The sequence below is a fragment of the Mirounga angustirostris genome, unplaced genomic scaffold, assembly GCF_029215605.1.
Source record: "Mirounga angustirostris isolate CCGP_5_RB_7025 unplaced genomic scaffold, mMirAng1.0.hap1 SCAF_1, whole genome shotgun sequence".
Classification (NCBI taxonomy): Eukaryota; Metazoa; Chordata; class Mammalia; order Carnivora; family Phocidae; genus Mirounga; species Mirounga angustirostris.
This window is the reverse complement of record NW_026991709.1, coordinates 110988003-111132181: the sequence shown is the minus strand read 5'-3', so window position 1 is coordinate 111132181 and position 144179 is coordinate 110988003. Positions and strand designations below refer to the sequence as shown.

At 37.8% G+C, this 144179-nt stretch overlaps 1 protein-coding gene and 3 long non-coding RNA genes across 10 annotated transcripts; 2 read left to right on the top strand and 2 right to left on the bottom strand.

The window, feature by feature from the left end:
- Positions 1 to 13271: 13271 nt before the first annotated feature.
- On the bottom strand, positions 13272 to 21869 carry LOC129045382 (uncharacterized). Of its 2 annotated transcripts, XR_010406715.1 has the most exons (4): positions 21372 to 21869; positions 20611 to 20684; positions 18031 to 18263; positions 13272 to 14381 (listed from the first exon to the last, which is right to left on the bottom strand). It is a non-coding gene; the product is annotated as an uncharacterized LOC129045382 (long non-coding RNA). The 2 variants fall into 2 exon arrangements; XR_008505055.2 differs by lacking the exon at positions 18031 to 18263.
- Positions 21870 to 51464: 29595 nt separating this feature from the next.
- Positions 51465 to 106005, top strand: TSC22D2 (TSC22 domain family member 2). Of its 6 annotated transcripts, XR_010410096.1 has the most exons (5): positions 51465 to 54556; positions 65954 to 66025; positions 78719 to 78877; positions 98433 to 98484; positions 99442 to 104077. XR_010410096.1 is itself a non-coding variant. In XM_045903562.3 (4 exons), the coding sequence occupies exons 1-4, from the start codon at positions 52587 to 52589 to the stop codon at positions 99700 to 99702; spliced, it is 2355 nt and encodes a 784-aa protein (XP_045759518.1). In that variant the 5' UTR covers positions 51466 to 52586; the 3' UTR covers positions 99703 to 106005. The 6 variants fall into 6 exon arrangements, 3 of the variants coding, with proteins under 3 accessions (XP_045759518.1, XP_064442448.1, XP_045759515.1); XR_010410100.1 differs by lacking the exon at positions 65954 to 66025 and having other exon boundaries at positions 51466 to 54556; positions 78731 to 78877; XR_006795629.3 differs by lacking the exon at positions 65954 to 66025 and having other exon boundaries at positions 51466 to 54556.
- LOC123863723 (uncharacterized) lies at positions 82701 to 137348 on the bottom strand. The gene is made up of 4 exons (XR_008505054.1): positions 137158 to 137348; positions 110384 to 110519; positions 109225 to 109414; positions 82701 to 83110 (listed from the first exon to the last, which is right to left on the bottom strand). It is a non-coding gene; the product is annotated as an uncharacterized LOC123863723 (long non-coding RNA).
- LOC135363863 (uncharacterized) lies at positions 125595 to 133798 on the top strand. The gene is made up of 5 exons (XR_010410101.1): positions 125595 to 125902; positions 126644 to 126918; positions 128861 to 129209; positions 129439 to 129581; positions 133136 to 133798. It is a non-coding gene; the product is annotated as an uncharacterized LOC135363863 (long non-coding RNA).
- Positions 137349 to 144179: the final 6831 nt, after the last annotated feature.

The following is a 144179-nucleotide window of genomic DNA, read 5'->3' as shown; positions in this document are numbered from 1 at the left end:
AATCTAGTTTTAAAAACAAGTGAACTAATCAAAGGTAGGATTTGTTTATCCGCTTCCAAAGTAAGGCGTAATAACGATTCCTTCCCCAGAAGGAAAAAGACCATTTATTTACCTCTTGTACATTACCTGTTAATGTCCAAACGTGTTCATCTGGAAGCAATGACTCCTTCGGTTGTGTAATGTTCACTGAGCATTCAGTATTTTATTAGTTGGAAATAGCATTTTAAAAGTATGGTCCCTACCTTAAAGGAGTTTGCCTGATCAGGAAGACAAAATATTGTCTGCCGGCTAGATGCATGATTAATTATAATGATTCACAGTTTCTAGTCCAAGCTCTGCCATTCTACCTTGGGTAGCCCTTGGCAAATTGTTTAAATTTCCCCATGCCTCAGTTTTCTCATCTGTAAAATAGAACTAAGAACACCAGTCTTCCTCAGCTATTCAGTGAGAATTAATTAACGTTTGAGATCCTCAGATGAAAGGCTCTCTGAATGTGTATAGGGCTATTATACAAACAATAAAACTGCTTTTATGCACAGCTGGGCATGAGTCATGTGAGAAGAGACAAATTTTTGTAAGCTCTACATCCTGTCAAGGCCAGAATGTATATCTGCCCCTTGATGGTGTAAGCCTTAGACTCTGTCCAACAGAAATATAACATCACCCACATATGTAATTTTACGTTTTCTGGTTGCCAAATTAGAAAATAAAACGAAATAGGTAAAAATGATTTTAATAATATATTTGATTTAGCTCAATATACCACAAATATTATTTCAACCGGTAATAAACATAAGCAAGTATTAATGAGTTATTTTATGTTCTTTTTTTTTTAAACTAAGGCATTGAAATCGGGGGTGTGTTTTACACTCACAGAATATCCCAATTTGGACTAGCCGAGTGTCCAGGGCTCCTTAGCCACTTGTGGCTAGGGGCACCCATATCAGAGTTCAAGTCTAGGAGTTTCCACAGCTCCAGACTCTAAGTGTCATCCAGTGATCCATGTGCTTCTGGTTTCTCTTAGGTGGATAGGTCAGCACAAATGTATTCCACTCTTATCCTCTGTACTGTTGGGCTTCAGAGAGGATGCTACTAGAAAGTCCCTGCTTCCATAGCACTCAAGAGATTAGCAAGATGGTTATGGAAGATGCTCCAGAGACAAAAATAAATCTTCCCCCCTCCCCCATCCTCACAGAGGAGTGTCTTGACACATTGGGGGCAAGTTCCCTGTATTTCTTACGGTTGCCAGCACACACTTGCATCCCACAGAGAATACACAAACTCACAGCATCACCCCTGAGACTTCACTTAAGAACACTCAGTCAGGGGCGCCTGGGTGGCTCAGTCATTAGGCGTCTGCCTTCGGCTCAGGTCATGATTCCCAGGGTCCTGGGATCGAGCCCCGCTTCGGGCTCCCTGCTCGGCGGGAAGCCCGCTTCTCCCTCTCCCACTCCCCCTGCTTGTGTTCCCTCTCTCACTGTGTCTCTCTCTGTCAAATAAGTAAAATCTTTAAAAAAAAAAAAAGAACACTCAGTCAACTTTAAATGATTCCCAGTAAAGTTGACGAGAGTTTGAAATGCAATAAACAAAATCTGTTTTGGTTTTTTTGTTTCATCTCTTTGGAGGAAAACTGTCATTGTTGGATTGTTTGGTTGGTTGGTTGGTTGACTGTTCTTGAAACAGAATAGGATCAAACTATTAGGGGCCTGAACCATTGTTGATTTTAACCCTTAAATTCATTTGCTTTAGAAAAATCCTAACTCAAAGACTATAATGATTTTTTAAATCAATTTGAAATAGATAAGCCACCGTGTAATCTTACATAATGGTCTGCATAGTACAAAATGCTCATGAAAAATATGCCTCATGTGGAACGCATTGGCCATTTCACTCTTCCCACTGATCTTTGAGAAACTGTCTTTTCTTGGTAATCTCCCAGTTTCATATTGAGACCATCCTGTTTCCACCTAAACTCCAGTCTTGATTTACCCCAGGATTCTGCCTTGTACCACACACTAAACACATTCTCTGTGACCCTCTTCACACAAAGTGTTGCATGATCTTCAGTCTTTCCAAGCTGATCTCAGGTCATCAGTTGTTTATTAAACATTTACTATGGGCAAAACAGGGCTTTGCAGGGAAATGTACTGTAAGTATGATGAAGGATCCGCCCTCCTAATGCCTCTATCTAGAAGCAGTAGGAGGAAATGTGCATTACTGGAGTGAAAGGAGGGCCAACCTACAGGAGAAATACAGTGAAGCCTCATACAAGGGTGTTTTAGGTAGAGCAGGCTGCCATAACAAAATAGACAGTGTAGCTTAAACAACAAAATTTTATTTCTCAGTTCTGGAAGCTAGAAGTCCCAGATCAAGATCCAGCAGAACTGGTTTCTAATGAGAGCTCTCTTCTTGGCTTGTAGACAGCTGCCTTCTTGCCGTGTGCTCACATGGCCTTTCCTTGGTGTGTGTGGAATAAGAGAGCAAGCTCTCTGGTATCTCTTCTTACAAGGGCGCTAATCCCATCAGACCAGTGCCCCATCCTCAGGATCTCATCTAATCTTAATTACCCCGGTAAGGCCCTATCTCTAAATACCATCACACTGGGGGTTAGGACTTCAATATGGGAATTTGGGGGGGACATAAACATTCAGTCCTTAACAAAGGGTCTCAGAGTAAAAAGACCCTATCTGGTTGGGTTGATCAGCAAAGATTTTATGCTGGAGGTTGCACCTGAGGTAGCCATTAAGGTGCCCTCCCTTCTGGATACTAACAGAAGTCATGCATCGGGGGCCAAATAGAGGAAAAAACATTTGTATGTCAGGGCAGCTATTTCCAGTCAATAAGTCTGTTACCCTGGCATTCGGCTCATGTGGCCTTTACCTCACCTTCCTGAACTCCAGCCTGCATATCTCTCTGCCTTTGGGACATCTCCACCTTTATGATCCACAAGTATCTAAAACTCAACATCTCTGAAACAGAATTCATTATCTTCCACCGCCCAGTTTGTCCCTGCTCCTGCCTTCCCAAACGTTTTTGGTACCAACACCTTCCACTGGGTCATTCAAGCTAGAAATCAAGAGATCTTCTACCTCATCCCTGAATTTAATCAACTAAAAGTCCTGTCAAACCCACTCCTTGTCTTTCTCATCCCCTTCCCCTCCTCACATTTTCCACTGCCTGTACCCCAGTTCAGACCATCGTTATCTTTCTTTTGAACTACTGAAGGATAATTATTATTTTTTACTACTGCTACGAGTAGTACTTGTCGTAAGCAGGTATTGAGAGCTTTCTATATGGCAGTGTCTGCCCTGAGCACCTTATAGGTATTGTTTCCTTTCATCTTCACAGCTATTATAATTTGCATATTACAGATGAGGAAACCAGGTCAACAGAGAGGCTAAGGAACTTGCCCAAAGACACAGGTGCTAAGTGGTAGAAACAGGTGCTGACTCCCAGCAGTCTGAATCCAGAACTTGCCTTCATCGCGATCCTGGAGTATTCTGCCTTCTCGGCAGTGGACTCCCCCCTCTGGACTACTCACTTCCAATTTTTCCTCCGTACTGTTGCCATAATGATCTGTCTAAAATGCAATCAGATGTTCTCATTTCCTGGCTTCGAATTCTTCAACTTCAGCGTCTATTTCCTATAGGATAAAACTCCCTGGGACCCAGGACCACAAAACCCTCTAGACTACGGCTCTGCCTTTCTCTCTAGTTTTGAGTCCTTTTGCTTCCCCACCTCACTCTTTTTACTCTAGCACTTCTAAATACTGTTCTCAGGACATGTCATTCCATTCCATGCCTCCAAGATGACACATGTGCTGTTCCCTCTTCACAGAATATTTTTCTTCAGTAAGGCACTGCATTCTTTCCCATTCAAACTTCTGGGAATTCATTATATCCCAGCTTGAATGACACTTCCCCTCAAGGAAGCAAGCCAATTAGCTAAAAGTCATTTGCTGAAAGTGAATTCTTGAATGGTTACTTTGTCAAGTGACCAATTTACCAAATTTATCAAAAACTTTAAGCCCTTTAGAAAGTTTACAACAATTCATCTTGGATGGAATGGTTTCTACAGCCCTTTCAAGATTTCTGTGAGGGTATAGTTGACCAGGTTAACTAACTGATCCCAGGATCCTGACCTACAGATTTTCCTTCCTTTCTCTCTGTGGCTTCTGTACCCATGTCCACACCTGACTGATGTACTTATCACCCCACGTAGTAATAATTCCACGTGTCTGAGATCCCTAGGATACTGTGAGCTCCACAACAGCCTGGCTGTGTATTTTTAGTTCTTGTCCCTATACCCAGTGGAGTGCTGAAGTATGGTAAAGCTTCAATAGAAATATTAAGCTGAATCTTAACTGGTCAATAAATGAGCATACTCATTTACATACTACTCCCTTTCATCCCCAAGGGAAATGTAAATTAAATTAAACAAAACAAAATATATAATCTAGAAAGTAGAAGTCATAGAATATATATGTTCAGGCTGCTCCTAACATTTTGGGGGCCCACCTAGAATACAAATGGAGAATCGCATACCTACCATACACACAATATTTTGAAGTTAAAAAGGCAGTCTAACAAACTATTCAATTAAGTATATTCTATCTTTTTACCTTGAAAAAGACAGCTTTATAATTATCTGGAAACGGGGACTCAATTTAGAATTCTCAGACCCTGGCCCTTGGTCCCTGGCCCCTGGCCTATAGTCTACGCCTCTTTCTACCCCAGATCACCCCAATTCTACACTGTGAAGTGCCCCCCCCCACACACACACTCACTCACTCACATTCACATGGATATCCAGCCACCTGAGATAGCTACCCTTTCATTCCATAATGATGCAGGCCACTCCCTTAGGAGGCAAGGCCCTGGAGGGGGCTGAGTTCTTTGCGGGGACAAGGAATTTCCCGGTACCATATAACTAGAATCCCATGGCCTTACAGCCGTGAAATATTATGTTGGAAATGGAAAAGTATGCATGGTATATTAAATTTTAAAAGCAGGGTTTGGAAGTTTGAGACATCTGTATGATAATCTGTTTTTATGAAAAATTATATACATACATAAAGGTACATGGAAAAAATATACAAAATTATACATCAAATTTATTATGATATTATCTCCAGGTGGTAGGATCAGGTGTGACTTTTTTTTACTTTCCTGTATTTTATATGTTTCCACTATGAACATGATTTACTTATGTTATTTTAAAATAAAATTTAAATCAAAAACATTTTTAAAAGTACTCATACTGGGATAAGTTCTACACCGTTTAAGTGAAACATGATATCTGTTAAAACCTCAGAAATTTAGTACTTCCTATCCAGGAATAGTAGAGGATTTATAAAATATAACAGAAAACTCACTGGCTAGTGAGGAAAATGCATGAAGCTACTGAGACCCCCATATTTACAGACATGCGCTCATGAAGCTATGAATGTATACATTTACACTGAGTCATATAAAAATACTCAAAGTATACAGTGCATATGTGTTCATCCTGGTGCCTGGAATTCTGTGGACAGAGAAGTGCTCTGTTCTCCACAGAGCCTGTCACTAGCTCACTGTCTGAATGTGGGCAAACCACGGTGGGCCCAGAACGGCGGAGTCAGGATATAAATCTAGTCATTAGCAAGATGCTCACAGAGTCTCACAAATGACCATCTCTCTGACGATATTACTAACATGGAACGGAAGGATATTATTTGTTAATATTCCAGGTAATTTTAAGGATTGTGTGTGGGGGCGGGGTGTGGGGGTGGGAAAACACACCATACCCCACATACATATGCAAATTGCCAATGGAGCTTGGATGCTTATATGCGTGGCATTTCAATAACCTTGGAAGTTGTTGGTTTTTTCCCACTGAGAGTAACCTTCTGCCTAGAGATGGAATCAGAATAATCATCATATAAATTTCCAACAATCTCAGTGAATAATAAATTGACCCAAATATTCCCTCAGTGTTCAAGCTATAAATTAATTCTGAACTAAGCTTCTCTGAACTCATTTTTGAGAGTTAGTTTTAAATTAGCATTTCCTGCCGTTTGTAATAAATAAGTGTTACATACAAACAAGAATATGAGAACACTTCTGTTTTCAGGGGATTTTATCTAGACCATAAGTACTCACTCCAGGATAACTGTCTGGGGGTGAAAAAAAAAGTCCATTCCCAAAAGAACTGCTTATTTTCGCCATATTCTGAAAAATTGATCTGTTTGAAAACAAGAAAGTCTTATACATTCTGAAAGTTTACGCATTCCGTTACCAACTTCGTTTCTCACAATACTAAAATAGAAATATAATTGCCTTCATAAGCTACACAAATAGCAAGTGAGAAATCAAGGAAACATTCCATGTGAAAGAGAATTAAAAATATTGAACACAGTGCCATAACATGCCACATTCACACTCAAACTTCTTGTATTTATTCATTATGTTTACTTGTCTAGGCAGTTCTCTACTGATTGTAAGGCTGCATTCCAAAAGCTGAGCATTTTGACAATAGAACACATATATCCTTGGGATCAATATTAATTTGGTAGCTGAGTTTACCAGATAGCCTCAGAAGCCTATACCTAATCTATAGCAGAATGGGCTAGCCTTGGAAATTCACCACGGTTTATAACATTGTCACCCTGAGGGCAGGCATTCCAAAACATGGCTCAGAAATCATTTAACCACCCTCCCTGCATGCTTTCCCGCACTTTTGGACCCAAGAAGAAGGCAACACAGTGTCTGGGGGGAATGCTCTGACCCTCCAGGATTAGAGATGGTCAGTCTCTGTGTGTTGTTTATTTAATTATCTGTGCTTTGTTTTTCTAATTATAAAAGGAATGTACGCCTGTTGCTATAAAAATTAATAAGGCAGAAGGTAAAATTTAAGGAGCCAACATGTCCCATGATTCTATTCTACAGCGATACCCACTGCTAACAGTTTGGTACATAGTCTTCTTATGCTTTTAATAAGTGTTGGTAACTTGCATTTAAAAAGATTTATCATATCATACATAGTATTCTGCCAATAAACACAGAAAAAGACATCATTAGCCCTCAGGGAAATGCAAACAAAATCACAGCGAAATGTCATTTCACACCCAACTAGAATGGCTATTGTCAGAAAGACAGATAATCAACAATGGGTACTAGTGAGGATGCAGAGAAGTTAAGACCCTTATACACTACCAGTGGGAATGGAAAGTGGTAGCCTGGCAGTTCCTCAGAAGGTTGAAATACAGTTGCCATGTGACCCAGAAATTCCATGTCTAAGTTATACCCAGGAGAAATGAAAACATTTGTGTGGACAAAACTTGTACACAAATGTTCATAGCACCATTATTCATGATAGCCAAAAGGTGGGAACAACCCAAATGTCCATCAGCTGATAAATGGATGAGTAAAATGTGGTATGCCCATGTAATAGAATATTATCTGGCAATAAGAAGAGATGAAGTACTGATGTATGCTACAACATAAATAGCTATTTCAAAATCACCCTAGGGGCACTCAGTCAGAAGAGTGCACGACTCTGGATCTCAGGGTTGTGGGTTTGAGCCCCATGTTGGATGTAGAGATTACTGAAAAATAAAATATTTAAAAAGAAAAAAAAATCACCCCAAGAAGCCAGACACAAAAGGCTTCATTTTGTGATTACATTTATATGAAACATCCAGAATAGGCAAGGTCATACAGAAAGAAAGTAGTCAGTGATTGCCAGGGCTGGGAGGAGGAGGAGGAATGAGGGAAAATTTAGGTCCAGAGGGTTTCTTTTCAGGGTGATGGAAATGATCTAGAAGGTAGCAGCAATTTACAACTCTCTGAACCATACTAGAAACCATTGGATTGTGCACTTTAAAAGGGTGAATTTTATACTATGTGAATTATGTATCAATAAAGTGTTATTAAAATATATATATTAGCTGTGCAACCTTAGATGAGTTATTTAATCTCTCTGAGTCTTAATTTCTTTTTTCTATAGGGTACTGTGAGGTTCTATTAATACATATATTCAATAATGATATATAATCACTATTATATACATAATCACTGATATATATGTACATACATATACATAATCACCAATATATAATATATAATAAATGTGTATTTATATCTTTATAATATATTTAGACATTTGTCTATACTTATACATATATATAACAACACACCTGGCACAGGACAAACTTTCTGATAATGATAAATATTATGTTAAATTCTTTATGCTACAGCAAATCTCCTGTGGTTTTCTTGGGACATTAATTTTACATATATTTTATAGCCTAATATTTTTCAAAACAGTTTGAGAGAACAACTGGAGCAGATGAACAGGATTCTTAAATATCAATAATAATGATCTCGGGGCACCTGGGTGGCTCAGTTGGTTAAGCAACTGCCTTCGGCTCAGGTCATGATCCCAGGGTCCTGGGATCGAGTCCCGCATCGGGCTCCCTGCTCCTCGGGGAGCCTGCTTCTCCCTCTCCCTCTGCCTGTAGCTCCTGCAGCTTGTGCTCTCTCTCTCTCTCTCTGTCAAATAAATAAATAAATAATCTTTTAAAAGAATAATAATGATCTTCATCAGTTTTAGTTGTTACAGAGCAAACCTCCTTTTTGATGTCTTTTTTTAGGTCTTTTCTTAACATAAAATAACTAGTCATTTTCCTCCATATAATTTCCTCATCTTATATTTGAAAAATCCTGATTATTATTATTTTTTTAAAGATTTTATTTATTTGACAGAGAGAGACACAGCAAGAGAGGGACTACAAGCAGGGGGAGTGGGAGTGGGAGAGGGAGAAGCAGGCCTCCCGCCGAGCAGGGAGCCCGATGTGGGGCTCGATCCCAGGACCCCGGGATCATGACCTGAGCCGAAGGCAGACGCTTAACGACTGAGACACCCAGGCACCCCAAAAAATCCTGATTATTAAGCTACTGTTCATTTAGCTCTCTTCTTGGTGAGTAAACCCAGATTTATAACACTTACCTGACTGGTGATTTTACCCTTATCTCCTTGGTTTCATTAATTTGTACACCAAACCATTCTAAGAAGGCAGGGCCCATGCCTGTTTTTGTTCAACCCTGAATCACCAGTGCCGGCCCAGGGCCAGACACATACTTAGAACTCAAGAAATAGTTGTTTAGGGGCGCCTGGGTGGCTCAGCCATAAAAAAAAAAAAAGAAAGAAGAAATAGTTGTTTAATGAATGAATGAATTGGATGAATGGACAGATATTATGTCTGCTCAGTGAATGGCCTTCCTGTAAACGGGTGGTTCTCAGTGAGGGATGGGGCGTGGAAAGAAGGCATATTGTCATACAGGATACAGGTTGTCATATCTGAATCACCTGGGGTGATTTTTTTTAAAGTTACCTGACACCTTCTCCCCAGGGCGTACCATACCAGATTTTACAGGGTGCCACGTCTGGGGCAGGAAGGCCTACTTCACCCAAAATATACCTCATACAACCAGTCACTGGTGACAGAAATTTCACCAAAGGCCACAAAACCTTTCATTCATAGTCAGAGATTTAGATTAAGTTGCAAATACCTTCCACCAGTGTGATACCACTGACTAGACCAAGAGTCAACAGAGCTGGCCTTTAGACTTGCCTTGACTTCCGATATGGGTATGACTAGAAGGAAGGGAGATAAATACACAGGCTGTTGAGTATCCGAAGAAGGTGTGGAGAAGTGAAACAGAAGCAGAGACACAGATGGGATAAGATGTTGAAGGCTTCGTCTTCATCATAGTTTTGATACCATCAAGCCTACCTTCTCTTGGGCCCAGCTGCTTTCTGCTCTCAAGGTAAAAAGCTCATAAGGCGTACTGCCCGGGTTTAAGACCTGCCTTGGCTGTCAGGATAGGCCCCTGGTCCGCTCAGTGATGTTTCCACATATGAGCTGGGAGGATAGCTTCTTGTCTACTGTGTGCTTCCTTTGTTCTTCTTTCCCAGCGTGTGTTAATTTCTTTTTAACAGAACCTTAATTGCCAGTTCATGTTCACCTTTGATCCAGTCTGATTCCCAAGATCCTCACCTGTATGCAAACTCCATTTGTAACTTTTTAAACTGTAAAACAAAACACATACAGTGCATAGAATACAAATGAATAGTTTAATGAACTATTATAAAGTCAACATTTATGTGACTAATACACAGTTTACATTATACATTGCATATGTATGTATTATACATACATACAATATTACAATAATTTTATTGCACTTGAGTTACACCACAATAGTAATGATTTCTAAAGGAAAAACAGAAAGAAGTGATATATTGTAAACACTTCCAAAAGACCCTACCCTTGGCCTCTGTCCAGCCACAATTCCTACATTCTTCCCTAAAGGAACCATTATTCTTTTATGACATTCACTTTTCTTGCTTTTCTTTTTTGTTTTTGAAGATTTATTTATTTATTTGAGAGAGGTGGGGGGGGAGGTTCCAGAGGAAGAAGGAGAGAGAGTCTTAAGCAGACAGCGTTGAACACAGAGCTTTACATGGGGCTCCACCTCACTACCCTGAGATCACGACCTGAGCCGAACCCAAGAGTCCAGTGTTCAACCGACTACATCATCCAGGTGCCCTTTTTCTTGCTTTTCTTAATGGATTTATCACCTAAGTATGCATCTCAAAAAAAATTGTTTAATTTTGTCTGCTTTTGAACTTTCCACAAATGGAATCCTACAATATATATTTCTTTGGCTGGATCTCTTCCACTCAACATTATTCTTAAAATTCATCTACACTGGGGTGCCTGGATGGCTCAGTCGTTAAGCATTTGCCTTTGGCTCAGGTCATGATCCCAGAGTCCTGGAATGGAGCCCCACATAGGGCTCCCTGCTCGGCGGGAAGCCTGCTTCTCCCTCTCCCACTACCCCCTGCTTGTGTTCCTGCTCTCGCTATCTCTCTTTCTGTCAAATAAATAAATAAAATCTTAAAAAAAAAAGATTCATCCACATTATTGCTTGTAGCTGCAGTTGGTTAGTTTTTATTTATATACAGCACTCTAGTGAATGAATGTTCCACAGTTTGCTTACACATTCTACCGTTGATGGATACTTGGTTTGTTTCCAGTTTCAGGATATTATGAGTAATACTGCCGTGATCATTTCATGTACGTGTCTCTTGACGTCCATGTGTACCTATTTCTGTTGCATGTGTGTCTAGGAGTAGGATTCTGATAACTTATCTGGTGGTATGTGTATCTTCACCTTTATTAGATAATGTCAAACTGCTTTCTGAAATGACCACCAATTTACAATCTGACCAGCAGCGTTTGAGAATTCTTTTTTTTTTTTACAGGTTTATTTTTTAAATATTTTATTTATTTATTTGACTGAGAGAGAGAGACAGCGAGAGTAGAAACACAGGCAGGGGGAGTGGGAGAAGGAGAAGCAGGCTCCCCGCTGAGCAGGGAGCCCGATGTGGGGCTCGATCCCAGGACCTTGGGATCATGGCCTGAGCCAAAGGCAGACGCTTAACTGACTGAGCCACCCAGGCGCCCCTGAGAATTCCTTATACCTGGTACTATCAGACTTCTTAATTTTAGCTTATCAGGTGAGAAGCAGGATCTCATTATCATTTTAACATGCATTCCTACTCCCTCTCTTTTGGGTACACTTTCTTTCCTACCATTTGCTCTTCCTTAACATTTTTCTCATGATTTCATTTCTACTTACCAGCATGAATTCATTATCTATTGCTGTGGAGCAAATTATACCAAAAACTAGTGGCTTAAAACCATAAATATTTATTTATCTTTCACACTCATTTGTGTAGCTCAGGAATCCTGGAGTGCCTTAGTTGGGTGGTTCTGGCTCAGGGGTTCTTACAAGGTTGCAGTCAAGGTGCTTACCAGAGCTGCAGTCTGAAGGCTTCCCCAGGCCCAGAGGATTCACTTCTAAGGTAGCTCACTTAAACGCCCTGCAAGTTAATGCTAGCCTCCATAGGGCTGCTCCAGTGTCTTCATGCATGGCAGCCGACTTCTCCCAAAGTGAGGGATCTAATAGAGGGGCAGAGAGGAAATCACAATGCCCTTTCTGACCTGGTCTTTGAAGTCACTTCTGACATTCTATTCATTAGAAGAGAGGCACTGAATGTAGCCTAAAATAAAGGAGAGGAGAATTAGGCTTCCTGTCTTGAACAATGGAGTGTCAAAGAACTTGTGTACATGTTTTAAAATGACCACACAACACAATTCAAAATCTCTTGACTGTCACCATCTGGCAAGCACCAAAGTAATCATTATTTCAGGCATTAATGGATATTAAAATTCCTGGGCAAAAGTTAGATTAAAAAAACAAAACAGAAAGTGTGCATAGTCTCAAAGTATCTTCTTATAGGATACTTACTAATTACAAAGGGAATCAAATAACTTAGCAAACATGACCTTGACCAAGTTATCAAAATTAACATCACAATAATGAGACATATCATGTGACTTCCAATATGATGAACTGAGGACACATAAGATCATTTCTGTAGTATTCTTGCCAAAAATGCATAACTTAAATTTAATCACGGGGAAATATCAGATAAACTAAACCCAAGTTGATGAACATTCTACAAAATAACTGGGTAGTACTCTTCAGTAGTATCAAGGTCATGAAAGACAAAGACGGGTTGAGAAATTGTTCCAGATTAAAGGAGATTAAGGAGACAAAAAGAACAAAATGTGATCTTGGACCAGAATAAAGCATATTAACCAGACAACTGGTGAAATTTGAATAAGTTTAGTAGACTAGTTTAAAGTGCTATGTTAATGTCCTGATATTAATAATTGTACTGTGGTTATGTAAGATGTTAACATTTGGGGAAGCTGGGTGAACAGTATATAGGAATTCCTTGTACTAGTTTTTTTTTTTTTTTTTAAAGATTTTATTTATTTATTCATGAGAGACAGATAGAGAGAGAGAGGCAGAGGGAGAAGCAGGCTCCCAAGGAGCAGGGAGCTCAATGTGGGACTCGATCCCAGGACTCCGGGATCATGACCTGAGCCGAAGGCAGACGCTTAACCATCTGAGCCACCCAGGTGCCCCCTTGTACTAGTTTTGTAAACTTTTGGTAAACCAAATTTCAAAATGCAAACAAAAAATAAAAATTATTATAAAAATATATATCTTTTTTAAAAATGAGTTTTGGGAACACTTTTTTTTTTTAAAGATTTTATTTACTTATTTGACAGAGAGAGAGTACAAGCAGGGAGAGGGGCAGAGGCAGAGGGAGAAGCAGGCTCCCTGCTGAGCAGAGAGCCCGATGTGGGGCTCGATCCCAGGACTCTGGGACCATGACCTGAGCCTAAGACAGATGCTTAACCAACTGAGCCACCCAGGTGCCCTTATAAAAATATATATCTTAATTAAAGGATTAATAAAAAAATATGAGTGATACAGTCACATCAGAAGCTCACTAGTCTCTAACAGGAGTAGCTGCTGAGAAGAACAGCAAGAGTTTTCTCTATGACCTCCATTTCTTCCCGCTTCTAGTCCTATTAGGCCTTTCTGGTGAAACTTAGAATAGTTGTCTGTCTAAAACATATATCTGATCATGTCAATCTTCTGCTTAAACCCTGTCAATCAAGGACTTCTCATATCTTAGAAGAAATCCATCTTCCCTAGCAAGGAATCCTTATGTGAATCCTTGGCTGTAACTATATAGAACACATTCCCTAAGACATGCAATGGTTTCTCATTTCTGGATCTTTGCATTTGCTATTCCCTCTTCTTCGCTGGAAAAGTCCTCATTTTTCTTGGAGATTAATTTCCAGATGTCTATTTTTCTTTTTGGGGACCCTTTTCTCTCCAAATGGAGTTAATTGTTATCTCCTGCCTCCTATGGCATTTTTGTAAGGGATCTCCCTTATAGCATCTGTTGTACTCTGTTGTATGTAGGTGCTTATATATCAGTTGTTGCTTTTCTGGGTACTGTTAGCTTCTAGAGGGTCAGATCAAGCTCTATTCATTGCCAGCATCAGTCACAGTAACAAATAAACGGTAGACATATTAGTTGTTTATTGCAATGTGAAAAAAAAAATTAAAGTGACTTAAAATTAAAGTAACTTAAAGCAATAAACATGTATCATCTAGTACAATTTCTGAGGGTCAGAAGTCCAAGAAGCAGCCTAGAAGAATAGGTTCTGTCTCAGGGTCTCCTAAGGCTCAAATCAAGGTGTCAGGCAGGGCTGTGTCATCCAAAGGCTTGACTAGGGCTGTTGAATCTGCTTCCAGGATGGCTTACTCACATAACTCTTGACAAAAGGCCTCAGTTCTGGTCCAGCTATTGGCAGAGGGCCTCAGTTTCACCACATGGGCCTCTTCATAGGTCACTAAACTGTCCTCATGACATAGCAGATGGCTTCCTCCAGACCAAGTGATCTAAGAGAAAAAGTAAGGCAGAAGTCACAATTTTTTTTCAGTAATCTACCTCACAAGTGACATACCATCACTTTTGCTGATGGTCACACATAGTTACCCTGGTAAATGTGGAAGGGCACTAGATAGAGCATGCATACCAGGAGGGAGGAATCCCTGGGCGCCATCTTAGAGGCTGACAAACACAGTAGGTACTTATTCAATGTCTAAATGGATGGATGAATGAATGAATGAATGAATGAACCACCTCTGGACCATATCCCAAAGCACTTAGTGATTAAAGAACCAAAACAAACTTATTTACCTTAAGGCAGTCTCAGCTATAATAAAGTCACCCCCAGACACTGACTAAGACCATAAAAATCACTTGAGAGAGGTTCCTAATGCATTCATTATTCACTCACTCTCCGAATTGAAGGACCTTATCATTTTTCAGAAATATGATCTCAGATCAGGGTGAATGACCTGAGGTCGCTAAGAAGATCAGATGACCCAGCAGTAGACTCCCTGTCCACTGAGAGGTTTAGATGAGCTGGATGCTGGATGCTGTTGAGCTGTTTAGAATGCCAAGTCTTCTACTATCTTCACTAAAGGGAGATTCATGCATGCAGGGGATGGCCAGCTCATAGCACATCAAAATGTTAAGATTTTCCCTTTCCTAATTTTGGGATGAGACACACTTTTCCATTACGTCTTAATCTTTGGTATAAAAGCAGAACAAATAACTGGCCATCCCTGCAGATTTTTATTGAAGATTCTCATATTACTTAATAGCTGTGTACTTTTGAGAAGGATTCACAGCCTTATACCTTCATCTTGTCTTTCTGTCTCACACTAGTTCCCTGTATGGACCATCCTTTCCTTAATGTTTAAGATCAACCTATCCTAATTCTATCAGTTCTTCTAGTTCTAGCCAAGTATCTGCTCCTTCAAGAAGTTCCTCTGATCATTCCCTCCGGAGAGTTCACTTCCTTATTGGACTGACACTATTTTACAATTTGTTTCACTCTTGCAGCATTTGCGTTTGTTCTTGAAGGACTTAGGTATATTAGGATGTGTCATACATATTTTAATCTCTACTTCCCCAAAATAAATATTCGTTCATTTTTACACACTAAATGTTCTTAAATGAACAAACAGATACATTTGATTTCCTTTACTAGAATAACGTTTAAAAATAACTCTTTACTCTTGAAAACTTGAAGGTAAATACTTCTGTAATACTCAAGCTATTTTTCAATCTTCTGTTTGTTTTTTGGTTTGTGCTTGCTTTTTGTTGTGATTTCAGCTTTTTTAAATTATTACACCCTTGAAAGCAGGACACCGATACTGTAAAAGTAATAGGTTCCACATGTGCCCTGTTTATGCATTTCCCCTTTAACAAAATTAAGTTCGCTAATCACATTCATTTCTAAAGCCTTTTGAAAATGTGTATCATGCTTATGGGTGGCCACATTCCACAGAACTGAATACGTGCTACAAAAGGAGAGGAGGCTTGGGGGTGGGGAAGGAACCCTTACAAGGCAAGAGAACTGAGCATGTGCGAGGTTCTGTACTGACCAAAGGAGGGCAGGGAAGTGCAGTTGTGGAAATATCGAGGAGAAGGAAAAGAGAAAAGGAATTTAAGGGAGAGAAGGGAGGCTGACCACATTCAGGAGATCACCCAGAATCCACAAGTGGAGAATGTGCTTTCAAGGCAGGATGCCCCTTCATCAGAGCCCTGCTGACTCTCAGGACCTTTCTGACATCTCTTTAAGCAGGCCCCATCCTTTGCGGATGCCCAGACCAAGATATTACTCCTCACACTCAGTGACTCCTGAGATCCCAGCCCTTTACCTGACACATGTTCGCCTCCCTGCATCAGAATTGCACATGGTGGTGTGGGATGGTGGAGTCCGATGGACTTGGAAGAATTCTGGCTCTGCTTGCTACTTAGAAGCTGGCAGGTTACCCAATGGTTTATTGCCTCAGTTTTCTCATCTATAAATTGGGGTTAATAATTCCTACAGTGCAGGTATTATTGTAGATCACGGGTATCACAGGATTGTTGTAAGGATTACACATTAATAGATAATCAATAAATATTAACTATGAAAAGCAGTCTTGCATGGTGGTTAAAATCATGGAGTCTGGATCTGGACCGTCTGGGTTTGAATCCTTTTTTCATTACCTACTGTCTGTGTAAGTTATTTTCTGTGATTCACTTTCCTAATCTATCAGTGGGGGTAATAACAGGGCAGCCTGTATCTCACAGAGTTGATGAGAGGATACGATGGTTATAGGACAGTGCCTGTCACATGAAAGGCATTCAGTAGGTGGAAATAGTAGTAGTAGTTGTTGTTGTTGTTGTTGTTGTTATGATTTAAAAAGATGCAGTGGAGGGCAAAGGTTAAGACTGTGTGTTCTAGTGGTGCCTGGGTGGCTCAGTCAGTTAAGCTTCAGCCTTCAGCTCAGGTCATGATCCCAGAGTCCTGGGTTTGAGTCCCACATCAGGCTCCCTGCTCAGTGGGAAGCCTGCTTCTCCCTCTCCCACTGCCCCTCCCCCTGCTTGTTCTCTTTCTCTCTCTCCCTCTCTGTGAAAGAATGGAAGGAAAGAAGGAAGGAAGGGAGGGAGGGAGGGAGGAAGGAAGGAAGGAAAGAAAGAAAGAAAAAAAAGAAAGACTATGTGTTCTAGTGCTGAACTACCTGGGTACGAGCTTGTTCTACTCTTTACCAGTTGTATGATCCCAGGGTCTCCATCCCCTCATCTGTAAATTGGGGATAATAATAGTAGCTACTTCATAAGATGAGATAAATTCGTATGCATAAAGCTGATGCACGGTAAACAATAAACGCTAGCCATTAGTGGTATAAATTCCCATCAGCCATAGCTCCGGTTTTTATGAATTTCTGTGGGTCATTTTAAAGCTTGATATTTTGTACAATTAAATAAACTTAAAGTTTATGTGTTCTGTGGTGATTAACCTGAACTACCAGTTCCCTTGGAAATAAGCCAGGCTTTTAACCATAAAAGGTTTTCAACCGGGTCCCAGCTGACTGTCTTTTCGGTGTCTATGTGTATAGCAGATGGTGAGCTGCATTTTTAAAACTGTTCTCTCCACAGAGAAGACTGTAAAGTTCTGAGAAAAATTAAATGCCCTCATTACAAGAGAGTGCCATTGTCTCGGCGCCCTCAGCCCCTACCTTAATGACTGGCACTGTGAAGTCCCCCACAAAGGGAAGAGACCTCATAATTAGGCGTGTTGGAGAATCTTCCCGGGTGCTACAGCCTGGGGTTTTCAATGACACACCAAAAGCCAGCCACTTCAACTCGCATTTTTACTTCCCTCGCCAGCTGCACTGCAGTCCCAGCGCAAGTCGTTCGTTCAGATGCCGGAAAGGCTGACACTCCAGGAAACCTTTTTTCTTTTTTTTTTTTTCATTTCTTCAGCCAATAATCTTGCAGCCCAGTGATGTCACTCAACAATTATGCAATATGACTTAACTGTTGGATAGGTGACAGGAATTCCACTGACACCAAGATCACAATGAAACTGCTTAGCTGCTAAATTAGTCATATTGTACGTTACCGATAAGTCACTTTTAAACTGATTAACTGCCAGTTCCAATAGCACTATTGTCTAATTAGGGAATTCAGGGCCCCATCACTCACAGTTTAAATGATCACATCCAGTTATTCCAGCGTCTGAATCATGCCAATGAAGTGGTTATTGAACTTCATAACATCACAGGCCACTTGAAAAGGGACACAGTGTGAAAAGGAAACACTTTCTATCTTCTATTTTTAAGGGAAAATTTGTACCATGTTTTCTGGACTGTAGCCTCCAGTTAGTCATTCCATTCTCTTGATGATTCTCCAAATCCAAATAGCATGAGAATAGGATCCTGTTTCTCAGTGAAGACAGGGATTATTTAGCATTGTTTTTTTCTCTCTTCCACAAGTTGGCCTGTGTCCTACAGTTCAGCTACACTATGAAAGGGGACTTTTTACTGACCGCAAACCACGGGGTGGATATCACTTATTCCATAAAATCAGTTGTTAAAATAATGCTTTAATTTTCCCGTTTCAAAAGTAATACAAGTGTGTTTGAGACAATTTAGGAAATACTGAAAAGTACGAGGAAAGCCCCCCAATCTCATCCTCCCCCCAAAAATCATAACTAGAACTTTGTAACTTTCTTCCAATCTCAATAAAGAATGAATACAGCAGCCGAACAAACTTCCTGTCGGGCAGTGTGGTGGGTGCTGGGCGTAGAAAGATAAATAAGATTCCAACTGTCTCCCTTAAGAAGCGCACAGCTTAACGTAATGGGGTATTTTAACACAAAAGAGGCATTTAGCACAGGCTGGAGAGAACAGAATGTGGAGTGGAAGAGATGGAAGGGATTATCAGAGCAGATTAGAGAAATCCTAGAGCAGGGCTACTCAAAATGTGGTCCACAAGGTGACACCAGATCTTACAAGCTACCTACAGAAACAGAGAGAAAGCATTTAAAACCTTTGGAACATTTTGACAAAGTGAGTGTATGTCTTTTGAATCTAAAAATAACTTTTTAAATTGGACTTGTATTTTTTAATTTGACTTTTGTCGTATTTATTTGTATAGTATTTTCAAAAGATCAGTCCACAGTGGATTCAAAATTGAAAATTAAAATCTCCCTTGTCACTATAAAAACCATTATCTTCGGGGACACAATAACTTAGCTAAGTGTAAGGTAACCGGCCATCCTGGTTTGCACTAAACCTGGCAAAGTCCCGGGCAAACCAGGATGAGTTGGCCATCTTACAAGTGTTTTAATTGCAAGACAAAGTTAGCTTCGTGAGAGGATAGATCAGATGAAGGGGAAACAATCATCAAAGAAATAAAAGAAGAAAATTTCTCTGAGCTGAAGAGAGATTTTAGTCTTCAGGTCAAGAGTTCACTAATGGCGAGGTAGGACTATTGAAAAGAGAGTCACACCTAGCTACCTCCTGATGCACTTTCTAAATTCCAAGGATCAAGAGAAAAATCCTCTGAGATTACACATACACGGCAAAATAAAGTGAACAAAATAAATTAGTAAGGTGGTAAAACACAGTATTTATAATATTACATTCCTTTAACATAAAGACATCTACTTTAGCTTTCCAAGTTAAGAGAGAAAATAAGGAAGAATTGTCATTTACATACAAATATAATAATGAGGGTAATAAAGTGGAGATAGAAAACAATACTATGAAAAAGGAAAATGCCAACATGGTAACATCGTTAACATAATTTATATGATTTGGCATCAAATTTGGCGCTAAACTTCCTGGCTGGTGATGGAAAGTTTCGGAGTCACAATTATTCAAATTGCTGTTACTATGATAAAGGAAGAATTATATATCAACCCTACCAGTAAGACATGATTTCCTGGCACTGAAATCTAAAACAAATTCTCTGAAGGAGTTTAATAGTAGGGGTAATCAAGTGGTATGATAGACACCGTCCTCAATAGCATTTCTATAGCAAATGTGGGAGCATATTTCACATATGTGTTTCTTCTAGGGATCCTCATTAATGTCAGTAAAGGGTTTCAAGAAGTAAAAATACATGCTAGCCTAAACACCTTATTTGATCCAAGGATAGACCTTAAAATACCCTAGAGGAGAAGATGACTAGTCACTTAGTGTTCTCCAAATATTTTTTCTTTCAGCCAAACTAAGGTGATAACATAATTTGAGGTCTCATAATGTCACAAAAGAAGTTACTCTGGTGATTTTGTTGCTGACTGGGGGGTTATAAAAATTCCAGTTTCAAAGGAAATACAGTTAGACTTTGTACCTAGCACTTTCAGTACTTTTGATATTAATATTAATTAATTATTAATTAAATAGACATCAAATTTGTGTGAGAGCAAGTTATTATGCATCACATAATAAATGTTATTTTAGTAGACATCAATAGCATTAACACTCAGTTTTACTTCTCTGGCACTCTCAATAACTTTAATAAATATTGTAACACTTCCATTAATGCAAATGGATTTGTTTGTCAAAATATTGTTCTAATACCCAGTCTTAATAATTTTAAGGTAGAAAAACTTCTTTCACATGCCATCTGTTTGAATGAGTGAAAATTAGTTTGCAAATCAAGTATGTACATTTTTATCATTTTTTAGAATATGCATTTGGATAAACATAGTATTTATAAATATATAAGCACAGAAAAAAATTAGAGAGATATAATAAAAATGTTAACCCTGCTTACCTCTGGGTAACAGAATTTGGGTGACTTTTTTTTCCTTCTTTTACTTGTCCATTGGTTTGAATAACTTGTATTATCTTTGCAAGAAGAAAGAGAATATTATTATTGTTCTATTTAACTGCACATAGGGGTGAGAACAAGAGATATCTCTACATCATCCCTAAAGCACATCAGCCAGATAATCTTCCTGCACCATCTACCTCTTGTATCCCAGTTGCCCTTTAATGACCTTCATGATGATTGCAAAGGTCGGCTAGTTTGAGAAAGCATGCAATTGGGGTTAGAGACAATCCTCAACTTTTCCTTCATTAGCAGCTATGTGACTTTGGGCATATTTTTACACTTTTGATTCTCTCGTTCCTCATTTTCAAGGTCAAGACTGGATTGCCGTGAGCATAAAATGAAGTCGCCGATGCATAATAAAACTCCTGGAACAAAATAGGTGTTCAAGAACTAGGACACACTAATTCACTTGCTCCATTCCTGAAAGGGTATGTCCTGTTTCTATGGACAGCAGTTCACTTCCCTGTGGTATCTTCACCTAAACCTGGTTTCAGTCCAGTCAAAGTATTGGAAAAATAAGCCCACGTTCTCTCTTCCCATGTTCACCAGTTAGGAGTAGCAAAAGAGAGAAACAGGAAGACCTACTGAGTATCAGGCACCATGGTATGTGTGTTACTTTGCTTAAGGAAGGCTCCGTATTTTCCCAAACACTTAAACACCTGTGGAGTCTCAAGTCTCTACCTTCTTATCGACGCACTCACCTCTGGAGAACTATCTTACATCACATCATCATTCACCCTAACACAATTTCTCCCTGTCTTCATCATCACGGACTCCTGGTTGTGACACACAAGGCATTGGCTTATGTCACTGTCACAGGTCACATTTTCAGGACTTCACGTCATATCGTTTGGGGCCCTAGAAATGAAAATGATACGTTTCCATCACTTCGTCTACACGTCACAATATCTCCGATCTTTATTTCTTACACCAATGGCTTTGTAATCAGTCTCTCTAACCTATGTGAAGCACACTTTATTTAAACGAACCTTACTCGACGTGGAGAAAACGAGACAGAAGGATAACGAAATGGGTATCTCTAATTATCAGGTCCCAGTTGGGAAAATGTGACTAGGTTTATCCTTCTAGAAAGAACTGACTCTCATCACATGTATATTGCAAAAAAGCATTCCAGTACAAGAATGTTTCTGGGTCTCTGACAACTTGTTCTCGTTATAACTTTGCCTCCATATTTCAGACACAGAGAGTTAAGCAATTGTAGGGGGAGCCTGAGAGACTTGGGAACAGGGCCTTCCTTCCTAATGATCTATTGCAGTTGTTACACACTGATTGCACAACAAAGGTCTCTATTTTCCTACGTTTTTTCTTTATCATTTGTCTATTATGCCTTTTTTTCTTCACTCTCTTATAACCTCACCCTTTATCGTCTCTTATGCTTTTGTTTCTGTGACATAAAAACTCTAAGAAGGGAAATTGTTAATTGTGTACCTCAAAGCCCCGACTCTATATGATCTAATTAGCCCCGTAAACATGACCCACATCTCTTCACCTGAAAGCTTTCCTAATGATTTATCTACTAAAGCTTGAGTTTTCTACGAACACATTTCCTAGGAAATGTCCCCAGATGGCATGTGATCTTTCCGTTTTCGACAAGCTGCCTTGATCAGGTGTCACCCAACTAACCTGCTTTTCTCCTCCTTTATTCTCAACACAATGTTGTCTCAACAAACTATCCACTAAGTCCTGGTTTTTCTTCACTGAATTCCATTCTCAGCCCTAGCCATACACCACACCTGCCACAAACACTCATTGCTAGCATACCCTTTATTCCCTCAGGATTCTCACAGGGCCTCTGAGTGACCTTGAAACTCCCTCATCATCTCGCCAGTGTTCTCCTCCAATATTTTGGCTGTGTGGAACTTGGCTTCGGGTTTGTTGCCACCTCAATTCCTTTTTTAATTTCCAGTTGGCTGGGAGCCAGCCCTCTGCCCTTGACCCCATGCTCACCTTGCAAGCTACCTATCCAGGTCATCCTTTTCTTCATACTTCTCTCATTGTTCAAAAGAGTAAACCCAACCCAAAGCAGTGAAGAAGAGTAATAGGGGAAGAAATCAGTGGGGGCTCCGGGATACTTTTAGATCATAGATCATAGAGCAGAGGGATGCTTGATGCCATCGAATCTAACTCTGCCATTTTACAGATGACAGTGCCGGGAGCTCAGAGTCTAATATCATAGACCATTCAAATGAATCAGGACCAGAGCTACCAGGAAGAGTATTTCCAACGATTGAAATCATTAAATTTGTAATCATGTATACGTGGATTCAAATCCAAAGCTATGTGGCCTTGTACAATTAATTAAAACCCTCTAATCCGTAGTATTCTTATTATGAAAATGGGGATGATGACACCTATCTTAGTGGATTATGAAGCTGGATATATGGTCATTATTAATTATTAACTAGAATCCAGCTCTGTTGACTTTTAGTCTAATGCTCTTTACAAGATAATGCTGTTATTATGGTTCTGGTGCCAATCCTCCAAGATTCTATCTTTAATCTTTACTAATGATGGTGTGACTTTGAGCAATTTATTTACAAAACTGTACTTCAGTTGATTAATCCATAATGTAAAGCTAATCATAATATCCAGTGTACAGCTGGTTGTGAGGATTAAATAGATAATCCTTGTAAATATAGCATTCTACATAGTGTCTAGCATGTAGGAAACAACAAGACATCGCAATGTTCTATATAGTCCCAAACGCCCAGAATGAATTCACGAATGGTCAGGATAATCTTCTGCCACATACCCTCAGAAACAGATCCAGGGTTATATATTTGGTTCTCTTTGGCCCACAGTGACCATATTCATTCATTCAAGCTGGGCCTCAAACAACAGGTAGCACTAGAGCATGTGGAGATGGAAGAAAAAATGTTTTCCACCAAAGCAACAACTGTGAACAAAGGAAAGAAAGGGCAAAGAATGCTGCGGGTCTCTCAAACATGAATTCTGTTTCAAAGGCTTCAAATTGGCTTTCCCACCTATAGTCTCATGCTCTCCTATCTATCATCCCTGCAGCTGCCAGAAATGAAATATTAATTTCGACATGATTATAATCCTTCCAATTTTACTACTCCCCATCAGATTCAGAATAAAGTCCTAGCTCCTTAGCACAGCCTTTGGGTCCTGTCCCCATCTCTTGCCACCAGCCTTGTCATCCTCAAGTCCACTGCTCTGCCAACCACCCTGCCTGAACCACTTGTACATATCCGAGTCATCTAACACCCTCAGCCCTTTGCATGGGCTGTATCCTTGGCCCCAAACATTATATGTCCTACTTGGCCTTCAAGACTCAGTTCAGAGGTTGCCTATGAGGGGTCTTCTATGACACCCTTTGCCCATCCCACCACTTCTGCCCAAGAGCAGCGTTCCTCCTTGGAGGTCCCATAGCAGCCTACATGAACCTCAAGCACAGCTGGTAACATATGGGATTCTGTGTTTGTATCTCTCTCCTGCACAAGGAATGTGCATTCCTTGATCACAGAGCCCAGAACCTTCCAAGGGCCCATTATGTGTCAGGCACAGTTGTAGGAATTGGGAATACAAAGAACAAGAGAGATTAAGTCCCTGATGTCTCAGAGCTCATGGTCCAGTGGGGGTAAATCAGACAATTAACAAAATTAAGTACAAAAATAAATATTTTTAGATAGGGACAAGAGCTGTGAAGATAATAAAATGGCATAATATGCTAAAAAGTGCTAAGGGAGGGGAAGGACAACAAAGTGGCCTAATCATGGCATTTGAGTAATAAACTGATGAGAGGCCAGTCATGCCTGGGAATATCAAGGGCGAGATTGTTCCAAGCTGAGGGAAAAGTAAGAGCTCAAAATGCTTTTGGAAAGAAGGAAGGGATTGGTTGGGATCTAGTCCAAGGCTGTAAAGGACATTCAAGCACCTCCTGTATAGGAACCAGGATTATACTAATTTTTCAGTTCAGGAATGTAAGGCAGAGAAAAGCACCAAAATAATCAGGTCCACTTTAGACTTGGGAACTTTGGGGGTCAGAGGGAGCAGTCAGGAGCTGGGATGAACTGGTGAGTGAAGGAGGTTTCTATAAACCAACATTTCCTGAAGAATGTCCCAGAAATTCTAGACTAGACCCCAGAGTCACCCTCAAGTCTGGGAAATACTGCTCCTCTCACACTGCTCTCCCATCCCTTACCCCCCAACCACTTGGGCACTCATAATGTACCATAGCATATTAAAAGCTTTGAATAATTCAGCATTTTGAAAACCTGGTTAATTTTGACTTCCCAAATTAATTTGACCATTGTATGTGTTTTATTTTGTTTTGCTCTGTTTGAACACAGCAATGCCTAAGTCCTGAGAATGAGTACTTCAGGAAGCTCTGGTCTATATCACTCTCCATAACCCACAAACCTTGCTGTTGTAATTTCTAGCTTCCAATTCCATTTTGTTCAGTAGAGCATTTAATAAATATAAGGTAGGATTTTTGAAAAGAGACAATAGTTTGGTTTGCAGGTATAAAAGTAAAGAGTGCAAGAGTCAATAAATCTAATTTCACCAATTTATTCACCTTAAAATAATTTCAACAGAATTAAAAATGGTTAATGCATGTAATGATAAATATATGTGAATATAAACTAGTGTAAGTTCTATGAAAACAAGAAGTCTATTACTAAAGGTTAAAATCCAATTCAAATGCATTTTTATGCACTGCAGATTAGTCAGATTTTCTAAATTAAAATTAATAGTTTTTGCTCAAGCAAGTGCAAAAAATTAAGTTTACCTGTTACAAATCCAACTTGCTTATTTTGATTGCAACCATTTTAAATGGCTGAACTATTAAGCACACTTTAAGATTAATTTTTAAAAATCAAATACATAAGACTTAATAATATACTTAACAGAGGGAAAAAACCCATGTCAAAGACTAATTAATACCACTGACGGGCGCCTGGGTGGCTCAGTTGGTTGGGCAGCTGCCTTCAGCTCAGGTCATGATCCTGGAGTCCCGGGATCAAGTTCCACATCGGGCTCCCTGCTCGGCAGGGAGTCTGCTTCTCCCTCTGACCCTCCCCCCCTCATGCTCTCTCTATCTCATTCTCTCTCTCAATAAATAAAATCTTTAAAAAAAAATTTAATACCACTGACATTCTCTCAGTAACTAAAAGTAAGATTAATAACAAGTTCCTCCAATACCATTTTATATTATAATATATTTAAAGTCCATTGGAAAATTGGCATTATGTTTCCTCATTAAGTTTATTCTAATAAACTATGCAAAATGGTTGTTCTGACCATATGGAAATGTTAAATTTCAATCATAAATTTCACATATATATCATCAGCATATATAAAACCCACTTCCTAAGTTTTAATTATAGCCATCTTTGTCATATAACTCTTCACAAGTTTCCATTTTTCTAAAACCTTTACAGTTATGAGTCATGTCAAAAAAAGTGGAGACCTCAAAAGAAGTTACTGAGGAAATGAATGCTAATAGTGTAATAACCAAAAATGTTCATAATATAATGTATTCTCAAACCAAGCTTCCTCTGGTAAATAACAAATAATTTGTTACATTTCCAAACTGGTTGTCAAAATATAAAACAGTAGCTTAATTATTCAGCTGATTAATGTATAGCTAATACAATAAGAACAATATCATTGTTAGCTAGAATTAACCTAAACCTCTCCGAATTATCACTTTTTACAAGCCTTCAGTCAAAATTCACTTTTTAAAGTCTACCTTTTGTTTGTCTTGTAACAGTCAATTCAAAATTATAACTAAGAATTTTTATCATATTTTAATACATGTGGCTGTTTTTAGTATCTCAGTATTTATTCTTTATAGAAAAAATTGCTTCAGCACTCATTGCAGTAATTTTTCTTTTTTGGGAAGTCACTCGGGCCTAATGTTAAGGAAGAACATATACAAGAAAATACTCCATTAAAATGCTTTCTCAACTAGTTAAATGGTACATCTGTATCCATATGGTGGACTATCATAGACTCGTGTAAAAGTCATGTTGTGTGGGGAGAAGTCTTTTAAATAAATGATACTGGGTCAATCAGACACATATGTGAAAAAAATCTTGATCATCTGCCACAAACTATATGTAAAAATCAACTTTAGATATATCATAAACCTAAATGTGGAAGGTAAGATATATAACTTTTAGAAAAAACACAAAAGAACGTCTTCATGACCTCAAAATAGGCCAAGATTTCTGAAACAGGACACAGAAAGCATGAACCATAAAAAAATATTGATAAGTTGGACTACATTAAAACTAAGAACTTCCATCCCATGAGAAGTTATCATTAAGAGGCAAGCCATAGAGTGGGAGAAGATATTTGTACTACAAATCTGACAAAGGACTCATTCAAAGATGTAAAGAACTCCTACAGGTCAATACAAAAAAGCAGACAACTCAAGAGAAAAATAAGCAGAAGAGTTGAACAAGCATTTCACAAGACAGGGTCTCCAAATGACTGGTAAATAAGTGAAATGAAAATTAAAACCACAATGAGATACCACTACCCACCCATCCAAATGACCGAAATTGCCCTGGATTTCTTTAAGTGAACGTATCATCAGGGTAATAAAAAAGACAAGTATTATCTATATGCTTCTGTAGGGTTTATACAAAAAGGATAAACATATATATAGGCCTTATCGATATAGGTAAAAGAAGAGCTTCAACCGATTACCTTCAATGGCCTGGCCTTTTTAAGCTGAGAATACCAAGCATTGGCAAGAATGAGAAACAGGTGGAACCCTTAAACATACGTTACTGGTGACAGCCTAAAATTGGTATCACCATTTTGGAACTGTTTGGCAATCATCTAGTAATGCTAAACATATGCCTACCATACAACCTAACAATCCATTTTCTAGGATAGAAAGGGGTGTGCATGTCCTCCAGAAGATTTCTTTGTGTAGTCTTCTACCACAGCGTATTTAACCATTCTATTTTGCATGGCATGTGTGTTGTTGGCCCCTCCTGAGGTATAATGAATAATGCTGCTCTGCACATAAGGACGAGAGAAGCCAGACAAAAACAAAAATGAAAAATACACACAATAGTTTTAATAAATATTTTATAACAGACCATCTATTTTATAAATACAACATTTACATAAACTTCAAAACCAGGGGCGGGGAAGCCTCTCTGCTTCGGAAGTCAGGATAGTGGGAACACCTGAGATGGAGCACAGTGCCTAGAAGGGGGCATGAGGGAGGCTTTTGGGGAGCTGGTGAGTGCTGCTGTGCACCCCAGAGTCAGTTACATGCGTGCATGTGTTGGTTACGTGGGTGCATTCACTGTGACAACATTCATCAAGCTACTCACAATTTGTGTATTTTCATTTTTGTATTATACTGCAATCAAATCCATACTTAAAAAATTCTGTTGCATACATAGGCATATGTCTATAGTACAGTGTGAAATAAAGAGAAGGATGCAGACTAGAATGAACACGTGGTCCCTGTTGGGGGAGAAAGAGAGGGAGAAATGGATGTATGTACAGCAGGCTGACTGGATACACACCAAATAGTAAGAGCAATTCTCTCTGAGCTTTCAACCCTTTATGTTTTGGGGGTTTTTTGTACTTTTTCTGGATTTCTTGGATTTCCTTATGTGGCCAAATTACATAAAAAGGATAAATGTTATCTATATGCTCCTGCCAGGATTTACACAAAAAGAATAAACCAATCTTATCAACACATAGGCTTTGTCTGTAGAGGGAAAAGAAAGAGTTTTAAGCAATTACCTCCAATGGCCTGGAAAATTGAGTGAAAACATCAACCTGGTATGAAATACATATTATATGGAATATTATTGAGGAGCTGTGAAGGAAACTTAGAAAATGCATCAACAAATGAATGTCTCTTCAATGTTCTGAACTTCTTGCTTTACAAAGTATCTGAAAAATTGCCTCATTTTGCCCCCCAAATCCTAGCATGTCAATAACTCACCTACCATTTGGACATTTTAAATACTTCTTCAGAAGTCTAGTGAAATGCATTTTAGTTAAACAGGGCACATGATAATCCAGCTTTCTTCTAACATAAGAAACAAATGAACCCGTAAATATTTTCTCCTCCTCTCCCTCTTGGCCGGGTCTTCTCTCACCTCTCTCCCACCTTCCCCCCTTCTCCCGAGAACTGCCAATGGGAGGACCGCCTTGCATTGGCGTCTTCTCTTTCTCCCCCCTTCCCCTATTTGGTCTCAGTCCTGGGGCTGCAAGTAAGGCTGGAAGGTCCTAAGCTTAACTCTCCTAGTGTCCTTGAACTGCAAGCTGAAGTGGAGGCCCCACTCTAAAATTGGAAGTGCAGAGAGAGAAGAGAAAGTGAACAATTCTCCGTTTCTTCTCCCTTCTCCTGGCTCCCGCCCCTCCCCCTCAGTTTCCCAACACAGGCCCAGCTATAGGTCAAGTTGAATGCAGCTGCCAACACTGTGATGCCAGCTTGTTCACACTGAGCACTACTTTTCACGTGGTAGGTCACAGAGCAGTAGGGGAAAGGGAGGTGGTGATGCAATATCTAATAGCCAGGCGAGGGGTGGGGGACCAGGAAGTTGTGTGTGGTTGGGGGTGGGGGAAGCAAGATCCAGCAGGGGAATGGAGCTTGCATCCAAGTGGCTGAGAGTGGTCCTCCTCACCTATCATCATGGAATGTGCAAAGCAGGTGCTGTGTGCATTATAAAAGAAAAAGAAATGATTGTTCAAGTGAGATTGCATACATCCAAGTTATTTGAAAACCCTGAAATTCTCAAAATATCAGGGATGAGTTACAATTATGAAGATAAATGCTTTAGGGACTTTCAGAGCAATTCATATTTAAAAAGAGTACAAAAACTCAGGAAGATTAATAGGCATCCTAGAAATTCCCCCGACAGAAACTCTGAAACCTGCATCAAGACTTTCTGTTTCATGAGGACAAGGAAGGGGGGGTGGTTTCCACTGGGCCCAGCAGAAGGGAGCAGAAAGGTCACCTCCTCCCAATCAGCAAATATCTGAAATCCCCACAGGCAGGATTGTGATATGATGCCCAAGGACGCAGAACACACAGGATAAGACCCCAGGCCAGAGCTACGAGATCAAGAATCAGCCCCCCAAAGAAGCAGGGGAAGCTGCTTTTCTCACCCTGCTAGAACACCAGTCCCCCAAGAACAGAAGCACAGCGAAGGAGGATTGTGCTTGGCTCAGCCTGCTTGGCAAAACCAGGTGAAATGGACCGAGAGCACCGACTAGGTTTGACTATTTGCTGTCTGAGGGGGTTTTGGGGTGAAGCAGAAACTAAAATGATTTGATAGAAAACCATGAAGGCAGATGAAGGAGAAAAGACAGAAGAGGAGCTACTCACTGTCGAAAGGGATAGCAGGTTGAGAGACAGGCATGGCTGGGGGTGGTGGGAGGAAAGAGCGTAAGGATAGAGAGGGAGGAGGAAGACAGCCCAGAAGGAGTGGGATTCACTGTAGAACACAATTGGAAACCCCCATCTGAAATTGTGCAGGCCCAATAGTGGTAGTTTGGGATGCTCTTATAATTGGGCTGAGGATTTTCTCTTTAAATAAATGAACCATAAATGATCCAAACAGGTTTTTAAAACTTTCTATCACAGAAAGTTAAACATACAAAAAAGTAAGCAGACTATAATAAGGGCCTTCATATACCCAATTACTCCAAATCAGTAATGGTCAAATCACAGCCAACTGTGCCAAACTCCATCTATTTCCCTCATTCTCATATTCGTTTTTTTTTTTTTATTTTTGTGGTTAAAAATACTCTCATATTAGTTTAAAGCACATTCCAGGTACTGTTTCATTTCATCCATAAATATAGCATGTATCTCTAAAAGATAAATGTTTTTTATTCTTTTTAAATAATCACAATATCATTATTATACCTTGAAAACAATTTCTTAATATCAGGGGCTATTTTGCAGTCATTTCTATGCTAAAGCCTCTCCTTCTATTGCTGTACCCAAAAGGGCTTGTGCATTTTAGAACAGCTAAGGGCTAGGGAAAACTTTACTAAGAGAAGGGGCCAGCTGTGAGGTGGAGAACACCTTGTCAGACTCCATACACAGCTCTAAAAGACTGCAGTGGGGTGGCCTGGCTCGCTCAGTCAGTGGAGTACACAACTCTTAATCTCAGGGTTGTGGGTTTGAGCCCCATGTTGGGTACAGAGATTACTGGAAAAAAATCATAAATAAATAAACAAACAAACAAATGATTACATCAATCAGTTGACCACAAAAACATTTGAGCTACTCTTGATGACAGCAAAGAATTATGGAACCTAAGTGATGGGGAAAAGGACGTTTTCTGTTCAGCCTACCTCAACGGTTGTGAACTTTTTTGATAGTGCATCCCCACCTGAAAGAAAAAAAAGTCTATTGTGCTAATACAGTATGTGCAGCATAAAGTATTTTAAAAACAGCTATCATTAGAGGATGAGATTTAAAAATAGAGATAGAACTTGTCATTTTTCCCCTGCACCCTAATAAATCATCGTGGTCCCCTCCCTTGGAAACTACTGCTCTTAATTGCCACAGTTATCCCAAGAGCAGTCTTTAAGTGGGGATAGGGAGTCAAGTTTGGCAGGTTGAAAATGAGCCTGGGGACACTTGGACAAAGAACAGTGGAGGTCATTGGTCTCATCTCGACTGTACTTTAGAGTCAGCTTAGGAGGTTTTGAGAAATGTGAACACCCAGGCCCTACCCCATACCAACTGAATCAGTAATTCTGGGGGTGGAGTCTGTGAGTTGGTTTTTTTTTTTTTAATTTCCCAGGTGATTCTAATATGCAGACAGGGTTGAAAAACCAGTGGTATAGGTGTTTAAAAAAAAACAAACAAGGGCGCCTGGGTGGCTCAATTGGTTAAATGACTGCCTTCAGCTCAGGTCATGATCCTGGAGTCCCGGGATCGAGACCCGCATCGGGCTCCCTGCTCGGCAGGGAGTCTGCTTCTCCCTCTGCCCCTTCCCCCTCTCATGTGCTCTCTCTCATTCTCTCTCTCTCTCAAATAAATAAATAAAATCTCTAAAAAACAAAAACAAAAACAGTTGCTTAACTTAAGAATATCAGTTCTGACTTAAAAGCATTATACTACTTTCCCACATAAGAGTAGGGAAAATGTTTCACTCTCCAATAAAGACAGGGTAAAGGTAAGTGCGAAGAAAAGCACAAACTTGAAAGTAAAAACCATATGTAATGAAATAATAGTGAGGTTCTCTCAGAAGAGGGTGGTTTTCATTTTCATATTCCAGGTTCTAATTTACTACCTCTTCAACTGCTCCAATTTTGACAGACTTTATTTTCGTTTAATCAGAAACACTTATCTGATTAGATTATTCAAATTATCTAATGACTATTTCATATTGCAATCATGTTTACTTTGTATGTCAAAATAATTAATTTTGGCTACTTCAGTCTTTTGTTTAATCAAGTTTATCTCTCAATTGTTGTGGGGGGTGGGGAGTGGAAAGTGCCTGACCTTAAAAAAATAAAAAAGACATTTTCTCTCTCTGAGGAACTGACTTCATCAAATTATCCTGAAGGGAAAAGCAAGCACAAAAACGTGAAAAAAGTACAAGGCATCTGGAAAGCACAATGCTGCACAATGAACAACACACCAAATCCTGCAGGGAAATATGCACCACAATACATTATTTCCTGTGACTTCCTGGCCGAGGAACACTGAAGAACAGTAAAAATTCTTCCAGAAATTCTTTCCTCAGCTGTCTTATTGATGGATTTAGCATAGGTATTTGGTCAGAATGTTAAATCATTGTCCAATCCAAACATGTATATTGACAAATGTTTACATATCTAATCACAAATGCCATACAGCTCCTTAAAATGAAGGTTGAAAGAAACTTGAACTGGATTCCATTTTATCACAAGCCTAGAATGCTAAAAATGCTGTGGCAAAGCCATCAATTCATTCATCAGAATGAAAAAGCCTATAAAATCGCAGGCATCTTTGGTCACATCCTTAGATTTCACTATTCTACCAATTCCACAAAAGTTATACTGACGCTATCTTTTGTGCTAGAAGCGAAGTTAATTGTCTTCTGCAGGGTACTTGAAGAAAATGAAACGGGCAATCTACGTTTATTTTATGATGTTTTAAAGAGACTAAAATGAGCTTGCTCTGCAAATAGCCTTCATAATGAATTCTGGGAAGTCACGAGGGGACGGTGATGGTAGCACATACCTACTCTAGATGACATTGTACATTAGATTGGCCACTGGGGATGGACTGTCACAACACACTCCAAGTTAGGACAGATAATAATACCAGGAATTAGTATCTTTTTATGATTTTACATAGTACCTTACATTTTTCAGTGACTTCTGATGACTTATTATCTCCTGCTTGATGTACTTATTGCCATAGCTCAGGAACTCCATATCCCTCACCAGAATGACTCTTAGCCAGTGTTTCGCCTACTCCAGCACATCCTCCCCGTGTTCTCCAAGTGTTCTCTTGACAATGCATCTTGGAGCCTGTCACTTTTGTTACCTACTTCCTGCTTCTCACCTCCTACCACCTTCCCATATTTACCCTAGCCACATGGAGCTTCATGCCATTCCCCAAAATACCATTTGGTTCTAAACTCTATTCCTTGACCATTCACCATTCCTTTGCTATCCTTCACAAATGTCCTCAATTTCCCTTTGCCTGACTGGCAAGTTCTCACAAGGCCTTCGAGACCAAGCCAAAACTTCACCTCATCTGTGGAAGCCTTTCCAGAAAACCCCATGGTTGGCCTTACTAGCTTTAATGCTATCTTAACCTTTGTACATATTGTTATTGTCATCTTATCATCACTGTCTATTTCCAAATCTAGGTTCTTCTCCCTCCACCATCATCCCTAAATAGAAAATGAGCGCCTCCCAGCCAGTTTATCAGGTGCTCAATTCAAGGAACTGACTAATTCAATTGATGAATGATGGAAAGGATTTTTGTTCCTGTTTGAGGTAGAGAAAATGGAATAACACAAAGGAGAACCTCAATGTTCTTTCACCTAGATCAAAGGGGAGAAATCTATTTTAACCTGAGCCAATTCTGGAAAAATAAGAATGGTTACTGGTTGCATTTTTAAAAAAATATATAAGATGAAAATATTTTTATCAAATGACAGAAATTCGATGTGGAAAATAGGCACTGAACTGTCAATATCTGTGCAGATTTGAGAGGCAGCAACATAGGGAGGTTTGGTTTGGTTTTGTTTTGTTTTTTAATCTTTTCATCTGGAAATCCATTTGGGGCAGAATTACAAAGTTGAGTGAGGGGCAGGTTGCTCTTCATCAACCAGGATCATTTATTCTTGGCATCTGGATTATGGAGGACCCTAGAACCACATGTTCTTATTCCTTAGGAAGATTTTTACTCAAAGGCTGACACTTTTTTTTTTCTTTTTTGCCATCTTTTCTCTGCAAGGGGTCTCTTAAGCTCTTCTTAAGTGGATTCTTCTCCACCCTCACATCCCTTTGTCTTTGTGAGCCAGGCACTAGAGTTAATACTTAGCAAGGCCAAAAAAAAAAAAAAAAAAATTGCTCTTTAGCAGCCTCACATAAATAATACCCTAGGGGGAATACCTGGATCCATGAATAGTTGTTTATAAACTATGATTCACAGGGTCTCAAGGGGTTATGTAGCAATTTGGGAGACTGGTTGGATGGGGCATGTTTTGACTCTTCCATCAAATACAGGCCTTGAGCATTTCTGGAGTCTTTTCATGCTACTAGACCACATGTAACACATAAACACTCAAATTATGTCTACAAGACATCAAAATAGCTATCTAATTTGAACAAATCGATTATTTTTAAAGCATATCCATCTGGGATGGAAGAACTGGTTGTTTTGTCTCATGTAAAAGATAAAAACAAACATATATTTAAATACATACTTTAAATTTTCCACCCGATTGTATTCAAGTTAAACAGACACCGTCACAATATGATTCAAATCATTACTTCTCTGAACTTGTGAGATTACTATGTCAGAGGAGAGGGAATGGATATTTTTCGAGAATCTTCCAAGTGCTTTATAATTGCATTTAATCCCTCAGCACCACTATGAGGTAAGTTTTGCACTGCCCCATTTTACAGATGATGAAATCGTGGTTCAGAGAGATTAGGTAACTTTTCTGAGGTCACATGAATAGCATATGATTGAGCTGAAGTTTGACCTCAGGTCTGTGTGTCTACAAAGCCAGTGCTCTGTCCTTTACACCACACCTCTGCCAGAGGCCCACAGAATTATAAAGAACCCAGGAGATGAGCCAGGGCAATGGACTGGGGCCTTAATCCATAACTGTATATAAGCCAAGCCAGGCCAGGCTGGCGAGTGTGGACTATTAGCCACACAGCTGTGTGGACCACACAGCTCCAGGAAAGGAAATGCCTCATCTGTTTAGAAACTCCTATAGAACAGCCCTTACCAGAACACAGCATTAAGCAAAATCTTGACTTCACAAATACAACAAGCAGTTATCCTGAAAAGACAAATTTCTCCATGTTTGGATATTATTAGGTCACCTCTTAAATACATTTTTAGGTAGTTAAATAATTTGCACACAGTTTAAAGAACGCAAATTAGGGATGGCTGGGTGGCTCAGTCAGTCGAGCGTCCAGCTCTTTGATTTTGGCTCAGGTCATGATCTCATGGCCCTGGGTCCTGGGATCCAGCCCTACCTCGGGCTCCTTGCTCAGTGGGGACTCTGCTTGAGGACTCTCTCCCACTCCCTCCCCCTTTTGCCCCTTCCCCGGCTCGTGTTTTCCTTCTCTCTCTCTCTCAAATAAATAAAATAAATCTTTAAAAAAAAGAATGCAATTAAATGGTCTATTGTGAAAAATAGCACTCCTTCATACCTCCTCCAGCACCTTTCTCCCCACTCCAAAAGAACCATTTACAACATTTTTAGCTATGTGTTTTGTTTGATTAATTGGTTGATTGATGTTTTTCATGCTAACTCCCACAATTCTAAGTATACTATATTAGTTTATATTGTTAATTGGATTAACAGGACTCCTCGCTGTGGATGATAAGGACACAGCGTCCTTTCAGCTCCCTCTCCCTCCCCATCAGGCCCAGATCCCCTTCTCACCTCTTCATGCGCTCATTATCATTAGATCACAATTTTGGTTCAATTAATACTTAGTGTTCATATTATAGTAAGTATATAAGTGTTCTTTATAGCTAAGCTCTACCATATAAACTATATTTCTCCTATTCTTTTTGGCTCAGACTTTTGTCTCCCTGAGGTTCCTTTCTGTTTGTTTGGTCAAGTATTCTATGTATTATCACTAATTTAACTCCAAACTCTCCAACAATTATTTAACCTTTTTCTTAAAATGTTCAAACACATCAAAATTATTTTAACTTCATCTTCTTAAAGAAGTCTCTCCTTGAGCCTTGTAATGTGCATTGACCAGATGGATGGCCCTGGACACCAGGGACACATTTGCCACCAGGCTTCCGCTTCCCTGTCTGCTGGGGCCTCATTGGCCTGTATCGTGTCTCCATTGCCTTCCTCTGTCGTGTTTCATTCCCTCATTTTGGTGCAACACGTCCCAAAGTAGTTTTTGAGCATGGGTGTATGAGAGGTAAAAATTTTTGAGGTCTTACGTGACTGAAATTCGACTTATTTTCTATGTTTTCCCATTCCCAAATCCCCAACCTTCAACTCTTTTCTATATCCTCTGAATCTCATATGATTTGTTACAAATCTCTTAAACAGGTAGACCCACAACTGGCCAGAGTATTCTAGTAACAGACTGAAGAATGCAATACAGGAATTACTTTGTGATTACCGAATTTGGAACTCTAAATTCCTTTCTGCCACAGTTGCATATTACAGTTACTGTACATTTGTCTTTCCTGCCTACATGTGTTCCTATTTAGGATTAACAACCCTCAGTTTTGCCAAGGTCATTTTGAATTCCATTCTTATATTCTAAAGTGCTAATAGCCCTGTATCTTAGTATCCGCCATAAGCTGAGCTTCACAAATATCAGCCAAATTACTAATACAGCACACAAGTTCTTCTAGACTCTCAAACTTGCTGCCGTCTCTTTTAATGGCTAATTCAAAATTATTTCAAGCTATTACACAATTGGAAATCTTGGTCCATGTGACATAATTGTTTCTTTATGAAGGAAAGAGTTCTTTGATGGTTGAGTTTCAAAGTCTGAGTTCTGGGGTATTTATCGTGGTGCTTTGCAAGGGTGTTTAGCTTCTGCTTTCCAAAGGCAATCTCTTTCCTCATTTATAAAATTAGGTAGTACATAATTCTTTTTCCAGACCTCAAGCATTCATTCTGTTAATACTAAACAGATATAATTAAAGAGTCAGCAAGGCACAGTGAAAAAACGCTTGCTTGAAGAGGGAGAAGACTAACACTACTAATGCCATTCTGTGATCTAATATTTGCTGGATGTACCAATAATCTAATATTTACTAATACGCCAAATATGTATTGAGCACCTATTAGGTTCCAGGTACTGTGCTGGGCACTGGGGCAACAGAGTGAAAAGGATAGACACGGTCCCAGGCCTTGTGAAATAGGACAACAGATACTGAGCAAGTAATAACAAGTTGACCATTACAGTAACTTAACTTTTATGAGACTCGGTTTCCCTGTGAGTAAAATAAAGAAAATAATAATACCCCCTCATGAGTTCCAATGAGGTAATATAGTAGAAAAACTTTATAAGTTCTTTTTTTCTGTGCAAACTACAAGCATCTTCTACTAGCCTTGATTTTCCAGGGGAAGGCAGCATATCTTACTCATCTGTGTAACCTCAACAAGTAGTGCTTGTCTAGTAAGCAGGAAGTCAACATATGTGTGCTGAGCAAGCAACAACTCCAAAAGAAGATGAGTCTATATTTTCACACATGTAAAAGTTTTTTCTTTTTCTCACCAAGATCATCTACCCATTCATGAACAAATGAACCTTATGCAGTAGAAAAGCACAAAGTCATATTATAGTAAGATGGCTCCACTTAGCATGCATTCCTTGCTAAGGTGTGGATGTTTGAATAACTGAAATATTATAACATTTAGGTTTTCATCTATCCCATTTCATATAATAAACAATTGTCCTTAAAACAATTTCTGAGGGCAGAGTATAATTTTTGGAGTGTTTGACAAAATTATTTGAGATTTGGAAAGCACCTAAACAGGACACCCAAAACAAGTCAATTACTTTGAATTTCAAAATGAGATGTCAAAAAAAAAAAAAAATGGAATTAACTCCCCGCAAAGTTTCAGCCTACAGAAAAATTTTCTAACAATGCTAAAATACATTCATATAAGTGTATGAAAATATCAACTGACCTGCTTCCTGGCAAATCTCTAGGATAAATGGACTTCAAATCTTTGGACACTAAAATTTGTATAGCAGACAGAAGGTTTTACCATGTTTTGGTTTTACTCCCCCCCAGAGGGCCTAAGGAATAGCTGTGATTTCTGTTCTCATGAAACCACAGAGCAGAAGGGCTGGAAGGGGGTCTAGGAATTGTCCACTTCAGCTTCCTTATTTTTCAGGGGAGGGAAAACAGAGGCCCAGAGAGGTGAGATGATTTGCCAGTTCCAGAGCTGGGAGGAGAACCAACGTCTCCTCTTCTCTGGGACAGGAAGCAGCAGCAGCCTGCTGAAAACATTGCCTGGTATCCCGGGCATTTGCTTGTCTGCTGTGTGGAGATAGTCTGACCTTGGAGAGTCTAATTCCAAGACAGTTACACGCACATTCCAGCTAAAGATGCATTTTCACTCCAATAGAATGGCAGACCAACACCTCCAGTTGTTGTTGTTGCTGTTTTTTAAGAATAGAAAAATAAAATTCTTTATCTCGTCTTATAAAAACTCTACTCCTTAATATAAGTAAATAGAAAGTCCCACAGAGAGCCTTCCCTAACCACAGCAGTGTTCCCAACCCACCAGTCTAATTAACTACACTGCTCCATCACTTCTTTCACATCACAAGCAACCACCTCCTGCCCACTTCCTTCCCACTCAAGAACCTCACTGGCAGGGGCGCCTGGGTGGCTCAGTTGGTTAAGCGACTGCCTTCGGCTCAGGTCATGATCCTGGAGTCCCGGGATCGAGTCCCGCATCGAGTCCCGCATCGGGCTCCCTGCTCGGCAGGGAGTCTGCTTCTCCCTCTGACCCTCCCCCCTCTCATGTACTCGCTCTCTCTCATTCTCTCTCTCTCAAATAAATAAATAAAATCTTTAAAAAAAAAAAAAAAAAAAAAAGAACCTCACTGGCAGCTCTTCTCCTCAAATTCATCCACAACAGGTTCAGCCTTTCTCTTGGCCTCTCCTTCCACCATCATGAGATCACAAAACAAGACAAAAACCCAGAAAGTAGTTTGTCTTCACAAGTTTGGAAACATCTAAACTGCTGGCTCATAAATTGAGAGAACATGGACCTGAAGAGCATGCAGACCCAGTTCATATACAGTTCTGATTCTAAACTCTTGAGGAAGTCCTCAATCTCTCTGAGGCTTAATTTCTTCATCTCTTAAATGGAGATGCTAATGTTTATCCCATAGAGTTGCTATAGAGATTAAATGAAGACACATTTAAATAGCTACCACACTGCCTGGCACACACTGAGAACTAATTCTTTTCTGTTCTCTCTCTGCTGCTCACTTTTTCTCCATTTTCTAGGAACCCTGTTGGATATGCATGTATTGTCATTTGTTATATCGTTCTACTTTTCTATATATTTGGAATTTTCCATTATAAAAAATTTCAAAATAAAATAATTAAAAATGATCATTTCCTAATGTTAGCAATGTTTAATACAAATAATCTTTCAATCATGCAGATTTGGGCGATAATATATTTTTAACAAACAATACTTTAGAAGCTAAAGAATATCATTTGATGCATATTGAGACATCTCATAGAATAGCCAACGTTCCTAAGGAGGTTTTATTCTAATATGTAAGCTATATGACAAAGCTATAGCAGCTGACCACCTTAACTATTGCTTATGAAATACTATTCTGATATGTATATATTTGTATGTATTTGGAAAACATTTTTACCAAAAATATTACCTATTTCTCCTTTCAGTTCATATAATTCATAATAATTATGGGATTAATAACTGCCAAATTGGGTGTCTTTTCAAAAAATTGTGTTTTATCATCAGCTGTCTTATGTAGCCTGAATGCTGATCAACAACTGATGAAATCATATTCAGCTTAATGCATTTAAGTAAAATTAGTGAGTTCATGGTTCAGAATGAATATTTCTTTATATTTTTTAGAAAGTACTATTCTCTACTCGAGACAATATTTTGCTCTCTGTGATAAAATCTCATGCCATTTTTATTCTAAGCTATAAACATTTTAATCCATGTGTTTCCTGGGACTAATATGGTTAAATACTTAGGGCCAACTCACTTGGTCTCTCTAAATATCAGTTTCCCAAGTTAGATGGATATAATATATTTATAATAATACCTTTCTTTTAAAGGGCTCATAATGTGTTGAACTATTTTGTTATTAATTCTGAAGCATTTCTTAGGCTTAGTAGAAGGCATCTGTTAAACTCAGCTGACCTAATGGGAACCACAGCCATGGCTGAATGACTTGCCCAAGGTCACACAGACATAGGGTTATAACAATCAAATGATATGACACATGGTAAAAGTTTGACAACCATAAAGTACGATGCAAATTCAAGGTATGATCAGAAATACGAATAGATCTGTGGTGAGTTCTTACATTTATTTATTTATTTATTTATTTATTTATTTATTTATTTATTTATTTATTTTTTAAAGATTTTATTTATTTATTTGAGACAGAGAGAATGAGAGACAGAGAGCATGAGAGGGAGGAGGGTCAGAGGGAGAAGCAGACTCCCTGCAGAGCAGGGAGCCCGATGCGGGACTCGATCCCAGGACTCCAGGATCACGACCTGAGCCGAAGGCAGTCGCTCAACCAACTGAGTCACCCAGGCGCCCGAGTTCTTACATTTATTGACTACTATTCTTAATACTCTCTTTTCTTGACTTTCTGGCCAAAACTAAAATAAAACTTGCCACCAAAAAAATCTCATAGAGCGTAGTGAAGAGTAAGAAGAAGCTGGGAAGTATACAGAACTCCTTGAAAATATGATGCCATGTTATTTTTATGGATATTAATAGTAACCCTGCTATTGAAATAGCCTCCAAGATTCATTTATTTATTCTTTAAAGAATAAAACAATTAAGTCTGGAATTCTGACCAAACTCTAACTTGGATTGACTTTCAATACTTCAAATCTCTCTTGCTGCATCTACTCAATTTCCTGCTTGGCTGGAGAATTATTGAGAAATCTCGTAATGCATTCTAAGTACTTGCTACATGATGCCCTCTACACAGCTACAGAATACCAGCAAAACTTGTGTATTAGTTTTCCTTATTCTCAGAACTGTTTCAGAGTATAATGAGCTGCTTCAAAGGGGTCTGAAGGCTTCTAATGAAAGGTGTTTAGGACGTGCCAAATACCATGGTTGCTATGAAAATTATCAACCAACTAGAAACATTAGCTTTTTTATGCCCCCAAAACAGTGTTTTAACAATGATTCATTTTTGGTCATTTGCTGATTATTCTAAGTTCTCATTATCTTGAAACTATATTGGTACTAAGAAAAAAATATGTTTTCAAATTTGGCTTCTTTTATGTGATGGTTCCATCTCTCATGTACCAACCATAAATTCTTTGCCTCTGGGACTGCAAATAATTCAGGATGTAATGGAAAGTTAGTATCACATGGCAAGACATTTGTTCCCATTGCAGAGTGAGGCCAGCTCTGAAATTCAAACCCTAATGAGAACAAGTATGTAAATGAGAGCAGCCAAACTAAACAGATGAAGAAAACAAAGCCTAAGGAGTCTATAAAAGACATTTTTTTTAGCCTAGGTATTCATTAACACATAGCATTTAGACTCTCTAAATTAAAAATAGAGCCTTCTTTCCAATAGTTTGTCACCATCGTGACCTATCTATAGACCTACATTTAAAAAACTATGAGGGATGCCTGGGTGGCTCAGTTGGTTAAGCATCTGCCTTTGGCTCAGGTCATGATCCCCGGGTCCTGGGATTGAGTCCTGCATGAGGCTACTTGCTCAGTGAGGAGCCTGTTTCTCCCTCTTCCTCCTGCTCCCCCTGCTTGTGTGCTCACTCTCTCTCTCACAAATAAATCAATAAAATCTTTAAAAAAAATAAAAATAAAAAACTATATGGGAAGAACTTTTTACCCATAGAGTAGATCTATTTATTAAATTTTCCTATGAAAGGAAATGTTATTTAAACTAGACTATTATACCAAATACTGAAAACATTTCAATGGGCCTTAAATTAATATGATTAAGAATGGCTAGTGTCAGGGCGCCTGGGTGGCTCAGTTGGTTAAGCGACTGCCTTCAGCTCAGGTCATGATCCTGGAGTCCCTGGATCGAGTCCCGCATCGGGCTCCCTGCTCGGCGGAGTGTCTGCTTCTCCCTCTGACCCTCCCCCCTCTCATGTGCTCTCTCTCTCCTCTCATCCTCTCTCTCAAATAAATAAATAAATAAATAAATCTTAAAAAAAAAAAAGAATGGCTAGTGTCAAAGGAATGTGTATTTGTGATCAAAATTTCAATCTGTGCTTTCTATGAAATATTAAAGATGCTGTATCCTCAAGGACTTCTGCATATGATCTGATGTACAGTTTGCATATTTTCTCAACTTTCTACAAATATCAAAATTGATTCAATAAAGATGTAAAAATTTGTCTAATAATTAAAATGAGGTGTTTTTTTTATTTCCTCTTAAAGATAGATGATTATAGAAGTACCTATTTTTTTGCAGGGAATTTCCCACTGTGCCAATCTTCCATGATTTTCAACATATTTATTGCCTTACTTTCATAATGCTGAATGAAAATGTAGGATGTTGTAAAAATGGAAAATTCATTTATACAATATTTATTAAGAATCGAATATGTGCCAGGCTCTATTACAGACCTTAAAAACGCAAGAATGAACAAGAGAGGTGCCTGGTTGGCTTAGTCGGTTAGGCGTCTGACTCTGGTTTCCACTGGGGTCATGATCTCAGGGTCATGGGATTGAGCCCCACTTCAGGTGGGAAGTCTGCTTAAGATTCTCTCCCTCTGCCCCTCCCCCTACCAAAATAAATAAATCTTAAAAAAAAAAAAAAAGAATGAACAAGACAGATGAAGCCCTTGCCCTCCTAGGAGCAAGCCATTTTAGTGTGGGAAGATAGACAACAAACAAAATAAGGAAATGACAATGTATTAAAAGGTAATAAGTGCTACAGTGAAAAATAAAAGAGGAAAGAGGATGGGAATGGGAGAGGCTTACAGTTTTAAATAGTGTAGTCAGGGTAGGCCTCACCGAGAAGGGAACATTTGAGGAAAGACTTGAAGGAGGTGAGGGAAGTAAACATGCAAATCTCCCAGGGAATAAGCAGAAGGTACAGGAAATGCAAAGGTCCTGAGGCAGACAGTGACCTTGGGGAATCAGGCAATGATTAGCATATTCGAGTGTTACCAACACTGAAGCAAAAACATTTTGTTGGCTGTTGCATGCAACACCAAGACTCCAAACTTGTCCTTGGGGAGTCTAGATTCATAAAATATTAGAACCAAAAATTGTCATCCTTTCAGTCAACCTCCTTATTTTACAGATAAAGAATATGAGACCCGGAGAGGTCATGACCTGTTCTAATGGTTCCTAATGTTATCTTTTGATGGGATTCAAATATATACTATTCCTGAGGGGCAGTTTATTTTTAGATAGCAATTATGAAGTGTTACTTATCACGTGACTAAAATTGTTGTCTCGTCTGTCACTACACTTTTATAAAGTTACATTTGGTTTAGGTGGTGTGTGGGGGTACATTTTTAGTATAAAAGTAATACATTCAGATAAAGATTGTATGTGATTACTGTAGAAAATTTGGAAAATCTTTTTAAAAATCAAGCAAAAAAGGTCAATAACCTCATCAGCCAGAGATAGCCACTATTTAAATTTTGATGTTCTTTCCCCCAAATTCTTTTCCTGTGCATACATGTAATTTTCTTTCAAAGATGAGATACAATTTTGTTTAATGTTTTTTAACTCAATATTTTACCATATTTATCATTTTTTAAAAAGTCATCAAATGGTAACAAATGTTCCTCTTTAAAATGCTTTGATCTTTTGAAAATAGAAGTCAACTACCGGTAAAGTTCATTAATTGGGTGGGCTCTAAAGTTTGTATAAAGTAATATTTTCCTACCCATAACAAGGTACTATCATAAAGTAATACGATCAATAGTTGTAAGCTTCATGACTATAACATCATTTAAGAATTTTGGAATGATATTTAACAAAAATGCAACACAGGAACACGTGTACCCCTTTTAAAGAATTTGAACAACCTTGGCATACTACCATTTTCTCTTTTTAGTCTTGATGCTTTATAATTATACAAACATCAAATTCCATCAAATAATAAACAATATATTTCAAAAGTATTAGATAAGATAAGCAAGCTTTCTTTTCCTTTTTGTTTGGAATTTATACCAGCCCATTCATATTTACATTGGGGCCGGTAGCACAAAACATCTAGGTGTTTCTTCTCCCACGTTTCACCAGGAAAATAACTTTGTGTGCTTCAGAGAAAATAATGGCCTACACATCTATCTCTGCTGAAGCTCTCAGACATGTTGGCCTGCTTTGGAATTCACCATGGTAAGAATAAACTTAACATTCATACACATACGGGAATTGGGAGAAGATCAAGCAAGGAGTAAGGAAAGTGGCCAGGCCAGCTGTCACCACTAATGCACCAGAGTGTAACCTCATTAAAAAATGCTACTCTAGCATTCTCTTACTAATAAAGAAATAGCCCATGGAACAGTGAAAATCATCCACTGTTCAACTGTACCTGACAAGAAAGAAAGAAAAGGCAATCCACCAATACGGAAATGCATGGCCGTGCCTCCTACATTTTCCATAAAGGTCCCTTCTTTGTAGCTCTTTTATGACTAACTGAATGTTTCACATCATTCCTAGATTTATCTATGTATATTTTTATCTCATTGAAAAAATGAGGCTCAGCCCTGAGCCTCCCTAAAATTAGCTCTACTTGTTAGAAGTTCTCCTTGTCAGGTGGTTCTATCACACTTACCTAATAATTACCTTTAAACAAAATGTTTTCTTTTTTGCTGTTGTTCAGAGTTGGGTTTTCTTTTCTTTTTTTTAAGTGGGGCATTTCAAGTTCTTGAGTAATCAAAATCACTGACTTTAAGTTAGTTAAGGTTTTACTGAGAAAAAGACTTCCTCTTATAGCTATTTAATGAGTTGTGCTACGAAGTTGTTAAATCTCTCTATAAAAAATGTCATAGAGATTGTTAAATATTTCTACCATTTTGGTATAACACAAATAATTATGGCCATATAAAAAGAAACTTTGACTATTTTTAATAGATCTTTCTGAACATAATACACAACATATTCTAAACTATGTGAGGTTAAGAAAACAGAGTGGTTTCTTTTTAAATGCAAATCAGATCATGTTAATCACCTGCTTGTAACCCTCCTGTGGCTTCCCATCACTTGGTCAACAAGGTCCATAAGATCTGGTGCCTGCCTACTTCTCAGATGCCCGCAGTGCCCTCCCCACAACACACTGGTTTCCACCACAGGGCCAGTGTCCTGTACCACCTCTCTTAAATGCTGGCTATTGAAAACGAGCCCACCTGCCAGACACCTAAGGTGCCCTTGCGCTCACCTTCCATTGTGGTTTTGTTACTTCTTAATACATGTATCTTTGAAATTACCACATTATTCATTTATTTCTTTGGCGTCTGTTCCTTGTACTAAAATATAAGACCCAGCTGAACAAAGACTTTACTTTTCTTGTCTAGCTTATAACTGTTCCTCAAGTATAGCAAAGAGGCCAGCAAATAGTAGTCTTCTAAATATATGTTAGATGAATGAACAAGGAGGTATTTGGAGCTGTTTGTTCAAAATATAAGCTTGATTTTACTAGGAGAATTTTTTTCTTTTATCAAAATAAAATACTGCAAATGAAATATTAATAAGCAAAATTATTTTTTTTTAAAGATTTTATTTATTTGACAGAGACAGAGATAGCGAGAGCAGGAACACAAGCAGCGGGAGTGGAAGAGGAAGAAGCAGGCTTCCCCTCGAGGAGGGAGCCCGATGTGGGACTCGATCCCAGGACCCTGGGATCATGACCTGAGCCGAAGGCAGACCCCTAATGACTGAGCCACCCAGGCGCCCTAAGCAAAATTATTTTAAACACCATAGTTAAGCTTAAAGAAATTCAGTGGAGAATACGTGGAAAATATGAATGAATCATTATCACATAATTTATCTTTCTTTAAAATATGCATTTTTGTGAAAGGGTTGATCTTTTTTCCTTAAAGGGTAGAACCACTGTATTGATGGAGAACCTATAAAGCAAATATGAATGAAATATTTATAAACTAAAAATCTAGAAATAAATCAGCTATTGAATAAACACATGCAATATGCAAAAAAAGATTAGTATCAAAATCTGGAAGATATGGGGTGAAGATGGAAAAAATATTCTAAATATTTGAAGATGAAAATATTATTTGTATCTAGCCAATTTAGTTAAAAAAAGAGGTAAATGTCACAAAATGGGTATCATGGTAATACTGTTACGATTATTCATCAGATATTTGATGGCCAAACTGCAAAGGCCATATGGTTAGCATTTCACCTTGATTTTGAATTTTCCCCCTATTTCCTTATTTCTTACTAGCCTCCTTCTTCTCCAAAGATCCCAGGTTACAGATGGGGGAGAGGAGTGAAAATTAATTTGCAGAGAAGCAGCTCATTACATGACCATTTTAAGTAACACCCAAATTCTTGGGCAAACATGGATCATGGATTGAGCTTTTAATGAGTATGAATGCTGCAAAGTAGGATTTCAAGTATTCTAAAGTTAAATGCTAAAAGTGCTTTGTTTCCAATAACTGAAGTGCTAGTTATTTTGGAATTAAAATATAACTGCTAATACAAAGTAGTCAAGATTATATATGTGCCTTTCCACCATTGGTTCCTATGAATTAAAATTAGTCCAATCAGCCAGGTCAGAATGACCATCAGATTATCAGTCAACACTTAGACCATCCTTCATGTCTAAATCCAGTTTATACAAGTTTCTACACTCAAACACTTTTTTTTGGAACTTCATAAGCCAATAATAGTAACATACAGAACAAACTATAACCTAGAAGTCTAGAAATTGGCAATGTCTTTCCATGCTCTTTTGTGAGTGTTAAAGTTACAACTTAAAATTACAGGTATACTACCACTTGAAGCGATACATAATTACACTGTGCTTACACCAAATTCACATATACAAGAAAGGCAGAATAGATGGTGATTATTCACCTTACCAAAGGATATCCCATTAAATGTCTTTAAATAGCTCATCTATGACAGGATAGGGCTTCTTCATAAAATCATGTATACCTAGTACTTTTTAAAAGATTTTTATTTAATTAATTTATTTATTTGAGAGAGCAAGAGAGACAGAGAGAGAGAGAGAGAGAGAAAAAAGGTACATGCAAGTTGGGGGAGGGGCAGAGGAAGAGACTCCTCAAGCAGATCCCTGCTTAGGGCAGAGCAGGACTCCAGGGGCTCCATCTCATGACCCATGAGATCATGAACTGAGCCAAAACCAAGAGTCAGACACTTAACCAAGTGAGTCACCAGGCACCCCTATTTTATTTTATTTTTGAAGTAATCTCTACATCCATCGTGGGGCTCAAACTTACTACCTTGAGATCAAGAGTAGCACTAAGCCAGCCAGGCGCCCCAAGTAACTTTCTTTTTAATTAACAAATGACATTGAAAATAGTACTACCAATAGTATCACATTAGTTGCCATCTCTTCTTACAAAGACACCAAAACACTGCCATATGTGTTATCTTTTTCTTTCTACTCTCTCAGTGGGATTGGTAGTTTAACATCTTGTCACCACAATGTTGCTTCTTTTCAGTGATGGGAAACTGAGGGATTAATAGACTTGTCAACAGTCACAAAACAAATTTACAACAAAACTGAAGCTTACTCTTGATCTCAAGTTTTCTCCAATTAGGCAATGCAGGTTTATTTAATTTTATCCCAACTGGTCACAAATAACGTGTATATGTGTGTGTGTGTGTGTGTGTGTATATGTAATATAATTACTAATAGATTTTCTATTGAAGTTGCCCTACATTGCAGTATTAAGCTAGATTTCAGAACCACATAATATTTTAGATTCTAAATTAAGTGTCATAATAGAAGAAAACAGGCTTTAATAGGACATTATATTTATTATTAGTTCAAAATGCACCATTATCTTCCATCAGGTTGCTATATTTTGCCTGAACTTCAAAGATCTTTGGGACTCAAGGGAATCTTCACTATTAAAAAAGACACTGTTGTTTCATAGTATATCAAACTTTAGAAGACTAATAGAACTTTTCTTAAATGTGAAAATTTTACACACTTCATTCGCTCTCAAGTGATGAAAAGATTATGCATCTCAATCAGATGTTTTCTTTCATAAAAGTATTTATGGAATTTCACTAGGCTTAGTCTTCTTTCATTACAGTTTTTTGTTGTTGTTGTTGTTTTGTTTGTTTTTTACTTTTCAGATAATATTACACAATGGCCTCAACTGCAAGAGGTTATTAGTAAGATATGGTTCCAGAAATGGAACCCCAGGAAAATCAAGTGCTACTTGTTTAGACAGCTGATATTTATTTCTAGCAAATGCTTTTTGGAATCTGAAAACTAGTCCTCCATTTTGTATTTTTCTAACAATTCGGTGATAAAAATATAGAAAGTAAACATAAGCTATTTCTAAATCCCAGAAAAAGTTGTTGGCTAGGATACAGGCTGTTCAATTCTTAATGCACACAGGGAGGGCTCAATAAATGTCACTAACTGATAGTATTAATGCTAAAGGACTACTTCTCTTAGGTAGGTAGTTGCTTAAGTTCTCCTGAAAATATGGTTTTCTTTTCTCTACCCCAGAGTATTTAGATAATGTGCTATTACTATCTTAAATGTATTATATACTTGCTGAGAAAATAAAAAAGGTTTTCTTGAGTATCTACAGTTCACATTCCAGGATCTTGTGACTATGAAACAATTTACCATCTGGTACTGATATGGTTAGATAATAACCTAGTAGAATTTGGAGTATGATACTCTGAAAAGATGAAATCCTGCTATAGTAGTTGTGTGTTTGGTTTGGTTTGGTTTTGGTTTTCTTGGTCATCAGTGGAAACTGTCCTTAGTTTCTAAGTTGCTGCAATTGTTTTTTCTTTCCCCCTGCATTGTTCTTCCTAAACATACCTCCCATACATGGCTTTAAAATAAGTCTTTGAGGGAAGTACCAGATGTAGGACAGTCAAGTTGGGTGCTCTGGAGCAGTAATCAAGGATTCCCACAGTTTCCACATGTGGTTTTTGGGTGTAAGCATGGAGCCAGGATACTTGCATTAAGACCCTTGGTCTTGAGGTTTGGGACTCCAGAGATCTCTCCAGTTCCAGTGAGTTAGGCTACCATGTTACTTATTGTCAACTTTCCACACACACTCAGAGCGTATATACTGACTGGTACATCTTGTTTCCTACCATTTTAATTAGTTATGTGGAGGCTTTTAATCCTTTGTGGGCCAACCATGAATTACATAGTTGTGTAGTCTGATGACAGTTCTATGATTTTTTTCCTCTGTAAAATGGTTTCAAACCTATTTGTAACAACCAGAATTTTTATCATTTCTTCATAGCAGTTTTATGCAATAAATTCTTTACATTTCTAAGGAGCAAATGTATAAGAGAAGCTAGGGCCTTTAAGACTTCTGGAAAACTTACTTTCAAGAGAACTATTTTATTCACACAGAAATCCTTATAAATATAAACAAAACATTTTAACTTTATACATCTTATTTTAGGCTAAGATGTCTTTTAACATCTTTAACCCCATTCTTACCAAAAATATAGCCCACTTACTGATCTCTTCTAAATTATCTTTATCATTACTTTCATTTCATAATAAATCCTTAATGTGTTCTTTAAGGAGAAATCATCTTACAGATTACTTTAGATTTTTCCTTTGTGTGATTTAAGATCATCATAACAAGTAATCAAGAAGTTTATGTAATAAGATAATGTAATGAGGCAAGCAGGCATCTTATACCTATTTTTCCAAAATTGATCACCATTTTTAACAATATGGTAAATCAAAGTTAAATTAAGCTTTCGTAAGTTGATATTGGATTTAACCAGTTGATCTAACTTATTAATGGAAAATATCTCTAACAATTACCAAAATCACAGATTTAGAAATGAAACATTCCTTTAGCTATCTCTGCCACAATAGCAGCATAATGTTACACTTTGTTCCTTTACTCTCTCCCATCTTCTTAAGAAACAGGGATGTTATTATGTGGTCTTATTTCACATCCTGACCTCGTTTACTTGGGTTTGGAGAACATGGTTTCTACTAAGGTTAAAAGACATGTGTCTGTATGTTATTTACAACTAAGGACCTAAAAATTTTCAGTAAACTGTCATTATCAAAACATCCTTTGTCATAAAAAGTATTTCTACTCTTCAAAGATTAGAGAACTGAGTATAATGATTAACTGATTTATGTAAGTCATAATGATATGACTGCTAAAGCTGTGATATGAAATCTTGATTTCCCCTCAAGATTTCTTGGATTTTACATACATGATGTATTAGTGTGTCAAAGTTCAAGAGCCACCTTCCCCACTTTTTTTTTAACTGTTTAAGATAATGGCCTTACCACTTTCTTTTGCCAGAAAGTAGCAAAAAGATGATAAAATCTCCAGTACTTTATAGCTGCTCTCTGTACTGGGAGAGGAAAGGGTGCTTTCTGACTTGTTCTGGTTGTTCATGGCCCAATTCAAACCACGTAACACTCTGGCTCCAACTAGGAGTTTTAGAATAAACAAAAGAAAGAATTATAACTAACGCAGTAGGTTCTACATTTATGGAGCCCATAAGCTGATTTCGTGCTGAAAGTAAAAACAGTCTCAAGAGGTTAAATGAACTCTTCGATGCTGAAATCACAGCAAATTCAGGAAAATGAGGGATATGTTGGTAACCTCTAATCTTTTTTTAAACTGACCTCACCCTGGGCAAGTAACCATCTCCTGATGCCATTGTTGGAGACAGAATTTCTGGCTGAAAGATCAGTTTTCTGACTCAATCTGGCTTGCTATTCTTGGTTAATCATCCGCATTTCTCTCAATATTTCACTCCTCTGACTACAGTGGTCAACATTTATTTTCAGAAGACTTTTTTTAAGTGATTCGCTTCCTCCATTGGTCTCCCTCTTTATCCTAACTCTCCCTAACCCCCATTTCTATCGCCCTTGTTTCTCTAAGATTTTGCTAAACATTAGACACAGCACATGACCTCCATCCAGTCTTCCAGCGTCTCGGAACAAAACCGGTTGGCGCGGTTGTAAGCTTCTCTAGGGTTGGAATTTAAGAGTCTTCAGCTCTCCAACTCTTAAAGACCTACAGCGTAAATTTTAAATTTAAAAAATTTTAAATAAAAAAACCGCCCCCCTTTTTTAACCTTTAGTCCCGCCCACCGTCTCCCCCCCACCCCGCAGCCTCCACGCGAAACTGCAGGAAACCGGAGGGGGCGGGGCGGTGACGTCACGACGCCGGTGCGTCACGGAACGGCGGCGGCTGCGGCGCTGGCGGTGGCTGCGGCAGCGGCGGCATTTTAGTCGACAGCGGCGGCGGCAGCGGGGCCGCTGCTCCTCCCAGCATCCCTGGCGCGGCCATTTCAGCCCCATCTTGGCCGAGGGGAGGGAGCTGCAGCCGCCGCTTCAGCAGTTTGAATTTCAGTTTCTCCAGGGTCTGCGAACCGGGCGCACCGAGGAGGAGCCGAAAAAGCTACCACCGCTACCTCACACAGCCGGAGCGCTTCCGCTCGCCGGCCAGCCAGGCGGCTGCCGCCACCACCGCCGCCGCCGCCGCCGCCGCCCCTCACTCTTCTCAGGAGCCGCGAGGGGAGGCCGAGACCGCCGCCGCCGCCCGCGGGGAGGCTCCCCCTGTAAGGGGAGGACCGAGCCGGCTTTCCCCTCCCCCGGAGCGGGTTTCCGCCAGAGACAGTCGACATGTCCCTGGGGCTGAGCTCCGGCTAAAGCCGGGGAGGGGGCCGCCCGCCCGCGCCGAAGCTCCGCCGCCCGCCCGCGGGACCTTCAGCCAGCCCCAGCCCGCGGCTCCTGGCTGAATCAGGAATCCCCGGCGCCAGACTCGCCACTCCTTCCCCTTCTTCCCTCAGCGTCCGAGAGCCCAGAGCTGACGCCGGCACTGGCCTGAGGAGCCCGAGCGGGGCAGCACCGCCCCTCACGCCGCCGCCGCCGCCACCTCCTCCTCCTCCCCTTCGCCCTCCCACTCCCACCCCCAGCCAAGGCCTGCTGACCGCGCCGAGCGCCGAGCTAGACTGACCACGGCGGCCCCGGAGACGGGAGGAGGAAGCAGGCGGCCCGCCCCTGGGATCGCGCTCGCGCCGCCGCTGAGGGGATTGAATTGAGGCGCCGCGGCTGCGGGAGGCGAAAAGGAAGGAGGAGCCGCCGCGCGAGTGCGACGGGGGCAGAGCCGTAGAGATCGACCCAGAAGGAAACGGGGAGGAGGATGTCTCACAGAGCGGCCAGCGTCCGGATCAGCCAGTGACTCTTAACAGCGGCGGGCCTCAGACCCCAGCGCGGACTCGGACTTTGTCTTTGGGGGCCCCTGCTCTGCCTTTCCTGGTTTCCGGCAAGATCGCAGAGGAGCCGGCGTGCCTCTCTGCCCTCCAGCCTTCCTCACCATGTCCAAGATGCCGGCCAAGAAGAAGAGCTGCTTCCAGATCACTAGTGTCACCACGGCTCAGGTGGCCACTAGCATCACCGAGGACACTGAGAGCCTGGACGACCCGGACGAGTCACGTACAGAGGACGTCTCCTCCGAAATATTCGACGTTTCTCGGGCCACGGATTATGGCCCTGAGGAGGTCTGCGAGCGCAGCTCCTCCGAAGAGACACTCAACAATGTTGGGGATGCAGAGACTCCCGGGACCGTCTCTCCAAACCTCGTCCTGGACGGGCAGCTGGCGGCCGCGGCGGCTGCTCCCGCCAACGGAGGAGGAGCCCTTTCGGCCCGGAGCGTGGCTGGGGCGCTGGCCAGTACCCTGGCGGCGGCCGCCACCTCGGCCCCCTCTTCGGGGGCACCCGGCGCCCCCCCGGTCACGGGCTCGTCTGCCGGGCCAGGGACCGCAGCCCCATCACAGCCCCCCACCACTTGTAGTTCCCGTTTTCGCGTGATCAAGCTGGACCACGGGAGCGGGGAGCCCTACCGCCGCGGCCGATGGACGTGTATGGAATACTATGAGCGGGATTCAGACAGCAGCGTCCTGACCAGGTCTGGGGATTGCATTAGGCACAGCAATACTTTTGACCAGACTGCGGAGCGGGACAGCGGCCTGGGCGCCACCGGAGGGTCGGTGGTGGTGGTGGTGGCCTCCATGCAGGGGGCGCACGGGCCCGACTCGGGAACTGACAGTTCCTTGACTGCTGTGTCACAGCTACCCCCGTCGGAGAAAATGAGCCAGCCCGCCCCGGCCCAGCCGCAGAGTTTTGGCGTTGGGCAGCCACAGCCACCGCCGCCCGTAGGTGGGGCTGTGGTTCAAAGCGCGGCTCCAGTGCCGCCGTTCCCGGGAGCCGCGGCCGGGCCTCAGCAAATGATGGCAGCCCCGCAGCCAAGCCAGCCCCAGGGAACCGGCCCCGGCGTCCTCCCGCAGGGGCCCAATGGACAGGGGCTGCCGCTGACGAATGTAACCCTGACGCAGCCCGGCGTGCCCCTGCCGCAGCAGCCGGGCCCCGCCGTCGGCGCTCCTACGACGCAGCCGCCCCAGCCGTTCGCGTACCCTCAGCTACCGCCTGGGCATTTGCTGCCAGTCCAGCCCGCGGGTCAGAGTGAGTACCTACAGCAGCACGTGGCCGGCCTGCAGCCGCCAAGCCCCGCGCAGCCCTCGTCCACCGGCGCCGGAGCGAGCCTCGCCACGGCTGCCAGCCTTCCAGTGGGCACCGGCCCGAATGCCGCCTCGGTGGGTGCGCAGATAATGGGCGTGTCTTCCTTGCCCAGTGAAGCCGTGGCTCCGGGGCCGGGACCCGCGCCAGGCGGACAGGCCGCGCCTGGTCAGCCGGCCGGAGTGCCCTTGGCTGCTGTGGGATGCGCCGTGCCGCCGGGCCTGGTCCCCCCTGGGACCGGGCAGCCCCAGTCCGTGCCTCCGCCGCAGATGGGTGGCAGTGGTGCGCCGTCAGCCGTGCCTGGCGGCCCCCACGCCGTGCTGCCCGGAGTTCCAAACGTGCCTGCAGCCGTGCCCGCTCCAAGCGTGCCTAGTGTGTCTACCACCTCTGTTACGATGCCAAATGTACCCGCGCCTCTGGTCCAGTCGCAGCAGCTGAGCAGCCATACGCCAGTCAGCAGGAGCAGCAGCATAATCCAGCATGTTGGGCTGCCCTTAGCGCAAGGCACACCCAGTGCACCAACAAGTCTACCACAGTCTGACCTAAGCCAGTTTCAGACTCAGACCCAACCTTTAGTCGGGCATGTTGACGATACTAGAAGAAAATCAGAACCCCTACCTCAACCACCACTTTCTCTCATTGCTGAAAATAAGCCTGTTGTGAAGCCTCCTGTTGCAGATGCCCTGGCAAACCCCCTTCAGTTAACACCTATGAACAGTCTCGCCACCTCTGTATTCAGCATAGCTATTCCTGTTGATGGTGATGAAGACAGGTATGGAAATCTTACTTAAAATATTTGATAGGAGTGCTTGACCAAACATTGTAGTTTAGAATGCAACCTAAGAGTTCTTTTTTCACTTTGAGGCCCTTACCGTTTTTAGACTTAGCTTGTGTTTAGTAAGTTTAGTTTGTGTTTAGTAAGATTGATTTGTCAGTTCTTGAAAATCCATTCGTTTAGATTGCTAATATAAAGGTGTAATGAGAGAATTGGTCTTGTCACAGTCATTTAAAAGCACTGAATTGGATAAGGACACAACATTTGTTCATTCAAAAAAGGTGGATTTAAGCTTAATTCTCTCGATTTACAGGTGGTAACTAGTAGATTAGGCCCCAGAAGATTGTCCTTTTCTTAGGTAACAATCGCACTTGAACCCTTAGGGCAGAGAGTTTTGTCAGTGTGAGTTTGGAGACTAAGACGTAAAATCAGAAGTTTCCCATTCTGGAAAACCAGAGGTCCTCTACAGTAGGGAAAGATCCATGTAAGGAATCTCCTCCAGTGTATCTGCAAAGGCTGGAGAGAGAATGGTGAAATGTCAAGTCTGGCTTTGAAGATCATATCGTCCTCCAGCCTTTTAAATAAAAGAACATGGAAGGTCAGGAGGCTTCCCAGTGACTTCGTTAAGATCCTTTTTTTTTTTTTTTTGAAGTAAAAAAGTGTATTGGAAAGATGTTATCTTCCATCAGTAGTTTTTTAACTATGGAAAGGGAGGTATGAAGTAAGACTTTTTGACAGTAGTAAAAGCTACAGTTCTTGAAATTAGAGTAATTTTATAGTAAAAGTGTTAACAGTTGTCAACAGTTGGCTCCCTCTATTTAAGGGATGCTTTTTTAATGGTTTAAGTGAAAATTGGTGTATTGCCATTACCAATTCTACAACAGTTGATGTTTGGTTATGGTTCAGTGAGGATTTTTAAGTGGTTTTCAGGAAATGTCACAGGAAAATTTGACATGTTGCAAATTTTTAAAAACCCACTTGTTACAAAGCTTTAAAATTACATTTAAAAATTAGAAAGTTTCAGGTACTTTACAGTTAGGCATTTATTTGCTGGGTTTTTTGTTTTGAGCGAGGTTAATTTTAGATGTGTTAAAAGATAATTTTATGGATTTCTGGAATAATGTAGAACCATGAGATCTGTTGAAGGTTTTTTCTGTTTCTTCTGAGTTCCTTCACATTCTTTTCTTAACTTTTCATTTCTAATTAGCCTTGTATTTTTGTTATATACTTATGTTGGTTTGAAAAATGCTCACTGAAATCATCTCCTCTGCTTTTTGTAATTCAAAGTTCATATTTTTTTGTAGGTGACTTGCTTGTTGGGAGTCTTTCTTCCATTTGAGAACTCTTAGAGAATACCACGTGTCCATAAGTGAGCTCAGCTAGCTAGTCATTGAGAAATTTTATATGGATGGGACTACCAAGTAAAGAAACTGATTCCACAAGCCATTCAGAAAAATCCCTCTTTACATCTCCCATATTTCACTTTTCACACATGGGGCACACCTGAAATGCAGATTGTTTGTTTATTCATCTTTTGTAAGAGGCAACAGGTATCTTCCCTTTTCTAGCTGCCAGAAGCCAATTTTTTCTGATGGGTTGGTAAATAACCATTTGCTTGCCTCTCTGTTCCTGTTGTATATTGCCTCCATATTTCAAGAAATGATGAGTGGTTCCCCAAACCACACCCACCTCCTTGTAAAACACATGCACATCTATGAATGAAGAATGTATTTTTCTCTCCTCTTCACAGCTCTTTCAGTTTACAAAATAGGCAGTTACATTCCCCAGAACTTAAATATAATGATGTGGCATGGAGCAGACAGATCCATTGACAAATGGAAACTCTGGGATGTATTCTTTAGGGTACGACCTCAAAGATAAAATTATTTATCCTCTTTATTAAAAGGTTAATAATTTTAAGAATTTATTTCGGAAGGTTAATGAGCTACAGATACTACCGCATCTGTTCTTATCAGTTGGCAATAGTTAATCCAGTACAGGGGTTTTGATGTGTGTGCAGTCCTATATTAAATATGGTCCTTCCCTCCCCCACCCAGTCTTCTAAAATCTGCATTACTTACCAGTGTGCATTTCTAATTTTTGTTATAGTCTTTCATTGGTTTTTAATTTAACATGCTAGTTTTCAAGATGTAATCTTACACATTTGACTATTTTGTCACTGGACCAACATACCTGGTGAAGGAATAAATCCATTAAGTAGAAATAGTGTTTTGTTTTGTTTTTGTTTTTAATGGAAAGCCTTTGTGAAAGAGGGCATTTTAAATTGTATGCTTGAAATTAAATAACACAGTTTTTCTAGGCATATGTTTAAATTACTAAGATGACTATTTTTGAGGAAACTGTACCAACAAAAATCATACTTTTTATATGGTGATTTGGGGTTGCCTTCTTAAATTAAAATCTGCATACAATTTTAGTTGCAGTCATTCAAATGCAAAATAAAACACTGGAGTGAGAGGTTTTGAGTAATTATGACTTTAACTTTGTGAATAGGTTGAAAATTTCAGATCCTGAAAATTTCAGATCCTAAAAATTTGTAAACAGTTTGCTTTTTTTAAAGTTAATATGTTAGTAAACATAGTCTAGTTCTTTGAGAAAAGGAAGGAAAATGGAAGATTAACAAAAATGATTGAGGTTCTTTAGTTTGATATATTAAAAACCCTATCTGTGGTTTTGGCTCCATTACCTTTTACAAAGCTTCATTCTGAGACTTACTTATTTTGAAAGAAGACCTATAAATACATTTTAATAATATACCTTTAAAAGGGCTGACGGTTATATATAGAAAGCAAGAAAATGTTTTAAAGTTCAGTTAACACTGCCTGTTGACTCTATATTATTAATTGCCATAAAGTTTATATATTCTAGCCTTTCTCACTGGAAAGGCTTATTAGTCGATGATTCTTCAAACGGATTTTGTGTAAACTGGAGATATAATAATGGTTGAAAATATAGTTCATAAAAAGCCACTTTTATACTGAAAGTTTAAAAATGTGTTTAAATTACGACACACTTAACAGACTCCTTTCTGGTAAATGGGGAGAGGTGCAAAATATTACTGGCCCTTTTGGAAAGGGAACACAGTACAGATCGTTTTCCACAGATAGCTGACCAGTGTGAACTCTGTAGGCCACATTCCAGGAACTCTTATGAATGGCTGCAATTGTGAACTGTCAGCTACAACCAAAAGATTGTTGAAAACCTGATTGTAAGGATCCCTTAGTGGCAAATATCTTTGTATCTTGTTAATGGTTTTATTTGTGTAGTTTGCTAATGACTACTGGTTAAGTATTACAAATTGTGAATGTTAAAGTGGTGTATCCTGGTATGTGCTATAAATACACAAATTTTGTTTGTACAAATATGTATATATGTGTATATATATATCTCTCTCTCAAATATACACACACATACTTGGGCAGGTTTTTTTAACTTGATGGTTAAGTGAGAAGATTATGTAAATGTATATTAAGAGATAGAACTGTCACTCTTACCTTTATTGTAAAATCTATAGATACTTATTAGAGCTCTAAAAGTCTCACTGCATTTAGTCTTTACAAATGAAAGCTCCTTAGTTGAATCTGTATTTCTTAGGAGCTTATGTTTCTTTATCGATACTGAATTGTGGAGGTAATTTTGCCCTTCCAGCTTTACAGTTGACGTTTAAATCACACACTACATATTATCCTATGTACTCTTACCAAGGATTTTATAATCAAAGTGTGAAATCCTGTGTATGAATGACATTATTATTTAGTATAAAAACTGATAATTGATGGATTCATCAGAGTGCCAGGCTGATTACTAAAATATACTTTAGTCATGAACATGGCTCTAAGTAAAGGAAATTATCATAGATTTCCAAAAGATGGATGGTCCAAAAGTGTATCAGTAGGGAGTATGGCGCCTTTTTTTTCTTTTTTTTAACAGTGCCATATATATTGTTCAAAATTTTGTATGAACTAAATTCTATAGGCTGAACATTGGTAACCTTTAGTAAACATAAGAGCTTATATGTGTGTGGGTAAGACACATACTATGTTAGTAACACTATCTTTTCCTTGTAGGGGAAGTAGGGTATCTTGAACTAAATTGCTTTTATGAGAAGTCATTTTTTTATAGTACTGATACTGTGGTGTATATGTTTTCTACTTCCTGAGAATAAGTGTAATGTTAATCTGTTCTTTGAGAATTCTGATAGCACTAATTTGGAAATAGTAAAATGTGATAGTGGATTCATGGATCTGGTACTTGCTAATTTGGAATAGAGTTTAGTCCTTCTGTGCACCAGAAGAGATTGGAAGTAGTCATGGGCTTTAGTGTTCTAGTAACAAAGAGCACCCCCAACAATCAGATGGTAAAGAAACCAAAATTAGTCTCTTTATTGAGGAATGATTGTTAGGGGAGTATAAAAAGATCTTGACTTTTCTTACCTAAAATAGCAGAAGTTGGGGCGGGAGGAGGTAGAGGGTGATGGCAGGTAACCAAGACAGAAAACATACAGTGAAATGACATGAAATATGGTTTCAGAAGGAATAGGAATACTTGTTAGTAGTGAAGAAAAGGCATCTAATTCCTTTTTTAAATAATTGTTTTAGACCAGTATGTATTTCCTTTTTGAACAGATACTGTTTATTTCTTAATTGCATTACTCTTTAAATATTCTTTAAGTATGAGGAAGAGAGGGTTTATAAAAACAGATTTGTCTGGTTAAATGTAGCCTGAATGATGATGTTCCCTAAGTAATTTCTTACTAATGGGAAGAACAGATTTCTAATTTAAAAAACCTTAATAGTTAACAGTATTTAAGGGATATGTGTAGCAAAATTCCTGAATTGGAATAAATCTCTTAACTTAGTTCTTTATACTAAACCAAGTGGACTTGTGATTTGAGGCTGCTCTTTTATATGGTATAATAAAATTATCCACAAAGAATGTGCATACCTGAATCATTGGTATAATTTGGGCCTGTCCCACAGCAATTCTTGAACATACCAAATGACTCAATATTTGTGACATTCTTAATCTGGCATGGCTTAGGGCAAAAACCCCTCCGTAAAGATTTAAGAACAGTAACCAATTCATATCATTCCTGTACATCATTACGTGACTTTCATAATATATTTTAATGTATACATTTCAAATTTGGCTGATAATGTTAAGAATATATTAATCTGCTTTTATCTCTAAAAAGTATATTCATAATTTCTGCTTTTAAATCAGGTGAATTAAATTTCATGCATGCTTCTCTGGATTGCTTACCTCTCACATTTAAAGCCCAAAATTAGATTTCAGTATTTAGTTTTATTTCTTTGTACTGAACTAACATTTGTTAAAAAGAATGAACTCTCATTAAGTTATACATTTATATGTGATGGTTATGTGAAAATTCTGCAGATCACTGAGTAATAATTTTAATAGTGTTTACCTAGGACATGGACTATTAGTGCCTTGCTAATTGGAGTAAGCAAGACAAATAAGTGAAGTCCGAATGTTAAATTACTTAAAGCCTCCTTTCCTCATAAGCTTTCACTAAAATTTGATGAAGAATATTAATATATAGAAGAGAAACTGTAATTAATGTGTCAATTATTGTAAATAATGCTGGTGTATTTTAAATGTTATTTTTAATGTGTTAGGCAATCCCTCTTCATTATTAAACAAGAAAATTGTTTAATCTGTGAATGAAAGATACCCAAAGCAAAGTTTAAAACCAACTAGTTTCTAAAGGAGAATTAGAATTAAGTTTTACTAAATAGTTTTGTAAGTTAATCTGAAACCCGTCCCTGCTTCCTATTTGGTCTACCTAGCTTTTGAAAACAAAACAAAAACAAAAAAGGAGAGGGAGGCTCTTGGTCAAATAAAATCAGTAGAGTGCTTAATTATGTATTAGCATATTATATGAATGACCATTACAGACAGTGGAGTTGGATATGCCTGGGCTGAAATCCCAACTGTGCTGCATACTTGAGGCATTTGACCTTCAGGTGGTTATTTAGCCTTATAAGCCCCTTGTTTCCCCATATGAAAAATGGGGATAATACCTGTGTTGGAAAGTTTGAGAGGATTAAATGAGGTATGCAAATAATTTGTAAACAGTCCATATATAATATAGTATGTATGGCAAGCATACATTACAGAAATGTTAGTATTTCATTGTCCACAAACTCTTCTCCCAGATCACACCTTATCATGCTATAAATCATACCAAGAGTCTTCAGTTTTGATCTGAAAGTGTAATTACATGGTATATGGATGTAATAAGAGAAAGGGAGACATTGTTATAGGCCAGAAAAGTTATGATGTTGTAAAACATATAGCAGTTGGGTTCTAATCCTGGCTTTTCTACCACTTAATTTCTTTAGTTAAGTCTTTTAACTTATCTCAGTTTTCCTCATTTTAATGTTAGAATTTGAGACTTGGTCAGATTTTTAAGGTTCCCTGTGTATGACTCGATACATTTAGACATGTTTCATAAGAGAGCTGCCAACTTAAACCTTCCTGCCACCAGACTATCATGTGACAAAAAAACAAAACAAAACAAAAACGAAGCTTGCCAGATACTCATCAAGTAGGTTGAATACCCAAGAAAACATTTAAAGTGACAGTATGTCAGTCATTCAACTTTCTTTGTGTTCTCTGAATAGTAAGTTCTGGAATACAGAAAAAAGACTATCCTACCCTCCCAAGATCTCAGATTATATGAAAATAATTATCAAATATATACTTTCATATACATTATAGACTGTGATGGAGTAAAATAATAAGGTACTAATTGGAACAGCTTAGGACATAAGGTCAGTTTTGGTATGGGGAGGAAATGGACTGATTTCTGTTTAAAATTAATTTATTAACTGCATAGGTAATACGTTTATACAGTTCTAAATATATGAGTATAAGCTGAAAGCCTCTCTGCACCTCTATCCTCCAGCCACCCAATTTCTGTCCTCAGCATCAACCCATTATTACTTGTGCATTCTTTTGAAGCTAACTCTTGGTCTGAATCTTAAAAGGGGTCACCGTTAAGAGAAAGGGATGATTTTCTGAGTAGAGGAGAATGGCAGTTTGTGTAACTGTGGAAGAATGAGATGTCAGATTTGGGAAATGATGTGATTAATTTGACAGGAACCAGAGTGAAGGGCTTAAATGTCATGGTGAGAAATTGAGATTTTTTTTTTTTATCAGAAGTTTCTGGTTGCTGTTAAAGGTGTTTCTTGAAGCTTTTATTGTTAAAGTAGTGTGTATCTTGGAACCATTTCAGTACCCTTTTCAGTGATTATTGTATTTTTAATTAAAATCTTGCGATAAAGTTGTATAATAAGGAAATCCTGGGGGAGCTCTGAGTCCCAGAAGTCAGAATTCTTATCCAATGGAATGTACTAAATAGCTTGGTATATACCTAGCTCTAAGTTAAATATTCTGTTTGCCTCAATATTATCTTAATAATGATGAAATATTTGGTGTATGTTAAGATACTCTACTAAAAGTTGATTTTTATATAGCATGATTTGGAAACTGTAATCCTATATTAAACAACAAACCAAGCTTAATTTTGTGAGGCTTTATGTATGCATAATTTGAGCTTTTTGGCAACTGTAAGGAAGTGTTCCTCCCCTTTTTATGGATTAAGGAAACTGAGGCTTTGAGGATTTGAATCACATAGTTACTGAGTAACATAATATATATTCAGACTTAGGCCTTCTGACTCCAAAGCCAGTGCTCTTGGATATTTCCAGAGTTAGTTTTGTTTTATTAATTTGCTGACTATAAGACAGGAGGAAGGAAAAGCTACTGTAGCTACTGATCTGTTGTGTTGTAACCCTTTACCTAAAGGATATTTTTAATCATTTTAAATCCTTAGATAATAATGTTGGAGATGGCCCTTGTGCCTCTGCTTATTGTGTTTCCCTGGTTTCTATTTAGAGATTGCTAAAATTGAGTTTTGACATAAGGGAAGAAAGTATTTGCTGAGTTCAAGGCTCATGTACCTCATCCTTTAAGCTTCAACGATTTTCATAGCTTAGTTTTGAGGTGTAGTATATGTATGTTTTTCCTCTCTGTTACAGTTACCCTACAAAGATAGTATCTTACCAAAGCAGGTCAGTGTATGTCACATTTGAGTCACTCTGTGATGTACTACTTTCATGTACTTAGAAATTAATAGGACGGGTTATTTAGTATATAAAGTCAGGAGGAAGAGGATATGTTTTGTTCATTGGTTTTGAAAAATGTCCACAACATGTGCCCTCCTTAATAAAAAGAAAAATGTCCACAAATGGGAAAACAGCATTTTCATAAAATTCAGAATAAACCACACTTCAGTCTCCCTAAGAAGTGCTTTGTTGGCTTTATATTTAGATTAGTAGTTAACATTGACATCAAATACGTTATTAGAAAACTGGTTTCAAAATTTTATTTCTTGGGCAGAAGAGAATTTGTGACCAAAGTTGCATAAAATTCAGTACTTCTTTCTAATAAATTTTTAATGATGTCAGTTGCGACTTGGTGCCTTCAGATTACATAGACTATATAACCTTGAAATGATCTCAATTAACGGTGTTTTCCTTGGGCTATTAATTTCCTCAATTTTATGCCATTCCAAAACAGAAGTCTTTGATGATCAAGCCCTTCAGTATTTACAAATGGCTCTTTTGAAGTTCTTGATCAGCTAGGTTTTACAGACTTCTTTAATCTATACCTGTTAATCAATGTTTTGAGGCTAATTGTTGCTATTTGCTAAAAATCCCTCAAGTTTATGGAAGACATCCCTGCTGAAGTATTCGAGAAACCAAAAATGTCATATTTTATAAGCCTGTCTAAATGTTTATCCGTGGAATCTAGACTATTTAAATTTTTCCAGAGTACATAGATTGTATTACTCCATATGGCTTCTTCATTTTGAATGTGTGTAGAAAGTGATTCACTGCCAGCTTTTGCAACCTAAGTGTATTTGTTCTGACATATTCTGAAGACTTTAGGTCCATTTATAGTATTTTATTTCATAGGTTCCTTTTTTGCCCCAAGATTCACAACTAACTGCAGATATGTTCTTTTTTCACTTCTACATTTGACTTATGAGAAACATTTCATTTTTAGAGTCTGTGCTATGAAAATGCTAGGATCTCATAACTTAAAGTCATATGATTTCATTTAAAACCCAATTTATTTGGCATATGAATTTGATTCAAATTAAATATGTATGTATGTATTTTTCCAAAGTCAGAGGATCTGAAGTTTTTTTAAAGAATGTCATCCTTATAAATATATTGTAACTCTTTAATGAATTTTAAATTCCAGACTTGCAGAATAACCTCCAGGTTTACTCTTTGTTGTTCTCTCATATTTACTACTTTCCTTTTTGAGTCACTGTTTTAAATCCAAGGTCTCCAAACCTGTGTGAATAGCAAACTTGTCCCCATATGGTCCTGGGTAAGCCTGGTTTAAAAAAAAAAAAAAAGCCAATTGATTTTCTTCAGTTGGTTCAGTTGACTTTCATTTAAATTGATAGACTGATTTCCAAGTACAGTGAAAAAAAGGGCCTGCCAAATATATCTTGAGAGGATACAAGCTGTTAAATAAACAGTAGTTAGCAGCCTCTTAATCCTTGATATTAGCAGGTCTAATCAATATATTTGATTACCTTGGACCTAGTCTAGAGAAAAATAGAGAAAGGGTTAAAAGCATAGAAAGGAGTTAAAGTAGGTAGAGCAAAGAGAAGTACGTATACTGAAGATGCCAATTAATCAAATAGTTGCTTTGGTGACACTCTGGCATCTAGTGTCTGTCTGCCTTTCCTAATTTTGGATCATGTAAGAGATACCCTAGTGGTTAAAATAGAAAATGCCTTTTGTATTTTTAAAAAATTCAGTAGGTTAAGACAATGAGTCTTAATCTGAATTTTGAGATCATGGAATTCTGTTGAGTATTTGTTTTGCTTGTTGATCATTGATATTTGATTGCTATTCCAGTAGAATTTGGAAATAGTTTTCTTATTGTACTAATAATATGGTAGGGACTCTTAAGGTGCTTGTGAGGGTCTCAGAATTGCCATGTTGTATTTGAACTTCATTTTGGTGATAAAATAATAGCTATTATTTATTGACTATAGACTATATATATATATAAAGAGCTTTATATATAGTCTCAGTTTCTTAGCCACTCTGCAAGGCTAGATCATAATATCACCATTTAACTGATACAGAGACCTAGAGAGGTTAAAATTGAACTCCACTATATGTTTAGCATAGTAGTTTAAAAGCATAAACTCTAGGACCAGATTGTTACCTACTAGCTCTGTGACATCAGGCAAATTACTTCTCTCTGACCCATTTCCTTATTGGTGAGATAGGAATAATAATAATAACACCTACCTCTTAGGGTTGTTGTAGAATTGCGTTAATAAATGTAAAACACTCAGAATAGTGCCTGGTATGTAATATGTATATAGCTTGCTGTTACTCTGCTACAGTGTGGGTCAAGGATTTTAGAGGTGATACGACAGGTTTTTGTTAACTCCCTAATGTACAGGTTGGGGTTGGGGAAACTACAGGAATATTCGGGGGAGCTATTAGCAGAGTTGTCATAAGTTTAAGTAGTCCCCTAAGAAACCACTCCAGAGATGTGAGGTGAATAGTGCATGCTGGGAGCTCGCCAGGATGAGCCCATCAGTTAAGATTCTGTGGTTATAGCCCTAGGGAATGTGTGTCCAGGGAATGGTAGAAATAGATGGTAATTAAGGTGTGGGAGCTCTTACCCCTTAAAGGGGCACTATACTAATGCAAGAAATCAGAAAGCTGCCATATAATTGCTGCACCATGTTTTGCCCTAATCCAGAGAAACCACACATAAATAAATGGATTATGAAAGTAGAAACCATGTCAAGTCCAACCCAGAAAAGGACTCAATTGTTCATCATCAAACTCTGTCAAATAGATCCTGTGAAGAATTTTTATATTATGAAGGTGTAGCTTAATTTATTTTACATGAGTACTGTACCTGGGAACAGCTTTGCTAAACTGCTAAATGTTTAGAGACTTACAAAGGCATCTGATATAGAGTAGTGTTGATTAGGCTATGAACTGGTCACATATATGTCTAAACTTATGCGCACACACATAATTGGATGCTATTTTATCTGTATTATCCCTTTCTTTTAGAACTGTGATCCTGAATTGTTGTCAAGTCTGCTGGATTTCATCCAGTTTTTTAATTTCTTTCAAAATGTTTTTAAGCAAGCTTATGTAGTGTTGTTTTCCTTTTTACTAAAGCCATTACACTATATTAAAAATCTAAAATCTTCCATCTTTTTTTGAAAAGTAGTGATTTTACTGTACTTCCTCAACGTCATTTCCATTTGATTCTTGGATCTCACAGGAATCCTTCAACTGCTTTCTACCAAGCGTTCCATTTGAACACGTTTCAGGAATCAAAGAACCTCTGGGATAGGTATGAATACTTACATATGGAATGCATACATGCGAAAGTGTATGCATGAATTGCTTTGCACTGTACTGGTTTCTTATCATTAAACCTAAACTTTTTATGTCATTTTGGGGGGGGAAATCATGTGGTATCTAGCATGGGACAAAGCAGCAAAATAAACCAAAAGAGCAATCTGTATTTTAAATAGAATATAAACATACTTTATTTTTTACTTCACTTTTAAGTATATTTACTTTTTTGAAGGACTTATATATTTCTCTTGAATTTTATTATATGAAATATCCACTTACCCTTGTATATTTTAATGTAAAAATTATTCTGTAAAATAAACAACAGTTAGTTTACTTTTGTCCTATTTTATACGATTTCTCTGTGAACGCCTTAGTAACTCAAAGCAAAATGTTACTTCATACTAAGAAATTGGAAAAGGGACAAGACCAAGGTATCAAAGTGTAGTAGTCATTGTTTTATATTGTTGAGAAACTTTAACATCAAGCTTGTTTGTTAGATTCCCTAGACCTGCCTGCATTACTGTTTTGTAAACTCCTAAAACAGTTTTTCTCATAGAAATGTTACATAAATTTTGTTTTTAACTTTTTAAAATATAGAACGAAGTCTTAAGAGTTCATTTATAGCAAAAGATAATTTGGTTTATCTTTCTGCTTAACACACATTTTAAGTAGTATATGCCCTGTTCAGTTATTTTGGTGAATATTTATTAGCGCTCCATCATTCTGTGTTTAATGACTAGAACAAGCTCAAATGCTGTTTAAAAATTCACACAAAGCTTTGTTAGATTCTTTTAACTCTGCCTGGCAACGTATTTGTGTCCTCTGGCATAGTTTGGATACTACTCATGGACTTTACTCCATCTCTTTCATTAGAAAAGAGTATTGCTAAGTGCATGTACATGTCATGTTAAGACATGGTTTACATTACCTACAAATGGTAACAGTCTTTTAATTCTTAGGGTTGATTTGTTTGTGTGTCACTTAAAGAGATTTTCTAACAAAGTATCTTTTCAGTGATATGTTCCTTAACTGAAAATGTTTTAAAATAGTTTCTTGTAGAACAAGAAGTTCTAAAATTTATAGGACAGTGATTATAATTTCAATTTTGAAATTGTACGGCTGTATCAATGTAAATTAAGACATAAATGTAAATTGTGACATGAAACAAGCATGAATGCTCAGTCATTCATATGGCTTATCCGATGTAGCCAGGGTGAGTGGTGAGTACTTTCGGTTGTACTTTATACTTCCATTAGAAAAAGGAAAAATAACATTCTGTTTAGAAATGTAACAAGAATAGTTTTAGTTGTATGGTAATTTATTTCAAATAGCTAAATATTGTAAGCTACCATGATATCAATATAAACGAGAGCTATTATTTTCATCAGAACAATGTAGAAAAGGTGTGAGCTTTATTTTTTATAATTTTGACTTAATATTAAAAGTTTTCTTTTGTTTCATTATAAAACAACCATAGAAGTTGCCTACTCATTATTTGTTGTTACAGCTAAATATTTATCTGTTTTCCTTTTTAGATACAGAAATATTTAAGGTATCAGAAATGAGGCAAGTTGCTGTATCTGTAGTTTCTCATGGGTTGAAAGTATTTGCTCTTCTCCTTGAAGCCTGTCGTCCAGAGTCAAAGAAGTTAATAGCGTGTTAATAGTATGTGAATGCCAATCTATAATCAGAATTTATATTCTAGGTCAGCCATTCTTCACTGTAAGTTGGCCCTTTGGTACCAAAGTGACAGGTCCAACCCAGTGCTAGTGGCTTCCTTTTAACTTTGCAATTAGCTTATTAAATTTTTAATTGAGGGGTGCCTGGCTAGCTCAGTTGGTGGAGCATGTGGCTCTTGATCTCGGGGTCATGAGTTTAAGCCCCATGTTGGGTGTAGAGATTACTTAAATAAAACTTAAAAAAAATTGTTTCAGTTGATAAGAGCAGTAGGCTAGCTTTATTAGTTCTAACTGTATGACCTCAGTTGGCAAATATCTACAGACTTTTTAGTAGGTGTATTAGCAAATAAAGTATTATGGGATTATACATTCTTTTTCATTGCAGACAGGGTTGAAGATTTATGTGTGTTAAGCTTTAAAAGATATTAAATATAACTTCTCCTGACCATGTTTATGTTAGATTTCACCAAATTGCCTTGTTCATTTTTTTGTTATAAATTACAGATTTTTAAAACAATTTTACTAATTTGGCAAATAAGTATTTTGCAGGGATGGTTCTATTAAGCAGAACCATTCAGGAGTTTAAGGAGATGTAAATCCCTTACATTATCTACTTAGTTTGAGGTATAAAATTGCTTTTTAGTATTGACAGATACCATAGTTCATGCTCTTGTTTATGAAATCTTGGAATTCATTTTCAGTAGAGACAGCTTTTAAGCCCTGTCCAGTTTTCATTAAACCTGCCCTAAATAGCTGAAGATCCTTGATTTTGCCTTACTTGAAAGACTGGAATCTTTTTTTTTTTTTTTCCCCAGGATTCTTTTAGCGGAGTATCTTTTAATCAAAATATAAGTAATTAATATACCTTTCCTACATTGACTCAGAGTTCCCTAATGGCCCCTTTGTTTCCTTCTCTATTTAAATTAGAATTAGCAAATTGAGAAGCTTTTCACCTATTTGCCTCTGCCTGTATTTAGAAATTCTCTCTTTCCATTGATAGCCAATGCTTTATTCAGTTATTGCATTAAAGTTTAAGCTATTGTCAAGCCTTTGGCCCTTTGGTACCAAAGTGACAGGTCCAACCCAGTGCTAGTGGCTTCCTTTTAACTTTGCAATTAGCTTATTAAATTTTTAATTGAGGGGTGCCTGGCTAGCTCAGTTGGTGGAGCATGTGGCTCTTGATCTCGGGGTCATGAGTTTAAGCCCCATGTTGGGTGTAGAGATTACTTAAATAAAACTTAAAAAAAAAAAATTGTTTCAATTGATAAGAGCAGTAGGCTAGCTTTATTAGTTCTAACTGTATGACCTCAGTTGGCAAATATCTACAGACTTCTTCCCCATTTGTCATTTGCAGAGTACTAAGGGAATCAAGCTGAAACCATTGCCAAATACAAGGACAATTGATACTGACAGCTCAAAAATAATACAGCCCTTTCTTAGGAAGTGCAGAATATTTGCATTCACTCTTTATTAAAATGAATAATGTAGTTTCAGTAATTAGCTTTCTGGAGATTATCTTACTATAGTGATAGTGATACTTAGTGATATTCTAGCCTATTGGCATTTCCGAATAGTAACTTTAAACTTTGACTTTCTACTTTTTTAAAGAACAGTTCTGAACTTAATTTTTGGCATTGCTTTGTTACATTGACAAAATTAGTTTAGAAACTTATTTTACTGATAACTGGGGAACAGGCTCTTGTTGGGAGTCCTTTGTCTGCAAAAAAGCTGAGGGTAAGAATTTATAGCAAACAAATTTACCTTCTAGTATATATTAGGTCAGTAAGGTAAAGGAGCACTAGGGAGGAAGAAACTTTTGCTCAGGTAGACTAAAGGAAGAAATCAGGTAGCTTGTCAGGATGTAAACTTCATTGATGAACTATACATGCACTATTTCTGCCTTAATGAAGAAAATGCATAAATGTAGTTAACAAATGAGAGTACAGTTGGCTAGGTACACTATCCCCATGAGTTGGCTTGTCCTTCCTTATGATAGCACCAGTATTTAAAGAGAAATGAATAAGGAAAGTAGTAGTGCACCTGGGTTATTAAAATGAATGTCCAAGTTGATGGTCTTTTTATTAGATACCTGATTTCACTTAAATTGTTTTGTCTTTTTTTTTTTTTTTTAAACATTTTATTTACTTGACAGAGACATAGCGAGAGAGGGAACACAAGCTGGGGAGAGGGAGAAGCAGGCTTCCCGCAAAGCAGGGAGCCTGATGTGGGGCTCGATCCCAGGACGCTGGGATCATGACCTGAGCCGAAGGCAGATGCTTAATGACTGAGCCACCCAGGCGCCCCTTGTTTTGTCTTTTATAGTGATTATTCACTTATATTTATTTATATCTAGTTTAAAAATTATTGGATTTTAAAAAGTTCTTGTTTAAATCAAGTATTTTGTGTTAGAAGACAGGTATTCAGTATTTCCTATCATTGATCCTATGAGATTTCATTTTTGAAGTTAGGAGTAAATCAGAAATAAGCTGCTTATATGAGATAATTTGTTTTGTTTTATTCATCCTCCAAGAAGCTTGGGTACATCATTAACACCCACCAGTACTTGCTAACCCAGATGGTAAAACTCAGGTTGCAGAACTTGGCTAATCTAGTTTTTGAATGCTCAGTGATAAGACATTTTTTTAAGTATAATTTGTATCAGAAAGGTACACCATTTGTAAATGTACAGCTTAAACTGAACACACCTGTGTAACCAGGACCCAGATCAAGACACAAAATATTTTAAGCTCCTTATTTTGTGTCTGTCTTCTTTCACCCAATGTTTGAGATTCATCTATATGACTCCGCACAGTTGTAGATCTGAACTACAGTTGACTCGAACAATGCGGGGGTTGAGGGCACTGGCCCCCGCCCCTGCGCGAAGTTGAAAATCCAAGTACAACTTTTGACTCCCCAAAAACTTAACTGCCTATAGCCTACTGTTGACTGGAAGCTTTACTGATATCAGTTAACACATAGTTTATATGTTATATGTATTATATATTGTTTTCTTACAAATTAAGCTAGAGAAAATAAAATGTTATGAAAATCACAGAAAATACATTTATAGTACTGTAAAAAATTCATGTATGTTAATCACTATGTTGACTTTGTTGTACACATGAAACTAAATAACTTTTCAACTGTACATCAATAAACATAGATAAATAAAATCTTTATCTGTACCCATGCAGTTCAAACCCATGTTGTTGAAGGGTCAACAGTACATAATTTTGTAGAATCACCATAGTGAGTTACTTGTTGGAGACTGTTACTAGTCAAATATTCTCTCCTTATTAGGAGATGTTCTCTACTTATTAGGAGTACCTTGAGGATATGAACCTGAACTATTTTGTAAGCACCCCAAATATATTCTCTAATAATTTGTACTTAGTACTTACATAATTTATTATGTGATTACATTTTGACTGACTTCAGTTACAGATACCCAATAGAGGATAATCAAAGACATGAAATTAGAGGACAAAGTTTTAGTGACCTGTCACCTTTTAGGACTGGATCTCAGATTTATATAAAAACCTTAAGGACATGCTTATAAAATGTTCAGACATTAAAACAGGAAGTTTTAGCTATTATTGGATGATAGCATTTATAAATTTAACAGTCTGAAGCATGTGAAGAAATTGAGAAATTGACGGAATTTGTATGTTAATTCAGGAAAGTTGAAATTTCTCGGTTAAAAAGGTAGAGTAAAAAATACCTAGATGTATTAGTTGCCTGCGTTTTCTGATATTGATTAGCAGGTGACAGGCCTGTCACAAAAGCTAATGTAATTTTAGGCAATCTTTTTATAACTGGAAAAAACAGGAAAAAATGGTTACAGACCTATTGTAGTCCATTTCTATAGGATAGTTACTCTAAATACAAAGGTAACTAGAAACTACTTTCTTTATACTCTACCTAGATAACCAGGGGGGTGTTTGAAGAGAGGTTTGAGCTTACTTTCTGCAAGTAGATGCATCCCTGCAAAATTGTCTTTCCATCACTACATATTAATACAATTAATAACTCTCTTCCTGACTCTGTCAAGAATGTTGACCTTGAATGAGGTGTAAAGCTAATTGCTTTTAAAATCCCTATTCTGTAGAGTTTTATTCCCTCCGGTTCTAAATGGGAAAGAAGAGGTAAGGAAAGCATTGGAATTGAGTTCCTTCTGTTTTGTGATTATTGGCCATGATTATCAGAAAACCTGCAAGAGGGGTGCTTGGGTGGCTTAGTAGGTTAAGTGTCTGACTCAGTCTCAGCTCAGTTCTTGATCTCAGGGTTGTGAGTTAATGTTGGGCATGGAGTCTACTTAAAAGAAAACCTCAAAGAGCTATATATTTGCTTAAGGAATGGAAGACCAGCAAACTCTTAGGAAAGAATGCCATATCAGAGGCAATTAAGTGGTGGTCACAGTAGGGAAACCAGTGAACTGGGTCTTGATATGGAAAAAGGTAAGAACATCATCACATGACTGAAAGTGATAACTGTCATTTAAAATTCAAACATTTTATGTCTCTCAAGTACAGCTGGAGGTATTGGTCAAAGCTGCTTTAGAAAGTGACTTTTTGAGTGGGAACCTGAAAGGTGGGTAGAATTTGGTCAGAGTTAAAGACCTGAGGGAAAGGGAGAATTCCAGTTTGAGGAATACAGTGAGCCACTATGAAAGTACAGAGCATCTGTGGTAAAGGACGGTTAAATTTGGTGCACAAATCATTTGAAGACAACAGAGAAGAGATATTGGATTGGACAGAGACCAGAGATAATAGAAAGGTAATGAAGGCCTGAATGAGGCAATGGAGATAAGGAAAGAATAGTTATCAGAAGGCAGGAATTACACGATGTTATAACTCAAGGGGTATGATAGGGAAGCAGTCAAATTTGACTCCAAAGTCTCAAACCTAATTGAGGGAATGGTGGTACCATTAGGAAGTATTAGTGAAAGAATTGGTTTGGGAAAGTGAAAACAATAATGAGATTCTGGTTTTAGCTACTTTTGGATGAGTGAGCTGGTGGAAAGTCAAGGTAGAAATACTCAAGGTACAACTGGAGCTGCAGACACACAGCTTGTTAGAGAAGCTAAGGCTAGAAGAGATTGAAGACCATTTATTTGTTTCATTATTATTATTTTAGGGTTTGAGCTTTAGGAAAGGCTGAGGTTGCCAAGAGTCAGCAGAATAGGGTAAGAGGGTCAAGCCAGGCCCTTGGGAAACACTACCCACTTCTAGAGAACAGGAGAAGCTCTGAAGAGGATAAGTGATCTTAGAGACTAGAAGATTCTGAGAATATTATTTACTAACCAAAAAGAAGGGAAAATGTTTGAATCTCTACTTTGAAACAATTTAAAATTTACAGAAAAATTACAAGAATAATAAAAAGCACCAAGAATCTTACTGAGATTGAACATTAACATTTTGTCATACTTGCTTTATTATCCTAACATACTATTTAGGAACCATTTAAGAGAAAGTTGCAGATATTCTGTCCATTTGACCCAAAAATACTTCTAGCATATGTTGCCTAAGCAGATTCTGTTATGTAACAGCAGTTTAATTAGCAAATTCAGGTTTGATACACTGTTTATATGTAATATACAGTTCATATTCAGATTTTGCAGTTGTCCCAATAATGTCTTTCATGACCATTTTTTACCTGATCCAAGAGCCAATACAAGATCACAGATTACATTTAATTATCAAACACCTGTCTTTTTCCCTTCTGTCTTACATAAATAAATACTTTTCTCGTATTAGTCTTCTGTAGGACTGTTGAAAGTTTAAATTAGAGTAGACTTAAAGGCTTTATTATAAGGGGTGGGGAGGGGAGATAGGCCAGATGCCTAAAATTCAGCTGAAACAACTACTGAGACTGGAAAAATGTTACAAGAGGATGTCTTTTATTTCTCAGAGTTTTGTGGGGGGGGTGGTGATGGCAAGAGAGGGAGACCAGGTGGATATTAATGTGCGTGTGTCTCAGAACAGAAATTGAAGTGTATTCATGTACCAATTTTTGTCTGTATCGTGATTTTTATATATATGTATTAAGTTGGGATTCTAATTATCTGGAATTGGAAAAAGTAGTGTAATTTGAAGACCTTTTTAGTCACCTCTTGGGTTTACAAATTATGTAATTGCTATCCTTTATATTCTGTTGTATCCTCCTAGTTTTATTCTGATAGTTCTCTAAGGTTGATTGTCTACTGCCAGAGTTTTAACCGTAGATCTGCATCTCATTGTTTGATGTGGTGTTTCAGTGGATCCTGAGCATTTCTTCTCTTCTCTTAGCTTTGCTATGGCTAGCTGAAATGGAACACCTGACATGCTGACATTATTTTCATCATATAACCAGACTTCAGAACTGATCCATTATTATATGCTTCTGCTCATGTGTTTACCACCTTCTTTGGTTAGTCATTTAACATAAGTCATCACAGCCCTACTCTGAAAAGTCATGGTAATTATTTTCAGGGTGAAATTTGAAAGGAACAGTTGAAATAGGTGAAAATAATTGGTAAGGTCTTGTTGTTGTTGTTAATTTATTTTTACTTTTCACCAGAATAGTTTTAAGTAAACCAAACCTTTGACTAGAACAGAAACTTGTATGTGTGAATTAGTGTGTAAACTAATTTGCTAAATCCAATTTATTTTTTTCTGCAGAATCTATAACTCTGTAGAAAAGCTTTTTTTTTTTTTTTTTTTTTAAAGATTTTATTTATTTATTTATTTGAGACAGAGAGAGAGACAGAGAGCATGAGAGGGAGGAGGGTCAGAGGGAGAAGCAGACTCCCTGCCGAGCAGGGAGCCCGATGCGGGACTCGATCCCGGGACTCCAGGATCATGACCTGAGCCGAAGGCAGTCGCTTAACCAACTGAGCCACCCAGGCGCCGTGTAGAAAAGCTTTTTAAAAAGAAAACTCTACTGAACTTGTTCAGATGAGAAGGATATTTAAATATATAGCCTGAAGTTGTTGAACCAGAACAAACATAACATCTGTTTTATTTTCCTTCTAGTCTTCAACAATTAAAAAATTTAAACTCACACTTCTTTCAGTGTATTTAAACCTGCAGATAGTTTGGCAGTCTTATGGGAAGAAAAATATTAAGTGGAATTATTTTATATTTTTGTTTAATTAATTTGGGTTGGTACATAGATGAGAGAAATGACTGACTATATTCTATTTGGCATTCTCTATTTGTACATGTGCGCACTTGTACTAATATTCTAAATCACCAAATCAAGATATATATTAGATTTTTGTGATCATGATATAAAGTATTCAAATGCATTAGCTTACCCAAAATTAGCTTCTTTGTTTAGGTTTCAGTTGACTACTTCTAAAACATTTTTCATATTTGACAGAAATAAATTTAAACAGGTGGTAGTAATTTAGAATATATATTCATTGATATGTATCTTTAAGAAATAGCATTTTTGTTCCATTTTGTTTCCTGGTTGTTTTCGAAGTTTGAAGATGTTGGCTGTAAATACTAAAAGGTTCAGAAGGTGCTCATTGTATTTTTTTTTTCCAGTTTTTAATTGTGGTATTTGGCCCAGAAATAGTGGGATATGTAACTTGTGTCTTGGAAGCCAAAAATCATGTCAAGATAAAGAAGCTATTCTTTCCCTAGGTCTACACACTGTTTGAAGGGTAATAAGGAGAGAAAAGAGTTGTATTGTGTGACTAATCCCCACTCCTTCTGTTCACGGTGACTGTTAACTATTGATCCTCAGAAAGTTTATTTGCGGCATCTGTTTCTATTTTAGATACTGCTAACTTAGTTCAGAAAATGTTGCTAAATGTAGGTCTGGAATGGTCATACATACTTTGTTTCAAGAAAGGTGATAATAGCTCTTAAAAGCATAATATGTGATGCTATCTTAAATTTTAAGAGTAGGTAATATTTCCTAATGTTAGCTGTTATTAGTAAAAGCTCCCAGTCAGATATCCAGCTTTCTATTAACAAAGCCTGTCATTCCTTATCACATATGTAGTTGAATAATATATAACTGGCTTCCACCTACTCTGTTTTTTCCATTTTTATCTTCTGTTCCAACCCCCATTTCTATTTCTTTTAATCCTCTTAATCCTCTATATGCTGTTTCTACTCCTTTTGAAAGAATGAGGATTATAAGTCATTTGTGAACGAACATGACCTATTAAAACACCAATAACCTACCTTGTTAGGGGTAATTTCCAAAGCTGTATGAATGAAATATTTTAACCCATATATTTTGGATTTCTTCCACTAATAGTTACATTTGATGTGATGCATAGCATGCTAAACACCTTTTCTTATATTTCTCATACTTAGTTTTTAACATAGCTAATCATCTTAAATTATATCTTGGCTCATCCACAGATACATGAAGTTTCCTATAATTGTGTATGTCTTTTTATATATGAATTTCTTAGAACACACTGTCTTTGCAGTGTTCTTACTCTATTAGATATGTTTGGACTAATTTTTTTTCATAAGTTTATCTTTGATATATTCCTAGCCTCATTTCCCCAATACGTAATCTATGGAAAGACTATACATAATTTATTGGGAGCATACAGGGTGGCCCCATTTCCCCTTTTTCTCCATTTAAAAAATAAGCATTTCTGATGTTTAGGGAAGCAAGTGTTGATTTATCATGTCTAGGATTTCTCAAAATTAGTGAACTTTTTGAAGAAGGTGGTTTACACTTGAAAGTGAAATTTTTTATCAAACAAAGCTAAGCACATTTATTCAAATAGCAAGTTCCTTGGAACTCTTGTAGGTTTGTTTGATTTCCCGTATCAGTTTTCAGATGACTTGGAAATTGCAGATCATCCACCTTCTTGCCCCTGTGCTCTCTTTGTTCTATCAGTATAAATTTGCCATAAAATTAGCTAAATAATGGTAAACTTAAGCCTAGTTTTTGCTAGACTATACCATACGTAGCTCACTCTCAGTTAAGTGGGATTTTTCTTCCTCACAAATTAAAAAAGAATGAAATGATAAATATGGGAAATGTTCAGGATTTGTTTTTGATAGCAGTCTTGCCAGAGATTGGAGATTCATGATTGCTATTAGAATAAGTTTCTAAATACTCATTTTGAGGATAATTCTAATTTTAAATTAAATTTTTAAGAATATTTAATTAATCCTAACTGTGTTCATCTACAAACACTTCAGTTACCCAATTTTATTTCAAATTTTTAATAAGGATTTCCTACATGTTGGAATTTAGTCATTGAAACCCTTCAAAGGTAACCCCTGTACTTGGTAGCAACTAATTTTGAAAATGCATGATGGAGAAAAATCTGATAATGGAAGTTTTGTATTTTTAAATGTAATACAGCTCTTAAGTCTTTAATTTACCATGTAGTTGTATAATGCACACAACCTTTAAAATTTTTCTCTATAAACGTCATAGAAAAATAACTAAATTTGCTTTATATGACTGGTTTTAATTCTGTATTCCAGAGGCTTTCCAGGCATTTGTCATAACATTGCTTATTGTTGACAGGCCCTTTAACGGAGGGTCAGGTAGTCTGCCCTTCAAATGGCCAGTCCATCAAAGCCTTCACAGACAAGCCAAATTACCAGCATTTCAGATACATGTATTTCAGGAAGTATATACTTTGCTACTTTTGGCTGGGTATTATATCTTCTCACGGGACTTGTCCCATGAGAGAGTAAATAATCCAAATAATTTTTTTTTAAATTATGGTAGTATTTTGGTTGATAGGAGACAAGAGTTACATAAGAACTTGCTAAAAATGTTTTGGTAATATGTTGATGAAATGACCACAACTTTAAACTACTATTTTTCCTCTTCAATATGGGTTTTTGCCTTCACCAGGTGATTACATTATAAGGCGATGCTTTAACAAAAGATAGTAAAGTTGTATGATTTTATTGAAGTCAAATGTGTTGTGAGATTACATTTGGAAAGATTATATTTGTAAATTGGAAAAAATCCTGATCTTCAGATTGTGTGGGAGACTTTAAAGACCATGTGTAATAGAAAAATTCCATTAAAATTTAAAATCTGTAACAGCAGAACTCCAACCCCTATATTTGGGTCAGATATTTCTGGAGATGGCTGCAGAGTTTCCTTACAATGCTGTCTTTGAGTTTTCTATAGCTTTGCTTGCATATATTGATCTTCCTCAGTGATGGCTTCCTTCCCCCACCCCCTTCCCTTGCCCCATTATGCCGTTTTATTTAGGGGGTTAATTTAGGCAAAAATATGCACATAAATATGTGGGTTGCCTTTTCTGTGGATTACTGACAATTAAAAATAGAAATGAGTATTCATACTGCACAGAAAATGTTACTAATATTACCCTTCAACAATTAAAATAGATGCCCAATTGAAAGCTTTCTTGTAAAAATTTAATAAATGTAAGATTATTCTTTAATATATTCCTACCCCTAATTTTGTTCTTTGCCTGTACACAGATGAGCTGTAGGACCACTTCTGAACAGGATACATTGTTATGTCTGTTATATAAAATGCATAATAAAATTTTATTTTTTCCATCATGTTGTTTAATTTAAAATTGGGGGATGGTAGAGACAGACTAGGATTTAGGCATAAAAATTGAATGCTGTCTTGAGCATTTAAATGATCGGTATGGATTATTACTGATCCATCCACCTGTGTTAGAAGTCTAGAAATTCATATGGATGTGAACCAGATAATAGACTCAAGTGCCATTCTATAGGACTACAAAACTGTCTGTAGCAAGTTACGGTGTTAAATCATAATTTCTGGATCATGATCTTAAACCTTTAATTGGTTCCATTTCTCCTTGACTCTCTACTAACAAGTATTCCTGATGGCCTGGAAGTCCATGTTGAAATTTACAGTTTGAAGTATCCAGATTAAATATGAAATTATTTTACATTAAAAAAATACTTAAGTACAAAATATCAGTTGTGTAATCATGGTAAAACATAAAACTTTGCTATAAAAGATTTTTAAAGGCTATTTGATTAAAACACTTATTTACTTAAACTCTTTGCTAGAATTTTTTTTAGAATTCAGCATCGGAGGAGGAATGTGACATAATAATGATCGAAAGCCGAAAGTTTAAAAGTTGTGATGCCCTCACATGGTTGGAGGGTTATTCTAGCTTCTAAGGACTGAATGTTGTCCACAAGAGTGTCTCATCAGGTCATAAATTGGTAAGACTTAATGGATTAGATTTTATGTATTATACCTGATGTTATTGTATTGAGATGAATATTTATGAACAGAATGAGCACATTGTATAACTAAGAGTATAGTATTAAATATAAGTTCAAACTTGGAATTTTAAATACTTGGGAGTATGTAATCCTTTCAAAATTTCATGAGGCTGAAGGCCGTATCTTTGCAGTGGTGTTTAATAATCAGTTTAAAAAATCAAGTGACATCCTGTATTATGTAAACATTATTTAAATATTGCTATGGCATCTAATATAGATGCTTACACTGTAGTTAAGAGCCCCAAATACTTTCTAGTTATTATCACAGGCGATATTTGAGAACTAATACATTAAGCTTTTATTTAAAAAAAAAAAACTTTACATCCATTTTCTTCATAAAATATAGTTTAAATTACCTTATTCGCTTTTGGGATTTTATTTTTCTTCTAGATGTCTGTAAAAATAAAGCCAGGAAAATTTTCTCAATTCTTATCTTGAGAACCAGTATCAAATGAAAATCATATACTAGAAGTCAATAGTATACTTTTTTTGGAAAATAAAAGATTTCCTTTTAACATTGTATTCTGCATGGAAAACAAAAATTTTAAAACTTGTTTTATATAGCTTCTTATTTTGCTTTGTTTTACACAGCTGTATTTTGTAGAGGACTCAGAATAATACAGTTTAGACTGGGATGAGATCTTAATCTTCAATCTGAAAATCATCATATTTTGCAGATGAAGAAAAAGGAACTTGGGTTAAGTTATATGTCCAAGGTCATACAGTTGTAGAATTAATATTTTCATTAAAGTACGGTGTACCTATCCTGTAAGTGGATCAAAAATTATTTGAAATTATCAAATAGGCTACCATATCTATTTCTAACTTTATCCTTAACCCTCTGGGGTAGTCAGTCTCTCCCTTACACACATACATCCTGTCTTTTGAATGATACTCTGAATTGTTTCTCATATGGTATTCCATGACTTTGATCATATTCTATAAACTTAAGTTTCATAAAACAGTAATTGCAATCATTAGTAGTTTGGAAGGAAATACAACAAACTAGTAACAGTTGTCTTGGATCCTATAAACTTAATTTTTTCATTTACCACAATAATTCCACATAATTTGGGTAATTAGGAAAATAATTTCTAATTTCTTTAGTGTAAGATACCCATCTTTAGTAGTCAGTGGATGGGTGGACCTCAGGGGATCATGAACCCTGTGAAATACTGGATGGAACTTAATGTATGTTCAGTTTTTGGTGAAAGGTTCAGAGCATTTGTCAGATTTTCAAAAGGAGTTGAATAACATTGCTAATGAATGTATCTAAGAGACAAGCCTTGTTATATACCCAACTACATGACGTAGGAAAGAAATTTTTAATGAGTACACTGATTATGTAACTCTTACTGAATTTTATCCAAGGCTAATTTATTATAATTGATCGTTAAACTGATGGAACAAATCAGAGCTTACCCACTTTTAGCTTAGGGATTTCATACTGTCAATCTCTGTGCTCAAATGTTGATTGGATTTCTGCACAGAGTAGTTTTATTTCTGCTACCCAGTGGCTACCTAGTGTGCCACGCACTATGCTATGTATTTGGGGCATGTTATTTATAATTTTCACAACGGCTGTATTATATAGATATTAGTACCTTCAGTTTACAGGGAAGGAAATTGAAAGCTTAGAGAGATTAGATAACTTGCTCAGGTCACATAGCCATTTAGTGGTGGAGCTAGGATTCAGATCTAGCTTTCTAACTGCAACCATGGCTCTCAGTTGTATGCTGGTATGCCTAGAGTACCCCTGGGGAACTTAAAGGATAAGGGAGAATTTTATATTGCGTGAAGATGTGAATACATAAATTTGATTACCTTTGAACTTAAGTAGCAATGGGCCATTCTTTATTATAAAACCATCTTTTAAAGCATCTGTCAAAAAAATAAATTTGGTAAATTGCTTATAATTTAAAATTAAGTATTTATTGCATTAGGAAATACCTTCTATTCAAATTTAATGTTTGTGATTATAAGCAAATATATATGTGTTAGAAAAGTTATAGTACTTACTAGAATACTATTGTGCCAAGTGTAACCGTTAAGGAACTCACCCTTTAATATTTAGGATTTATAAATAGCAGACATTCGGGGGAAGCAGTTTAAAAATCTGCTTTGAGCTGCCGATGTTTCTTGGGGTAGGGGAATGAATCACATGTAAAACCTCCTACTGAGTGCTGTGTCAGTTTCCCATTTGCCCTTAATTGTGAATAATTCTATAAAGATACCTTTTCTATGTTTACTTTTAAAACGTGTATGCCACAGAATTTATATTTTAGATATATGGATTTTTTTAACTGAGTACCTACTTTGTGTAAAACCTTTTCTTATTTTTATGTGTTTATAATAAAGTTCCTGTGTCTCAATAGGACTTAAATCCACAATAGTAGTACTGCTTAAAACAAAAACAAGTAAAACTGTAAGAATTTATTTACTCTTCAGTTTAGTTGAAATAGTCTGCCTATCAAGCATAAACTTAATTTCTTTAAGACCATGGTGTACAAGTGTACAACAACTTGATAGGTCATCAGAACATGAAAATACTATCTTAAAAATCTTTTTTTAGATAAGACATTTGTACCCCAGCTTCCTTAATAGTAACATATTTGCCTTTTCAAAATTAAAACTTTGGTATGTTTGGGAAATAGAATAAACAATTACACCTAAACCAAGTTTTTAACCCAGTGACGATCTCAGTGTTTTTATGTTCCCTTCCAGATTTTGAGTACATATGCATGGATATTAACAATTACAATCACAGTTAAGTAGCTTTTAAATAGTTTCTAGTGTTCCAAATATTTTTCTGATTTGTACAAAGCTGATACTGACATGTCATAGGTTTCAAATTTTGGACTGATAATTTTGATACCTAGGATACCATCCCTTCCAGTTTTTCCTTCTACCTCTCATTTCTTCTCAGTCCCCTGGCAGGCCTTTCCTTTCTGTTTGTTCTTTTAAGTATTACTGGTGTCCTCAGGATGCTGTTGAGACCCTCTTCTCACATTCTTCGTCATGCTAAGAATATGTAGATGGTTCTGAGTGTCATCTGTATGCTGTAGGAAGCCATCTGTATGCTCTAGGTGCTCAAACTTGTTACCTAGTCATCTCTCCTTAACACTCAAACTTCTGTGATCTCTCATAGCAGGTTAATTGCGAGGTACTGCCATGTCTACTTCCGTGAGTTTTTTTCTTAAGCCTATCCATCTCTTTCATCCCCATTCAGGGCACAGTCCTTTCTTACGTGGAAATGCAAAAACCTTCTAACTGGTCTTCATTATTTGAGTTGTCTAACATGGCTAACTGTAGGTGCTGTTCCTTTTACTTAGAACATTTGTGTGTAGGCTTCTGTCCTTTTAGATTCTCCACCCACCTGTGGCTCTTCCTTTACTAAACATTCTTTCCTGACCCTTGATCTTGATGATATTTCCCCAAAACACCCTCTAAAATCTTTCCTTGTCTTAGCATTTATCACACCTCTAACTCAACTGTATATTCATAAATTCTAGTGTATGGTTTATTCAGTGATGTGTCCACATAATCAGCATCTGATAAATGTTTAAATACAGTAAAATCCCCCAGAATGTGGCATCATAAGATTTAGTAACTGGAAAGAATGTTGGAAATTAACATATACAGTTAGAGGCAAGAATCAAATATAGAAACCACATCATGTCACTCCTAAGTTAATGTTCCCTGTGTATTTCATGATATTTAGATTTTGACCACTATACCTTCCTAATACAGATTATATAGTTTATATATTAAATGTTTAATATGTGCCAGACACTAATGCATTATCTCACTGAATACTCTTGTCTGGTCCTATTATTATCCTTTGGAGAGGATAAGTAATTTGTGTGAAGTTATATTATAAAAGTGATAGAATTGGGATTCAAACCTGGGTATGACTCCAGAGCCAAAGCCTTTTTATTTGATACCACCTGTGAGTTTATCTTCTGAGTCTAGAATTATACATCTGAGTTGGAAGGGAATTTAGTGGTCGTTATTCCAACCATTTGTCTCATTTTGTCTACATCGATGACATACCTTCTCAGTTGTCTATCCTATGAACACCTCCAGTGATGTTTATCTTAGCATCCTGGTCTTCTTTCTTTTTACATTTCCTGTTAAACCTTTTATAAATTCTTGATGTACACAGAGAATCTAAAATGTGGAGCAGAAAATCAGATGATTACCATCACTGAAAGCATTTAGTAAAGAGATTAGGTTCATGTAAAAATATTCTGTCAACATTGAACTAAGAACATTCTCTAGTTCAGTGTTTTCATAGCTGCCATAATCAAGAATATGGGTTCCAGTTTGTGGCCAAAAGTCATTAGTGTTAATATAAATGTAGTTCTAAAGTTCTTTTTCAAAAATGGATAAGGAGATATTGCTTAGTATCTTAGAGATCACAAGGATGTTTTTCCACTTCATAATTATTGATTCTAGTGATGATGCAAGGATTTCACAGGACTCCTGTATACTGCTCTGATCCAGCAATGTGTAAAAAGAGTAAAGTACTATACATCTGAATTTCTTCAGATTCCTAGATCTAGTTCACTTAGAACTTCACTTGTCTATGAGACATGCTTAAAGGCATGGCAATAGAAGTGTACCTGACTAAACTACTAAGCCTTTGGCCTCTTCTTTCCACCTTCAGGATAGCTTTTGGTTTTTTTTCACTTCTTCTCTTTAGATTCGATTCTAATTGTCTACAGAGAATGATACCGGGCAATTGAGAGAACCCACAGATAGGTATTTATGATGTATGATTATACAATTAAGCCTTTCTACTAGGTTCACAAAATTATTTTCCCTAAATCCAAGATTCTAATGTAAAAAGATCTTTGTCAAGGTTTCTATCCAAAAGATAAGAGTTTTTAAAGTCCATTTCATTTTCTACAAGGTCTTCTATGAGTTTCATCATTCCCATGATCTGTATATGAAACTGCTAAGTTTCACTGGCATAATTTTGTCAGAAGTAACCTGAAAGTCCATGGAACTCTAGCTATTCTGTTCCTCAAACTTTGTTTTTCTACTGACTTACTTCAGTTGCCAGTTATATAGAAACTACTACACTTTCTTCTTCAGTGAGTAGAAACCAGATGCAAGAGTATCACAAGAAAAGATTTATTGGCTTTTTGTTTAAGCTATCTTTGTCAAGGAGAAAAAAAATTTCTCAGGAGGCCTGCCCATTTTTACTATGTTCAAGGGATACTCTTTTCATTAGTTTCTAATATTTAAAAAGCTGGTTAATTTCTTAATTTCTTTCTCCTGGCATGATTAGCCCCACATAACATAACATAAGCTTATGCTAATTTACAAAATATAATTAGATAACATTAAATAATATTTTATTCTATCTTTTTCTTCAATTAAATGTTTAATATCAGTTCTGTGCAAAGTGTTATGATTAGTAGACCCTCTGGATGGACACAGTTCCTCCCTTTGCGGTTCAACTCAAGGGTGAAGAACATTAAATAGACACAACAAAAACAATTATTTATGGAAGAATCAAGAAAGGAAGAGAGCAAAGAGTGTAGGTGAAGCATTCCATTTCAGATGACAGTCTTAGCTCCGGAATCTAAGGTGATTAACAAATTTCAGGTCATGTTGTAAGTCTGGAATTCATCATAGATAATTTTATACAAATTGAGCTCTACAAATGATTGTAAAGTTCTGTCATTTACCAAATCTATGTTACAGTATTGTTATTACCTAGAAGAATTCAAGGACTTGGATCTACAATGATATGAGAAAAAGTTGTTAGCTGTTAAAAACTTTACAACTGAAAATATACCTATTTGAGTATAGTTCTGCTTGAGTGAAAAAATCTTTTATAACCCTTTAGATTTTATAGTAGTTCTACTTTATAATTTTTTGCATTATCTATACCAGAATCTCCTTTTGAGTTAAGTAATTCTAAAGCAGTAATTTTCAACTAGAATAATACGTAGTGTAGAAGCAAAGCAGTACTTGTCCCACTCTTGATTTGTTTTTAGTAATATTTAATTGTTGAAATTTCATATAACACTAAAGGAAGGCATGGGAGATGTTAAACACTTTTTTTGAAATTTTTATGTTGAAATAAATTCAGTAACATGTCAGTGGCCTTTGGAAAAATTTCCCTCAGTACATTAAGACTTTTTTACAGTCATTAATGTTCAATCCACAGGAATACTGTGCTTAATAAATATTGATGTAAGTTTAAATCTCAAGTCAAACAATTTTTATTAGCATATATTTTGTGACTGCCTTAACATTTGACTAATTGAGTACAAAGGAATCAAGTAAATTTAAGGCATAACTAGGATTATTTCATTCTTTGAGTAAGATGTAAATACAAAGACTGTTTCTTAATACTAATCATAATTGATTTTTATTTGTACCTCACTGCTTCATTTGCAATCTAAGAAACACTGGGATAGCAAGCCTTACACAGTGTCAGTCCAAATTGATCCAAACAATAAAAAGAACTGATTATTATTTTTAGTGTTTACGACTGTAAAAAATCTCATAATCATCACAGCAGTCCTTTAGGGTAGGTACAACTATGGTCCCATTTTACAGACAAGGACTCTGGTTTTAGTATGTTAGCTTGCTATGATCATCCCACTAGTAAGTAGTGGAGTTGGGATTTAAAACAAGCTTGTCTAATTCTGAAGCCTGTGCTCTTTTTATGTATTTATTTCTTTATTTTCCAGATAGCTTGAGCTAGAAGGAAGGGGAGGAGGGAGAGAGAGAAAAGCAGGTTCCACGCCCAGCATGGGCTCCAGGCTCAATCTCAGGACCCTGAGATCATGCCCTGAGCCAAAATCAAGAGTCAGACACTTAACCGACTAAGTCACCGAGGCGCCCCTGAAGCCTGGGAAACCACTTTATTATTCTTTTAGAATTTAGTCTTTTGCTTAAGCAACTCTTAAGAGGTAAGATGTCTTGCCCCAGAATGAAGTAGAGAGCAAAAGAGATTTAAGCAAGTGGTAGTAAACTTGATAACCTAGACAACTTTAACTCATCTGGGTATATATTTTATATGCCAAAATAGAACAATACTTTATATTTGTTGAAGATGAGCAATTTTTTGCTCAAACCCAAGCCAATCCAAATTTTCGAAGAACCCCAATTGCAAAACATGTACTGACTTATTAAAAGTAGAATAGAACAGAGTTTTTCCCTGATAAGATATTCTCTTCATTTTGACTGTTCCTTTAGTCTAAGCCAGAATGAAGCAACTGTCTCTTTAAAAACCTTGTGATACTTTTATTCTTCTGGGTTTATCCCTCTTTTGAAACAGTTCCTTGGTAACCTTCTTTATATTTACTTCCTTACTACCCCTGGATTTTGGGGACAGATTGGAGGAGACATAAGGTAACAAAGACTAGTTAATCACCTAGAAACAGAAGCTGGGTCTTGGTCAGATAATCCTAAGGGCTAGCCTGATACAATTTTACTTTGTCCATACAACTACGTATGTTTTTTTAAATAAAGCTATTATGAATAACATCTCTGTACCTTTAGGAATTGGGCATAAGTGAAAAGATAACCTTTAGATGAATAAAATTGTCTCTGCTCTGCACTGGTATTTGGCATTTGGTATTCAAGGGGATTGTGTCATATTCATTCATTTGGTTAGGCCTCATTGTGGAAATGGGATTGAAAGGATTTTTTCAAGAACTGTTAAGTTGAAAAAAATAGTATACATAATGCTGGAGATAGAAGAAGCAAATGTGAGGCCATTCCATGAAAGAAATAATTAGCTTTCCCAAGAAGGGTAGTTTCTTCCTGAGCCCCCATCTTTTGTTAACTCTTCAGTAGTTAGTGTTCATTTGTCTTCTTCCTACTTAAGCAAGCTCATCTCTCACAGTTTTGTTTTACCGACCACATTCCAGCAGCTCTCAAATCTAGACTTCTAGGCCAGAGATTACTCGAGTTCTAAATACCTATTTCCAGCAACCTTCTTTCTATATTTCTCCACTAGAATCTATATCCCAGATGTCTCAGAATTCAACAGTCCCAAGTGAAACTTAAATTTCTCATTTTCTCACCTTTACTTAGGTTCCTCTTCCACTCGTTCCCTGCCCCCTAAAATCTAGCGGCCTTCCTGTGACACATAACCATCTCCCCACTCCTAATTACTCCAAGCTAAAAAAAACTCCAGCCATCCTTGATATTTTCTTTGTTATAGGTGAGTCCCTTTTCTTTTGTCACCCCCCACCCCCATCTCTCATAGATTCTCCGCTTCAATTGTAAAAACAATTTCATTTTTCCTTGCTTTAATGCCTGTGACCAAGCATTTTGCAATGTCCTGATAATCTCCCCACTCCTTGGTTGCTTAGGTAATTCTTTTTGTTTTTTTTTTAAGACCCGTATCGAGTGTTCTCTTTCCTTCTCACCAATCCCCATCCCCACCACACGTACATGCCCCAAAAAAGCCCACATTCAAGGCTTACACTAAGTTCCATAGAAGCCTTTGAAACTAAATGATGAAGGAAAAAGCCCAGTGACAGTAATTTGCCTCAGGAAACAGCAAATCTGAGGTGAGGCCAAGCTGCAACATGTATCTGCTATTTCCGTATCTAGTGATCTTCCCACTGATGGACATCATCTAACTTCGTACTCTTCCAGCCAGTGTTCATTGAGTGTTGGGCATTGTGCAGAGGAGACAGATGAGAAATTACCATTTTTTTTATTAGTGTCATAGAAAGATAAATGTTACTGAGATTTGGCTATGTAGGAAATTAGAGGCAAATTTGGATTACCTAGATGTATCAATTAGATATTAGGCAGCAAGAAGATAGGGCAAGTTTAGTTTGACTGAAAATGAGGAATGAGATTAAGAACTATTTCTCCAATTAATTTGTTTTGAGTTTAGTTAAAATGCTAGCATTACCCATGTCCATAAGATACCAAGGACTGCTTTGGGAAAAGTCAGTTTTGCCATTAGGCTTGGGAAATGGCTTTGGAGGTGATGTAGTATGGCTAGCTTACGTTATAGCTGGAGAAAGAAGCCCCAGAGGCAAATATATTAAGTGATATATTTAGGACTCAAATTCCAACTATACAATTTGTGAATCCAGGCTTTTACAGCATCCTTTAGTAGGTGGCTGCTGGCCCCTTGATAGATTTTGTATAGCACATAGAGTTTTGTCTGGTAGGATGCAGCTATTAAAACACAGCCTATGATAGATAACGTGGTTAGAGCTATAAGGGTAGTGTGGGGCATGACTTACTATACTACTTCTGGAAGGGTCGGAAAACTAGCCTTTACAGAAAATAATTGAGTTGAAACCTATGAAAGAATGGTAGAATTTCCACAGAAATATTTAGAGAATGAGAAACAGTATGAGCAAAGAGAGTGAGAATAAACTACACAGTCTCAAGGAGTTTAGGATATCCAGTTTAAAAGTTGAGCAGGCATTTGGAATGGGAGGGAATAATGTAATGTTGGCATTAGAAATAAATTAGTAAGCTAGTTCTGATTTTTTTTTCCTTTGACCCATTTTTATGTCATTGCTAAAGAATTCTGAATTACTTTTAGAAATGTTAGGTGGATTAAAAAAAAGAGAGAGAGAGAGACATGTTAGGTGGGTTTAGCTATATAAAAAGGTTGTTTTTATAATAGGCCCACCGCTGGGTGAAGTTAATTCAATGCTTGTTGTTGGTCTCTGAAATGAAATGCATATCTTAAGAGTGTTAAGTTTTTGTTTTGATTTCCCTTGACATTCTTTTCTATCATGTTCTTTCTCTAGTTTTGTTCATTTTCATACACTTACACCATGAAAATTTCCTTAGGTGATGAAAGTGCTATTATTTCTTCATAATCAAAAGGAAGGAATGCTGTTATTAACCTTTTAAAGGAGAATTGATCTTTACTACAAAATGACTGTTAAACATAGTCCCTTCCCTGGAAGGCCTTTGTTAATCTTTATCCTTAACATAGCTGAGGTAATTTGAACTCTTCTGTGTTTTTAATGTCTTCGTTCATATTAAGAATTTTTATTGAGTTCTTCTCTCTTTTTCTATTTAAATTTTTCACCTTTCTATGAAAGATGGTTGAAAACATAAACCTTTTGCTAGATTAAGGTATACTTAATTTGTTAATTCTAATGTTTTCAGCAGTTGGTTAACCATCAGCTTCGATTCCAGCAGACCAAAAGAATGGTTTTAGAATATCTAGAATGAATATATAGGATTACATCCACTTTATTCCCTTTCAGTATAGTTACATTATTTTTGTAAGGTATTCTGAGCTAGACATCAGTTGGCAACATTTGAAATCCTTTCTAAGCTGTCTCCCCCTTTTTACTCTTAGGTGCTAGTATACATCTCAGTCTAGATAATTGTCAATCATATACTGTTTTCCCAGTCTCCAGGAAGTAAATTAAAGTAATAAGGACTGTAGTGTCAAATTGTAATTTGGGCTTAAGCCCCTTGATATACATCCTTCATTTCAATCAGTAATGAATTATCCTATCATCAAATTACCTATTGCTGCTGGGTAAGTAGTACAATGCAGGCTCTTTCAAGAGAGCCTGCTCTAAATGTAAGCACTCCAACATTCAGGAAAATGCCGCTCTCCTCCTACCCCTTTCTCATACCCTTTCTTATTTCAGTCCTGACTCAAAGGAAGAAAATAACTTTTTCATCCTGTCAAACCTTGCCTAATGTTAGTCTAATAAAAAATAACTAGCTAGTGCATAAGCTCATCTGCCTTTAAGTAGATACGATTTTTTTTACATTTAAGTATTTAACTTGAAATAAGAATACTAAACTTTTTTAGTTTATTTGGAATATTTGGATTGTAATGGTAAAATTGCTGTGCATATTTCACTTTTGTATTATTCTCCAGTTTTTCAAGACTGAATTTTTACATCTTCCATCTTGAGTGTTTTGATAGAAAGAATTTTAGTTTGGCTAGTTTTTAAATTGTTTCCTTACAGTGACTCTATGAGGAAAAAACGATCAGAATTTTACTGCCTAATACTAAAATAACTCCCTCAAGATACCCTCACTTGGAAATGTAAAGATATCTAAACGTAAAGTGATCTAGAAAAAGAAGGTAAAGTTAATATTAGTATATCAAAGATGTTTATCACAGACTTTTATTTTTTCTTACCAGAATCATTTTGAACAGAAATAGGTATATTAAGAGTTATAAACATTATTTATATGATACTTTTTAAGTGATTATCATTCACCCTAAGCCGAAGAAATAAATTTTACAAATCACAAATATCACTTATATTGTTGTTTTGAATGTTAAACAAAGTACTGATCTTCTAGAATGAAGTAGTTCCTGAGGAAAATGAAGTTGTTGGCTCCTCTTCCCTCCTTTTTTTCTTCTCTGTTTCCTGTCTGCTATTTGTTCATGTCTTAAGTTCACACTGTACAGGGTAATAACTCTTCCGTGAGTCATTTTCATTTTGGAATGTGGTTGGTTTTTTTGTTTTTTGTTTTGTTTCTCAGTATTCTCCAAAGTGCAATGAAAGTATTCCATCTCTGTCCCCCATCTGCCTGCCTTCCCAGACAGATAACCACTTTCTTAGTTTGTATGTGTGTATTCTTCCAGTTTCTTTGTGCATATGCAAGCAAATACTGTATCTATATCACCCTCATACAGTGGTAATGTACAGACATCTGCACCTTCACTTTTAAAGATCTCCAGGGTACATTGTTCCCATCTCAGTACACAGAAAAGCATCTTTGTAGGGTCGTCTTTTATAGATGGGTAGTATTCAATTGAATAAATGGCTATACCATGATTTATTTAATCAGTTCCATGTTGATTATTAGAAATCTTGCTGTTTTAAACAGTGCTATAATGAGTAGCATTGTAAATATATTCTATCCCATGTATGTAGAAAATATAGGATAAATTCCCACATGTAGGATTGCCGACTCAAATAGTAAATAAATAAGAGTGAGTGAGAATGTATGTATGTGTAAAACTGTGATATAACCAAATTGCTCTGTGTAACGGTTATACCAGTGTACAACTTAAATCCGCACCGTATGAGAAAGCCCATTTCCCACAGCCTCACTAACAGCGTATTAAATTTTAGTATGTTTGACAGTCTGTTTAGGGAAATGGTATTATAGTTTTAATCTGTATTTTTATTATGAATGAGAGCCTGGGTTTTTTTCATGTCTTGTGGATTATCCATGTGAAATCTACCCATTTTTCTAATTGGAGTTCTAGTCTTAATAGATTTCTAGAAGTACTTTGTATTTTAGTGAAATTATTGAAGGAGTTCTTTATTTTTCTATATTTTGAGGCATCTAGTTAAGTTTCTCCAAAGTATTACAGACATTCTTCCTAAGTGGACTTTTTAAAAGGCCATTAATACAGATGATATGGTTGATCTGGACAAAAGGGGTCTGAGGTAGGAGAGGGACTTTGTATTAATTGTATACCTTTTTATGTATACTCTTTGTATTTATTTTTTACCACGTGCATGTATCTTGTTTAACTTTTATTTTGAAATAATTATTGATTCATAAGAAGTTGTAAAGAAAAAAGTATAGGGAGGCCTCATGTACCCCTTCACCCAGTTGTGTGTGTCCTGTCCCCTGCCCCCTTCCTGCAATGGTAACATCTTACATGGCTGTAGCGAAAGGTCTAAAGCCAGGAAATTGACATTGGTATAATCCATAGCATGTATCCTTTTTTACTCTTTAACTATTCATTTCTGGCCAGGATTTTTACCTTAAATTAATTAGATGAATGTAAAATATGCTAAGGATATAATTGGTTTCTGTAGATGCTAAAAGCAAATATCAATCTTTGTGTAAATATTTAACTGGGTTTTTAATTGTTCCTTGGTTAAAAGTTTGTTTTGTTTTGTTTTGTTTTTTGCACCATTGTGAGACTGGTTATTTGAGAAAATAATAACATTTAGTTATGTGAGTAGCCAATTTTACCTGCTTATTTATCATGAATAATAGCTTTTATCATTCACAAAAATCACTTATTTTGTGTTATTAATAAAAATCTTCATGGGCCTTTTTATGAATTTAATCATGAAATTAAACAGATTTTTTGTTTTTACCTAGAGAACTTATGGTCAGTAATTAGAATACATAAAATTTTTAGTTCTTAGCTTAATTTACTGTTAACTTTGATAGTTTTATTGCTAAACACAGAAGTTTGCATTTGGCCATAGAAGTAAGTTTACCTGAATTGTATCTATTTTGGCTCTTTTTTAGAAGGAGGGCTGTTATTTGCACTTAAATGTTAAGCTGTAAATATTTTTTAAATTCCTCTTACAGAAGAGTGATGTATTTTTTTCTGTTTAACTTTTATAGGCTTGCTGAGCTGTACATTCATTAGATTTATTTTTTTTGCTATTAGCAACTTAATAATTTCTTTCTAAAAAACAAAATATGTATTTCTTAGAAAAAAGGCCAAATGTAGGGGCGCCTGGGTGGCTCAGTTGGTTGAGTATCCAGCTCTTGATTTTGGCTCAGGTCATGATTCCAGGGTTGTGGGATCAAGCCCCATGTTGGGCTCTGCCCCAGGCATGGAGTCTGCTTGATATCTCTCCCCCGCCCAGCTCTATTTAAAGTGAGTAAGTAAATCTTTAAAAAAAATAAAAAAGAAAAGAGGCCAAATGTTACCTAAGTTAGGATTAATCCATTTTAGTAATAATTATGTTATTTTAGAGTTTATTGGCAGGGGAGGGGGGGAATGAAGGTTGTACATTATTTACTAGAAACAGTATGTGATTCCTGAAGACTGGCCTCTAAGAAAGATTGTAGCTTCTTCTTTTGGAAAGATTGTAGCTTCCACTTGTGAGTTTATGAAGAATCATTTTTACCTTGTTTGGGTAAGGGGGCTTGAACATAAGTATATCATATTTGCCAGCTCAATCAAAGTTATTATAAAAGATTTGATTTTATAATTTGGGGAATTCCTGTAGTGGATTTTTAATTGTGATTGTGACTCAACACAGAAAGTTAGAAGGGTCTTTTAGCAAAAAGAAGGTAATTTTTTAAATACTCTGCATATAGATACATATAATTTTAAAATATCTTCAGCTTATTAACAGACCAAAAGAACATTTTAGTTCTTGGGGCGCCTGGGTGGCTCAGTTGGTTAAGCGACTGCCTTCGGCTCAGGTCATGATCCTGGAGTCCCGGGATCGAGTCCCGCATCGGGCTCCCTGCTCAGCGGGGAGTCTGCCTCTCCCTCTGACCCTCCCCCCTCTCATGCTCCATCTCATTCTCTCTCTCAAATAAATAAATAAAATCTTTAAAAAAAAAAGAACATTTTAGTTCTTAGCAAATAGGTAAACTATACTATACTGGCTGTCTGAAGATCACAGAGCCTTTTCCAAGAAGTTACCTCCCTTGTTCTCAGAGTTGAACCTCTTCTAAGAATGTGCTAGATAAGATAAATGACATATTGTGCACATAATTTAATTTTGGATCCATGCTTATGGTTTCACAAATGACATTTGGTACATAGTTAAAGCACTCTTCATAACATACATAAGTCTGCATTTCTCTTAGGTTGTTATAGATAGTTGCTTATTGCTTCCACACAGTTTTACTGTTAAGGTAGAAAAAGCATGTGTTTTGACATTAAGTCTAGGTTTCAGTTCTGTCTCTAGCATTGTGCGTTGAGTCAGTTACTTGGCTTCAGTTTCCTCAACTGTAAGATGAGATTGTTTCTCAAGCTTGCAGTAAGGACTTGCTAAGTAATGTGTACCTGCAAAAGTGGGCAATCATTTAAGTGTTCTTTTCCTCTACCTCCTTGCTTTGTTAATTAGCATTTGTGTTGAGGGGAGAACAGAAGAAAGACAAAGTAGTAAAAATGTAAGAGAAGAAATTTGCTCTATTTTTATTTTAAACAAGTAGCCATGGTGTCTCTGTCCACATTAATGAAGATAAAATTTTAAGTTGATTTCTCATAAAGAGGTGTTTTTTTGTTTTTTTGTTTTTTTTAAGTGAGATCAAGTTAGCCTAACCTCACCTTCATGGATTTTAATTTTTAGAGAGGAGAGACTGGAGATGTTTTGTACAAAGTCGTTGAGCTGAGAGCATGAATGAAACAGCCTTTTAAGAAAGATGAAAATGTAGGGAATTTGTGAAGCCAGAGGTTCATGTCTGGCCTCTTCTCAGTGAGGTTGCCAAGTGATCTATTGAGATAAGAGGAAGGAGGTCTGGGAAGAAAAACTATGGTGTGGGGAGCCACCTGGTATGAATTTTAAAATGAACAGCATTGAAAGCCAAGCTATTTTACTGTACCTTGATACATTGGGTTTTATTTTTCCTGTGAATGTGATTGTAAAAGGCAAAAGATTTATGCGATCTGACTTTATTTAGACACTAAATTCAGGGATGCCTGGCTGGCTCAGTCAGTGGGTGTGTGACTCTTGATTTCAGGGTTGTGAGTTCGAGCCCTACAATGGGTGTAGAGATTACTTAAAAAAAATAAATAAAATAATAAGAAAAAACACTAGGGGCACCTCCGTGGCTCAGATGGTTAAGCGTCTGCCTTCAGCTCAGGTCATGATCTCAGGGTGCTGGGACCAAGCCCTGTATCGGGCTCCCTGCTCGGCGCGGAGCCTACTTCTCCCTCTCCTACTTCCCTCCTGCTTCTGCTCTGTTGCTCTCTCTGTCAAATAAATAAATAAAATCTTTAAAAAAGAAAAAACACTAAATTCAAGCTCATTTCCTTCTTTGGGAGGCTGTAATTCTAGTAAAAAAAAAATTCATATAAAAATTCTTATAAAAATACTGTAGCTATATGCTTGTTGTCTTTTTCCCCTACAGTTCTATATTTCTGTCCATTTCCTCCATAACCACAATTCTTAATTAATCTAGTAAATACTAATCATGGTATGTTTTTATGCTAAAAGATTGACCTATATCAAACAATGTTTCTTTTTACAAATTATCCCTTGCCTTTATATAGCACTTACAGTTTACCAGAATAGTTACAAAGTCTTAGGAACTTAAGTTAACCATCAAGTTATAGGGTGGTGAATACAATAATAAAAAAGAAAACAAGGCATAAAACTTTAACATTAGGTCAAGGAAGCAAATAAAGGAAAATTTTTCATTCTGCTTCGGTTGATCGTTCTCATTTTTAAGAGTGTGAAGCCCAAACCACTGTGTTGACTTTGAACACAATAGAAGACAACTTCTTACCCTCTTTGAAATAATATTCTTAAACCATGTTCAAGGATCCTGAAATAGAATACCCTCTTATTTGCTTATTTAAGACTACCATATTGATATCCTTATTATAAATCAGTTTCTCAATCTTCAGTTTCTATCAGTCACCTGGAGGAGTTATTAAAATAGATTTCCAGGATCCCACCTCAAGAATATGTAATTTAGTAGGTCTGGGGTGGACCCAAATATTTCCATTTCTAACAAGTTCCCAGGTGATGCTGCTACTGCTGGTCCAGTAACCATACTTTGAGAACTATGAATTTATTCAAACTCAAAATATTTTAATGGCCTTCTAATATAAACCAGTAATTGTTTCAAATCTAATGGCTGTCATATTGACTCTTTCAGACTCTTTCAATTCGCTTTTGAGCTCTTATGCACCAAGCACTGTGTTCACTTCTTCACAGTGGGTGGAGATGAGGAACCTCTCTCAAGGAACTCAGTCTGATAGAGTTACAGATGTAGTAGTATTTAAACTCCTTTAATCCTCACAGGAGTTTTATGAATTGAGGTATATAACCCTTATTTTAGATGAGAAACCTGAGGTCTAGAAAGGCTGAATAGTTTTCCAGAATTCACACAGTGAGTATATGGAGGAGCTGGAATTTGCTATTCTGCTTTTCTGGTTATGCAGTATGAAAAGTTTGTGAACCACAGGAGAGATGGAATAACTGGTTCTACCTTAGGAAATCAGAAAGCATTACAGGAGACGTGGCATTGGAGCATCTTAAGGAACAAGTAAAAGATAGCCAGATGAATTGGAACCATGAGCATTTGCAGCTGAGGGAGCAGTTCTGCAAAGCCATGGAAACCTGAGAGAATCTAGGTTTCACAGACTGTAAATAGTCAATGTGTAAGACACACAATAATGTAATAACACAATAGGCCAGATGGAGTGTGAGAAGAAAGGAGACCATAGAAGCCAGGGGTCAAAGTCATGAAGGGTAAAAAGTTTTGTATTCGGGGTTAAGAAGTTTTTAAAATAGGATTAAGTTTTTTTATTCTTTCTCTTAGAGCTTTCATCTTTGTAAGCCATTGGTTCTCAAAGTATGGTCTGTCAGGTGGCAGAATCAGCATCACCAGGAAACGTGTTAGAAATGCAAATTCCTGGGCCCCACCCCAGACCTTCTAAATCAGAAACTGAGGCGAAACCCAGCCATCTGTTTTTAGACCTCTAGATGACTGGTGCATGCTAAAGTTTGAGAACCACTGCCATAGGTTATATAAAAAACAGCCTTCAAAATAGCCAGAAATCGCTGTAGTGATAGTAATTGAATCTGATTTAATTGTTTAAGTAAAATGCTTAACAAAATTGGGTTATTAATACTTTTTAAGAGACACAGATCTTCAGTATGATCCATTTATACTTTGCAAACCTATTCCTTCATTGCTGTAAAAGAGGTCTGAGTCAGGATTAGAGTTTATTATATCAACAAAGAATAGGATGCTAATTACTGGTCCTTAGCCTAAGGGGAATGGTTTGGAAACTTACCAATATTATTTTAATCATAAAAAAAAGTAATTTCCTTGTTAAGGGTTAGGGGTTTATTTTTTGTTTTGGTTGCTTGTTAATATATAAAACTGGTGTTAGCATTTAAGGTGTTCTATTTAAAATATTTTAAAAGAATTGAATGTATTTACATCAAGAAATGACTAAAACTAATTCACTTTTTCCTTATTGGCATAGAAATAAAAAATATTGAGAGTATAATCTAGGATGGTCAAACTAATCTCAATGCCTGGCACTGTCTTTTTTGCAAATTGCAGCCGGTATTTGGTGAACATATCCACGTGGTGTCTGAACTGAACTTTACACCAAAGCCTTACGGTTTATATAGTTGTTCTATAGTTTATAGTTACATATAGCCATACTTTGTTTTGCACAGCTCTACAAGCATTTAAAGCCTAACATATATAAGTATTTATTAATGATCTATATATCCTTTCTAGTTATTAGGTATATAAAATCTGTTTTCATCTTAGCAATAGCAGCAGCAAGAAGTAAAGGTGTATGCTGTAATTAATGTGACTAATGCTCAGATAAACAAGTTTGTGTCTTCTGTGTATTGATGCAAGGATTTAGAAGTAGGAAGTCCACTGAGGCATTGACCCGACCCCTTCATTTTACACATGAGGAAACCGGTCTAGGGAAATTAAATACTTGATGTGCTGATGGTCACACAGGTAGTGAGTAGCAGAACCAGGATTATAACCAGATCTACTTAGATTACAGTGTAAAAGGCACCACCACCTAAGACAGGATATTCCTGCTCCTCAATATATAGCAGTCTGAGGGCCCACATCATCTAAAACAGAATAGCCTTCAAATATATTAGCACCTAAATTTTCTTTTTTCTTTTTTTTTTTAGCACCTAAATTTTCTTAGATAGAATATACTTTATGAAGAGTATTTTGCAAAGTTTGATATCAATTATTTAAAGACCTCTTTTTGTATTGATAAAATAGATTAAAATTATCAGGTTTGTCTTTACAAGAAAATCTAATAACTGTTCTTCAAAATTTACAAAAATGCCAAGAAAAGGATATAGATATTCACTATTCTTACTGTTTTTAAGAGGACAATTATTGAACCTTCTGTTATTATCATACAAATGCTAAGGTGATTGTTGAACTTGGGATATCCTTACTAGCTAGACTACTTCCAAATATTTCCAGGAAAAACTGGTCTAAACAACATACCTTTGTAGGTGATTTTTGCCAGCTAGTAACCTACAATGAAAGTATGAAGATTTGCCAGAATGTTGAGATTGGCGTTAACCAACCCTACTAGTATCATTTGCCCAAAGGCCCTTTAGAAGCTGGTTCTAGAAATTTTTAAACCAGAAGTAAAACCTATAGAGGAAAGTCATCATCTGAATTTTAATGCAATAAGTGACCACTAGAATTTCCACATGAACGTCAATTAGAATATGTAATTGGTAAATGAAGAAGTTTAAAAGATGGAGAGAGTGTACTGCTCATTCAAAAGGTATCTTTTTAAAAGTTCACGGAGTTAAGAGCTCCTGAATAGAATTGGGAGTTGCTTTTAAAGTAGCATATGTGTGTCATAGGGAAATTAGAAATGTTGGCACTACAAAGGATTTTTGGAAGTCTTCTATTTACTGAGATCCCTCATTTTCAAAATAAGAGCTTTGAGTATACTGAAATTATGAGAATAGACTTAATAAGCTATTTTAAGTTACTATTTTTGGTTTTGGTAAAACAAATGTTTTTATTTTAAGAGTTAGAAAGAAGGTTCCGTTTTTAGAATAATTTAATGAAATACTCTAATTTTTTCCAGTGCATCTGGGGGAGGTGGTGTAGCCATTGACAACAAAATAGAACAAGCAATGGTAAGTAAAAGTTTATAGTTCTCTCATTTCATAGGTTGTTGGTTGTAGGAAGCATTTGGTTTTTATCAATTCTAAAAAAACAAACACCTAATTTAAAACAAGATAACCAACGTATATTTTTTGATAATCAGATTTAGTTGAAGATGCTAGAATATAGAGAATTTTTAGTCTGGAAATATCAGTGGAGTTAATATTTCCCCCCATTTGGACATCTCACATTTCATGCATTATCATTGATAAATCAGGGCCATTTTGAGGGGCATACATAATCAGAATGCATTATGTGCCTTCAAATATTTCAGCATCAAAAATAGTTTATAGGCAAAGAGTATTAAAATGAGAACTTTAGCTGGAAGCCTTCGTTTTTATAAATGCTGTTTTAGTCACTCTAATAAATAGAACTTGTTGAATCTTTTTCTGATTTCTGCTATTACTGTCAGTTTTTTGTTCCCTTAGAGATATTCTGTTCGTATTATATAAAATATTTTGATTAAGGCTTATTAAAACTATATAAGGACCATTAGTCACAAACTATTTTTCTTTAGGGTTTTAGAGTTGGAAATTGTAGGTCACTTTCTCTCTTCAAGAAATGCTATAACTAGTTTAATATCAGTTTAATATCCTTTGTTCTCTTGGTCTAACCTCTAAGCGTGTGATTTTAAACTTTTTTTTAAATTCTGAGCTTGTAATTGACAATATAAGGAACCTAATATTTTTGGAAATCACTCCAAACTTTGAAAAGAAATCCTGGGCTTGCTGCCTAGGTGGAAACTGGGTTTTTTTTCACCCTTAACCTCCCTTAGGGCCAGTCAAGATACAGTAGAAACCGTAAAAGCAAGAGCAGGAAAACTAACATAAAAATGCCTCGTATTTAATAAGGCACCAGGTAGGCCAGAACCAAATAGCAACACCTTTCTCTTTCAGTCTTTTTGACATTGCTAATTTTGTTTTTCACAGGATCTGGTGAAAAGCCATTTGATGTATGCAGTAAGAGAAGAAGTGGAAGTTCTAAAGGAACAAATAAAAGAATTAGTTGAAAGAAACTCTTTACTTGAACGAGAAAATGCACTGTTAAAATCTCTTTCAAACAATGATCAGTTATCCCAACTCCCAGCCCAACAGGCCAATCCTGGTAGCACTTCTCAACAGCAAGCAGTGGTAGCACAGCCTCCGCAGCCAACGCAACCTCCACAGCAGCCGAATGTCTCCTCAGCATAAAGCTTTCTTGCCTCATTAAGAAAAAAAACTGAAAGCAATCTATCCTTGTGTGCCACTGGTATTCTTTCCACTTTATACGAAAGCAAGTAGCCATGCTTCGGTTGTGTGTTTGGCCTTTTCAGTATTAGACAATCATTCTGCAGGAGCTTTTCCTCCCTTTGAGATGTCATGCAGCATTGTTGATGTCCAGTTTCATGTCATCAGTACACAAGGAGAATAATAGATGGGGTTTATTAAAGCAAGCAAAGTCTGCATTTTACCTGGTGCGCATGAGTGGGGTCTTTTAAGAGCTTTGGTGGCTCTCCCGTTTTTCCTATGATCCGTGGATTTACCCTGAGCCTTCCTATCACATTATAAATAACCGTTCATCTAAAGAGCCACTTTTCTTTCAATATCAGTAACATTGGCCTACGTAAGTTTTCATTTATTTGTGTTTTATTTATTACAGGGCTGCTATTTTCATAATGTACATGAACAATGTCACAGAACTTTCTTAATTTTTTTGAATAATTATAAGTATCAGTAAAGGATTTGAAAGACAGGATTGCATTTAATAGAAACGTTTAGGCAATAATTGAACAAAAGAATCCTGGCATATTTCTAACACTAATGGCAATTTACCTTCGGTATTTATTTTCAGTAGTAAAGACCCAGCTTGAATGTAAATTTTGTATAGTGTAAGTATGAAGAACATAGTGCAGCTGTACAGGTAGTCACCAGTTATTGTGATATAATAAATAATTGGGCTATTTTGATGAAGAAAACTTTGTTCATTTGCTTCTACTTTCTAATAGAGAAATTGCCACGATTCCTCTGCTTTTTGACATTTCGTATGACTTTCTTTTTTCGGGTGGGAATAAAAAGCTGTGAAATTGTTCAACCTACTTTGTAACCAAAGAAGCAAAGCTGTGTAATGGAGGTTTTTTTATAATGCACATTCTTTATGTATTTTTATTTAGTGTTTTCTCGGTCACAATTTTCTTTGCTGTCTAGCATGATCTGCATGACCTATAATCTTTGAACCACTTTCGTACCTCATGTTTTTATCCAGCACTCTTATTGTAATATGTACTAGTCTGTGAACAATGTCAAATAAAAAAGAACGAACAGGTAGTATGGTGGAGCTGAGCTAGTGTACTATATACACTAGTTGTAAAAAAAAAAAAAAAAAAAAAATGAAGTGAGCCATCTTTTGTTCATTTAAAATGGTGTTTTGAATTTCGTATGCAGAAAACGTTTTGTTACATTGCAGATTTTAATGTATTTAATAAATGCAACATGCAGATTAAGTGCAGTGTATACTGAGTATTTAAATTAAAATGTACATTTCATAAATACAGTTTCAAGAGAAAGCATCATTTTGTGTATACTAACACATTAAGTGTATGTCAGAAATTGATGTATAAATATATATTTTAACACATTTTCTGAAATTAAACTGCAGTTTTGTTGAAATATTTGGCTCTATATGTGTTCAAAATTTAATTTGATTAGATATGTATTTTCACAGTTCAGATATTCCTTAAATGAAAACCTGTGTTATTAATGACTTAATGATAGTTCTTAAATTTTCAAAGTAAAATAATTTGAAGAATGCAAGAATGGTGAGCAATATTTGTACTCAAGATTCATATTATGTCAGTGACATTTAAGTAAAATCCTTGTCTACCAAAACTTTACTTGAATTCAGAAAGGTGCCTGTAGAAAATTAACATGCTTTGTGTCTATAGCCAGCTAGCTGATCAGGAGTTAATGAGAACCAATAGTTAGCTCTCCATGTTGTTAAAAGAGGATAAATAAGTGTTCTTTATCTATTTAAAATTGAAACTTCATTAGATTTAGCCACAAACTAAATGCATAAAATTGGGAGTGTATGTGGGATCACCAAATATTTTATATTCCAGTTGTGCCGGTATATTGAATATAAACAATTTTAATGTTAACGAATAACATTAGAAGTAACTAAGGAACTAATGACATGTGCTTGAAGAAGCAGTCCTATAGGTGTGGAGTGAGATTTTAAGTAGAGTCACCCACAGATGAGTTAGAAAATGAAACTTCCATGTTGGAATGCTAACCAGAAGGCTCACCGGGTATGCCCCTCAAATGCAAACAGTGTGATATTTTATACTATACAGGCAAAGAAAAACTAGTATTAGGAAAGGTTGAGATTTTTGTGAAAATACAAATTTTGGGTCTTGGGATAGAAAAACACTTTATAAATACAAAGTAATCAGAAAGGAAATGATTGATACATTAATTTTAAATGGTAATTAAAAGCAATTATTACTACTTCTACATTTTTAAAAAACCACCAGGACAGAAAATATGGGTAGTTCACAGAAGAAATGGCAGTTTCTCAAGTTTCAGCTTCTAGTAACCTAAGAAATGCAAATTAATATTTAACAAATTGTCATTTGTCTTTTAAATAGCAGGACCTAATGTAGAAAAGGCAAGCTTTCTTATGTACTTCTAGAAAGTAATTTGGCAATATGTATCAAGAGCCTTAAATATTAATAAACTTTTCAGTTTAATAATACAAGACGATAACTCATGGTGCAGTGTTCAAAAAATACAAAATTACAGTAGTGCTTGTCCTTTGCTCTCCCATCTCCCCTCCCTCTTCCCGGTGGATCCCCCTCCCCAGTATCTACTCCTGAAAACAGCTGTGAAAGGAAGCCTTTACATCCAAACCTACTCTCCTGAGGCATGCCCCCACTCCAAAGTCAGGGACAGACTTAAAGGTGGGAAAGCTTATTGTTTTTCAGAATCAGATTCACTGTTTTGGGAACAATATCAGACATTCTCCCAAGTGATTAGTTTGTTTAGGAACGTAAGTAAATATCAGTTTGACCTCAGGAGATTTAAGGTCTCTTTCTCCACATAATTGAAATATTTATTGAGATGCCAATTTGGGGGCACAGTCTTACAGGAATGCCATCTATAATTTTCTCAGTGTAATGCCCATAGACCAAGGTGCCACATAAGTTTTCTGTTGGTTTACTTTAGCCAACCAGAAAATCACAAGTGAAAATTTCACAAGTGAAGATTTTGTTTCTGATAATGGCAATGTGTCTGCAATACAAACCTAACTTTCCCCAAAGAAAATTTATTTTTGGTAGTTAATGATGTGATTTTACAGCTTGCTATGCCCCCTCCCAAAAAAGGATTATGAGATACTAAGTATGCAGTTACTTTAGCTGTATGTTGAAAATAACTGGGTATTTCCAATTCTGTTACATTCTGAGTTAAGTAGAAATATTAAGACAATGCTTTACCATCAAGTCCCCAGAGATGGGTAATCATAACTGCTTTTATTCACAAAGAATTGTCACAGGTCGGAGATTGGGATGTTTCTCCAAGTTCCAAACTCTAGTCACTCCTAGACCTTTTTAAAAAGAGCGAGGGGAAGTCCTTAGAATTAGAGTAACAAAAATACCTGTTCTTCATGGGAATTTATCTCTGTAGAACCAGAAATAAAGTATCAGTTGATTTGGGGGGAATAAATTTTTAAGTCACGAGTTTTTTTTTATTTTAAAAAAAGGAGGCTCAGTGGCAGGCACTTTGTGACATGACTCAATTCTCTTCAATAATTTTGTTAAGAGGACAAAGCCCAGCTCTAAAGATTCACAGTTTGAGGTCAAACACAAACCAACATGTACAATGCAATAATAAAAACAGTCAAGGAAGGTTCCCTCAAAGAGGTGACACCTGATAAGAAAAAAGTGCTCAAAAGCTTAGAGGACAGCATAAACAAAGCTCTTTGGATAGTCACAGAATTGTTTCCCAGGAGACGGACATGCAGGCTGACTCATCCACCTTAGTAGGTTGGCATCTAGAGCAAAAATAATTTATTGAATGATTTTAGGCAGTGGGATTGTAATCAGATAAGCATTTTAGAAAAATAAATCATTCTAGTTATCAATGATGGGCAGTAGATTGGTGAGCTGAAACTGGAAGTGGAGAAATAATTTAGGAGAGAATAATCCAGAAATGAATAAGCAAAATTACAAAATGATAAATAGGCAGATTTGTAATGCTCATTAGGAAGTTTTTCTTGGATCTTTCTACACCATTCCCAACATCAGGTGCCTATTTTTTCCGCTTCCAAAGAAAGATCTGAGAACCCCAAGTCTTAAAATGTTTTAGTCAAAACTTTTCCTTCCAATAGGCATATACCTCTACGAAATGGAAGTCTTTGTTTAGAGGAATTTCACGAATTTAAAAAAAGGGTAAGGGGAATGGAGGAGCCCTGGCTATCACATTTATGCCTCTATAAATTCAGCCCTATAGGTCAACCAAATTTAGTTCTTTTATGGTGACTAGGATTAGAGTGGCCCAGAAGCATGAGTCCAAAGCCTGTCTTTCAGGGCTATCCCTCCCCAAAAAGAACAATACGGGTTCTGGCCCCATTGCAGATACTGAAACCCAAGTCAAAATAGGTTTTGCTGGCTTCAACTTTTCTTCATTCTTTGACACAGTTCAATTCAGGAAGGCTTCTTTCTTCCCCGTAAGTCCGCTGCCTAAGCAAAACAACCTTTTCTCCCACCTCCTCCTGCCTCAAACCTAGTAACTCATGTTTCTATTTTCTAGCAATACTAATGATTTATTGTGTAGTGACAGATATTTGCTCCCTATTTACCCCCTTTCAGCATTCTAGGATGCATCCCTGTTACATGTATTTCTATACTAAGTCGCAGAATTTCTATAGCAAGATCTGTCCTTTGAATGTCTGTATTCCTTTGTCAGTGGAGAATATTACTGTCCAAGTGCTATTTAATGATTTCCTTAGTGGGCTACAATTGGTATAACATGCTATGTTCACAGGTGAAAATTGCTAAGTGGGGCACTATACAAAGCAAGTTAAGGTCATAGACCTCTTTTTTTAAAATAAAAAAACAATCATCATAAATAAAAGTGAGACAGTCTTTCAGGATTGGTAACAGGAAAGTATGAAGTCGGTATTTTGCACTGACACAGTCTACTTGGTCATAAAATTTGTTCAACATACTTAGTGAGTTAGCTTTATTTTTTCTTTTCCTAACCAGGGAAACTGATAGATTAGGCAATTTTGAGAATTTTCCCATGATCTGATGTCATGGATTGAGCTATAAAACAGAGCATCTAAATTTATGGACTAACACTGCCCACAGAAGCCAAAGTTATCCCTTTGAAAGAGGGAAGGAAAAGGTGTGCTTAGATCATAAAAATAACTGAATTTTAAAACAAGGCAAATGCCACACTTCTACTCCCCCCGCCAAAAAAAAAGTTTTTACCTTTTCATCTTTCTATATAACAACTGTAAAGTATTCTTGCCCACTGCAATCCAACTGTTTTCCAGATCACAGTTCTTATCATCATTTCACAGGCAAGCAACGCATCTATAGATAGATCATACCTGAGGACGTCATGGACAGCAAGGGAATATTTTTTCCCACACTTGGCATGAAATAATATCAGGTCAGTGTCTTACTCTAGTGTTTCTACTAAAATATATAATATATAATTTAATCAGGTGTCTGATGGACAGAAAAAAATAAATACGTGTAACTTTGTAAATCCCCTCAAGGTTTTGTTTTTGAGAAGTTTGGGTTTTATTTTTTATTTTATAGAAACATTGTTGAAATGCACTTCAATTCTATTTCAATTCAGGTGCTGCACCCTGTACTAGATGTTTGGGGATAGAAAGATAAGTGGAACACGATTTGTGCACTCCAGGAGCTATCATCCAATGTAAAAGAAAACTGAAGTGCCATTGTTTATTCGAAGTATATGTCTTAGTTTGTGGACCTCATATAATCTGTTGAATGGAAGGTTCGTGTAAATCAACAGTAATACTGCCATGCCACATGAAACCCTTTGACATTGCCAGGAAACAACTTTAAATCACCAAAAAGCTTTTACATCAAACAACACTTTTAGAAAGAGGGGACTTGGTGAAAAGCTTCCTATCTCTACATTGAGCCTGTGAGTTGTCCCCTAAAAGAAGTTTACACATTTTTTTAATACTCTAAGTTTGTAGATAATGGAACTGATTTAAATCAAACTTAACTAGAATAGAATTTGTGTGTCATGAGTTATATTATTATCTATTGTCTCATAAGCAACACACTCATTATCTTGGCTGACAAAATCAGCTACCATTCAATGAACCAAGTTAAGAATAACTCAGGTGCCTGATGCCAAAAATAAATCTGATAGAGCTGAGAATCCAGAAACTATTATTCAGTAAAGGATAAAAGTAACATTTCAAATCAGTAAGGGAAGAATTGATTATTAATAAATAGTATTGGGATGACATAACCATTTGGGAAAAAGAATTTAGATCTCTAGCTCACAAAAATTAATTCCAGCTAGACGAGCAGTAAGTCTTATGCTTTTTGGTTACATATCCCTTAGAAACCTCCCTGTGAAAATGCAGGTAAGCAAAAAGTTTTACAAGATTATGAAGAGATGCCCAACCTCAGCAAAATAAAGGAAATGCACGTTAAAAAATAAGAAACTATCTCAAATCCAATTGGCAAATACTTAAAATATATGTAAATCACAAGGCTGCAAGGGTCTGGAAAAACAGGAATCCTACATTGCTAGTAAATGTATAAATTGGCATAGCTACCTTTAAAGGCAGTCGAATGATATCCATTAAAATTTAAAATTCACATGCCCTGTCACCCAACATTTCCAGTTTTTAATGAAACACACTTTTCATACTTGTGTTCACAGGGTGGCTTGTACAACTGTACCTTTGTAATAGAATAAAATTGGAAAAAACAAAATACCCATCAAGAGGATGGAACAATATACAACACTGGGCATCAATGAAAAAGAATAAGATTCATACACATACTGACATGGAAAGATCTCGAAGATACAATAAGTTTTTTGAAAGTTTGGAGGAAAATAAAGGCTAATACATGCAATACATATGATACCATTGATTTTAAGACGCATATATACACACACACAAATAAATACTGTATAGTGTACTTCTTAAGTACCTACTTGTATATTATAAAAATGTACAGAGAAGGTCTGGAAGGATACTAACCAAACTGTTAACAGTAGTTTGGTGGAGTGCATTAGCTTTAACTGTAATATTCGATGTTTTTGAGTATGCATTCATGTATTGTTTGTGTAATGACAAATTAATAAATTAGAAATAAAATAAAATAGAAGGTGTTTTCTTCTTGTCTTCTGCTAATGTCCTCCCTGGTGCTCTGGGTCTCATTGTTTTCAGCCTCCTCCCCTCCCCTCTCCCTCTCTTTCATTTCTTCTCCTTCCCCGTCTCCTGGGACTTCATCGCATCAGTGTTTATACAGGCTTAATATGTAAACACATGATAAATAAGTAACCCTCTCCGCCTAACTGGGAGTGTGCTCTCTCCACTTGCTTTTTCTGTTACCTATTCCGCCTTTCCACTTCCTCCTCTTGCACTCACTGCTTGTTGCACGCAGTCTGACATGGGAGGAACTCCCACTGGGCCCCAAAACCATTTTCACAGGGTCACCAATGAGCACTGTGTTGCTAATTCCATCCAGGAAGTTTCAGTCCTTATCATATTGAACAGTTTTACCTAATTTCGGTTTATTATCATTTGTTTAGTCTAGCAGATAGTTTTCTACCTGTTCATTTCCCTTCTTTTCATTTTTTTAGGGGTTTCTCTTGTTAAAAAATATACATGTATATATGAGAGAGAGAGCTGAATTTCCAATTTGTCTTTAATAGATTAAACCATTTTCATGTATCATTACAAGCATATTTGGCTGTATTTCTACCATCTTATTTTGTGTTTTCTCCTTAGAATGCTATCTAGTTCCCACCCCCCCTTTTCTCCCTTTTCCTGGCTTTTGTTCAATTGATTGTTTTCTTATTCGTATTTTACTCCTCTGATCTTTGGGAAGTTATACATTCCATGTCCATTCTTCCAGTGGTTTGTCTTCTAAATTTTTTATCATTTTGCTGTGGAAATTTTTAGTCATATACAAAAGTAAACAGTATAATGAACTCCTTTGTACCTACCACCCAGCTTAAACAATTATCCACTCATGAGCAATCTTGTATTATTTACACTTGCACCAATTTTCCTCACTATCCTCTGGATTATTTTGAAAGAAATTCAAAATAGATCTCCTAACATTTCCTCCATTCCTATTATATTTCAGCACATAATTCTAAAAGATAAGAATTCTTTTTTAAAAAAAAAACATATTACTATTATCCCACTTAAAATTAACAATAATTCCTCAATATTATTAAAAATCTAGTTTATGTCTACATTTCCCTGGTTGTCTTAAATTTTTTTATAGTGAATTTGTTGGAATTCAGATCAAAATAAGGTCCCTACAGTGCAACTGGCTGGCATGCCTCTGAAGTCTCTTTTAATCTATAGATTCCCTACTCCCCTCTGTTTCCCTTGAAATTCTTTAAAAATTAGTGTTGTTTGTCCTGTAGCTTTTCCAAAGTCTGATTTTTCCTGATTGCATTCTGGTAGAATCATCTGTCCCCTAGAGTTAGATTAGCTAATTAGATCTACAAGCTTAATCAGATTCAGGTTCATATTTTATCCAGATTCATTAATAAGTGATGATGTATACTTCCATCCTATAATGTCTGTTTGTCCCTATTTTGTGATTTGGGCAGCAATTAATAATCACTGTCTAGAACAGTAGGCTGTTAATTCTATCATTCCTTCTCACTCATAAAGTGAAATTACTTCTCTAAAGAGAAACTCGCCCTAATCAAGCTATTCAGTTACCCTGAGGTACGGTTCATATAAGGAAGATAGGGACTTAATTCTTTCCTTTTATTTCTCAGTTTTCAAAATAATGAGTTGCATACCTACAAAGGAATAAAAATAAATAAGGAGGGCGGCTGGGTGGCTCAGTTGGTTAAGCAACTGCCTTCAGCTCAGGTCATGATCCTGGAGTCCCGGGATCGAGTCCCGCATCAGGCTCCCTGCTCAGCGAGGAGCCTGCTTCTCCCTCTGACCCTCCCCCCTCTCATGTACTCTCATTCTCGCTCTCTCAAATAAATAAGTAAATCTTTAAAAGATAATAATAAATAAATAAATAAATAAATAAATAAATAAATAAATAAATAAATGAGTGACTAAGGAAGACTCACTCTGATATTTATTCTGAGAAGAGGGAAGAGAGGATGAAGGGAGTTGATTTAGGATGCTATATTTCAGGTGTTGGTAGGGAGAAGCCAGGAAATGATAACCCCAACAAGTTGGGAGATGGGAAATGGCAACCTAAAGACTCGTCTGAGGGTACCTGGGTGGCTCAGTCATTAAGCGTCTGCCTTTGGCTCGGGTCATGATCCCAGGGTCCTGGGATTGAACCCGGCATCGGGCCCCCTGCTCAGCGGGAAGCCTGCTTCTCTCTCTCCCACTCCCCCTGCTTGTGTTTCCTCTGTCGCTGTGTCTCTCTCTCTCTGTCAAATAAATAAATAAAACCTTAAAAAAAAAAAGACTCGTCTGTTTACGGCTGAGCCTGGGTGTAACTTCTGAGTCAAGAGTACCTTGAGAGAATGCAGGTAGGAAGTCCACATCTGGGCAGAGTGGAGGCTGGCTTGGAGGCACCATCAGCAGACAGGAAAATCAGGGCAGAGTGCCCTGAGAATCCACAGAACGAAGAAGTACACAAATGAGCAGCGGACTTTTGTGTGCTTGCTTTCTACCACATGGATACCTTACAAGTCAGGAGGTTTCCTAAGAAACACAGCATGGGATGAAGGATATTTAGCTTATGCAGCATTACTTCTAAGCAATGCAATAAAGATCAGCAACACTAGTACCCTTTGTCATATTGCCTTTGTTAACCTTATCTTGACTCTCCATGAGAATCAGTTTCATTTTTATGGCTGCCCTGGACACAAGAAGCGGTTTCAGTGTTGGGGCATCAGCTTAAGAACCTCGGTGGTTGACTCAAGAACCTAGGTCTGTAGGGCCCTCCTAGAAACCACTCCTCTCATCCACCTTTCGCAGGCCCTAGTTCTCTCCCTCGCTTCTCCCCTTTCCTGCTCCATCCTATCCTGTCCCCAGTTGACTGTCCTTGTGAAGCACTCACTAAGATAAAAAAGAAGCTCCTTCTCAGGAATATCAGCCTCTTTTTAAATGGGACTCTTGGGGCGCCTGGGTGGCTCAGTCAGTTGAGCATCCTACGCTTGGATTTGGCTCAGGTCCTGATCTCATGCCCCCACGGCCCCCTGCTCCGGCCTAGCATCTGGCTTCCAGCTCAGAGGGAGTCGGCTTGGCTAGTCTCTCGATCTGCCCCTTTGCCCCCTCCCGCTCTCTCGCTTTCTCTCTCTCTCTCTCTCAAATAAATAAATACATCTTTAAAAAGGAAAATAAAAAGAAGTGGGACTCTTGAAGGCTACCCGGTCCCGTGCTCCAGAAAGAATGAACAGGGGAGGGAGCCTGGGTGGCTCAGTTGGTTAAGCGACTGCCTTCAGCTCAGGTCATGATCCTGGAGTCCCGGGATCGAGTCCCACATCGGGCTCCCTGCTCAGCAGGGAGTCTGCTTCTCCCTCTGACTCTCCCCCTCTCATGCTCTCTATCACTATCTCTCTCAATAAATAAATTAAAAAAAAAAAAAAAAAAAGAATGAACAGGGGAAGACTTAGCACTGGCTGCTGAAACGGAGCCAGCCCCTTGCTTCCCGGACCTCGAGTTCCAAACCTGTGCGTCTCTGCTCTTTCACCGACGTCAGCTTCCCGAGCCCATCCCCTTTCCGCATCAGGTAATGGCCGTGATGACAGCTGACTCATTCGGGCTTGCAGCTTTCCTGGAAGTTTCCTCTGCTCAGATAATCACACTTGGGGAGGAAAAAAAAAAACTGGTTAACACAAGCTTCTGCCCCTGAATATTAAAAAATGTTGGCACAACATCGAGACTGTCGGAGAAGAAGAAAGGGCATCAGGGTTCTGGGACCAACACATGGGACTTAAAATGAACTAAGAACATGGCACAGAAGGTTGCCAATGCTTAGAGCCAGAAGCTGAGCGATGTAAAACTAAGTGAGAATCCCCCTTTTGCCCTTTGATAGCTGGGAACCTTCAAACCGGGTCTCCCTCAAAGGTAGTTCGGTGAGAGCAGAGACTCCTCCTTTTTTATTCAGTTGTATTCCTGGTACCTAGTACTATTATTAAATGGATGGAGGGCTGGGTGGATGAATGAATGAGGGTTCACATGTATGTGACATATTCTTTGTTTTTGAGTTTTCTGATCTGCAAATGCAGGTTGAGATAACCAGATCATAGGTTTGTTGTGAGGATTAAACAAGATTAAATATGTACATCACTTAACTGGGAACTGGCCCAACATATGCATGCAATAAACGTTTGTTCTCGCTTTCCTTTTTATCTCTTTCTGGCCATCTGATTGAGGCCATGCTCTCTTTCTCTTCTAAGCATCACTTTTTGACCAAAAGGTCTAGGAAAAAACTGGGTGATTTTTAAGTCCTGGAAATAGCACCTATGATAATTCAGGTTACCTCCAAAATCTTTTTTCCCCTTTAATCTCTTCCTCACAGCTATCTCATCGTAAGGTTTGGAAAAGCAAGTATTTTGCTCATTTCACAGATAGGGAAACGGGTTTGGAGAATCCTGAGAGCTTGTAACCTTCCAAAGATCTCAGATCTGGTTAGTGGTAGAACGAGATTCCAGACTGTGGGATGCCATATCCCATGTTTTTCTCCCTGTTGTACTCAAATGGGTTAGAGATCACAAGAAAAAAATAATTCCTTTTCTGGAACAAATTATGTTGAAGCTGTACACAAATCATTCCTATTCATTGATTCATCTATTTTATTTCATTGAGGCAGCTCTGTGATTCAAAAGATGGCCATACGGAATGAGCAAAATGAGAACAATATGTGACAATATATCCTCCTTGGAATGAAGAAAGGTAAGTCACCATCCAGAGAATACCAATCACACTGCAATCAGCTCACTGATGTCTCTGATTTCTGCAGCCTCAGTGCAGGGCAGAGGTGCTATTTGTTTATTTGTTAGAAATGTGTATTCCCAGGGCACCTGGGTGGCTCAGTTGGTTAAACGACTGACTCTTGATCTCAGCTCAGGTCTTGATCTCAGGATTGTGAGTTCAAGTCCCTCTTTGGACTCCACGGTGGGCATGGAGCCTACTTTAAAATAATAATAACAGTAATAATAATAGTTTATAATAAAAATAATAATTTAAAAATTAAAAAAAAAGAAATGTATATTCCCTTAAGACCACATGATCATTGAAAAGTTCTAATAAAGAAGTTTATTTTTTTTTAAGAGGCAAAACCTCCCCTACCTATTCATTCTCAACTCTGCTCTGTAGAGTTAACCTCTACTAACTCTGCAGCTGAGCTGCATATAATTCAGATATACGCACATCACACATTATGTGTGTGGGGGGGGGTTTTACGTAAGTGGGATCATACTAAACATATTCTTCTTCAACTTGCTTTCTACAAATCTACAATAATCAATGGACATCCTTTTATAACACCACAGAGATCATCTTTATTCATTTAAATGGTTGCATAGTATCGTATAATAAGCCATACCATAACATTTCCCTATTAATGGACAACTGGCACTTGGTTTTTTTCCTATAACCAAGACTGTTTATCCATATATCTTTGTCCGACTGCATGAGAATTTCCTCTGCATGAGAATTTCTTCAGAATAAGAATGTCATTAGCCAACATTTCTTGAGTCCTTTGCCTTCACACCATGTGATTAGGAAAAGAGGATGGCTGAGTTGTGGCTCTGAAGTCATTTTACTGTAAAAAAGTGGAGAACTAAGCCTCACAAAAGGTAAAACCAGAATGTTGTCTCCGGGGACTTTTTGTTTTCGTTTTACAACTACGGAAGTATGCACTTGTGCTACTCTGCGTTTCTTGGCTTCTGAGGAATTCTTCCCTGGTGACGCTATGTCACCTTCTAAAAAGTTAAGGATATTGAGAGGAGGGGCGTATCCTGAATTACCCAGGTGGACTCTAAATGCAATCACATGTAGCCTTGTAAGAAAGAGACAGAGGAAATCTCAACACAGGAGGGGAGGAGCCAATATAACCACTGAGGCAGCGCTTGGGGTGATAGAGCCACAAGTCCAGGAATACCTGGAGTCGGTGGAAGCTGGAGGAGACAAGACTGCCCTGGAGTCTTGGGAGGAAATCCAGCCCTACCAATATCTTGCTTGGATTCTCGGCCTCCAAAACTGAAAGACGATCCATTTCTGTTGTCTGAAGCCACCCATTTTGTGGCGATTTGTTACGGTAGCCCCAGGAAATGAATGCACATTCCTTTTACTTTTGTTTCCTTGCTGAAGTATTTTATTTTATTTTATTTTATTTTATTTTATTTATTTATTTATTTTTAAAGATTTTATTTATTTATTTGAGACAGAGAGAATGAGAGACAGAGAGCACGAGAGGGAAGAGGGTCAGAGGGAGAAGCAGACCCCCGCTGAGCAGGGAGCCTGATGTGGGACTCGATCCCGGGACTCCAGGATCATGACCTGAGCCGAAGGCAGTCGCTTAACCGACTGAGCCACCCAGGCGCCCCTCCTTGCTGAAGTATTTTAAAGCAGATCTTAGCTCAAGTGTTATTATTTAATCTTTTCTTCTCTCCTCTCTGCCATGTCTCCTGTAAAGTGAAGTTACCTCTAGGGGCTAGCTTAGATTCAAGCTCTACATCATTGGCAAGAAGCTTCCTAGATGGTGTCCTACGCCTCCTGCTTTATCACATTAGCAGACATGCAGGATCTGATTGTTACTTGATGCATTTTTAGTGAGGCCCAGCTTTCAAATAATTTATGCAATCCCTGCTTAAAGACAATGCCCAAACTAATTTCAAACCCACATTTAAAATGTGTCTTCCAAATTCAGGCATAAAATTAGTGTTTCAAATAATATTTGGTCTGAACATATTCTGCTACTCCTGTTCACACTTAACAAAATCATCCCCAGTCTTCCTTGCTTCTAATTCTAGATTAAATGCCTCTAAGCATCTGTCTCCAGCTATCATTTAATAACTACCCAAGCTGCAAGGCACCCCAGAATGATCCAACAAAACAGGAATAATATAGATAACTACCAAATAACTTCATTTTTCCAAGAGGCCTGCTGCAATTTTCCAGCATGGATCTTCACTGTTCTCCTCAATTATATCACAATGAAACCATAGAAGCTGTATTTACTTTTTCTGGTCGCTGTCTCTCTCCTCGGCACTTTAGTTTTGCTTCAAAGCTCCCTGACTTCTCCCTGGACACGGAATATCCAAGAGTTCCTTCCTCTAACCTTACCTCTAGGATGCTTCACTGCCAACCACCAACCTCACAGAGGGCTACTGGGCTCACAGTTTGTTCTCTGATCCAATACCTGAGGTCCAGGTGTGATTATCCCCAAATAGAAGTTCTTTTGTGTTACAGGGAAGGTGTACTGGATAAAAACTCATGGGGATGAAAGGTCCAGCATAGGGAATATAGCCAATGGTCTGTAATAGTGTTGTGTGGGGACAGATGGGAGCACAGCGTAATATATAGACTTGTTGAATCACTATGTTGTACACTTGAAATTAATGTAACATGCATGTCAACTATACTCAAATTTAAAAAAAAAAAAAAAGGAAATGTACTATACTAAGAGTCAAAGGACCTAGGTCCAAGCCCAGGCCGTTGGCTCTCTGTGGCTTAAACCCTTTTCAGGGGTAGTTACCACATGAAGTAGGGTAGCGTTTCCTACCCTGTGGGAAACTAGGTACTGTGTAGACATTTATCCAGCAAAAAGATAATACTGACTCACATAGAAAGTTATCCAAATTTCAATTAACTTCTAATCTGCATGATTAGGTCACCTCAATTTTGTGTTACTAGGCCTTCAACATACATCTCTTTTAACATTGGCTATTCTTTTTTTCTCTCTTTTTAATTGTGGTAAAATACACAATATAAAATTTGCCATGTTAACTTTTTTTTTTAAGTAGGCTCCACACTCAGCATGGAGCCCAACACAGGGCTTGAACTCATGACCCTGAGATTAAGAACTGAGCTGAGGGGGTACCTGGGTGGCTCAGTCGGTTAAGTGTCTGCCTTCGGCTCAGGTCATGATCCCTGGGTCCTGGGATCGAGCCCCGCATTGGGCTCCCTGCTCAGCGGGAAGCCTGCTTCTCCCTCTCCCACTCCCCCCCTGCTTGTGTTCCCTCTCTCACTGTATCTCTCTGTCAAATAAATAAATAAATAAAATCTTAAAAAAAAAAAGAGAGAGAGAGAACTGAGCTGAGATCAAGAGTCTGATGCTTAATCAACTGAGCCTCTGGAGGAAATCCAAAGGCAACCCAGGCGCCCCCCCCCACACCATGTTAACCATTTTTAAGTGTACGGCATAATTTACATTCACATTGCTTACTACCTTTACCACCATCCATCCACAGAACTCCTTTCATCTTGAAAAACTGAAACTCTGTAGCCATTGAACAGTAACTCCCCATTCTTCCCTCCTCCTACCCCTGGCAACCACCAGTCCCACTTTCTGTCTCCATGAATCTGACTACCCTAAGTACCTCATGTAAGTGGAATCATACAGTATTTGTCCTTTTGTGGCTGGCTTATTTCACTTAGCACAATGCCCTCAAAGTTCATTCATGTGATAGCATGTGTCAGAACTTCTTCTTAAGTATGAATAGTATTCCATTGTATGTGTATACCATATTTCGTTTATCCATTCATCCATCAGTGGATCCAATGGGGATACATCCATCATCCGGTTACTCTGGTTACTTCCACCTTTTGTCTATTGCAAATAATCCTGCTATGAACATGGTGGTAACACTGGCTATTCTTCCCTTTTCATAAAGAGATAAAGACAGGCCCAGGCCTGTCTTTAGTAGACTCCTAAGCATCTAGCTGGAATTTAATAACATTTAAGAGCAGTCTTGTTTTTAATGTATTTGTTTTTATGGTTTTATTCTTATGGCAACTATATTAGTTTATAAGGGCACCATAACAAGGAACCACAAACTGGGTGATCAGAAGAAATTACTGCCTTACAGTTTGGGAGGCTAGCAATCCAAAATCAAGGTGTTGGCAGGGCCATGCTCCACCTGGGACTCCGTGTAGAATTCTTCCTTGTCTCTTTTAGCTTCCTGTGGTGACCAGCAATCCTTGACATTCCCTGGTTTACCATCAGCCCAGTCTCTGCTTCCCACACCACATGGCCATCTTCACATTGTCTTCCTTTTTGAACGTCTGTGTCTGTGTCCAAATTTTCCCTTTCTATAAGGATGCCATGAGACTAGATTAGGACCCACCCTAATAACCATTTTAACTTGATTATCCCTGTAATGACCCTATTTCTAAATAATATCATATTCTGAGGAAACAGGGGTTAGAACTTCAATATATCTTTTTGGGGGGATCACAGTTTAATCCGTAACAGCAAGGAAAATTGGTTTTCCATTGATATGGTGTATAGAGCAGTAGAATCTAAATCTCATTGTGACTAGATATCCATTATTAACTAAAGATGAACAAGCTCTCCTTTAAGAGGCAGAAATTGCACATGATTCCTTTCCTCTTTAATTTCTATTTTCCATTTTACTCCCCCCACAAAATTATAACCTAATGCAGTGGTTTTTAACCACTGGTGATTCTGTTCCACAAAGAACTTTTGGCAATATCTAGACACATTTTTGGTTGTCATAACTTGGGGAGTTGGGGGATATGCTACTGGTGTCTTGTTGGTAGAGGCCAGGAATGCTGCTAATTATTCTTAAGAACACAGGAAAGCAAGCCCCAAAACAGCCAACAGAGAATTAACTGCCCCATAATGTATTGTGGTTAAGAGACCCTGACTCCATGTCATATATTATTAAGCCTGAAAGTCTTTATAACCCTACTTACTGCAATGAAAATATGCTTATAAGAATCAAAATACATTTCTGCTATAGACTGAATGTGGACCCCCCCTCCTCAAATTCATATGTTGTAATCCTAACTACAGGGTGATGGTATTCAGTGTTTGGGAAGTGATTAAGTCATAAGACTGGAACCCTCATGAATGCGATTCATAGTCTTATAAGAAAGATTTCAGAGAGATCTCTCATCCCTTCCACCATGTAAGGACACAGTAAGAAGATGGCCATCTATGAATCAGGAAGTGGGTCTTCACCAGGCTCTGAATCTGCCTGCACCTTGATCTTGGACTTCCTAGCCTCTAGAACTGTGAGAAATAAATTTCTGTTGTTTGTAAGCCATCTAGTCTAAGGTATTTTTGTTATAGCAGCCTGAACAGACTAAAACAATTTTTATTACCCATGACCATAAAGTTCTACGTGTTAAAATTTTTTTCAATTAAATTATTAGTATATCATTATGTCAGTATACAATTAATCAAAAAAACCCAGAAAATATTAAAAATCATGATAAATTTTAAACTTAAAAGCTCTACTGGAAACACATATCTTAATAAGAGAACTTGCTGATAATTTTAAGTTAATTAATATATCCATGGATGAATATTATTTACTTGTTGAATGAGACAGATATTAGAATTAATTTCATTTTGGGGGCACCTGGGTGGCTCAGTCAGTTAATTGTCTGCCTTCAGTTCAGGTCATGATTCCGGGGTCCTGGGATCGAGTCCCACATCGGGCTCCCTGTTCAGCGGGGAGTCTGCTTCTCCCTCTGCCCTTCACCCTACTCGTATTCTCTCTCTCTCACTTTCTCTCACTCTCTTTGTCTCTCTCTCAAATAAATGAATGAAGTCTTTATAAAAAAAATTTAAAAAGATAGAATTAATTTCATTTTTATTTTTCATTTTTTTAGATGTCAGCTCTGAAAAACCTAGTTGACATAAGTAGATGGGAATGGGAGTTTTGTTATGGCAGCATCGATCCCTGAATTCATCTGAGCTCTATCTCAAAATCCACATAGTGATTTCTCCTTAGATATTATTTTTAGTGATCAACATGTTGAAATTTCAATTAGGTCTTTCTTCAATTTTGCTGAAATAAAAATTGAGCAATTCCTACCTTACGAAAGGACTTGTTACCCAAACAATACCTAAGCTGTTTAGACCCCAGAGACTTTTATCCCCCAGAGCAAGGCCTCACAGTAAGAATAGGACAGGGAGAGAAGAGAAGCGGGGAATGTGTCCCCAGGTAGACTTGTATTAGTAAAGAATACCTATAGAAGTGGAGCCTGGTGGCTCATTTGGTTAAGTGTCTGACTCTTGGTTTCAGCTCAGGTCATGATCTCATGGGTCATGATCTCAGGGTCATGAGATCGAGCCCCTGGCTCCATGTTCAGCGGGGAGTCTGCTTGAAGATTTTCTCCCCCTGCCACTCCCCCGCTCAAATAAATAAATAAATCTTTAAAAAAAAACCTTCCAACTATGGACATTGAGGATCTGAAAATTAATTGCCTTAAAACCATCTTTGCTTGCTTCCATTTGTAAAGTCTTCATTCACCACTTTGAAGATTACTAATATAAAATCTCCTTTTAAAATATGCTTATGTAAAACACACCAAAAAAGTGAGTCAATAAAAATATATCTTAACCAAGAAATAAAGCTGTCGTACACGCAATGAAAATGTTAATGGTGGGTAAATGACTGAAGCAGAAGGAATCCCGCCATGGTGGATAATGCACAGGCTTCGACATCACATAAATACAAATTTGAATTTTAGGGACCTTGCACAAGTCACTTTACCGCTTCGAACCTCAGAGATTTTCATTAGAAACTTTCTTCTTTCAGCCTACAGTGGTAAGTGCATGCCTGTGAAGCTCTTACGTCCATCCAACCATCTCTTTGCATGTTCTCTCCCGCATGAGAGACAACTGCTCTGCTCCATCCCCGGTGTCTTATCTCACAGTTGCCATGCTCATTTGAGGTGATTATTTGATGTTAATATTAAGCACTTATAACATACAGAATTGTTCCTCATGGACTAAAGGCTGAAAGAAGAAAGTTTCCAATGAAAAAACAATCTTGTGGTTCAAAAGCTTTGCGCAAGTTAAAAGAGCAAAATATTTGAATAGGTCAACATAAAAATGAAGTTTTTAAACCATCAGTTTCTTTTTTTTTTAAGATTTTATTTATTTATTTGAGAGAGAATGAGATAGAGAAAGAGAGCATGAGAGGGAGGAGGGTCAGAGGGAGAAGCAGACCCCCTGCTGAGCAGGGAGCCCGATGCGGGACTCGATCCCGGGACTCCAGGATCATGACCTGAGCCAAAGGCAGTCGCTTAACCAACTGAGCCACCCAGGCGCCCAAACCATCAGTTTCTAGAAAACTCAGCAGAGAGCTATTGAACATGAGATAATGAAAGATTTTTAGAGCATCTAAATCAAGAATACAGAGACTGTAAAATGTTTGTACTGTTTATGCACTTCTTTCCTTGGTTATAATGTTCTTCTATTTAAAATGGGATTTTTAAAAATATTGTGTTGGAGACAACATATGTGATATTTTACCACATATAAGATTTTTACCCCAAAACAGTATTGCTGCTATTAAGCTATGTCTTAAAATAACCCCAAGGGGTGCCTGGGTGGCTCAGTTGTTAAGCGTCTACCTTCGGCTCAGGTCATGATCCCGGGGTCCTGGGATAGAGCCCTGCATCGGGCTCCCTGCTCTGCGGGGAGTCTGCTTCTCCCTCTCCCACTCCCCCTGCTTGTGTTCCCTCTCTCGCTGTGTCTCTCTGTCAAATAAATAAATAAAGTCTTAAAAAAAAAGTAACCCCAAAATGCTATTTTTAAGTTTGGTTTTATGTCATATTTTATAACAACATATAAAATGAAAACATTTTATTTAATCTCAGTATGCTTTGTTCTTTGTAAAATGCAATGATTTCACTTTTTTCCACTCTTACTATTCTTCCTGTTAAAAACTTTTTTAATGCAGTAAACTAAATTTATATCATTTCTTGCAGTATTAATGTGTTCAGGAGACATTGTTTAGCTGCCTCCTTTAATCCAAGCACATGTTATCTGCCTTGAGTTCTTGTGGGTATTCAGTCAAAATACATTCTAAGTTTAAAAGTGTTCTGAGGCCAAATAAGTTTGGTATATGTTAAATTCAACATTTAAAATATGCTGGTGTTCAAAAGATTTGGCTAGATATGGAAAGACACAGGAAAATATTCATGATCAATTGTCTCCTGAAAAACTATAGAATGACATCAATATTAATTTTGTTTTTTAAAGACTATATGTATGTACAGTAAAAAGTCAGAAAATAGCCTCCAAATTGTTACTTGGAGGTTGGGGGCTGAGAATGAAAGGGGGTGTCAGAGAATTTTCAGATTTTTTTATACACATGTGTATAGAATATATTCATAATGTACAGACATTATTTTTCTAACTTATGAAGACTTTATTTTTAATTACAACCAACAGTGAATGTAGTTTTAGTAGTGGCAAAACTAAGTCGATTGTGATAGTTACTTTTAAAAGTGGGGTCTCTACCCCACCAATGTATTTGAAATTTTGCCTGATTCAGCTATGTAGGAATTTGAGACCATCTCCTGCGACATCTACCCCAAACTCTTGAGTCCAGGAGCTGCCCGCCTCCCCGAGGATACATATCGTAGGAAAGCAAGGCTCGTTGCATGAGCACTTCGTTACATCCACTGTGTGCTGGAGCCAAAATTTCACAGAACTCCAGAGCAAGCTTTTCAGAAGAGAATCTCCGTTTCTGCTCACTCAACATGAAAGAAAAGTCATTTCATTCAGTTTAGAAATGTTTAGATAATTCTTAGCTATTAGGGTTCTGGTTTGAATGGCTTATTTCCCCGCTTTAGACTTGACTTCTCTAAAACACTGCTTCTGCTCTGGAAAATAGGTTCTGCAGACACTCTCTTCTCCACATTTCTTGGTAAAGGGTCACCCAAACTCATCTGATCACAAGCATCCCAGAGACATTTGTTAAAAATAAGATTCCAAGGCCCCATCCCAGACCTGCTTGGCATGTGACAAACATTGCCTTAGTTAAATGAATATCTGAGTCTTAAACTTTTGTAACCAGACGTGTCCTAGAGATGCTCCAGGCCGGTGGCTCTGAACCTTAGAACCTCAGAATCACCCGGAGCATTCATTAAACCACAATTGCTGGGTTCCATTCCCACTTTCTGATACAATCTGAGGTGGGATTGAAGAATTTGCCTTTCTTTTTTTTTTTTTTTAAAGATTTTATTTATTTATCTGACAGAGAGAGAGACACAGTGAGAGAGGGAACACAAGCAGGGGGAGTGGGAGAGGGAGAAGCAGGCTTCCCGCCGAGCAGGGAGCCTGATGCGGGGCTCGATCCCAGGACCTGGAATCATGACCTGAGCCGAAGGAAGACGCTTAACTACTGAGCCACCCAGGCGCCCCGAAGAATTTGCCTTTCTAATAGGTTCCCATATGATGCTGCTGCTGGTCCAGGGGATGACGCTTTAAGAACCACTCAAGTCCAGTTGCTTCCTACCTTTTTAACCACAAGCCACAACAGAAAAAAGATTTTACATTGGATCCCATTCTCACACGGGTTCATCTGAAAAGTTTCACAGAACAATACTCAGTGCTTGCTATTCTTGCTATGAGCAATACACTCTGGTATTTTCTATTTTATTTCATTCTTTAGAAATCCACTGAATTAATTGCACATCCCAGCAACAGGTTGCAACCAGCAATTTAAAAAAAAAAAAAAAAAACTAAATCTAACCCAATCTTTGAAATGTCTAAATCAGTAATCACACTTTTTTGATCATGTGCATTAAAAGTAAAACATTTTTGAGCATGCACTTCCCAAATTTGTACATTTATAAATTATATACTTGTACTTTTGTGATCCGTATATAAAATATTAGTAGAGCTTAATATATTTATTTACATTTCAGATGGGAAAAAATGTAAATAAAGGTTCTAACACTTTTTCGGGCTCCTGAGTATATCATCTTTGCACACTGCTCCACCTTGGAGACTCAGACACCCAGAAACTTCCAAGGCCACACAGCTGGCTTCCAGTGAGGCAATTTTGCTTTTGTTTAGGGACACTGGGTGGCTAGGTCAGTTAAGTGTCTGCCTTCGGCTCAGGTCATGATCCCAGGGTCCTGGGATGGAGCCCCACATCAGGCTCCCTGCTCCGCGGGAAGCCTGCTTCTCCCGCTGCCACTCCCCCTGCTTGTGTTCCCTCTCTCGCTGTGTCTCTCTCTGTCAAATAAATAAATAAAATCTTTTTTAAAAATTTGTTTTTGTTTAAAGTTCTTAAAAAGTAAGTAGAGGCTGGTTAAATAAGAAGACAGTGTTGGCTTTTTTTTTTTTTGCTCCATTTTTTAAAATCTCCAAGGGGTATAGGAAGAAATATGAATACCATCACATTTTTTTTGAAAAGGCTACCAACTTCCATATGATGTAACTTCACAGAAGCATCAAATATGATAAATGGTGGTGATTCACTATACCTAGGAGATGGGCTTTTCTGAAACAATGAGACTGGGTCTAATATCCCCACTACTTTCTAGTGTTACAATGACAACTGTGCCAGACAGTTTGCTACATTTCATCTGAACAATGAGACCCTCACGAAGAAGTTCTGCCCATAGCTGGGCTCTGGCTCCTAATTTTATTGTGTCCAGTTCCTGGTAAACAAGGAGAAGTAAGCTGTAGACACTGGGCCATTTCCCCCTCTTTGTGGTGAGCTGTAGCAACTGAAACTTTTGGATCCCTCAAAAGGCAGGAAGCAGGATCTGCTGTTACCCTATGTTCCCAGAAGAGAAATTTTATCTTTGTTCCTGTCATAGAACATCTTCACAAGGCTCTAATTAGGTAGCATGCACGTGACCCACTCCTGCTCTCACACACATGCGCAGACCATCGATGTGACTGGCAATAAGGTTCAGAATAATTATGTAGCCACTAGAATGAATTATGACTTTCAAATAGGATAGAATGAGACACCCGTAACTTAAAAAAAAAAAAAAGACCAAAAGCTCCCTGACTGTTTATGGATAGTAAATATCTTGCCCCTAAAGACACTTCTAAAGTTACAAAGAGGGAAGTTAAAAACTGAAGCGATTTCTTTACATGAGGTGAGAAGATCTTACAAGTTCAGTGGGGAAAAAAAAAAAATCTTCACTTTAAAATTAAACTTTGAAGTTTGCAAATAAAAGCAGACCTGATTCCCAGTTCAGAAAGGGGATGCTTAAAGGTGCATCAGCCTTTGAAAGAGCTCTGTGGGATTGCTGACCCGGAGAACCTCCGTGCACTGGGACAAGGAGAAGGATTGAAAGGGTGCTGGCCCCAAGACAGACAGTCGGACACAGTCGGGCTCCCATTCCGTGTTTCAACTCAGCCTTCAACTGCTCCGTGTTTTACTCTGTGTAGCCTGTCTGTGTCTTCCTCTCTTTCTTCCTCTTTCTCTTTTTCTTCTGCTGGTTTTTTTTTTTTCCTACTTCATCTCACCCATCCTCCAACTGGCCATAATGTAGCCCAGAAATGTAAATATGTTTACTTTTGTTAAACTGATTTAAACTCTACATGTTTCCCAATTTTAATTTTGAAAGTCATTGACTGAACACCTGATGGTTCTCCTCGAAAAGCTTTGTTTATTTTGAATTTGCATGTGGTCTTTGATCTGTGAGGTTTTATTCCCTAAGAGATCAGTGGCTCACTCACAAGAGGAAAAAATTCTCTGTGCCCCTAATTTACATTACGGAATCACTCTCATTCCGGATAAACCAGAAGACGCTGGGAATACTTTAATTAGTTTTGTTTGGTCTCCACCTGGTGGTTGGAAATCAGAACACAAGCCATTAATGGAACTGGAAAAAAGTCGTTTCAATTCCTCTTTTAAGTATTGAGATCAAATTCTCTAATAAGAAAATGTTTTCAAACTGGAAAAAAAAAGTAATTATTATGAAAATTAAGAAAGACTGTTCTATAACTTTCTTTCTTTAATTTGCTTCTTTATAGGAACCAAGAATGGAGAAGGCTTCTTAATTTTCCAACTTCTGGGATGACTTTCTACCAGAGTCTGATATTTTCCCAAACCACCTATGTTCATCTAAAAGTGTCCCTGGATGCATTGAGAGTTTTTAATGGAGACTGAAAATTTGTAACTGAAGAACACACAGCATTGAAAGTCCTATAGACCATGAAGAAGATATTTAGAGTGTGAGAACTGAACCAAGAAGGCAGCAGTCACCTTGTTCGACTGCAACTGGGAACGTATGTGTCACGCAACACAAATTTTGTGATGCTCTGCATATGTCTATCAATGACCGCGAAAGCATGGCAAGTATTGATTTAGGGGTTACAAATAGATTTTAGGAAGTAGGCTGTTATGGACTAAATTGAGACTTCCCAAAATTGATCTATTGAAGCCCAAACTCCCAATGTGACTGTATTTACAGATAGGGCCTTTAAGGAGGTATTTCAGATTAAATGAGATCATAAGGGTGGGGCCTTAACCCAATAGGACTGGTGTCCTTATAAGAAGAGGAAGAGACACCCTCTCTCTACATTTGCAGGTGCATAGAGAAAAGGTCATGTGAAGACATAATGAGAAATTGGTCATCGGCAAGCAAGGAAGAGAGGCTTTGCCAGAAATGGAATTTTCCAGCACTTTGATTTTGGACTTGTAGCCTCCAGAACTCTGAGAAAATAAATTTCTACTTAAACCGCCCATCTGTCGTACTTTGTTCTGGCCCTAGCAGACCATACATAGGCAAATTTGCAAATACAGAATCCACTAGGACTGACTTTTTCTGAGGACTGACTAGATTTCTGAGGATTGACCGTATTTTTTCTAACGTCAGCCTCCCTGCTGAATTGTAAGCTACAGGAGCCAGGAACTGTGGATCCGCCTGTTCACTGAAATTTCTCAAAGCGTGCCTTACCTGTAATAAATAATAAATATATCATGAACAAATAGATAAGTGCAAGCTATGCTATATAGTTTCATTCCCAATATCTTTCCTTGCCCTCCTATTGTTCTTGTTCTTTTAGTATACTATCATTATACTTTCATATATTCTTCTTTTTTCCTATTTTATTATGCAGAGAAATCAGAATGAGTCATACAAACTGATGGCATCCTGAGTTCACTGTTTTCCCATAATTGTCATTGCTTGGGCATTAATGAACTTGGTCGTGGCTGTCCGTATTTTCTTCACTTCTGTTGATTTGGGTGCATTGTCCTCTTGAACCTGTTAAGCTTTATTGCCTTTTAAAAGGTCGTGAAAATGTTTACACTACGATCCCACACTGAAACAAAAAGTCACTGTATACAAAGGAAGGCCCCGTGGTGAAGGTGTGGGACTTAAGTCTGATATTTGTGAAGCAAATATTTGTTGTTGGAGGAGTTACTGTGGCTCTATATTTTCTTGCAAAGCAACAAGCAAGTGCTTTAGGAGGCCTAAGAAAGGAAGATATCCATGAGCAGATGAAGAGGAGTGACATTCTGTTAAGGAGGTCCGTGTCAAGATTGCTTGTCACCTTGCTACCCCAAAATTGGCATACAACCAGCAGCGTCTGGGAGCTTATTAGAAATACAACATTTCAGCTCCGTCCCAGAACTATGGAATCAGAACCTGCTTTTTAACAAGACTCCCAGGTGATTCATGTGCCCGGTCAAGTTTGAGAAGCACTGACATATCACATGCCAACATATGCACCGAATGAATTTGGAGATCTTGCCAAGTCCCTCGGACTAGATGAAAGAACTGTCAGAGTAATGAGAGGTTTGTGTGCCCAATTATTGCAAAAGGACTGCAGCCGTGCCTCAGTTTAATTGGCAGCATTCTTCTTCGTTCCTAGTGATTCACGAAATAAGGGTCCTTCCGACAATCAGTGGCATCTGCGATTTGAGGGACTACAGGGGTATTGGTTCAAGACCTTCCTTTTGCTCTAAATTATCATGGTCACAAGTGAGGAGACTCAAGAGGCGCTCATTTGTCACAATTTACAGTCACTCAAGCAGTAAACTCTCAAATCAATAATGTTTTTCAGTTTCAGCTCCTGGAAAGGTCCAGATTAGAGCATCAGTAGAACAGAGAGAGAGAGAGAGACAAAGGGCCCTTCTCTGGAAAGAAGCAGAGTAATAAGGCACATCTTCACAAATGATCGAAGTCCATGCAAGAAATGCTTCCAGGCCTAAAGATTGATGGGGGATTTGAAAGAAAAGGAGAAGAAATATGCACAAACACTCTTCATTTTGAGAGGTGACTCTTTTTAAAATTTATAATTAGGAAATTTTACAATTTTCCTCTTTCATTCTTCATTCTGGTTCACAATGGGGGGGGTGGTAAGTAAAATGAACAGAATTGGGGGGCTTAATATTAACAATGATTGCTTTTCTTAATCATTTCTGAGTGTTTACAGGTTCATACATAAGTAAATACAAAATGTATACAAATATATTCATTTCAAGCCCTCAGAGACTTTACTTGGTATCATGGAGGTTAATTTAAACTGACTACCAAAGTTCATAGCCCTGCACTAGCACTCACTGTGTGACTTTGGGAAAGCTAGTTAAGCTCTCTGTGATTCAGTTCCGTCACCGGAAAACAGAAAAAATAAAAAGCTGTTGTAAAGACAAATGAGCAAAGCACTTAGAATAGTGTCTTGTATATAATAAGTGGCCAATAACTATGAGATGTGGTTCTTTCTGATATGAATATTTTTAGCCTTGAGCATTAGTTCTCAGTGCATGGTCCCCAGACTAGCAGCATTAGCATCCTCCGGGAATTTGTTAGACATGCAGATTCTGAGTCCAACCCAGACCAACTCAATCAGAATCTCTGGGAGTGGGGCCTGGCATTCCTTTGCTTCAACATGCCCTTCAGTGGTTTGATGCAGACTACAGTTTGAGAATGGCTGCCCTAGGGGACTAGCCCTTTGGGAGTGGTGATCTGAAGGTTAGGTTCCTTAACTCTTCAGCTTCCTGCTCTTACGCTATTCAGCACGATGGAAAGAGCCAGCGGAGACACGGAGTCAATGTACAATCTTGTGCAGGCCTACTTTGAAAGCTTGATACAAACATGGCACTTCAGTTAGAATGAGCAAGGGATTGAAAAGCAGAGTGTAATCAAGATCTGGCTGCATGAAGAAGAGAAGCCAAGTCAACAGGAAGCCAAAGTCCCCGAAGTACTTAAAGCACAGCTAGGAGAGAAGATTGGACAGTAAGATTGTAATAATAACGTGTGATTAGAGGGCCGCTACCACAGTGAATGATCAGGTAAGAAGGCAAAAGGAGCCAGAGAAAGGACAAAATGGCCAGAGATGTCAAAGCAGCTAAACTGTGTAATACCACACTTCCCTAGCTCCCAGTGAGACACGGAGCCCTACTGTGAATTTTGTTAATTCTTTGGGGACAGGTGCCTTTAATATCTAAGTTACTGAGGATCAAGATCTTGACAAGGTCTGTGGCTAAGTAGTAAGGCCGCTAGGCTTGTTACCTTCTGGGCCCTGGGGGTGAATTCCTTCCTGGAAATTTGTACTTCGTTTCCTTGGTTATTTGACCATGGTTGCTTGGGCATTGGCTGCCATTCTGTTGATGCCTGTGATTTTTATTTGCTTCCCTTGGCAATGATGAAGGATGGCCACTGGAAGCGCTTTAAAGTAGCAAAGTATTGTTTACTGAACTTTAGCTGAGGAGTTGATTAGAGACGCGAAGTCCAAATGCTACTTTTTCATTTTTTTGCAGCCTTGGAGAAAATGTTGCTTTGTAGCATGTGAATTTCACAAAAGGGCATCAAGAAGGCCCTCTCCATCCTATTCTCTCTTCCCGCCCACCCCCCCACCCCCACCCCCACCCCCCTCCCGCCCTGCTGCCAGGCCAGGAATAACCCTATCTCTTCATCTCCTGTTAGATCTAGAAATTTCACTGTCCTTGGCAGGGCATTGAACTGATTAAAATATACATTCTCAGAGGATTTTTAAGATGCTTGCCTGGCCAAATTGACCCCACAACACTTTGCAAGCATGTGGTATTATATAAAATCTCAACTAGAAAGAAATAGTACCTCAGTAAGTGTCCATATCTGGTGCTGTTGGGTAACGCTTTATTCAGTAATCTGCTGAACTGTCCCAAATTAGCCAAGTGACTCATGTTTAGTTAAACAGTAAGCACAGAACTGGGGACTATACAAGGTTGGTAACACAAATTATCAGAGGGCCACAAAGTCTAACCCAGTGTACTAGTATGGAAAGACTTTCTTCTAAGACTGTAGAGCTGCTTAGAATAAATACATAAATAACTTTAGTGGCCTATCATCCCTTTTCTGCTCACTTTTTCTTCAAATATATCTTGTCCCCAAACACAAAAATATTCCTTATGGCAAAAATAAATCCCAAAAGTCAAAAGGTGGAAGTACCTCAAGTGCCAATCAGTGGATAAATGGATAAACAGAATGTGATATAGACATACAATGGAATATTATTCAGCCTTAAAAAGGAAGGAGATTCTGACACATGCTTACAGCAGGGATGAACCTGGAGGACATATGCTAAATAAAATAAGCCCATCACAAAAAGACAAATACTATATGATTCCACTTATGTGAGGAAACTAAAATTGTCTAATTCATAGAAACAAAGTAGAATGGTGGTTGCCAAGGTCTGAGAGGAGGGGAAGATGGGGAGTTATTGCTTAATATAGAGTTTCCGTTTGGCAAGATGAAAAAATTCTGGAGATCTGTTTCACAGCAGTGCAAATGTCCTCAGCACTACTAAACCATACACTTAAAAGTGGCTCAGATAGGGGCGCCTGGGTGGCTCAGTCGGTTAAGCGACTGCCTTTGGCTCAGGTCATGATCCTGGAGTCCCGGGATCGAGTCCCGCATCAGGCTCCCTGCTCGGCGGGGAGTCTGCTTCTCCCTCTGACCCTCCCCACTCTCATGTGCTCTCTCTCATTCTCTCTCTCTCAAATAAAAATAAATAAAATCTTTTAAATAAAATAAATAAATAAATAAGTGGCTCAGATGGTGAATTTATGTCATGTGTTCTTTACTACAATAAAAAGAAAATCAGGCTTCCCTTGTAAAATGGCTAAAATGGTAAACTATGTGTATTTTACCACAATTAAAAATAAAAACAAAAGGAAAAAAAATAGAAATAATTCAAAAGGCCAAAGTGCCACATAAGAACCCTGTACTTTTTCTTTATACCTGGATCCCAAGAGAGTCCTATTTGACAGTGGCTTTTAATGAAATAAGGAGAAAAAAACTGAAGCCGAGAAAGAATGGTTAACCTGGCTGGAGTCCCCCCAAAATATAACCTAGGCGGTCTGCCTCAGCATCTGCTTTCATAAATGCTGAACTAACCAAGGCTCTTGCAACGGAAAAAGAGACAAGTTTAAAAAGAACAAAACTCCTTGTCAATCCAGACACGCCACGGCTGCCCTGCAGAGAGGGATGACTGTGCCTCTGACCCTGAGTGAAGCTACCGTCTGGACGTGCGTGCCCGAATACCCTGGGAGGGATGGTGAGCAGCTGCTGCCTGTTTGATCTGAGACAGGAACTAGAAGGGGTGAGCTGGAATTTCATGGACAGCTTTGGGGTGAATGTTTGCAAGAAACTTCTGTCTCCAGAATTAACCAGTGAAGGGTTCTGGAGGGAGGTGGTGGAATTCTCTGGAACAGAGATTTTCTGCAGTGTTCATGCAATCCTCTGCCAGGTCAAAAGGGAAAAAGTTCTCATCAAGTCTCAAATTTTAACTCTGTAATTCTTCTGTTAACTAAGATGACTCTCATCCTCAGGGACTTAAGCTGAGGTCAGCAGGAGCCACTGTGGTTACCAATCCACCTGAGACCAGGGAAGAAGAGTTGAAATCAGGGTCACGGAACACAACTGCAGTGACACACAGGAGTGGAGCCAGGCCTGAGATGAGGCTGGAGTAAAGGTGAGTGTAATTTCCCCATTTTGACTTAGGTTTTAGGTACATCCATGATTCCAAATGATCACTCTGCTCAGGAAGAAAGACCTCCTTCCTGATCTGCAGCAATGCTCTCTTATAATTAATAAGCGAGCAGAGAGTCATCTGGCCCCTGTCAAAGGTGATGAAAAGTCATGGACTGTTGTGGATTCTTTCCATTGTCAAAGTTTTGACACCAGATTAAAGAAACATAAAACTAAATCTCTACTTCACACCATGCATGAAAATAAATTTCAGTTACATTATAGAACAGATGTTTAAAAACACAGGTAAAGAACACTGAGAAAAATACTGTAATATTTGTGTAACTGTGGATGAGAAAGGTCTTTTTTAACATGGCACCAATGTCAAAAGTCCTAAGGAAATGACTGACACATCTATTCTCATAAAAATGAAAAGCTACCAAGATAGACAGTGATTCTGGAAAAATATTTAAAAACAGATAATGGGACAATGTCTTTTGAAAAAAGAGGGCTTAAAATGAATTTAAAAACCAAATTTTTGTTTGAAAAAAATTAAAAAGTAAAAGGAATTGAACAGAAAAATCACACAATACAAATGACAAAACTATGAAAATTTGTCTTAACATTAGTACTAGTAAAAACCAGAAAATTATGATGACATTTTTCACACCTTGTGTTGGCAGATATTAAATCCTTTTCTTCCATCCTATGAATTGAATTCCCACCAAAGCCGACATGGGAGTGGTGAATCAGGGCAATTCCTGCATTTGTCATTGGTTACCATTGCCCACCGCCATTGCCCCTGGATGGGCATGCAGGGAGACCAGGAAGGAGCGGGTTTTGATGGCAAAAGTGAAGAAGTGTTTCTCTCAGCCAGTGGTTTAATGAAGCACCATCCCACAGAGCAGTTGGAATCCTCATATAATGTTGGTGGGAGTGTTTATTAATAGAAGCACTTTCAAAAACTGTTTGACAGTGTCTATGAAAGCTAAACTTATGCATACCCTATGACTCAGCATTTCCACTTCTTGGTATTTACACCACAGAAGTGAGCGCTTAATCTGTACCCAGATCCAGCACAAGAATTGTGCAAGAATGTTCATAATTTCAACAGCCTTTCATGATAGAAACACTCACACTAGGAATGGAAGGCAACTTTCTCTACCTGATTAAGGACATCTACAAAAAATTCACAGCTGTATTCTTAAGGTGAAAAACTGAATGCTTTTCTCCTAAGACCAAGAAGAGGACAAAGATGTCCACTCACAACACTTCCATTCAACGCTTTATTGACTGGACCGCTCTAGCCAGAGCAGTTAAGCAAGAAAATGAAATAAAAGGGATACAGGTTGGAAAGAAGTAGAATTATCTCTATTTGCAGATGACATGATCTTGTATGTGGAAAATCCTAGGGACTCTACTAACCTGTAAGAATTAATAAATGAGTTCAATAAGGTGCAGGATACAAAAATCAATATACAAAAAGTAATTATATTTCCATACAGCTGCAATGAGCCAACAGAAAATGAACAATTTTATTTACAATAGCATCAAAAAGAATAAAATGCTTATGAATAAATTTAACAAAAATGCAAGACTTATACTCTGAAAGCTGCAAAACACTATAGAAAGAAATGAAAGAAAACCTCATTAAACCTATCTAAAGACGTTATGTTTTCATGGGTCAGAAGACTTAATACTGTTAAAATGGCAGTGTTCTCCAAATTGATCTACAGATTAAATGCAAAAAATTCAAAATACTAAGTGACTTCTTTTCAAATATTTAAAAATTCATATGGAATTGCAAGGGACCAACAATAGCCAAAGCAATCTTAAAAAAGAACAAAGTTGGACACCTCAAAACTTCTAGATTTCAAACCTTACAACAAAGTGACAGTAATCAAGACAGCGGGGTCCTGGCGTAAATGAGACATGTTGGACCAATGGAACAGAATTGGAGTCCAGAAATAAACCCTCACGATTATAGTCAATTGGCGTTGGACAAGGGTGCCAAAAAGACTAAGTAGGAAAAGGATAATCTTCAGTAAATGATGCCAGGGCATGTTGGTACCCACATACAAAAGAGTGAAGTCTCACCCCCTACCTCACAACATCAACAAAACTTAACTCAAAAATGGATCAAAGATCTAAATGTAAGAGCTGAAACTGTAAAACTCTTCAAATGAAACATAGGCATAAATCTTTCTGGCTGGTTTCTTAGACATGACCCCAAATGCATAAGTAGCAAAGGGAAAAAATAAACAAGGTGGACACAAAATGAAAAACTTTTGTGCTGCAAAGGACATTAGCAAGGAAGTGAAAAGAAAAACCACAGAGTGGGACAAAATTTTGGCAAATCACCTATCTGATAAGAGACTTCTATGCAGAACACACAAGAAACTATTACAGCTCTGTGATAAAAAGGCAAACCACTATTTTTTTTAAATAGGCAAAGACTCTGAATAGACACTTCTCCAAGGAAGATACAGTAATGACAAACCAGCACATAAAAGGATGCTCAATAATATTAGCCAGCAGGGAAATGTCAGTTAAAACCACTGCTGTACCCAGTTACCTCTTTGTGTAGGCAAGGCCTTTATAGGTGATCCAACATTTCAAACATCTGGTTTCAGCTCGAAAACACTGGACACAGACTCTCAGACTGTCACTTGCAGTGGGCCTGGGGCGGGGAGGGGGGGCAGTCTCAGCCTCCACCCCTTGCAAGGCGTTGGGCAATCTCCTCCAGAGGGTCCCTTCTAGCCCCAGGGAACCCAGAGAGCTGTGCCTCTGGCCTCTCCTATCCTCCTTAACCCCTGGCTCTATTGCTTCGCTAGGCTTTTACAAAAGAACAGAAGAACGTTTGACTTCTGGTTGCTTCTGCATTATCCTGCAAGAGTCCCTGAAGCCTCAAAGCCCTAAAGACCCAAAATTTAGAGAGAACAAACACAACTTTAAAATTCCGTTATCTTGCCATAGGTATTTCTCACTCTCCCTTAAATAACCTGATATGTATTATTCACTAGACTTCAAGGTTATATATAAGGGCAAAATGTGAAAGATTGCACTCTAAGTCATAATTACAATAATAAGCAAATGCATATTTTTTTCTCATGCTTTACTTTTGCTTTTTAAAATTATCCAATTATTATTATGGTCACATTGATCAAAATATAAACAATTTTTAAAAATACACAAATGACCTTATTCTGGTTGAAAACAAACAAAAAAAAAAACAAGTGGGGTGCATGGGTGGCTCAGTCAGTTAAGCATCTGCTTTCAGCCCAGGTCACGATCCCAGGATCCTGGGATGAAGCCCCACATCAGGTTCCCTGTTCCTCAGGGAGCCTGCTTCTCCCTCTGCCCCTCCCCCATCACTCATGCGCGCGCTCTCTCTCTCAAATGAATAAATAAAAATCTTTTTAAAAAACCCAGTTAATAGTATCCATATTTCTTTCCCATTTTAGTATAGATCTATCAGTCCACGTGTTATTTTACATCCTGCTGTTCGCACTTATGATTTCCATGTTACCATATAAATGTTGTTACATTGATTTACAGGGTCTGCATGAAACTGATGAAATTCTACACAGATCCTTCAACCTCTTAATTCCGTTCCTCGGAATTCTACTTCACACAAGTGTTCCAAGCAAACGTAACAGTCTTTCCTTCCTTGTAAATTTTCCACCGCTCCCCACATTTAAGAAAACAGGATGCTTCCACCTTTTCCCCCAACCCCTTAATCTCTTCTACTTGAAACCCCAACTGCCTCTGTCAAGCGCCTCTCTGTGCAGGACACGGCTGTTGCCTCATGGACAAAGGCATAAAATCAGAGCAAAGCAGTACCAGTTGCCTGCCATTGCTGGAGGAAGAGGTCATCTTTCCCGACTTTTACCCCAGCCCACAAGGACTTTTCATCCCTCCAACTTCTTTAGTGTTCCCAGCGCTGGGCAGGAAGGATTGCCCCCAAAGTGCTCTCAGCCCTCTGGTAATCATCCATGAGCCAAATCTGCTTCATCTTCCTTCCTAGAAACAGAAACCAGAAGCCAACCCTGGAATCTAAAGGAAAATCCTGAATGTGATTTCATCTCTCAAACTCCTGTTGTGGTTTTCAAAATATGCTCCACGAGGAATGGTTTAGAGTAGTAGGTAGATGGAGAATGGCTTGTAATCCTAAAGTATTTGTACCCTGTGCATATTCTATAAATCAACAACTGCCCCCCTGCTACCTATCACCCACTCTTCTACAAATAAAGAACTCAATACATTAAGGTCCCAAGGTTGACTACAATCCAGTGTTTATTTATGGCCCCTTATATCTGCTCTGCAAACTCAGGAGAGAACATGGAGGAAATATTAAAGTAATTTCTTTTCTTTCTTTCTTCCTGACTCCCACGCCCAAGTTAGACGCCATCAACTGAGCAAAAGATTGAAGAGAAAATGCTGGGTTTTTTTATTATGAAGATAAAGAAATCGTTGTGAAGGTAGGGTCTTCCCTGCAAAATTACTTTAAAATCCAGCGTTGTGTTTAAAATATATTCATGACACTCGTTAAAGAACAATAAGGCACACTTCATTCAGGACCATTTCTATAGGTGTAGGGACCACTGAAATGGGGTTTCGCAGTGGGAGAGAGAGATCAGGCTCAACTCCAAATACAATAAGGAAAAGTGGGAGGGTGCCTGGGTGGCTCAGTTGGTTGAGCGACTGCCTTCGGCTCAGGTCATGATCCTGGAGTCCCGGGATCGAGTCCCACATCGGGCTCCCTGCTCGGCGGGGAGTCTGCTTCTCCCTCTGACCCTCCTCCCTCTCATGCTCTCTGTTTCTCATTCTCTCTCTCTCAAATAAATAAAAAAATAAAATCTTTAAAAAACAAAACAAAACAAAACAATAAGGAAAAGTGGGAATTTATAGCCATGGATGGGGCGGGGAGTCAGTGAATGGAAAATTACTAAGAAGAAACATCAGCGGTCAGGGGGACTCTGGCTAAGCTGACTTGACAGGATTCTTGCTGAAGACCAGCAGGGGAATCAGACATCACCTAAGGGATGGTGGAAGCTGAGGAACCCAACCCCACATCAAGGACAGGGGACTCTGACCAAACTAACTCAGCAGGATTCTTGCTAAAATTGAACAATGAAAAGGCAAACAGAAGCCCAAAACTCAGGTCTTAGTTGAAAAGAGATGCCTTAGTCTGAGCTGCTACAACAAAAATACTGTTACAGGATGTTTTCTCTGTTGGTGCCTGAGATTCTTGGTCAGGCATCTTAGAAGAATGAAGAGGTAGACCCGCAGTGGTCGGCAGCAAAGCAAGGTTTATTGAGCAACAGCAAAGTGATAGTACAAAGCTCCCGAGGGAGGGGACTGAGAGGCTTGCCCCCGGAGTTTCTAAATCTAATGGGTATTATGGGCTTGTTGACAGGCTGTTTTAATCTGATTAACCCTCCCTGTGCCTGTCATCCAATCAGGTTCTTGTCATCTATCTACTGCAGGGGAAAGGGTGGAGGACTCCTTCCAGGGCGATGTAAAATCCTTTTAAGGGCGGTTTCCTCTTAGGGCAGGGGCCCCTTGTCCCTGCCTACTTGGCTTCCAATTATCCTTCATCAATATCACAGACTAGGTTCTGGGGTCTGGAAAGTCCAAGATAAAAGTGCCAACATATTTGGTGTCTGATGAGAGCTCATTTTCTGGTTCATAGATGGCCATCTGGTTCATAGATGGCCTCACGTGGTGGAAGAGGTGAGGGGACTCTCTGGGGCCTCTTTTATAAGGGCACTAATCCCATTCACAAGAGCTCTACCCTCCTTTCCCTAATCACCTCCCAAAGGACCCACCTCCTAATATCATCACCCTGGGGGATGGAATTTCAACATATGAATTGCAGAGGACGCAACATTTAGCCCACAACAAGAGACTTGAGAGGAGACAGATTAAAGCTTGGTCAAAGAGAGACTGGCAGTTGTAAGACTATTTGGAAATAGCTGAAAAGATTCTTGGGATTCTTCTTGGCAAAACTAAGCCCTATTTAGAGCCCACTTTTGCAGGTACTCTGATTCCAGCCTTTCACTGCCTGTCAGCTATGTTACAACTCTGTACTTGTGGAGAAGTGATAACCAGGCCAAGTGTGTCTTGTCTATAGATGTGCAAATGTATTCTGTCGGTGGATGTTTGGGATTGACTTCCCTCCCAGGGAAAAAGCCAGTTTTCCTGTTCATTTGTAAATTCGTTTCAGCATTTCTTTATTCCATATAAATTTGTGCTCCTTTGACTTCTCCTTTGAACTAGTTAACATCCTACCGACTCCTTTATTAACAATGAGTTGAATAAATCTTTAATACATGTTCATATTATATCAGCATGAAAGTTCTGATTTTAACCTTGTTTAAAAAATCACCCTGTAACAAGGTCAAGCCTCCCAATTCCAATGAAGAGGACTAGAAAAATCTACACTTCCATTCAAAGAATTGCTAAATAAAATATAAAAATAATCCCCTCAAGAGAATAAATTCACAGCCAAAAGGGACCTGGTCCCACACGGGTTAAGGAGGTGGAGGTAAGTAAATTGAGCCCTTTAAAGGTCTACACCCTCAGTGAAAGAGGGGATCAGAATGAAATGTGTCCACCAAGTCAGGAAGATGTCAAGGAAGTTTGTCTGTTCTGGACTCAGAAGACGCAGTCCCAGCTAAAGATGAGTTTACTGTAAAAAATTGTTAAAGCATGAGAAATCATTCCACCATAAGTGACAGTCAGTGAACACAAGTACCAGAAGTTGAAATAACTAAAAAGACAAACTGAAGCAGAGGAAAATAATTATCTTTGAAATTATTTAAAATATTATTAAATAATCCAAAACTAAATAAAATAATACCCTATTTTTAAAAAACAGGGAGATTGAGAAAATTTGAGAAATAATTAAATAGAAATTTTAGAAGTGAAAAAGAGTTATTGAAATTAAAGTAATTCACACAACTGATAAGTGAAAAAAAAACATTAAACAAAACTAAAGAGATAATTATCAGGCTAAAAGACAGATGTGGAAAAAATGATCCAAAATACTACAGAGAGATAAAGAGAGATAAAGATAAATACAGAGAGATAAAGAGAAGAGATTATGACCAAAAAATGAGGAGACATAGAAGACAGTGTGAGAAGGCTAAACATAGTTGGGATAGGAATTCTAGGAGGAAAGAATGAAGAGAGAGAAATGTGAAGAAATAGATGGCAGAAAAATGTCTAGCCTTGGTAAAAGACATGAATCCAGATTCAAGGATCATTATGATGTGGAAATCGGGAAAAATAAAAATAGACCCACTGTCACAAACATCTTAGTGAAACTGAAAAACACCAAACACACAAAGAAAGTCTTTTGAGACTTAAGGTCCCTGAGAGAAAATACCTGTAACTCACAAAGAAAGAGCAATAAACTGATAGCTGACTTTACAACAGCAATATTAGAATGGCCAGGAGATGACAAAATACTGTCCTCTGATTCCCACTGTGGACAATCAATACCCAACTCATTCAAGAGAGAAGAAAAAATTAAAAACATTTTCATATAAACAAAAAGAGAATTTATCACTCACCATCAGTTGCTGAAAGAATTACTGAGGGGTTGGGCGCCTGGATGGCTCAGATGGTTAAGCGTCTGCCTTCGGCTCAGGTCATGATCCCAGGGTCCTGGGATCAAGTCCCACATCGGGCTCCCTGCTCAGCGGGGAGCCTGCTTCTCCCTCTGCCTCTCTCTCTCTGTCTCTTATGAATAAATAAAATCTTTAAAAAAAAAAAAAAAGAATTACTGAGGGATCTTCAGGAAATGGAACTCAGAAAAAATGAGATGCAAGAAAGAAAGGTGAACAAAGAAATTGATAAACATGGAGCAATGTAAAAACATGCTCATAAAAAAACAATAATGGCTAATTTGGGCAAAAAAAAAAAGAACCCCACTATACAACATTAGCATACAATATGGAAGAGGGAGATGATTGAAATCAAAGCATTTTAAGGTCTTCCTTCAAGAAGGAAGATTAATTAAAGATGAATTTTAGACTTCATAAAATATACCAGGTTAGGTTTTTAAAGGGTTCGCTTAGACAATAGAAAAGGAATGTTTAATTCTGAGAAATGTGGAGTGGCGCAAAAGGGAAATAGGAACCCCTAATCAGATGCTCTCCCACACGAGGCACCCCGTCCTCCCTAGGCTAGGGTTCCTCATGCACCAGGGAGAGACAGAGATCCAGACCTCCATTGCAACCATGCCCAAGAATAAAGGTGCAAAGAGGTGCAGCAGTAAGAATGAGAATGAACCTGAAATAAGGTAACTAGTGTTTAAGGATAGTGGACCAGTAGGCCCACGTGACCTAAATGTTGGGAAATGGGCAATTGGAAGCAATACATTTTGACAGTCAGAAGAAATTGAGAAAGAAAGGTTAGGATAAGAACTTCAGACATGTTATTGGTGAGTTTACAAGACTCCTAGACGGCAAAGTTACATATGTTACATTGTATTGCTAATAAAGTTGGAGAGATGAACTTCCAGGACAAGCTACAGTCGAAGGCAGGTTACATTTGTTCCTGGAGATGGTGTCAAGATCCTACGGGGATGATGATGAAGACACTGAGCATATGCAAATTGAACTCAACATTTTACATTCTGGTCTTTCTGAGAGTCAGAATTTGGATCATAGCCACAATCCATGAGGAAGCCTAAAATATTGCTAGCGTGAGTGAAGTTTGTTCAACAGATTGATTTTCCATGTTTGTTTTGAAGTATTCTGTGTCTTTAAAAATTGATACTAAATTAACTTCAATCAAATGTGAAACCCACTTGGTTCTTTTACTGTAATGGAATTTACTTGGGCCAAAACCCCACAACATCTGTCATTTAGAAAAAGAAGAAAACATATATTATCAGTTTCCCTGCTGTGGCCACCTCACCTCGAGTATATGGATGTTTTGAAGAAATTCTATACCATGTAATTATCATGGATTATGTGTAAACCTCTAGTTTTGACTAGTCTGTGCGCTGATCAGAGTCCTTCTGAATATTTACTTTGATGTCTTCTTGAGACTTTGTTAAAATTTAAAGGAGGCAGAAATCTGCGTTTGATATCACAATCCATGGCTCTTTCCTTCATAGTTTAGCACTTTGAGCTTTTTCTTTTTTCTAATAATTTTGATATCACACACATTCTTTGCATAATCTTACGTTGCCATCGTAAAGAAATCAACAAAAGCTATTTCCAAAAACAGTTTTAAGAAATTGGGTTTGAATTTGTTAGTTTTGTAGTTGCAGAAATTGAACACTGGGTGGCAACCAATCATCAAAAGTGTTAATGTATTAGTTTTTTGTTTTTTTTTTTTTTACTTGTTATGAGTGAAAAATTTCACAAAAGGAACTACCTTTTTAACCTTTTATTAAATATGAAGTTTTAAAACTCCTCCTTTAGAAATAATGTCAAAGTTATAAAATATTGCAAAAATAAAAATAGTACCCAAAACATACATACATCCTCTACCCTGATTTACCTATTGTTAGCATTTTATACCATTCACTTTGTTTCTTTTTAAAGTAACACTTTAAAATTTTTTTTAAATTAAAAAAACTCATTATTATTTTAATTCCAGTATAGTTAACATACAGTGTTATATTAGTTTCAGGTGTACAATATAGTGATTCAACAATTCTATACATTACCCGATGCTCATCATGCTGAGTGTACTCTTTAAACTCCACCCCTATTTCACCCACCAAACCCCCCCACCTCCCCTCTGGCAACCATCAGTTTGTTCTGTACAATTAAGAGTGTGGTTCTTGGTTTGCCTCTCTTTTTTTCCCTTTGCTTGTTTGTTTTGTTTCTTAAATTCTACATATGAATGACATCATATGGTATTTGTCTTTCTCTGACTGACTTATTTTGCTTAGCATTATATTTTCTAGCTCTATCCGTGTTGTTGCAAATGGGGATATTTCATTCTTTTTTATGACTGAATAATATTTCATTGTATCTATATGCCACATCTTTATCCATTCATCTATCAGTGGACACTTGGGCTGCTTCCATAATTTGGCTATTGTAGATAATGCTGCTAACAACATCAGGTGCATGTATCCCTTTGAATCTGTATTTTTGTATTCTTTCGGGAAATATGTAGTAGTGCAAATGCTGGATCGTAAGGTAGGTAGTTCTATTTTTAACTTTTTGAGGAACCTCCATACTGTTTTCCACAGTGGCTACACAAGTTTTGCATTCCCACCAACAGTACAAGGGGGTTCCTTTCTTTCCACATTCTCGCCAACATTTGTTGTTTCTTGTATACCATTCACTTTTATCATTCCCTCTCTCCCTTTCTTCCTAATAAATCTATCTATGTATGTGTAGTTATTTTCTTGAACCATTTGCAGATATGTTACATACGTCCTAAATCTTACCCATAAGTATTTTGGTGTGTATTTCCTATAACAGGAATACTCAAAAGAGTCTGTTTTGATGGTAGTTATAGAATATTTATAGAGTATAAAAGACTAAAATAAAAATGTTATTTTTTTCCAAAAGCCTTATACACTGTAAGATGTAGGTTTGTGTGCTTTATGTACACTTAAATTATGACTTGGAAAGGAAAATAATTTCAAATTAACTTCTACAAAGTAAGTTTTTCTCAAATTTCCTTAAGCTGGAGGAGGAAGAAGGAACTAGAGCTTAGTGGTAAGAGGTCTCCAATTTCAAAAATAAAAGAGTCACAGGTAAAAATTATAATAAAGAAAACATTATGCTGCTAAGGTATATTTTACCCTTAAAAAGCCCCAGAAATCTGAAGTCCCAATCAATCCAACAGAAGGTAGGAGTGGAAGTTAAAAGTAAGCAAAATAAGACAACGATGGTGGTGATCACAAAAGTTAAAACATAATCAAAATCCAAGTATATGTTATTTAAAACTAGACACAAAACATAAATGCCATAGAAAGACTGAACTTAAAGGGATAGAAAAAGATACCACAGAAACAACATCCAAAAGAAAGGTGAATATCTATTTACACATAAAATAAAATATAATGGACTAAGTCAAGAAGCATTATTAGGATGGATACCACATAATGAAAAACAACCATCAAAAAAGATATTCCCAAACTAAAATACACCTAAGAGGGGTGACTGGGTGGCTCAGTCAGTTAAGCGTCTGCCTTCAGCTCAGGTCATGATCCCAGGGTCCTGTGATCAAGCCCCGCATTGGGCTCCCGGCTCAGTGGGGAGTCTGCTTCTCCCTCTCTCACTCCCCCTGCTTGTGCTCTCTCTCTGTGTCAAATAAATAAATAAAATCTTTAAAAAATAAATAAATCCCAGAAATAAACCCACAATTATATGGTCAATTAATCTTCAACAGAGGAGGAAAGAATATATGATGGGAAAAACTCTCTTCAACAAATGGTGTTGGGAAACTGGACAGCCACATGCAGAATAAAAGTGGACTACTTTCTTACACTGTACACAAAAATAAACTCAAAATGGATTAATTTTGTAATTTCTCTGACATTGGCTATAGCAACATTTTCTAGATATGTCTCCTGAGGCAAGGGAAATAAAAGCAAAAATAAACATCAAAATAAAAAGCTTCTGAGCAATGAAGGAAACAATCAACAAAACTTAAAGGCAACCTACTGAATGGGAGAAGATATTTGCAAATAACATATCCAATAAAGGGTTAGTACACAAAATATATAAAGAACTTATAAAATTCAACACCCAAAATATGAATGATCCAATTAAAAAATGGGCAGAAGCCATGAATAGGCATTTCTCCAAAGAAGACATTTTTCCAAAGAAGACATGGCCAACCAACACATGAAAAGATGCTTGACATCATCTATCATCAGGGAAATGCAAATCAAAAGTACAATGAGATATCACCTCATACCTGTCAGAAGGGGGCTAAAATCAAGACACAAGAAACAACAAGTGTTGGCAAGGATATGGAGAAAAAGGAATCTTCTTACACTGTTGGTGGGAATGCAAACTGATAAAGCCACTGTGGAAAACAGTATGGAGGTTCCTCAAAAAGTTAAAAATAGAACTACCTACCTTACGATCCAGCATTTGCACTACTACATATTTCCCGAAAGAATACAAAAATACAGATTCAAAGGGATACATGCACCTGATGTTGTTAGCAGCATTATCTACAATAGCCAAATTATGGAAGCAGCCCAAGTGTCCACTGATAGATGAATGGATAAAGATGTGGCATATAGATACAATGAAATATTATTCAGTCATAAAAAAGAATGAAATATCCCCATTTGCAACAACACGGATAGAGCTAGAAAGTATAATGCTAAGCAAAATAAGTCAGTCAGAGAAAGACAAATACCATATGATGTCATTCATATGTAGAATTTAAGAAACAAAACAAACAAGCAAAGGGAAAAAAAGAGAGGCAAACCAAGAACCACACTCTTAACTGTACAGAACAAACTGATGGTTGCCAGAGGGGAGGTGAGAGGAGGGGATGGGTGAAATAGGGGTGGAGATTAAAGAGTACTCTTATGATGAGCACTGAGTAATGTATAGAATTGTTGTACATCTGAAACTAATATAAAACTGTATGTTAACTATACTGGAATTAAAATTAAAAACTGAATAAAAATATATATTTGCAAAAGGCATATACTATAAGGCAATTTATTCCAGTTCAATTTTTAATAGTAAGAGACTATAAAACAAATATCTATGAATAGGTTATTGGTTGAAGTTGAATAAATCATGGCACATCCTGAAGAATATCTCTATATACTGATATGGCCTGATGTCTAGCATATATACTTTTAATTTTGTTTTCCTGGATATATTTTATTTATTTTTTTAAGACTTTATTTATTTGAGAGAGAGAGAGTGAGTGAGAGAGAAAACACACAAACAGGGGCAGAGGGAGTGGGAGAAGCAGACTCCCCTGATGAGCAGGGAGCCAATGTGGAACTCAATCCCAGGACCCTGGAATCATGACCTGAAGGCAGATGCTTAACTGACTGAGCCACCCAGGTGCCACATTCCTGGATATACTTTAAGAAAAAAGGTAAGTGAAACAAAGTGTATGTCTACAATGCTACCATTTACCTAGGAAAGTGGATGTGATACATATCTAGATAGGTAGATGATAAATAGAAAGATAGGTAGGTAGAATTATGGAATAAAACAAAAACTCTTTTTAAAAAGTTGTTTATAGGGAGGCCTGGGTGGCTCAGATGGTTAAGCATCTGCCTGCGGCTCAGGTCATGATCCCAGAGTCCTGGGATCGAGCCCCACATTGGGCTCTGTGCTCAGCAGGGAGCCTGCTTCTCCCTCTCCCTCTGTCTGCCTGTCTGCCTACCTGTGATCTCTCTCTCTCTCTGTCAAATAAATAAATAAAATCTTAAAAAAAAAAAAGGTTATTTATAACCAGCAATTCCCACTTCCAGACATATACCCAAGAGAAAAGAACACACATATGTCGACACAGAAACTTGAATATGAATGTTCATAGCAGAATTATTCATAATAGCCAAAAAATGGAAACAACCCAAATGTCCATCAATTTTTTTTAAAAGATTTTATTTATTTATTTGACAGAGAGAGAGATAGCGAGAGCAGGAACACAAGCAGGGGGAGTGGGAGAGTGAGAAGCAGGCTTCCTGCCGAGCAGGGAGCCCGATGTGGGACTCCATCCCAGGACCCTGGGATCATGACCTGAGCCAAAGGCAGACGCTTAACGACTGAGCCACCCAGGCGCCCTGTCCATCAATTTTTGAATGAGTAAACAAATTGTGTTATGGCCATACAATGGAATATTATTCAGCCATGAAAAGGGAACTCTGAATACATTATGCTAAGTGAAATAAGTAAGTCACAAAAGGCCACATACTGTATTACTCCATTGATATGAAAGGTCCAGAATAGACAAAATCACAAAGAAACAAAGTAGATTAGTTGTTGCCAGTGGCTGGGGGGAGATGGTGATTTGGGGTGACTGCTAAAAGGGGTTTCTTTTGGGGCAAATGAAGTATTCTGAAATTAGATAGTAACTGCTGCACAACTTTCAAAAAAATACTAAAACCCACTGAATTTGTACTCTTTAAAAGGGTGAACGTTAAAATACATTAATTATATCTCAAAAAAAATTTGTTTTATCAGTAGGCAGAGGCAACAGAGTGGAAAGGGCAGGAATAGGAATGGATTTCTCTGAATATATCTTGTTCAATAGATTTAAGTTTAGAATTGTGCAAATATGTTACATAGTTGTACAATCATATTAAATTTAAAAATTAAAAAGCAACCCTTAAGGGTGTACTTCTGGCATGACAATATTAAGACCTCTGTGGTCCCTCTCCACAGTGAAATTGGTGGAAATCACTTTCGAAAATTTGTTCTCTAGAAATGGTTTTGAGGCCACTTAGCAAATGAAGAAACATCTATTCAAGAAAACCTACTAAAGCTTAGTAAGAACAGTAAGAATCTTTTTTTTTAAAAGATTTTATTTATTTATTTGAGAGAGAATGAGATAGAGAGCATGAGAGGGGGAAGGGTCAGAGGGAGAAGCAGACTCCCTGCCGAGCAGGGAGCCCGATGCGGGACTCGAT

Coding starts and splice junctions, on each gene's coding strand:
- TSC22D2 (XM_045903562.3), top strand. CDS start 52,587: ATGTCCAAGATGCCGGCCAAGAAGAAGAGCTGCTTCCAGATCACTAGT. Junction 54,557..65,953: donor GTTGATGGTGATGAAGACAG/GTATGGAAATCT, acceptor TGGATCTCACAG/GAATCCTTCAACTGCTTTCT. Junction 66,026..98,432: donor TCAAAGAACCTCTGGGATAG/GTATGAATACTT, acceptor AATTTTTTCCAG/TGCATCTGGGGGAGGTGGTG.